The sequence below is a fragment of the Erpetoichthys calabaricus genome, chromosome 2 (genome assembly GCF_900747795.2).
Source record: "Erpetoichthys calabaricus chromosome 2, fErpCal1.3, whole genome shotgun sequence".
NCBI classification, from domain to species: domain Eukaryota; kingdom Metazoa; phylum Chordata; class Cladistia; order Polypteriformes; family Polypteridae; genus Erpetoichthys; species Erpetoichthys calabaricus.
In genome coordinates, this window is record NC_041395.2 from 240,316,836 (window position 1) to 240,461,014 (window position 144,179).

A 144,179-nucleotide genomic window follows, 5' to 3' on the forward strand; every position below is an offset into this window, starting at 1 on the left:
GGATATATTCATTTGAAAAGAAGAGGATGTGATCATATATTCATAATGCTTGAATATTCTGTAACATGTGAATGATGCTTTACACTATTACACTGGTAGTACCACCAACACCTTTACTGTTAACACAAAGCAGGATGGACCCATAGATTCATGCCATTTATGCCACATATTGAACATAAAATCTGCATGTCACAGCAGAAATTGAGATTTGTCAAGTCAGCTGGCATTTGTTTCAATTTTCAGTTGTTCGATTTTGGTGCCCAGAATACTTTTATTTTCCTGTTCTTAGCTAACAGCCATTGAACCCAGTATAGTTCTCTGCTGTTGTAGGCCATTCACTTCAAAGCTGGATATGTTGTGTGTTCAAAGAAAAATGTGGCATTCCACTGTTTTAAAGAGCTGTTGTTAGAATGTTTGCAGCTTTCTGTTAGCCTGAATGAGACTGGCTATTCATTTCTGGAACCACCACACCTAGCACCAGGAAACCTTTACCATTATTTTATCAGACAACAACAACAACATTTATTTATATAGCACATTTTCATACAAAAAAGTAGCTCAAAGTGCTTTACATAATGAAGCAAAATAAGAAATTAAAATAAGACAACATTAGTTAACATAGAAAAAGAGTAAGGTCCGATGGCCAGGGGGGACAGAAAAAACAAAAAAAAACTCCAGACGGCTGGAGAAAAAAATAAAATCTGTAGGCCACGAGACCGCCCAGTCCCCTCTGGGCATTCTACCTAGCATAAATGATCAGTCCTCTTTGTAGTTAGGGTTCTCACGGAAGGACTTGATGATGATGGTCATGCAGACTTCTGGCTTTTAATCCATCACTGTTGGAACATCACGGTGCTTTGCGTAGATGGTGGTGGCTTCCACCAAAAGGACACCGGAAAAGGAAACAGAAGAGAGAGTAGGGGTTAGTACAGAATTTAGAGCCACCATGAATAGTTATTATAATGAATTGGATATACATAGTATCAGGATTAAATTACAGTGAAGTTATGAGAAGGCCATGTTAAAATAACGTGTTTTCAGCAGTTTTTTAAAGTGCTCCACTGTATTAGCCTGGTGAATTCCTATTAGCAGGCTATTCCAGATTTTAGGTGCATAACAGCAGAAGGCCGCCTCGCCACTTCTTTTAAGTTTTGTTCTTGGAATTCTAAGGAGACACTCATTTGAGGATCTGAGGTTACGATTTGGAATATAAGATCTCAGACATTCCGATATATAAGATGGGGCGAGATTATTTAAGGCTTTATAAACCATAAGCAGAATTTTAAAGTCAATCCTGAATGACACAGGTAACCAGTGTAGTGACATCAAAACTGGAGAAATGTGCTCGGATTTTCTTTTCCTGGTTAGGATTCTAGCAGCTGCATTCTGCACTAGTTGCAAACGATTTATGTCACTTTTGGGTATTCCTGAGAGGATTGCGTTACAGTAATCTAGTTGACTGAAAACAAACGCGTGAACTAGTTTCTCAGCATCTTTCAATGATATAAGAGGTCTAACTTTTGCTATGTTTCTTAAGTGAAAAAATGCTGTCCTAGTGATCTGATTAATAGGCGATTTAAAATTCAGATTACAGTCAACAGTTACCCCTAAGCTTTTTACCTCCGTCTTGACTTTTAATCGTAATGTATCCAGTTTATTTCTAATAGCCTCATTGTATCCATTATTGCCAATCACTAAGATTTCAGTTTTTTCTTTATTTAGCTTGAGAAAGTTACTATTCATCCATTCTGAAATGCAAGTCAGACATTGTGTTAGTGAATCAAGAGAATCGGGGTCATCAGGTGCTATTGATAAATACAGCTGTGTGTCATCAGCATAGCTGTGGTAGCTCACGTTGTGCCCTGAGATAATCTGACCTAACGGAAGCATGTAGATTGAGAAGAGCAGCGGACCCAGGGTAGAGCCTTGTGGAACACCATATAGGATATCATGTGTCTTTGAGTTGTAATTACCACAACTAACAAAGAATTTTCTCCCTGCCAGGTAGGATTCAAACCAATTTAAGACACTGCCAGAGAGGCCCACCCATTGACTAAGGCGATTTCTAAGAATGTTATGATCAGTGGTGTCAAATGCGGCATTCAGATCTAAGAGGATGAGAACAGATAGATGGCCTCTGTCTGCATTTACCCGCAAGTCATTTACTACTTTAACGAGTGCAGTTTCTGTGCTGTGATTTGTTCTAAAACCTGACTGAAATTTATCAAGAATAGCATGTTTATTGAAGTGGTCATTTAACTGCATAATGACTGCCTTCTCTAGAATTTTACTTAAGAAAGGCAGGTTAGAGATGGGTCTAAAATTTTCAAGATCAGAGGGGTCAAGATTATTTTTCTTAAGTAGTGGTTTAACTACAGCAGTCTTAAGACAGTCTGGGAAGACCCCCGTATCTAATGATCAAGAATATTATCAATTAGCACGTCCGATACTTCTTTGAAAAAATTTGTTGGTATTGGGTCAAGGATGCAGGTGGAGGGTTTCAGTTGAGAAATTTTTTTTATGTAAATCAGGTAAATCTATCCTAGTGAAAGAGTTTAATTTGTTTATAACGGAATACTGGGGTTTAGGAGGATCCTTAGTGTTGGGGAGATATACTATGTTATTTCTAATATCATTAATTTTTTGATTGAAAAATACAGCAATAGCTTCACAGGTATTACTGGAAGTACTTAGGAGGCATTCCTTTGAGTTACCTGGGTTTAACAGACGATCAATCGTCAAGAATAAGACTCCGGGATTACTAGCATTGTTATTTATAATCTTAGAGAAATAGCAGCGCCTCTCAAGACGGACTGTGTTATTGTATTCTGTTATTTTAACTTTTAATATTTCATAGTGGATAGTTAGTTTAGTCTTCCTCCATTTACGCTCAGATCTACGGCATGTTCTCTTTAAATCAGACACTCTTTGGGTCTTCCATGGTATAACAATGCTAGAAGATTTTTTAACTGTCTTTACAGGTGCAACTATGTCAACAGCAGCTCTCACTTTAGTATTAAATCTTTCCATCTTATTTTTTACATTATCCTCGCTATTATAGTTGGCACTATAAACGGACTGATTGCTTAGAATGTTTGTAAGTTTTAAAGCAGCTGATGAGTCAGAGAAGCGTTTTTTAACAATATGCTTCTCATGAGTGTTTTCTATCATTATTTCTATATTAAATAGTAGAAGAAAATGGTCTGATAAACCAATATCAATGACCTGCTTTATATCAACTTTTAGTCCTTTAGTAATTACTAAGTCTAACGTATGACCTGCTTTATGTGTAGGCTGATTAACGAGCTGTCTCAAATCAAAAGAGTCCAGGAGGTTCATAAATTCTTTTACTTTTTGGTCACACTGATTATCTATATGAAAATTAAAGTCGCCAACTATTAAGAATGTGTCATAGTTCGTAATTAAGATTGACATTAAGTCAAAGAATTCCTCAAAGAAAGACGCGTTGAATTTAGGAGGTCTGTACACGGATAATACTAGAACGTGAGAATCTCCATGAATAACAAAGGTGAGATACTCAAAGGACTTGAATTTACCAAAACTGACATCTTTACATTTTAACCGGCTTGAGTAAATGTTTGCTAGGCCACCGCCTCTCTTTCCTTGTCGATCCGCACGAGTAAAATTGTAATCCGGAGGCGCAGATTCGATTAAAACAGCCGTGCCATCTGAGCTAAGCCACGTTTTACTTAGTGCAATAAAATCAACTTTTCTATCACTAATAAGATCGTTGATAAAAAACGTTGTTAGTTAAAACTCTAACATTTAATAGTGCCATATTTAATGTTTCGGAGGGGCAGAGATGAATACTATGTGCGTTATTGATATTTGGCACAGGAAGTTATTTTTATTAGCGCCGCTCTGTGTGTATTTTTTGTTTAATCTATAGTCCGTTTTTATAGTTTTAATACATTGTTCATCTAAAGTAATAATTTTAATTAAATTATTGGTGTTTATGCCGTATTGCCTAGATTTTCTACGTGCATTGAGATTGGTTATTAGAGTATTAATGTTGTGCACTTTTACGGGAGATTTTATTAAACAATTATCATGTCCTAGCACAGCAATAGCATTTCAGAAGGGGTTAAGAGTAGAGATAGATAGTCAAGATAAACAAATTACCTTAGATATGTTTTCGGAGAGGACCTGGGCACCGAAGCTGTTCGGATGCAGGCCATCTCTCTTGAAGAAACGCGGCCTTTCCTAAAAGAGGTCCCAGTTGTTGATGAATCCAATGTCTTGATTCTTGCAGAAGCCCTGCAGCCAGTTGTTTAATCCTAGCAGGCGACTGTAGTACTCGTTTGATCGTCTGACGAGAGGTAGTGGACTCGAAATGAAGATCTTTGCTGATGGGGTCCTCTCCTTCGTGTCTTAAATTAGTGCTGCGAAGTCAGCCTTGAGGATTTCCGACTCTCGGTGCCTTATGTCGTTCACACCGGCATGAAAAACAATCGCTCCAACTGCCCTCTTCTTGGGCTTCTCGTAGATTGCCGGCACACGTCTCATCACATCTCGGACACGAGCACCGGGAAAACAAGAAACAAAAGATTTTCGATTAGGGCATGCGATATTGAGGTTTCTAACAATCGAATCACCTACCACTATTACATCACCAGGGGCTGAGGGCAAACTGGAGACGCGGAGAGGATCGAACCAGTTCTGAGTCGAGATGCTCGCCTGTGCCGATGGAGGTGTTCTAGCCTTGAACCTCTGCCTGCATAGCTGAAAAAACGGCGAGGTCTTCATCGGTGTCGTTGTCGCTCCTACGAGGCGCGAGGGTGAAATTTACTTGAGCGGCACAACTCGGGGTTGATGTTACGCCGATTACAAATGGTGAGGACGGTTTATCCAGCAGCCGAGCCTTCAGATCCCTAAGGTATCTTCGTCTGGACAGGAGTTTCTGAATTTGTTCGTCGAGTGCCTGGAGTTCTTCTATGACGACGGCAACACGATTCATCTCACTGTCGGCCATTGTCTGCTTCTGCTTCCGCTTCGTGCCCTAGGAGGAATGAGAGAGAGAGATTGGTTAGTCTGGCCCAAGAAAAACAACACATAAACCTCTTGACCACATCATCCTGTTATACACAGTACAGTAATCCCTCGCTATATCGCGCTTCGCCTTTCGCGGCTTCACTCCATCGCGGATTTTATATGTAAGCATATTTAAATATATATCGCGGATTTTTTGCTGGTTCGCGGATTTCTGCGGACAATGGGTCTTTTAATTTCTGGTACATGCTTCCTCAGTTGGTTTGCCCAGTTGATTTCATACAAGGGACGCTATTGGCAGATGGCTGAGAAGCTACCCAGCTTACTTTTCTCTCTCTCTTGCGCTGATTTTCTCTGATCCTGACGTAGGGGGATTGAGCAGGGGGGCTGTTCGCACACCTAGACGATACGGACGCTCGTCTAAAAATGTTGAAAGATTATCTTCACGTTGCTATCTTTTGTGCAGCTGCTTCCTGAAACGACATGCCGTACGGTGCTTCGCATACTTAAAAGCTCGAAGGGCACGTATTGATTTTTGATTGAAAAATAAACTCTGTCTCTCTCTATCTCTCTCTCTCTCTCTTTTCTCTGCTCCTGACGGAGGGGGTGTGAGCTGTCGCCTTCAACAGCTTTGTGCCGCAGTGCTTCGCATACTTAAAAGCCAAACAGCCCTATTGATTTGTTTGCTTTTCTCTATCTCTGTGACAATATCTGCTCCTGACGCGCACTCCTTTGAAGAGGAAGATATGTTTGTATTCTTTTAATTGTGAGACGGAACTGTCATCTCTGTCTTGTCATGGAGCACAGTTTAAACTTTTGAAAAAGAGACAAATGTTTGTTTGCAGTGTTTGAATAACGTTCCTGTCTCTCTACAACCTCCTGTGTTTCTGCGCAAATCTGTGACCCAAGCATGACAATATAAAAATAACCATATAAACATATGGTTTCTACTTCGCGGATTTTCTTATTTCGCGGGTGGCTCTGGAACGCAACCCCCGCGATGGAGGAGGGATTACTGTATATAAAGATCCATCCATGTGTTGGGTTGTTTGAAGGCACACACTCTTTGTATTAATAAGCAGGGTTACCAGATAAAATGGTCTGTGATTGTATGATGGTTCCCTTCTTGCCATGCTAAGATGGCCAAGGAGACCACAAGCATGTCAGTTAACGTTATTGTCTCTTATTTATTGAAAGTTCCTAGCAATTCATGTAAGTGTAATATTTAGGAGACTTGCAGACAATTTCAAATAATTTGTTGGAGCCATTGTCATCTCTCCTAGCCAGTTGCAAATATCTTACTATTTTTAAAGTTATACACTTTTGTTTGTTTTCTTTTCCAAAGCTTCAGTAGATTTCAGATAAATGCAGTTTAACCCATATTTTCAGGTGTCACCAGTACTGATAATCCTAATCTGTATCCTTTCACATCTTCCTTCTATTCAACTAGCCTTGTCTCTGTTCTCTAGCTTTGTACAAATAGAGACATATTTTTGGCATGTATGTCAAAATCAAGTGGCCAATTTCATCCTTTTATCTGTCAGTTATTTATACAATGTGAATATTTAATCTAACATCCCAAAATGATGTGCCAACGTTAGGGAAAATAAAAAAAACCTAAGAGGGTTTATGTGTAATATAAAAGTAAATTTAACCTTTCTACAGGTAAAATCAAATATGTTTACATTTCAATGAGGCACTGCTAGATTCATTTACATATCGATATTAGAGTTTAAATCATTTCAAGGTGGCATGGTAGCACAGTGGTGAGTCCTTGGTTAGAATCCCAGACGAGTCATTCTCCAAAGTCTGTGCTAGTTTCCCTGTATCAAAATGTGCTTGTGTATTTGAATTTAGCGTGCAGTCGATTGGCGTCCAATCCAGGGTTGGCTCCTCCCTAACACTCAATGCTGCTGGTCCTTGTGATCCTGACTCTGGATTAAGCAGGGCTGAAGATAGATGAAGTCAAGTCAAGTTGGGGAGCATGCACTGGTACACAGTGCGTTGCCGCCACCACTATACGACGAAACAACTCGGGATTCCGGTTTGCAACCGCCAGGCAGACACACGGTCCAGTCCTGCCCTGAGGAAATGACCCTCTATCTGCTGCAGCCAGGTGTTACGTGAGTGACCCCTTGGCCTGGTCCAGCCACTCGGGTCCCCAACAATGAGGATCTTACGAGCTGGATCATCCTCGGGAAAACTCGCTGTAACTGACCCTCCCTCACAATGCAGGTAATGTGCCTCATTTGGGACTCTATGAGCAACCGCTCATTCGACACAAAGTCAAACCAACAGTACCCAAGGATTTTCCGGAGAGACACAGTACCAAAGGAGTCCAGTCTTCGTCTCAGGTCACTGGATAGCGTCCATGTCTCGCAACCATATAGCACCAGGACTCTAAAGACTTGGACCTTCGTCCATCTGCATAGATATCGGGAGCGCCACACACCCCTTTCCAGTGACCTCATGACCCCCTATGCTCTCCCAATCCGTCTACTGACTTCACAGGAAGAGTCACCAGAGACATGAATGTCATTGCCAAGGTAAGTAAACCTCTCAACAAGGTCAACACTCTCTCCGCAAACAGACACACTGCTGATGGCTGTGCCCAAGAGGTCATTAAAGGCCTGGATCTTGGTTTTTATCCAGGACACTTGCTCCATTGACTCCGTGAAGATCACGGTATCGTCAGCAAAGTCAAGATCTGTGAATCTTTCTTCACCAACAGATGCCCCACAGCTGCTGGACTCCACGACCTTGCCCAACACCCAGTCCATACAAGCATTGAACAGAGTAGGAGCAAGAACCCTGGAAAAGATAGATGGATGCAATAAAATCATTTGTCTCGCCTTCTCAGTAGGACATCATTACTCTTCAGTATACTTGATTTTTTTGTCTTAGAGTTTATAATTTTTCATAAGCTTTTATAATAAAGTATTTGTACTGAGCTTTATAAAAACCTACAAAATGTAAAATGCACACTTGCATCAGTTTCCACTAAAATATTAAATGAGTTTGAATGCCTGAAATTATTTTTAGACAGACTCAAAATGACTACATGTTTTTTATTTTTAAATAAAGTCAACATTGGCAGTATAGGAAGAAGACAAAGAAAATAAGAAAATCTGTAAGATCTTTGGGAAGTGAATTTAGTATAAGACGTCAGATAGTGAAAAGCAGCAGCCTGTTGAGTAGCTGTCAGAAATGGGTAAAATAAAATACCTGATCTAGGTGTTATTATTGCTTTAAAGTTCAATTGTGAACATTATATTTCACCTCTTTACTACTACAACAGGATGATCATAAAATATCACAAGCTATCATTCTAAATAGAGTTCTGTGGTAAAACCCCACTAAGCATGGCAGCGTTTATTGATTTCTCCTGTCACACAGTGATCTCTGTGATGTTGTCTTGTCAGAAAGTTGAAAGCCTATAAATTTAAAAGCCTAACTAAAAAAATGTACTCTGCTTTAAAGTTCTTAACTTGCAATAGCTAAATGAATATTACTAACATACACCTTTAATTATTTGTAAATTAAAAAATGTGAATGTGAGTATTCACATTCTATTGTGTTAACCTAAAATCTGTTGCAAGATTGTGAATTTTGCCTATTTTAATACTTCAAAATTTGTCATGGTAGAAAAATTGTTTAAAACCTTTCTATATAAATTATTTGCATTATAATGGTTGCTAAATCTATCCTGAAAATCAACAGGGCTGCCAATTTGGGGTATGTACTATCATTGAAACTTGAAAAATCAGTCTTGTAGAAGTCTGGTTTCCCAGTTTCTGCCATTTTAATAGTTCCACTAGACACCAGAAAGAAGCTCACACACTTTATAGTGAATGCATAGCCTTATGAATAAAAAGAACTGACAACATTTGATTTAGTGAAGACTAAATGAAGATGTAGCGATAAACCCATCTTTTGTGGAGGGCTTATGCTAAGAAGACCCCCAGATTACCTAGGAGCAGGCACATGGGAGGATCTACAGTACAACTATGTGAGGTCCAACTCTAGTCCACCAGCAGAGGAATATGAGTTCCCAATGGACAGGACCAACTTGACAAAAGTCTAATGAGTTTTAACTGTGTAACAGGGCATGTTTTGCTCCATAGCCAGAAGTCCAGAAAGTCCCCACTCTTCTCTCTGTGTCATGGGCACGTTTTTTTGTTTTTTTTCCTGTATGTCGTAGTGGTGACAATTCAGGTGCTCACATGTGATGGTCTCAAAGAGAACATGAACCTAAAAAGGAAAGCAAACACATATGCAGAATGCATAATACAAAAAAAAGACCCTGTGATGAACTGGTGCCTTATTCAAGTCAGTTTCCTGCACTTCTGTCATATAATTGTTTACAGTGTATGTACATGTATGTGTGTGCACGTGCATATACACTATACACTCACACTTTCATCTGGACATCTCCTTTATAATTGTACTATTCTGCAACTTTGAAGTTTCTTTTTTTAACTTATGTTTTTTATGTTATTTTGTATGTGATGTTATGTTCTGTTATAAGCAGCACCAAATCTACAAAGGCAAATTCATGTACATTAAGTACTGGTGAATAAAAGTGATTCTGATTCTGATTTGCCCAGTTTGTCTGGGATATGCTATGACCTCAACAACCATGAATTGAAATAGTTGGGTTGGAGAATGTTATGTTATAATATTCAAAATATATATTGTCCAGATATAGATATGGCCAAATAATTCTTACAAGAAGTAAGACACATCTGGCTGTTATCAATAAATGCTAGTTCATTACTAGCTTAGTTGTATGGGTTACAACTGCAACTTACTATTAGCCTTCCTTGTTGTACAGTATTTTAGATATGCTGTTGTTTTTGTTTCTTTTATTTGAACTAGGGGGTTTGCCCCCTGCTCTCTTCACTTGCCAACCCCAACCGCCTGCGCTACACGCCAGCAACTTCGCATCTCTGCCACTGGCATATGTAGATTTCACTTTCACCAAACAACAAAATTTTTAATTCTCGCAGATAGGCCTCTTCATTGTGAAGAAACACTACTTTTCCCTGGTGGCAACACAAATTAGACAATCTACAAGTCTCCAACTTAAAGTTTAAAGCCAAACAATATCTACATACTTCTGGCATATCACCTATGTGCATATATTCGATCTCTTTTCGCTTAACGTATAACTGCCCGTGAGTGAATATCGTTTCTTTCTCTCTACAAGAAATGTGTCTGAAAATAGCATTCACACAAATGAGAAATGATCGAAACGTGTGAATGGTTATGTGGGCAGGGCTTTTCCAAATCTCTTTGCATAAGCTCTTGTCTTGCGGGGCTTGAAATTTTGTCTCGCGTGTGAAGGACAGCCGAGTCCCATGCCCGGCAGGGACGCTCCTGCTGCATCTGTTCCGGGAGAGCCACCATGGGCAGCTCAATACCTCCCCCGGGACGCTTGGTGGCAGCCTCCCTGGTGGACGATGATTCCCCAACCTGGCGCATGGCTCCATGGGACATGGAGTCCTCCACAACCTGGTTGGGGGCTCGGATGGCCGCCAGGGGGAGCTGCATGGACTTTGCAGCCCGGCTGGTCAATTCCTCAGCCCCACCCGGAAATGCAATTAGGCCCAGGTGATCAAGCACCTGGAATGCTTCCGGGTGGGGTATAAAAAAGGCCAGCCACCACCACTCAAGAGAGCCAGAGTCGGGAGGAGGAGGACTAAGCCTGAGGAGTGGTGGTGATAGAAGGTCTGTTGTGGTATTTGTGAGTGTTTTTGGGACTGTGTTGGGCCTGTGGGACACGGGGAAGGCGTGCCCCACGGCTGAAGAAAAATAAAAAAGTATTTTATTTAAGTACGTGCCTCTGCCTCAGTCTGTGCCGGATCGGGCGCTATATAGCGCCTTTCACACGCGGGATTTCACTTTTACCAAACAACAAATCTTTTAATTCTCGTGGATACGCCTCTTCATTGGGAAGAAACACTACTTTTCCATGATGGCAACACAAATTAGACGATCTACAAGTCTCCGACTTAAAGTTTAAATCTGAACAATATATTCAATCTCTTTTCACTGTTCCATTATTTCACCAAGTAATAATTTCCGTTAGTAAAGATCGCATTAGCGCAAACAATCATTTTTTTGAGACTTTCGAATTTTTGTACTTCCATTATCTCTAACCTGCTCTGCAGGTGTATCGCGCCAACGTTTTTGAATTCTTTACGACGTTCTACTTTGTCGTTTACTCTTTGTCTTTTATTTCTGGCCCCGGCGTGGTTAAATCTCCTGGCACGGAGTCTCGTCTTGCGGGATGTGAAAGTGTGTCTCTGAGAAAATCATGTCTCATCTCTCTTGCTGTGTAAATGTTGTGTATGAAGCTATCAGTGAAAAGGCACTACATAAAACTTTAAAGTGATTCATTCTGAGTCAGAGAGGATTCTCTTCGTTGCCAATCTACTGTACAATATTAATCATATGAAATTAAGAACAAGAGGACTAAACTCATTCCACATCTACTGTGTGTGAAAGTATATGTGCATGAAATATGCAATCTTTTATACATAAAAAATGATATGTAAGAATGCCAAACAAAAATTTAGAGCTTGTAATGCTGTCTTGGCTGCTTTACAGATAAATTTACTTCAAATTGTGCACAATGACCACATGTAGAATTTTCTTTAATACTGCAGAGTGAAAGGAAATTGGTTTGCCTCTTGCCAAATATGTAAAATAAAAACAGTGTCTTTCCTCATTTGCTCTGATGAACATACATTCATTTCTGAAAGTGCCTGCCAATAAACCTGGAGCAAAACGTGAAGCTTATTATATCAGTCTTTTACATTTAAGAGAAATGAATTCAGGTTTAATATTTTTGTGGTAATGCTCCCTTTTTCATACCTTGTTTCCATTACAATGTTCTATCCACATCCAATGATTAGTAATGTGTAATATTTCAATTAAAAATTATTTTTATTATTTTTTTGAAAATGGCCATTCCTAGACTATGAGGACCAGACTATATTGGAAAATGTGATTATTTCTTAATAGAATAATGAAGACAAATACCCTGCACAACATTATACAGTACATGGAAGTTTAAGAGAAGTCACTATAAGTTACATAAAGTACAGTTACATATTACTCCATGTCTATTAATGTCAAATCACATAACAACAGGTAACACATCTGAGCAATGTGTGTGATAATTATTCAATGAATACCAAGGTAAAATATTAAAATTTAAAAAAGATTTCATATTCAGCAATTACATGATATTCCCCAGTCTTCTTCTAGTGTGGAGGGGAGGTTTTGTAATTTTGGGATAAGATCCCCTCTTGCAAAAAGGACTTTGTTATTGTTTTGATCAACTTCCTAGGAAAAGGTGTTTCTTTCATCCTTTTACCAGCAAAAAGTGGTGATTTTATTGAAAAATGTTTCTGGTTCTCTGTAATAATATGTAAGCCAACTCAAAACAAAAAAAAACCTGTAAATATAACATTTGAATCTCACAACTACCTGGTCACTTCCCCTCATATTTTCTGCATGTAGGCAGCATATGGTGTAGTGCAAGAGTAAATGAAGACAAATATCCCTTAACCTGTAGTCAATTAGAGATACTACATATGTGTAAAATATAAAACAAAGGCTTTACTGGACTGCAGTCAGTGTTCACTTAGAGAAGTTATAGTGCTAAGATTTCCTGGCCTTAAAAAATTTTAACATTTCAATGTGTTTCCCACCTGTCCTAATGGTGATAATAGGCATTATCATATTTCATTTTGATAGCTGTAACAGTATATCACCTATTTATCAAGGGCTATAAACAGTCAAAGTGTTACTACTTGAGTACATAATTAATGGTGTTGCAAATCAGCATGAAATATTAAACAAAGCCTGCTTCTTGTTTAGTAGCACAGAATAGGACTGATTAACTGATGTGAGAGAAAATGCAAATGTAAACTGCATCAGAATTCTATATACAGTATTTACACTTAACAAAACCACTGGGCACTAGGCACGCGGCACATATTCAGGAGGTTTAAAACCAAATATGTGTTATCCATTTGTTTTTGTAACACACATTAGCAAATTGTGATTCACAGAAATTTTGAGCATATCCCAGCAATATGTGTTTCAAGGAAAGGAACTGTAGCAGGGCAAACCTAGAGATGCTTGCTAACTGATGACACACCACTTTGGGATGTGAGAGAAATGAGAAGGCAAAGAGAGAACCCATATGCAAAGTAAAAATCATCTGAGACAGTGGCTGGTCTGAGCTCAAATCCGGGTCGATTCCAGCTCAGATTGTTACATTAGTATGCCTCCACAAATACTTAATTTTCTACTTTCTCATGGTGAGCAATGGATGAGTGAAAATAATCATAAATCTATGCAAACACTGGGAAACCAAAGCCTCAACACAACTAGACTAGAGTCGCTAAACCAGGCCAATGCGGTTGCTACCACCATTTCATTTTGCCAGCAAAACAGCTTGGTGAGTGACACTGAGAGGACACACCAAACATAGATGGCTTAATCCAAAGAGGAAAAGGCCGCAGTGAGGAAAAGGGATCAGGTACATATTATTATATTAACAGACCAAATGGACAATCCATGTATCAAATAAAATACACAAGGTCTACATTGATTACTTAGATTTCAACAGTTGCTGATGGATAGCATAGCTAACACATAAATATATATATACTAGACATTAAGCCCATTACAATAACGGGTGCTAGAACAGTAGTCCATAAACATTAGTAGGAACAGTCTACTTTTACCTTTTACCTCATTAAATTTTTCCCGTAAAATGCCTGTAATTTTCTCTGACAGTAATACTGGCTTTGCTGTCCGTAATATGCGTTTAATTTTCTGTCACAACAGTGGGCAATCAGCAGAGTCTTCCCAGCAACTGATGTAATGTGCGCGAAAATAAATCTACTTTTAAAAGTCATCGTATTGTAATATCATGAAAATTCGTATATTTAGGAAAACCCTTTCAACGACTGACACTTTACACTTTACCCGGCCAAGCTTCTTAATCGCAAATCTGACATCCTCAGAGTGAATACTTGCACAACAATGGGGAAGCTGGTCTCCACGTCTCAGTACCCAATTGGATTTTTCGTGTTTTATGTTTTAGGTCTTACCTCATTTACCGAAATCCGATTTGATCTGCCGTGCGATATTTTATAGGTCCTGCCCTCTCTGTCTTGTGTGACGCGTCAGGCAGCCTTTGAAGCATCTGCTTCAAAGCATCGCACCGTGCCCCGCGCATACGCAGTTCACCAGAAGACACACACACACAGACACTGGATGCACACAGGGGTTTTATTAAAGAGGATACTAGGGTGCTCCGCCCCCTGCTCGCTTTGCTTGCCCTCCCCCGGGATTGGTTTACTGGATATACAATTTAAAGAGATTGTTATTTTCATGGGAATTGTTACATATGCCTTATTTTCACTTTTACTTTAAAACTTTAGTAAAAACAATATTTGGAATTAACTTTTCTTCAAGATCACATTGAATTTTGATTCCATGTCAGCACAACATATAACTTGTTTTGTTTGAAAATAGTTGTAAATAGGGTGTGACTTGAAAGAATCACATGTTAAAAATCTCCGTCTCACGAGACTTTATACCGCGCCAACGTTTTTGGAATCTTTTAATTCTCGTTGGCAACACGAATTAGATGATCTACAAGTCTCTGACTTAAAGTTTAAATTTGAACAATATATTTGATCTCTTTTTGCTGTTCCGTTATTTCACCAAGTAATATTTTCCATTTGTTTGCGCTAATGCGATCTTTCCTATCCTTTTTCTGAGACTTTCGAATTTTCATACTTACATTATCTCTAATCTGCTCTGCATGTTTACTGCGCCATTTTTTAATTCTTTACGACGTTCTACTTTGTCATCTACTCTTTCTCCTTTATTTCCGGACCCGGGCATGGTTAAATCTGTTTCTCGTGGGACGTATAAGTATCCTTCTGTGAAAATCACGTCTCATCTCCTTCCAAGATTTTTTTATAATAGATATATATACACACATACATATATACACATACAGTAAGTATGGTTATGTTTTTTTTATCAGCTCTTAGACATAGACTCTGACAATTATCACCCATTATCCTGTCTACATGGATTTTAATCAGGGTCTCAGGTTTTCATATTATATTCCAAAGAAGTGCATTTTAAGTTAAATGGCAACTCTAAACTGGTCCAGCGTGGGTGTGTACGTGAGTAGGCCAATTTGATAGAGTGTACGCGATAGACTAGTACTCTCTCTAGAGCATCAGAATAGATTACTGCCCTTACATGACACTGAATTGGATTTAAAGGTTTGAGAAAATTAGGTTATGTTACATAGAACTAACTATTTACTTATAAAAGCATCTTGAGGTAGTGTTATACTATGAAGAGTTGTGTTTCATTGTCTATAGTATATGTTAATATATGATAGCATAGTATATAATAGTATAATCTTTTCTGGTTCTTTACTACCTTCTGTCTGTCTTTTTTTAATAGCACCTTTCATATAATCAGCAGCATAAATCAGTTCAACTAGTATTTCATGGAGCTGAAATCATTCATGCTTAACGCATTGCTCAAAATTAGCCTTGTGACCATCTGAAGTCCTGAAATATAACTTTACTTTATGCTTGAAAGAAGAAGCAGAATCCAATTTTATAACAGGAAAAAAGGTGCTCATTGTATGACATGACATTAACATTATTAAACATATTTTCTTATTTATTTTCAAATGTACAGTTTAAGGTAGTTATGGAAAGTGGAGCATAAGAAAGAAACAATGAGGTTTTCACAGGAGGGCTTGATTTGGAATTGTGGTAATGCAGGCCTGTAAAGGTTTAACAAATATGCAAATTCAGTCAACCACAGTTACTTTGTCGATGAAAAATCATCTGGCAGCGGAACTCAGCAATGATAACGGGCAGTCATGGTAACTTGGAGGGAAAACCTCAAAGGCAGAGTCTGGCACACTAGGTGCATGTATCAGTCCTTTCACCAGTAAGCCTGTGTCATGCGGGAAGAAGATAGGATTTACGGTCATTCTCTGATAAGTAGTGGGCCAGTTGTTTAGAAAGAACAAAGCTACACTTCATATGATAAGGTCAAAAGCAGCTACAGAACCATTAGACAGACCAGTGGCTCTGTACAAAGAAATCAGTTCTTCTCTATATTGGCTGCCATCTGTGCAGTCTACTCTAGCCTTGGCTTATTTCGACAAGCTCTTGTCAATTCACTCTTGGTTTGCTCCTGTATAAGCAAGAAGTGGTTTGCCAACAATACTTTAGGTAAGGTGTAATTTCTCATTCCCAAGATATTACTAAATAATAAATATGAAAAATAAATTTAAAATGCATATATCTTTTAATAGTTTAAAGTGTGTCTGCTGTTTTAAAGAAATATGTACAGTAGTTATGTTGACATTACATTTACCATTTACAAAATGATGCAAACTATATAAGACTGCTCAATGTTTATATACAGTAATGTCAAAAATCAAAACTGAAATGCCATGTATGATCATTTTTAATTAATTTTGCAAAATGCCCATGTTAATATATACAGTAAAGCAGGGTTACATGCATAAAGCTTCAGGACAGGTTTTCAAAGTTTCATTGTAGTAAAGTAATAAGTTTACCATTACCTGAATGACACTCTTCAAATGAACATTTTATCATGTCAGTGAGTCAGTGTTTTTAGTCGGGTTATCAATGCTTGAGACTGGGCAAAAAAGCAGAATTCTAGTATCTTCCATGTGGGCTATTAAATTTAGGCTGGAGGACTTGATTGACCAAATATAAGATGAAAATGGGTGGCAAAAGGGTATTTTTTGAAGCAGACATACATTTGTAGAGTAGTGGTGTCCTCAGTTGTAACCAACTGGGATGGTTCTGTTTATATGCTATACAGTAGTTCCTTAAATCATGGTGACTTATGCCTTTCATACTTTCCCTGGCTTCATTTGGACCTGACATTACTATAGTTGCTTAGCACCAACAGGTTGAGCAGTGCAGTCTTTCTCAACAGCAGACCAGGCATTTTTGTGCTGTTTGTACTAAAGTACCTGATGATGACATCCATTGGGCCTTGGGAATCCAGGGTAGTTAATATCACTGACACAGTAGCTAATGGTCTGAAATGTTCACGTGGAGCATATACTGTATGCGATATTATTGCTCTGTAGTCTGTAATCTCCATTCCCAAATCTTTTTCCCAGGTTGTTTTCCTCCTGGATGGTCCCATCTAATGTTTGGGAGAGTCTGTCAGTTCTGCTGCCCAGTGGTGTCACAAACATAGAGTGGCACAGTGCAGACATTCCATCCTTACACATTTGAGTGATATGAGCTCTCTCAGTGAGCAACACTTGTTAAGATGGTACAGTTGTCTTCATTCTAGATTTGATCTGTTTTGAAAAAAGGCATGCAAGGCACTCAACTAAACTTCATTTAAATATTTGCTTTTCAGATTTTCAAAGGCAATGCCCTCCAGTGAACTTGCTCCATGAGATGATTTATTTTTTATACATCCATTTAGTTGCATCCTTTTTGATACAAGTGCCAGGCTAATTTTTCTTTTGTCAACTAATATAAAATTATATCGCAGTGCAGTATGTTGTGTTTTAGTCAGGGTTCCTCTCCTGGCTAGGGTCCAAATGTTGATTTGATGTCTATTTTGTTTATTGCTTATTTTAACACAGGGGTGTCGAATTCCAGTCGTGGAGGGCCGCAGTGGCTGCAGGTTTTCATTCTTACCATCTTCTTAATTAATGACCAGTTTTTGCTGCTAATTACTTCATTTAATTAGCTTGACTTAGGCCCCTTAGTTGTTTCTTTTTTCTTAATTAGCAGCCAAACAATAATGAGACACAAAACAAGCCACTGCATGACCAGTTCATCTGTTCCCATCACATTAGAACAATCTAGATGAGAACAGGTCTATAGTTGCTTGGATCTGCCCTGTCACCCAATTTATATAATGGGATGCTATTTGCCATTTTCCAGTCCTTCAGAATCTCTCCAGTGCACAGTGACTTTCTAAAAATATTTTTCAAGGGTTTATATATGTACTCACTACCCTCCTTAAGAACTCGAGGGTAAATATTATCTGGTCCTGGTGATTGTTTGATTTCAGCCTATTTAATCTGAGCAGCACTTCTCCCTCTACAATTTCCAAATCCCTCAGTACCTCCTTAGTAGTCCCTGTTACCTTTGGGAGGTTATCCACTTGCTCACTTGTGAACACCTCAGAAAAATGTAAGTTTAGGGCATCTGCTATTTCATTGTCTGTATCTTTTAATTCCCCTTTACTATTTCTGATGCACTTCACCTCCTCCTTGACTGTTCTTTTACTACTAAAATACTGAAAGAATCTCTTAGAGTCGTCTTTCGCCTTATCTGCTATATTACTCTCCAACTGTCTTTTAGCCTCCCTGATATCCTTCTTAATGGTTGCCCTCATGTTCTCATACACTCTACGATTCACTTTGCAGTCATTAGTCTTATATGCCTTATAAAGTACTTTTTTCCTTTGCAGCTTCTTTTTTAAATCTTTATTAATCCACTGTGGAGTTTTTTTTAAATTTCCTATTAATTCCAAATTTAGGTATGTATCTGTCCTGCATTACACGTAAAACATTTTTAAACCTGTTAAACTGCTCCTCGACTGTCTACACACTTAAAAACTTATCCCAGTGTATCCTACTTAGACTTTGTTGCATCTGGTCAAAATTTGCCCTACCATAGTTCAACTTAACAATTTTAGTCTTTGCGTCTGCACTCTTACAAAATACTGAGAACAGTATTATATTATGGTCACTTGACCCTAGTGGTTCATTCACCTCCACACCTTCAATTCTATCTTGATTATTACAAAATACTAAATACATGTTGGTGCTTTAACATACTGTGTTAAAAAAACAGTCACTGATTACTTCTAAAAACTTCTTGTGTTCTTGTGTGAAGGTCAGGTCACCAAAACATTTTGACAATGTTCTTAGAAAAAAATCAGTTTTGGAAAGGTGTGCTGTGGCAGAATGAGAGCAGCAATAAGCCATGGTGTTAAATAACGGGTTTAATTAACAGCAAGAATCGGCATCTCATTAAGAAGCTGGTTGGAGTTTGAAGCCCCAGTTTAGCTGGTCATCTGTTGGCTCATTTCGGGTCTTATTTCTGTTTGGCTGTCATTTAATGAAAAAAAGTATCAATTCAGAGAATTCAGAATTCCTTCTAACAGGGCTATTGAAATGATGGGAAAAAAGTTAATTAGCAGTGAAAACTGGTCACTGATTAGGAAAAGGGTTAGAATGAAAACCTGAGTTCAACACCCCTGTGTTAACAGTATTGATTATTTAATTTCTTCATGTCTATGAATGTTCTGTAGTGTTCTATGTGTTTTGTGGGTGATCCCCCAAGAGGCGTGTCTAACTATTCACTGCAGTAAACTGCCCTCGGCCCTGTAAAGGCAGGGGCAACCCATAGTCCCTGGCGGCTCATTTCAAAGTGGTAAATTTTCTATTTTGATTTTCCATGCTTTTCATTATTTTGTGAATTTCTGGATTTTTAGACCTATGCTCTGTTTTTTTGCTGGATTTACATTTGGGACTTATTTGCCTTGGATTCACTTCGTTTACAGGCATTCCCTTCTGTACCACTCTTGTGTTCTTCATAACTGAGTAACAAAGCCTTTTTTGAACATCTTTTATTTATAAAGATTATACATTGCCCTCTATGATGTTAGCCAGGGGTTTTGACAGTATTTCTCCCTCTATTGGACATTTTTGGGACTATTTTAGGCCTACTTTGGGACTCTGAAGCACATAAAATGAAGGATATTGGAAGCTATTTAATGTTCATGATTTCCTGTACAATAAATGTAAACATATCGACATATTGTATGGAACAACCCAGATATTGTGGTCATAACTTTGTTATTAGTGAAATGCTCTCTGGTGCTGTTGTCCTTCTTGTTCAAACTTTGGAATCAGGGTTGTAGCCAGGAATTAGTTTCAAGGGTTATGAAGAACTACATAAATATTCCATCAATAATAAATTAGCTGGAACTGTTGAACAAATATATTTTGGTGGGGTGGGTCAAACCCAAAATCCTCCCCAAAATCCTCCCCAGGTATGCATATGTTCGGGGTAGGGAGGTAAGACCATTATAAAACAAACTACTCCCGTAGTTCTCCTAGGGTTCTGGGTGGGGGTTTCACCTCAGAGTTCGGAAAGAACCAGTCCAGACTCCGCTCCCTTTCACTAATTCCAGGCCACATAAATTACAGTAAATAGGGAGAGTGTCGATGGGACACAGATGTGGGCTTGTCTCTATGGGGGAAGCGAAGGGGACTTACTATGCTCTCTCGGAGGAGAGAGTTGTGCTCCCCATAGGGGCCAAGGCCCCAGAGCAAAGTGGTGATTCCCCAAACCAGCAGGTGAAGTCACTGCAAACATGGAGGCTAGACCCTAAGCGGTCTACCCAAGAGCAGCGTGATGCTCTATGGGAAACGGTGGCCAAGTGGTTAAAGCCTTCTGAGTGCTCCACCTATCAAATAGTAAAAAAGGTAGCCTGTTTTATATTTATCAACAACCTTCCCAATCTTTTCACCCAGCCGGTCTGGAGAGACTTTTCCAATGTGAACGAGCTCATTAGGCTCATAGAAACATCTAGGACAGCCTCGCAATTTGGGAGAGCAGAACGGTCCTTTAGCGGACGCTGTGGATATTACGTCCCTCCTTATCTACCCCCTCGGCATAAACCGGAGTTTGCACCAGATTCCCCGATTCCGCAGGCGTGGACCTCCCTTGGGAGCAAGGCGAAATATAAGTGGAGAGGGGAGGTTGGATTGTGTGCAGTTTCAAACCCCTTGTCAATGGCTCATATGGGAGAGCTCGTTGTTAACAGATTTAAAGTGGAAGCCCTTTTTGATTCCGGCAGCAACATTTCAATTGTTGATCACCGGTATGTACTACCGCGACAGTGGATAAAAACAAAGACCAGTATAACTTGTGTACACAGAGATATCCGCTTCTATAAATCCATCCAATGTTTCATCAACCAGGGAGGATAAGTTAAAAAAAAATCACTGTAGCGGTCCTCCCAAATCCATCTTTCGCTGTGATTCTCGGGTGGGACTGGTCTGATAGTAAAAGCGGTGAAGTACTGACCTTTCCTAAAATGAAATTGGGCCTAGTAACAGACAAGAATTCTCAGTTGCAGGTTGTCTCCTAAACACGCGTGTGTGACACTGTTTATTTCACTTTTTTGTTGTAGGTAAAATATTATTCTGTGTATTTTACTATTAATTCTGCTTGTGGTGGTGGTGTTGTGTCTGAGTTATATTTATGTAACATTGTGTTTATTAATTATTTTGTGTTACATTAAGAATATATGCATTTGTCTTTATCTGCCCTGTCTTCTGTTTATAAAGCCCAAAGAGACAGGTCCACTTGATTGTATAGCTGGGGTACTGCACCTAACAGTATAAATGGAGAAGGTGCTATTCTAACAGCAGCTTCTGCATTGACTTGGTTGAATTCCTATGTTTTTGATTTATTACTATGATGTTTGAATTTCCTGGATTTTTTCTGTCTGTCTTCTATTTATCTTTTTATCCTTGCATCATGTTTACAAGTGCTGTCTTCTGTTCTTTGCTTTTTGGATTTGTTTGCCTTTTAGGCTAAACCTATTTTTGCTCTTTTTTCTGTTTTGCTTTATGTTATTCCCTTTTTCTTAAAAAAAAAAAATATTCATGGAACTTTCGTTGTTTCCGCTTTGCCAGAGGTTCTCCCTCTCCTTTATATTATTGTGGACATTTGAACATGTTTTAAACTTTAAAAGTCTTAGCCCCATTTTGGACCCATGACTTTTGAGATTCGGGTTCAGCAGCTTTGGGGTGAAGCCCTACAAGTGGGCTCAGATAAGAAATAAGGGCTGGTCTTGCCTTTTGTGTGTCTTTTAAGGACTGCTTTCCATTCTGTACTTCTTTGTGGCAGATAATCACTACAACAACATGCAATGCTGTTTTATTTTGATAACCAGCAGCATTAAAATTGATGAATTAGAAGACTATTTTATGCTTATTGGACAACAACAGAATTGCAGTATAATTTCTTCAATTTCTTATATCAGTAGTAAAGCATGTACAGTACAATTGTAACAGAATGTAATGCAAATAATGTGCATAAAAATTACTATAACTAAATATTTATGTTAAAAAATCTCAAAATTCTTATCCTTAAAACATCATATTTTCTTGGCAATTCAGTATTAATATTCTTTAATTATAGATTTATCAGACTGTGCAGAACGGTGAGGCATATCAGAATTCAACTCCAGAACATGGATTTGTTATATCACCCAGTGACCTAATGCATTGTCTTATAGACCCAAGAAACTGGACGATAAATGTGTGACCATACTGCCATATTTTACCATGCTGAAAGTTAACTATAGTAGATTGAACTCAACTACTTTCTGACATAGGTTTCCATACCGAGAGCCACACTACCTTAAATGTCTCCTTACTGTTTTGCCATTAACTTTCATGGAGCAAATTTTACCAGTCATTTTAATGCTTTCAGCCAGCATAACTACCCGACCTAAGCAGTGGAAGACCTCTAGGCCTAGTATATAGAAATCAACGTACTGTATATACCAGTTTTAATTTCAACTTTAAAATGGTCTTGTGTGTCTTGTAATATGTACAAAATAGCTTTTCTGTCGCTGATGGTTTTCAGCCTTCCACACAGTGCTGCGAGGATAGGCTCACTGTGGTGCCGAATTGGATTAAGTGAGTTTAAGAAACTTGCTGTTACTGTATGTTAAAATGTGATCGATTTGTCACTTGTCTATAGTGAGAATAATCTTCAGTTTTATTGAGTAGCGACAACTAATTTGCATATTAGTTAATATTACATCTATGATTCATCATACAGAACTGCTTAGTGCAGAAAGAATAGCTTTGTGAGAAAAGCATTAGGCATGAAAAAAAAATTTAAACATATGTGATGCATTCTGATTTTGCACATGGACAGAAAAATAGACAGTCATTGGTTTGCTTATATGTGTATCCCTTTTGATTCTCATGAATGTATTATTACTCTAGACTCCGTTTACAAGCTGGAAAATGTATTTTTCTTCTGAACTATATACAGATTGTTAAATGGTTTCAGTAGTTTATTGGCTTTCATTTTTAGCAGTGCAATTTCTTTTCCAATTGAGGCAATCATAAAGTGTACATAATGGCAACGTATATTGATCAGTACTTTGAAGATTCAAGGTTGTAGTTCAAAGTCAGCTCTAATATGATTGAAACATAATCAAAAGCTCTCTTATATTCCGAACTATGTATAAATGAATGAATAAATAAATTGTCATGATTATTATGTAAATGGTGAGCTTTATCTTTAGCAATACCAACTTGAAAATACACAAAAGTAATCAAACTGCTCTGGGAACGATTAAGATGTTGCCTAGTTTATTCAAATAATTAATAAATGAGTTCATTAATTGAATCTCATGCTACAACTTCTGTACTGGGAAACATAAGTGGAGTAGAGAAATGAAAGCTCTCTTTAAAAATGCAAGGCAGTGACAGAAAAGAGAGTGGAAGGCAGACGTATCTTTTTGTTGTTTTCATTTAATGCAAAGATTGAAGCCCACGGCGGGTGAGCGGATCGACTTCAGAGAGGCAGAAACTAAATCATTTTCACAAAGTGAGGTTCAAGTTAAAATACAGAAACCTATCCACTGTTGTACAGATTAACTTATCACCTAGTTAAATGGGCTGTCAGTCGGAGATGGCAGTGCTTGGCAGGGCGAATTCAAATGCATGTAAATTTCCCTGGTGGCTGACTAGCAAGTATGGTGGAGCTGTCAAGTGATGACATGAGAAAATGCATTAGCACTGTTAGAAATACATTGGAAGAGGATATCTCATGTTTTAATAACATTTGCACGGACAAATGATATCAACGACTGCTGAAATGCCGGACTAATAAAAATGTAGTGGGGAGAGGGGTGGTAAGGATGGGTTGGAAGTCATGGACCATTTTCTGAAATAGGCTTATAACATTTCAGGTAAACTTGTTTGTAACAGGGTGCCCCTTACAAAATTAGCAAATTAGCATGTAGATCCCCACTGGAGTCCCCAGTGCCAGCAGGCAAACAGAGCTTTATAGAAGCAGTGTTCCGATAGCCTGGCCTGTCAGGTTCATTTGATCTCACAACAAAGTGATTAAAAACATCAAAAGAGCCAATTACACAGTTCGTTTTGTTACAAGTAATGTGATACCTAACTGCCTCAGCCAGAAGACGGTAGTAATAATAGGTAAGTAAATGATCATGAATGCTGTATTAAACCATTTATTGACTTATTTATTGAAAGGTTTAATATGTGCAAACATGATTTATAGGGTATGCATGCTGTTGTGTAGATATTCTCTACAGAGATATTACATAATGAAATGCTTAAATAGGTAACGGTTCTCCAACGATAAACTGTTCTCACTCTGCTCATGCAAACAAATATAAAGTAAAAAATGGAAAATGAACTCCTTTAGCTCTGTTTTTTCCCCACTGCATAATTTCACCTACTCCACATGCATTTTCAAACAGAAAAATCAAATGTATCTACAATTTAAAAAATTAAATTTTCCATGCTCAACATTGTCATCTCTTCCCTCCCTGTTTGAACACAAAACTCTCCTCAGTCCTTAACTGTTTAAAATTAGATTTATTTTTCATAGAAGTAATAATTTTAAATGTCTTAAAATACATACATCACCCTAACGCTTAGAACTACAGTAAAGAAATTCTACATTTACACCTGATAGCATTCACCCCAACAAAAATAGACAGGATACATTACAACATTTTCCAGTAGTAAGAGACTTTCTGAATAGCAGTTGAACGGCGAATAAATTAATCAAAAGTAGAATGAATCGAATTAGAAATATATTTAGTGGAGTATAAATTCTGACATAAAAAAGACGATGGTGTGTATGAAATTATTTTAGGAATAATACACAGTTTTACATTTTTTGTTATAGTGATTATGTTTACAGAAAGTATATGAATTTATTTATAATTATTTTGAGTGAATATTAAATTAAGTGTATTAATCTTTATATATGATTTTCAGTATTTTTTGTATAAGTATGATGAATAGCAGGAGTAGAGTTAATATAGATAATAATATATAATAATATAATTATATATATATAATAATATAATAATATTCAAATGGAAAAGTCTTCCTCACAGGTGGCGCAGTGGTAGTGCTGCTGCTTTGCAGTAAGGAGACTGTGGAAGATTGTGGGTTCGCTTTCCGGTTCCTCCCTGTGTGGATAGCGCTTTGAGTACTGAGAAAAGCGCTATATAAATGTAATGAATTATTATTATGAGTAGTACTGTATTAGTAGTAGTGGTACTGTTAGTAGTCATAGTAGTATTGTTGGATGTAGAGAACAGGCACCTCAGAGCATGGTCATCCACAATTGAAGAGATACCAGCATATCTATGTGCTTATACATTTAACCAGTTTACTATTGCAAAAGGTGGACTCATTTGGAGCAGGTAGATTTTGTGCACTTTATAAATATATACAGAGTATTACTTATACTGAAGGATGGGTGGTGGGCTATTATAGTATAAAAGAGAAACCCTTCCTTTGATAAATAAATGGAATGACTTTGTAGTGAAAATGAATGTTCTCAGGGGACATGGGCTTTGACCCCTTTTGTCATGTCATATCACTTTCTTTATCCCATTCCGCTAGGAAAATGGAAGAGTTTAATGTAAAAAAATATATAATTCTGAAATGTTTAACATTCTAAACCTTTGAAATTTATGATCACAGAGAGACAGCTGTAGACTCTACATGACAAGTTTTTTTTTTTCTAGCCATTTTAAAACCTAGCAAAATGAAATGTGGGTTTATAAAATAGTTAAAAATAAGATAAACAAAACTGACCAACTAGTAAGCAGGAATGGAGAACATCTTGTAGAAAGATGAGGCATTGGGGGGGCAGTCTTTGTTAGTGACTACAGTTTTGAGTGTCACAGCTGCGGTGATCTGTCTGTTTGTGATTCTTCAGGCATTGATTTACACTGTAGGGAGTTTAATTATACTGACTTAAAAAAAGTTAAGAGATGACATTTTGATACTTCAAAACACTCTTATAAATACCAATAGGAGTCCAAAAAGCCCTTGATTAAAATGCATAATGAGGCCCGGGAACTTAATTGTCATGTCGCTTCCATCAACCTTTCAGAAGCTTGACAATTAAAACAGCTTCTGCTAAAACTTTAATGAGATACAGTACATTGAGGATTGTAGGAAGAAAAAAGCAAAAGCAACGCTTCATCCTTTCTGAAACAACTTGCAACAGAACAATCCATTATTTCCTAACAAAAAAGTTCTGTATGCAAATTATATCATCATACATTTTTAAATAAATCAATGAATTATATATAATTTATTACTTATGCCCTTGAAATAAATATTTTATCTGTTCCTTCTAAACCAAAGGATGCTCTCACAGAGTGCTTGAGCACAAACAGGTGAAAAATGGATGCAAGTTTTGGCTTTAGTGTGATCTTGATCAAAGCTCTTTCTTTTTTCCACTGTCATTAGCTGAAGCAGCATGACGGCCACCAATCTTCAGCCAATGATAAAATAACAAGTGAAAATAAGATTGTTTTTCACTGTGCTCAGAAGGGATTCATGTATAATTTCTAGTAGTCCTCAAAGGGCATTATCCTTGGTCACTGGGAGCTGAGCCAGGTGAAACTTGGGGTTTTATTTGTATCAAAAACGACTTATCCTAAAAATTCCAGTTTAGAAAGCTTTGACGTTGGAAAAAGCTTGCAATAAAAATCACTTCTAGTTTTTAAAGACCTTGTTCAAGTAACTCTCGATTAACATAAAAGAGGGGAAATTGAAAAAGGCCTTGGGTTAACTGTTAATTCTAAATTGGGCCCAAGCATGTAACTTGGCTCTGTGTTAGACCCCAGTCAGGGTTTGTGCCTGGTGCTGCTGGTAGAGGCTCTGGCCCCATTTGACCCTGATTTAAGAATGTTATGCAAAGTTATGTGTTGCATGTACAGAGCAGATGACTTTTCTCATTGCACTTATTGATTCATATACATATGGAGCATAACATAAGGGTAAATATAAACATTTACAAAAACTCTAGACAAAACATAAAGGCATTGACTTTGAATGCACAGTGCTATCCTGCTGCCTTTAATCAACCAAGTAGAAGATATCGATAAACAGTACATACAGCGGAAATGTTGCCAGTTATGTACGTGAAGTGGATATTGTTATAATGAGTCATAGAATGAAAACAATTAATGATGGGGTCAGTTTGTTTAATTAAAATTTTAAAAATTGTCATAGTTGAAAAATAAAACCAAAACTGTTGTGAAACAGTAGATAGTCTTTGCCTTTAAATACTATATGATTGAAAGATGCTATAAAATGCATTTCATTAAAAAATATTTGATACAGGAATCTGAATGTACATAATGAATATGTGGCAAAATATTTAACAGTGTAATATACTTTGCACAGATCTACAGTATGTGACTTAATATTTCATAGATAATTTCTCTTTGACTCCCAGTTGTGCCAGCCGGCCTGCTAATTGTTTGTTATAGTAGGGCAATGCCTTGTAAAATGATCAGAGAGCTTTCTATTAGCTGCCCAGATAAATGTGGTGGGTTCTGCATCACCAAGTACATTACAGCTAGTATAATTTGCCAAGAGATCATTCTTGATTTATTTTAAAATCATTTGACTACATATTGCGTCAGCCTTGTTTGATATTAACTTGTGCTTCTTATAGGGCACTTTACAATAAAAACACAACATAAAAGGAAAAATATTTAGATTTGGAACAAAGACAATTCAGGAGCCTGATTATTTATCCTTGGCAACACAGTGGGCAGAATTGTCACCTCACACTACTTGACTTTCATTTCAATGATCATGTCATACTCCTTTTATATGTTGATATGTATATTTTCCCCAATTACTTTTAGTAATATTTTGATGACTTGTTGCCAGAAAAAGTTCAAGTTCACCGTGATCCAGTACTATATAACTCAATATATGAATACCTTGGATGGTATATATGGTCTCTGGCCCTTGCCCTTAAGTGTTTTAGCATTAGAGTACAATGGTATTTTATTTCAATGGTCGTCACTGTTACAGTAATTTTGATACTGTATGAAGTCATTTTCCAGTGCAGAGCATTGCTGAACAGACTAATGCTATTTGTTAAGTTGATATTGAGAGATGTGAACTGAAGATATCTTAAGGAACAGTATGTGACCTGGAATATCTGTTAATATTACCTTAACATATCTATTTCTTTTCAAACAAATAGTAAGTTAAACTGGGCATGTAATAAGACATCTCTAGAGAAATATATACATTTAGACACAACTAAAACAGGACTGCAGTTTCAAAATACCTTAGCTGATACAGAAATCGCATATAGTAAATAAGTAACATTGTAGCCATCTTGTTTTTGTCTTTGAGCTCAAAACAACATCGTAAAGGGGAACAGGATACATAAAACTGTCTATTATAATATGTCAGATACGTACTTTAACTTCCAGGGGGAGGTAGTGACCAGTACTTGAGAAGTGCTCTCTAAAATATTTACAGATAAGGTAGAAAATTAATACAGTCTGAGAACTCCACCCTCTGTGAACCCTGAGGTTATGGGTAGCCAGTTGCTATAGGTTTTGTTTAAATTAGTATGCTGTGCTCTTTGTTGAACCTAATTAAAAATGTATATCAGACATTGAGGATTTTCAATGATTTCCTATACGGTAGTTCAATGTCAAGGCTGCAATATTGACTCTGTCCAATACATAACATATGTGCAAAACACTTCCTCAATAGTATGGTACATAAGCTGTACAGTGGGTGCCTAATTTTCCCAGCATGTTATCTATTTGTCTGCAGATCCTGCCACCAAGAACCTCAGAATTTCAGATGATTGCCAAAAATCAATGTGCACTGTGAATTAATGATAAGTTACTTAAAATGATTTGCGGCAGGAAAACTAGTTTGTGAACAATGTTATAGCACTTAATAAAATAAGGCAAGTATTGCAATTAATATTTCTTTCATTACTGAGAATACTGTATGTGTCTCAAAAAGATTACCCATTAAGATTAACTTTTTCTCATGTATACGTTTTTGCAGCAAGAAAGTGTGCAGTACAGATTTGGTATAAATTTATCATGCAATGTGCCTTGCTCTAATATACTCACAGATTCAGTTCAAAACTTTATGCATGCCAGCATGCACATTTATGCATTATGGACTGTAAACACTTGCAGGGGGAGCTCCAGCTCCCCAAGCACCCAGCACAGACAGGCTCAGACACAAGTATTAAATAAAAAAAGATGATTTATTGTTGTGAAATGCTTCTTGTAAGTGTTTCCCACAGTACCAAATGCACAGTACAGAAGCACAATAGCACACATCAATACTTATCTTCTGTTTTCTTCTCTCTCTCTCTGTCTGTCACTGGTCACTGCCTCCTCTGCTACTCCCAGCAAGCTTTGTCTCCTTCCTTTTGATTTTGGCTCCCGCAGCAGTGGCAGACAGCTCCTTTTATATTATCCCCAGAAGTATTTCCAGTGTTCCCAACTCTCCCCAGTCGAAGTAGAGCCCCCCCAGTCCTTGTGGCACACACTGAACCGAACAGCGCTGACAAAGAATTCCAATTCCCATAGTACCCTGTGGGAATCTGTGTCACCACTGCTACCCCGGGGGGCTGCCATCTCCCCAAGTTCTTCCAAGCTGAGGCTGTTCCGGCCGTCCCTCACAGCGTGCATTAATACATGTGAGTTTACCATGTGTTTTTGCATGTTCAGACATTGATTGATGCATTTCTATATGCTACTCAGCATGCATCTGTCCATCATTTCACTGTCATTTGTGTCTGAAATAAAGTAATCTAATGTTAAATCTAAAATAACTTTGGTGTCATGTCTTGTTTTGTGCATGAGTTGTTAACTGTTGACTTGGGTGTGTTTGAGGTGTGTTGTAGTGGTGTTGTGATTCCTGCTAGGCTCTCGACTTCACCTCTAAAATTTAGCCCCAGGATCTGCTGAAGCCTGGAAACCAAAACTGGTTTCCCAAAATTTGGCCTACACAGACTGTGAAGGAAAAATGGCTTGAAGAATAGTCAAAAAGCTGTCAAAAAGGACAGTGTCAAAGAGTCATACTAATTTCCTGAACCCCATGAGAAAGCAGAAGCTGCGGAATTTTTGGAAACCAGTCGATTGCAGCTACAGCCCGCGGCTCTTCTTACTTATGGCTTGCCCTGGCCCCTCCTTTCTCTGCAACATCAGTCATGCAGTAGTCACATGATGGGAGGGACAGGACATTTTTGCTGGAATTCTTTGTTCCAGGATTGCAATTGCATTTCTGCGAAGGCCGCAATTCAAGCTTCTGTTTGATTTTCAAAGCTAAGCTTATTGTATTCTTGGGTGCATCACAGACATCATGACTGGCCATTGCATCTTTCAGTTCATCCAAAAGAAAAAAAAAAAAACATGCCGTTGAAGGTAAATGTGTAATCACATTACAGATTTATTTCCAGATCTCAAATTCAACAGCAGAATTGTTACTGTAGGCTACATTCAGGTGCGTCAATAATAAAGATGAAGAAGAAACTTTGCAGATAAGCCAGGGCCAGGATGTTCAGTGTGTAACATGGAAGTAATCCATTCCTGAGAGCAAGTAAACCATAAAAGCTCTCATAAACGTATCAGTGGTTTAGGTAGTTGGCTGATGACTGAGAAGCGTAAGTCTCAAACTTAAGTACCTCTTGCAACCATTAGAGTCTCAGAAGTAATGCTCTCGATGAACTACATTTGGTTGTTTTACTGTTTGATTTTGACCTAACACTGCTTCTGGACTTCTTTATTCCCTTAATTCTACTAGTAATTAGCACATTGATTGTTAACTTATTAACCTGGGTCTGAAGGTTTCCAATATTCTCTGACAAAAGCAACATTCTTAAAAAATTTTAACCTTCAAGTCACTCATTTTAAAGCACTTGAAAAAGCAAAACTGAAAACAAAAAGCTAAAGCCAAGCGGGGATTGCTTGATCAGGTAAGTTTCTGTAAACGGGCAAAACAAAAATGGAAAATGTAATTTCAGAATCAGAAGTTCTTGTCAAAATATTTTATTTCTTTTGGTAAAAGTAAGTATTCCCTTTATTTTTAAGTAAAGTTCAAACAAGGAGTGTCAACAACAAAATAAAGAAAATTGTCAAAAAATGTCTTCAATAGCTGTATATCTTGACAGTGGGAGTCATTGTCCAATTGTTTTCCAAATATCAGAATTAACTAAATGGATAAACCAAAAGTTGCTGTTGACTGACTTTAGCAAGAGCATGTCTTATCTTTATTTTTAAGTGTATTTCAGACAGGGAACCTTTAGCAAAAAAGTGTGTGGAAAATTGGCAAAAGCAAAAAGGAATAATGTCAAACAGCTGCAGATCCTGACAGTGAACTATTGACCAGTCAGTTGCCAAAAATCAGAAATAACTAAAAGGATAAACCAAAAACTCCTGTCGACGCTTGAGATCACTTGAATAATGGGATGCTTCTGCAAGCATGTTATTATTTTTTGTATTGTACAAAAACAAAAACTGTAAAAGTTGGCAACAATAATACAGGAAAAAAAATTGGTAGCTAGGGTAATATTTTGTTGAGTGATTATAAAAAGTTCAATAATATTAAAGAATAATGATGTGTTCGATCTATTAAACAAACCAAAGTTAAAAGTAATCCCCCCTCTAATCAGGAATTCTTATTTACATGTCAGATATTTTTTGAGGAAAATGTAAATAACAGTAGTTTCTCTTATTTCTATATAATATTATAGTTTTACAATGGAGTAGTTTTACAATTAAACTAAAAAAGACAGGATCTTAAAGTTATTATTTTATTTGTGGGCAGGGGCAGAATAATTAACCATAAAGACATACAGTTGTTATGCTAAATCCTCTCCACCCTACTGGTTTACAATCATCTTTTTCTGCCTTGTGCTTTGTTCTTTGTTTAGATAGATAGATAGATAGATAGATAGATAGATAGATACTTTATTAATCCCAATGGGAAGTTTAATGGCCTTTCTTGGTTCATTAATGTTTAGGAAGAACTTCAGCTTTGTTTGTCTTGCTTGCTTGCCCATCCGTTCTTTGCATTGGATTTCTTTTTCTCTCTCTCTGTTGAAATTTATTGATGATGAAATTTCTTATGTATGTAATTTGGGTTGTTCTGCCAGAAACGTCTGATCTAATAATAAGTCATTGTAGAAATTTATGGTCATTTTCCTCAAACCAGCCCTTGTATTTCTTGATAGAAAACAAAAAAAACAAGTATAACTTTAGGTGCTGATGCTATTGAACTTGAGATCTTAAACATTATGAACACTCTGGCTCTGTTCCTGGTTTGAGCTTACATTTCATTCACTAAGACACTGACAGGAGAGGGTTTATTTGATTCAGTCTTCAAGGCCTTCAGAATTGATCTGTTGTTAACATTGCTTTTGCTGCATCCATCATTGGCAAACCAGCTTAAAAGACACGATAGAGTAGATAAGTCAATAAACAATCACTTCTGTAGTAGTCAGTTTCACTAGTTCTACTCATACTTCAGTTCTGATGTGATTGTGGGCACAGATGACGACATCATTTTCTCGTCTCACTGCTGTCTTTCATGGTATTACCCTAATATTTTTAACTTGTTTTTTTTATACTAATGTCAATAGTTGCTACATTTAGAAAAAAGAATGCTTTTGGAGATGACATGTTCTAAGCCTTCCTTGATAATGGTTCCATTCCAGAATTTAGCATCTTTTACAGCACTAGCTTTGAAGCAGGCACAAATAATAAGCCTTTCCACTTTCAATACAACATGAGTAATGTTGTCTGGGAAATTCTGTTCATACAATGGTGGCATATTGGCTTCCTGTTGGTTTAAGAGTAATAACCAAAGATATGAAGTGCCAGTTCATTCTAACGGAATAGTCACAGAGTTTTTGGAAAAAAAAGTTCATGAATTTGTAATAAACTCCCTTAAGTAAAATGTTGTGCTCTAATTTTGTTTTACAGGATTAGGGTATAAACTATTAAAGTGTGCTAATTGGGTTTTGCTCAAGGTAGCAATACAAATGAATTATTACAATTCTCAGAAAAAAAATATGGTGTGGCATTCCAAATTATAATTGTTGGGATTATCCATAAGGGTCCTTAAATACTAAAAGGCCTGACTTCCTCTTGTTTTATTGTTTTACTGATGGTTGCAATAACCTGGTGTGATTTTAATTTTTCCTGTCGTACACATATCTGTACCTACAGTAGCCATTTTACTTATTTTTGATTATGATGATGAAATCTTTTTGACACATTTTAGGTGGATGTTTTGCTACCCATTTCCTTGGTTGTGGCCATGTTGTTTTGACAGTGACACACCATTGGCAGGCCTCTGTGATCCTCACATTGTATAGTGTCTTTCATTACGTGATCTACACTTAACACTAGAATCCCAGAAGCCTACGAAAAGACTTGTTATCCCGGGCCACCTTAAATTCCTTTGCACCTCTCTGTCAGCGTCTTTTGTTTTATAAATGTGGCAATCAGTACAAGCAGCCTACTATCCCATTCCTCCCCCAGCACCGCAGTCAACTTGGGCAAAAAGTTCTCCCAGCTCAATTCTTGTTTATCTGGGTGTGAGGTGCCTGAAGTTGTATAGGGTAAATAATATATCGTTATTTGGAACAAATGCATTTCTGAAGTCCAAATATTAAATAAACACTTTCACAAAAGGTACTTCTGTCTTCACACATTATACACTTCATGTCAAATGCATATCTGAAGTCCAAATATTAAATAAACACTTTCACAAAAGGTACTTCAGTCTTCACACATTATACACTTCATGTCAAAATTTGTCATTAGTACTATAAAATGAAAAAAGTTTGTTTTAGGTATATGTTCAACATTTCTTACATTTCTTGCATTTCCTTTCATCCTACATTTACACAGATCACTGTAGAAATGGAACACACATGAAATGCATATGTTCCAAATAACAATATATTATTTACCCTATACAACTCCAGGCACCTCACACCAAGATAAATAAAGCTTGAGCTGGGAGAACTTTTTGCCCGAGTTGAGCACCATCGGTAGGGGGGGTGGGACAGCAGTCTGCTTGCTGCTTGTGCTGATTGACACATTTACAAAACAAAAGACGCTGATGAAGAGGTGCAAAGGGATTTAAAGTGGCCTTGGATTACGAGTTTTTTTGTAGGCTTCAGAGATTCTAGTGTTAAGATGGCATTTCAGTAACTCAAACATATGCTTATTGAATCGAAGGACTCTCTCTTTAACTCTTTTAGGGCGGATGTCGACTTTTGTCGACAGGAGGGGTTGAAGGCGAATGTCGAGAAAAGTCGACATCCAGGGATAGAGGGCGACAATCAGCTGTTAATGGCGACAAATCTCACTGTCACGTCACAGGCATTCCCTCTGTGCTTGGAGGAATGCTAAACTCGTTGACTCAGCAACTAAACATTGCGTGTGTGTGAGTTGTGAAATGTAAACAATGGCAAGATGGCATCGACATGTGAAAAGGGAGCGAAGCAAGTGCAGAAAAGAAAACACTCGGCAGACGATGTTTTGCGCATTATCGCGGAGTCGGACTCTTGATTTTTCAGAATCGGATTTTATTGGCAGTGATCAGGAGATCGAGCAAGAGAGTGAGAAGCCGGCATCAGCTGATCAGACACCAGCCGATGCCGCGCCAGCGGATCTGCTGCCAGTTGAGTGCCTTCGCGCAGCCGATGCATCTACGGCAAGGTTCGCATGGGATAAATACACAGACATTGATCCGTTGAGAGCCGATCTGGCTACCGGAATTTACAAGACGGCATGGCTTGCTGTTGGACACGACAGATCACCAGCTGCTGTACATCAGGCTGCTCTCTCCTGATGCTGCTTTTCAGCTACTGTCAGACGAGACAAACAGGTAGGCAGAGAATTTTTTTGAATCGCGGGCTGCGTTTGCATCGCATTCTCTTGTCGCATCAGGTGAGAGGCAGCTTTATCAGGCAATGCAGGTTTGCAGCAACATGAATGCATAAGTGTGAAGCTTGTTAGCATGGTCCATATTTTATGTTTGCTTCAGGGTGGCAAGTGGAAACCCACAACGAAAGACGAGATGAAGCGCGCTGTGGCATTACAAATAGAGATGGGACAGAACTGGTGATATAACTTCAGGGAGCATTGGTCCAAACGTGTTTTGTCCCCTGGTGGCTTTGGACAGGTTATACAGCGTGGTGATAGGTACGTGCTGCTGCAAAGTTTTATTCACTTCTGTAATAAACAGAAGCAAATCCCATGGGGTGAGCCAGGCTATAATGCCATACATAAAGTTCATAAAGTTTCAGAAGATGAAAAGAGGTGACAATACGGTTTTCATGCAGGCAGAAAACTTGGTGGCAGTGGCATGGCACGATGGCAAATGGGTGACTTGTCTCTCTACAGTACACACTAACAATATATGTGAGAAAGTGCAGCAACAGACAATTGAAAAATAGGCACCAAAGCAACACATATTGTAAGGAGTGCAATGTGGCAATGACTGAAATTGGCTGCTTTGAGTGAGATCAGACTTTGCTGTGTAAAATGTATGTGATATGTATGTGAAATCATAGAGTATGCAGGACAGTAACATTTGTCAAAAGTAAATATTTTTTGTTGATTTGATATGTTAAACAATTGCTTTGTGTTCCTTTTTAAAAAATGTTAGTTTTTGGAAAAATATTCAGCCCTGGGAGAAAAGAAACAAAAAAAAATTAGCCCTAAAAGAGTTAAAAATAAATTTGTCACTTTCTTTCTAGAAGTAGTTGCACTTTCTAGGCACTGGAAGACTTTAGTGTTCTCACATAATGGATTTGTTGCTAGAGGTAGTTGAAAGGTGCTACCTTAGTGTTACAACTTTTGCTTTGTTTTTCTTTTCAGCTTAGCTTCTTGGGCAGTGTTACTGATTCATTAGCTCAGGACTATTTATTTATTTCCAGGTTTAGACCAATGCATATTTCCATATCAGTCTTTTCTCTGTTTCCATTTCCTGCTCAGTTTTAACAGAACTCATCTGAGGACTCTGAATAACCCTATTACAACTACACAAGAAGCTCCAAAATGTTTTTCATCTCTAAATCACCAGAATAAGCATTCTCATTTATACAAACTTTCTTGGCAAGAACCTGGAAACAAGAAAGTTAACTTTTTGAACCTACTTAAAAGTATTAAAATTGTCTTGGAAGTTATCTTCCATGGTCTTTTTCAGAGAATGATTTTCAAGGGAGCACAGCAGACAACACATTCTTATGCCAGACCCCTATTGTGTTTTCCATTTTCCCTTCAGAGAGAAGAATATTGAAAAGATGCTGCCAAGTCAGCTTGTTCTCATAATATGTTAATGGACAGTTATGTTGCCAGTAATTTATCTCTGCAGAAACCTGTTGATAAACAGTTTTCACAGTCTTACCATATTCACTCACCATTTTCTTTGGGTATTAAAGTTTTACTGCTACATTCCAAAGAACTCTGTTCAAGTTTATTGGCAGCTCTGCATTGTCCCTGTACTATATATGTGAGTGAAGGTGTGCAAAAATAAATGTCTGCAAAGGACCTCATACAGATGTTAAATACATTGACAAGGCAGTACTGCAAAAAAATTACAGTTTATAGCTTTTAATTTTTGCTTTTCAAATAAAGTCTTCATGCCATTAAAATAATGTTCATGATTACAAAAATAGGCCAGGTTTATTGTTTTTCAATCATAATGTTCTTGTTTCTCCCATGCTGGGTTTTATTGTTCTGGTGTCAGATTTATAAAATAAAAAGAGGTTCGAAATGTGTGTAGGCAGCTTTCCAAGCAAAAGTCAAGATTTATTAAAGAAAACTTGACAGGAAAACCTATGCATATTTACGGCGACTCTGACCCATCCATATGCAACATTTTGGACAGACTGGGAAATGACCTTGATCAAGCAGGAAAACGCAGCCAAACCAACATGATGACTCACATGTATAATAATTCATATCACCAAGCCGCTACTGCAGTATGATAAACATATTAAACCTAAAAAGTGATGAATATGATGCATAGACTTCATTTTAGTTCCCTTTAATGTGGACCAATGCTGCATATTTACACTGAAGAACTTTATTATGTTGACGTCAGTTTATGTAGGCTCCCTGTTGTCATTTCTCAGGATTAGAAAGCAAGTTCAGTAAAAATACAGGCATGATTCGCACAGACGAAGTGCAAGGGATCTGGCTTTTGGTGTCAGGCCCATGATGATGACTGGCTTACGAGATGATTCATACTTTCAAGAGCCATTCTTGTTGAACTGTGTGCTGAAAATGGCCTGGCATTTGTAAGACATACTGGCAGACTTCAGCCTACACCTGTTAATGCCGAGGTTTTAGCAATGGTTGGCTTTCTGGCAGCAGACCCCTATCAGAGGGAGCTGGCCAAAAGGTCAGAAATATCTCAACCAAGCTTCTGCTCCATCATGCCTTTTGTACTTAAAGCCAGGAATGACTGACATGGTGCTACATTCAGTATCCATATGATTTGGTTGTACATACCAACATAAAAATGAAATTTGCAGCAGTGAGTGGTTTTCCTAAAATAATCTTCACAATTTACAGCACTGATATTGCAAGAAGTGCACCTAGCGAGCACGAAGCAGTTACATTCCATTAATGCACAAGTCATCTGTGACACCAAGATGAGTCTGACAAACACGGTGTCTCAGTGGCATGGGCCAACCCATGATTAATTTATTTTATGGCCAAATAGCATTGGCAGGAGACTAGCTGATGGTGCTGTATGTGAAGGCTGGCTTGTTGGTAAGATAACTGGCTGAAATCTCAATGTTTCATATTGCCTTTACTATTCATTGTAACATGTGATAGTGGCTGCCCACTTAGACACTGGAGCCCTACACGACTCCAGAGTGCAGAGCACTACAGTTCACTGTGGAGCGCACTATAGGTCTTCTCTCCTCAAATGCAGGTGGCACTGTCTGGTCGCATCAGGTGAGAGGCAGCTTTATCAGGCAATGCAGGTTTGCAGCAACATTAATGCATAAGTGTGAAGCTTGTTAGCATGGTCCATATTTTATGTTTGCTTCAGGGTGGCAACCAGGTGGGTTTTGAGGTGCATTCAGGTATGCACATTTACAAGATGACTGTGATTTATAAAGGAAAAGTTGTGTAGAAATGTGGGCCAATATTTAAAAATCTGATTTTTTTTTTTTTTTGGAGAATGTGTTTTCCTGTTTTATAAATGAAACTTCTATTCATTATTTGGGGTGTGAAGTATTCTAGAATTTCCATCACACATATATACTCTCGTATAGGTTTATTACACTAGTGATCCTGTGCTGCACTCAACAGTAAAATAAGTAAAACGGGCTAAATGAACAGTTAATAATAAAAAAAAAACTGTTCTTTGACTATTTTCTTTGACTTCCTCAAAGTCTCATAGAAACAGAGGATATTACTTCAAAATAATTTCTATTTCCACAATTCTTTTGGTACCTCAGAAGAATTTCTATTTCAACAATTGACCCATAAACGTCCCAAGATTCTATTTTCCATGAGTTTAGGCTACATGTGTGCTAGAAAGGTATTTTACCTGTGGCCATAAAATGATATTATTGTATACTACAGAGGTAACTTGCAACAACCACAAAACTAAAAGCCTTGTTTGCAATCTAACACACAAACAGACACTCCTTATTTGATATAGCTCTTTTACTATAGTGAGCAGAAAAAAAGGCTGTTTGCTTATATTTTTGTAATTAGAATATAGGCAAGTTTTTATGAATTGGTCAGTATCACAATTATGTGGCAGTCTTGTAGTTTCTTTTCACTATTCCGTACTGAAAGGTGTTGTTATACTGTTCTCTTGTAAGACTGTGTTCCATGTGTTGTTCAGGTCATAATATTCATAGAAGAAGTGACAAAATATCTAGTGTGTTCATTAACACGTTTATATTTATATATAAAAACAGTGTTCCCCCCCCATATTCACCTTTAAATATTAATTTAACTCTGTAAGATATAATTTAACACTGACAATTTGGTCTGTGCAGACAGGTGATTATTAATCGCTTAGTACTCTACAGGCAGTAGACAAACAATGCAACATACAATGAAGCAGGATGTTCAGCCTCCCCAATAACTTTTAGCCTAGTATTACACTGAGTCATTATGCTCATTTTAAATGTTTTCTCCATTGGGTCATCACTAGGTGATTATCATAAAATGTTATTTAAATGATTTTGTACTGTATTAATGCTCACAGTACGGGTATTAATTTAATCAGGAATTAAATTACATTGAACCAATTAAATTTAATCAGACTTATTTTGCAGGTAAATGCCTAAAGACATTACACTGTTAAAGGACCTACCTTACACCTCCAATTAACTTACTGCCATGAGTAAATATTAAATTAGATCTTAATTGCTATAAACAATGATGATAAACTGAGTGGCTACAATTAAAAGAGCAGATGGATTACCTATTAGGATGGGACATTTTGTCTGTAATGCATCACAGCTGAAGTCTGTGGTTGTTCCAGTCCCAAATTATGAGTAGCTCTCCCTGGGGGTATTTCGACTTGACTTTACAAGTGTCTCCTTGTTTAAGTGTGCGATGCTGCACTAATGCGTTTGCTTATCTTGCATCCTCTATCAAAATGCACCAACCCTAAAAGGTTTCCTGAGTGTGATAAATAAGCATATATTGTCAGTATTTACTTTCCCAGAACAGTTTGTTGCTTGAGTCATTGACTCCTTTGTGCAAGTTGCTTCTGACCTCTTTATGCATCTTTTGAGAGGACTGAATGATTTGTAGACACAAACCTAAGTAACTATAAAACGTGAAAATGTGGGGAAACATCTACATTCAGGTCTAATAGCTATACATTTGCTCAAAAAATACAAGTGAAAGAAAGCCTAGAGAAACGGCACCTTTGACCTTAAGCTATCATGTGACATGGTACTAGATTCAAAATTACCCAGTTTGCCCAGTGTGAGTTATTCCTCCTATCCTCATGCTGGCACAAGACAAAAAATGACGGATAGGTGACTTCTCTCATCATCTGCTGATGCCATTTTCTGCTTGGCAGGCCTGACTCACCCCTGCTGAGGTAGAAGTCACACGTAACACAGGGAACAAAGTGAGCCTGCCAGCCTGGCTCTATTGGTTTTTGGCAGATGAAACCATTGTTGGCAAGAAACAATAACCTTCCATTAGAAAATGAAAAAAAGATGACAGTGAAAGATGTTTCCATTTTTATTCATTTTCGCTTCCAAATGGTGTTCATTTTAAAGGGGCCTCAAGGCTTTTTTGCCCAGTGGCAACAACCTGGAAGGGTGGTTAAAAAGGACACGGTATTATGCATTTATTTAATGTGCACTAATCTGAACACTCGTATAGCTGTTTTTCATTTCTCAATAAAATAGACTCCTTGAATCAAATGTGATTTAGGGATAAGACATGGTTCTTGCAGATTTAAATTAGAGTATGCCATTGCTGAGCCAAAGATAATGAAAGTAAATAGAAAATGTGGGGTAAGACGCTTTTATTTGCTGTTTGAACAATGGTTACTGCTCATTTTTATTTACAGTAAGTAAACCCATTTACCCTAGTAAATAGTTGTAGCCTTGGGTACAAGGCAGGGTCCAGTACTGGATGTGACACCAGTTAATCAAATGGCACACTGAGGTGCCCACACTCACTTATATGGAACTAATTTAAATTTGCCAACTAACCTAACATTAATATCTTTGAGATGTGTGAGAAAATGGAAATCAGAAATGCATGTTGGGAGAGCATTTGAATATAATCTCCTAGGTCAATACTTTTTGTTTGTCGATCCTTTATTTTATTTTATTTTATTTTATATATAGTATGCACTGATCTGACTATTTCCTTTTTTAGTGGTATAGAAAACTGGAAGCTAAATTGTACAGAATGAGGCATCAGGCTTAAGCCAACCTTGAATGAGATGCTGGACAGCCATGTGTACACGTTCATACATACATATACCAGAAATTTTTTTAAGTTATCAGCCTGGTTAATGCACAGTTCAATGCACATGATTTTGGATTTAGGGGGATCTCGGACTTCCCAGAGAAAACCTACATGGAAACAGAACATATAAACATCACTATACAACCATACCATTGTTGTCATCATGTCTGTCTGTCTGTCTGTCCACATAACACAACTCGGTTTCCAGTAGACCAATTTTGTTGAAATTTGGTACACCAAGAAAATTAGTCAGAAAAGTTCACTATTTGTCTAGACATCTCAAATACATTATGCTACATAAATTTTTGTAATAAAAAAAACTTTTTTAAAAATCATTTAATTTGATACAGATGCACATTTTTTGCAAGCATTTCCACACACCTTCTAGTGCAGCCTAGACACATCATCAGTGATGTTACCTGGGGCCATCGGGTGTTTAGGGTATTTTGGACATCATACACCCTCACCCGGGCGACCCAACCAGAGTTGATCAGCTTATGTCAGGGTAGCCTATGTACTCGACGAATCTCCCCTCTTAATCCAAAGCCATCGTGAAGTCTTCTGTGCAGCTTCTGTGATGTTTTTGATGGCCTTCCTGTTGTGCAGTCCTGTAATCCCAAGGATCTTGAGGATGCAGTATAGACACCGGCCTGCAAAACTTCTACAGCCTTCTTCAATGGGCTCACATCGGGCCTTCCATCCACAACTCTCACACATGCACACTAGCCCTTCGTACTTGGTGTTCTTTGTCTCAAAGGCTTCTTCCCTCTGTTCTTCCCAGGGAACAGTTCATTCTATCAGGACCACTTGTTTTGTTGAATCAAACCACAGGACCAAATATGGTCTGAGAGCAGTTACTACGATGTTGCTTGGAAATTTTAGCTCCCTAGGTCAGCCTTCAGCTGCCAGTCCCATGCTGAAGCAAGCAACCCACATGAAGCGGTGCTGTGACTTCTGCCCTGCCTTAACAAATGATTGCTTGTTTTGCTGGGATTTTCTCCTTCCTGTTGCTGATCCCTGAACAGATGGACTCTCCTACTGCATTCAGCTCCTGATCGCCAATGATACCATCCTTCTTCCTGGGCCTTTGAACACCAGCTCAAAATGTACTCCAGAGATCCCCTCTTCTGGAACAATGGGCATGCTGGCATATCTGCGAGACCTCGCAGCAGAGGTTTAATGGGCTAGGAACGACATCATACACCAATTGAATCAGGAACTTAACCTGATATGGCTCTGACCAAGTGACCAAGCAACTCATAACTTGCTCCCATCTGGTCCATGCACCCTGCTGACGCATTACCACCAGCCTACTCGAGCACTTGTCTTCCACTTCTGTTCGCATCTCTTCCTGGACCAGTTGATGCCTGTCCTTGCCTTGTGCTTTCTTGTGTTGTGGTTTTAGGATACTACCAAGCCCATCTCATCAAGACGCCAGTACTCCCATCTGTGATTTGTGCTGTAACCATGCTTTGGCCTGGATTATGGCCTGGTGGGCCTGTTGTTTTCTCCCAGTCCTGACTTTGATGCCTGCTGCAGAGACTTTGGTATAAGCAGAGTCTCTGTACAGCAGCACCTCTCTTGCATGGATTACCCGGAACTCCTCTGACAGGTTGCTAAAACGGAGCTGAAGTATGTTTTTATGGCCCAACCACCTGCATAGGAATTAGATGATCTTCCTACCCAAGCCCTTGACTGTCATTATTGGGACATCATAGATGCCATGCTGATAGATTTAAGCCTGAGCGCTTTGAGTACTGAGAAAAGCGCTATATAAATGTAATGAATTATTATTATTATTATTATTGTATTTCCCTGGTAACCCTGACTTGTCCACTGCTGTTAACCATGCCAATAAATCTCTGCTTGTCAAATTTATTTTTGTTGTGTCCCTCAGGGTGCAGTCAAAGATTTTACCCAGGCTCTTGACTGGCTTCTTCATAGATGGGATCTGGATACCATCTAATGAGAAATGGTACTGATCTGTGACTTTAGTCTTTCTCAAGAAAAAAAGACCTTAGCTGGTTTAAAACTCATTCTTGCCCAGGTGATGAGTTGTTCAAGGCCCTGAAGAATCCATTTTAATCCAGGAACTGATGTAGTTGTTACAACATAAAGGCTTTTATGGGTGGCTGTCTGACTCCTGACCTGGTCAGTGGGCCTCTGAACACTGCTTCTGCTGACTTAACAAGCATGTTCATTGCTAGTGAAAACAGGGACAGTGAAATGGTACAACCAGTGATGATAATCCCTTTTTCCAGCTGGTGCCATGCTGATGTTGCAGTGCCAGCTGTGACTCTCAGGCAAAATCAGCTGTAATAGTTGTGGACAAGGTCTCTGATGTTAACTGGGACATGCTATGTGGTTAGTGCTATCTCTGCAAGCCTGTGTGAAACTGACCCATATGCTTTTGCGAGGTCCAGCCACAAAACAGCCAGGTCCCCTTTGCCTTCCATTGGTTCTCAAATCAGCTAATTGACACCAATCCTGTGTGTTTTAAACACCCCAGCACCTCTGGGACACCACTCTTCTGCACTGATGTATCTGCAAAAGAATTCATTCATCAGGAGGAAAACTGTCTGGCTTCATGTAATGATCCTGAATAAAATTTTGCTTTCTACACTGAGGAGAGAGATCATCCTGAACTGCTCCTTTTCCACTGAAGTCTCCGATCTTAACTACTGATTCATTTACTGTTTCAGATTTACCTTTGGAAGATTTTCTTTCAACTTCTATAGGAAAACAGATCTCCAATACAAGCATTTGAAATATCAGCAGAGTCTGCACACCAGAAACACAGTGAAACATCCGTGGTTAGAGTGAACCTCTGCCACATCAACTCCGTTATTCAGCTGCTTGAAGTCATTCCAGGTGTCTTAAATGATCCTAGTAAAAATAAAAAGTCATTTACCTTACATAGTGATGGATAGAAGAGGAAAGAAAATCTCTAAGTATAGCTCAGTAAACCATTATGCACATAATGAATAAAAATGTACAACAGTGTTTCTGTTACACTAAAAATAACTTAATGGCTGCATTATCTCCACATTGTATTCTGTATTTCACTGACATTGTGCCATTTTTCTGATAACTTAAAATGACCTGCTATCCATCATGGTTCATTACAGGCAACAATTTTAGCTTGATATTTCAACATAGATTTAACTCTCCATCAGGTGCTGCCTTAACTCTCAATCAGGTGCTTCTTAAATACAGTATGAACTGCAATGAGCCATAGACCATCCGCAACCAATAATTAATAAACCTACAAGAATTGCAATTTTTACATCACTTGAGTAGTAGTTTTCTACCTATGAAAGCTATTTTAGCCATCACAAGCCTACCTGGGCTTGGTATATAACAAGACAATATGGCAAAATATTATTAAACACTTGTATTTCACGTACTGTACTAATACAACACTAATTGCCTTGTTTTATCACTTTTATTTTTGTATATGACCGTTTGTAAAAAAATATTTAATAAACAATAATGTCTCTGAATGTTATTTTGTAACTTTTATATACATCATATGCATCTTGGGTAATAAGATGACAGAGTGGGTAATGTTTCTTCCTTACAGCTCTAGAGGCCTAGATTTGACATAGTAATACGGTGGCACTGTGCTTGGTGCAGTTGCCTCATGCCTCCAAGGGTGTGGGTTGACTCCCTCTCTGTTTAAAGCTTACAAGTCATCTTCAGTTCTGTGTGGGTTTTCTCTTGGTACTTTTATTTCCTCCCTCATCACAAAAATGTGAATATTGGATCAGCTCTGAATGTTGGATTAATGATCAGCTCTAAATGCTGTCCTGAACTGATCTTTGCTTTGTTCTCAGCTCTGGCAGGACAATGGGTTCAGAAAATGGATGGATATTACTTTTGAAGAAATGTAACTAGAAATAGCTAAGCTGTATACAGATTGACAGTAGAGTAATTGGAGACTTGGAAAGTGTCTGTGATAGCTGGCTGAAGAAAAGACAGATTTTACTGTTGAATGCAGTCTGGCCATCATCTCCTCTCTTCTTAGCACAAGCTTCTAGTCAGCAGTATCACTTCTTAATAGCTACTTGACTTTGCCCCTCTGTGAGGATTTGCCTAGTTAAACAAGGTATTAAACAGTGAAAAACAAGCTAAGCTGTCAATGAAATGCTCCGTGCAGTGACAGTCAGAATCACATTTAGTAGACGTTTATACACAAAGTGGATCAGACAGATCAGAGCCTCCCACAAGGTTGAAATTGCAAAATGTTGGAATCTGATCATCCTCTCATAAATTTTAAACTGTATTACTCTTACATAAAATCCAGCATGTAGCAACTTCAGTGTTTCAAATTTTATGTATGTCTGGATCAAAATTATTGTGCTCTTTGATGTTGGTGCTAAACAATACTCTTTATAATAAACATTTATCTCAGCTTGCAAATAAAACAGTTATTTAATCAGTTCATTCACAAGTAAAGTCTCAATGAGATATTTATCCTTTCTAACTTTCTCTAATGTTTATCTTCTACAATTTGAAGTTTTATGTAAGCCTCAATTATACTATACTATGGCTCCCTGAGCTATTAGTTATTATCCCTGTGATTTGGGCAAAGTAATGGAGGTGCTGGATGTGCTGCTGTGCTGTCTGCACCCCCTTTTGGTTTACCTCACCATCCCTGTAGGAGATAAAGTATTCAGAAATGTTCTGTAATGTGATTATATTGATGTACACAAAATAATTATGTCAAAATATGTTTGATACACGCTGTGACTGCAGCATAGTTTGAAATAAATTAGAAATATACAGTGCATTTACAATAAAAAGTTTACCATTTAGTAGCAAGTTCAGCATAAAATCTGGTTTCTACATAAGTCTGTAATGATTTGGTACGTTCACAACAGGCATTAGGGGAAGCACAGTTTGTCTGGCCTCTAAACACTCATTTTAGTTGTCTGAATTTTTTTTTTTTGTTGTTTGAGTTTTGCTTTATGCAGTACCTACTTTTTATGTTGAAGGGATTCAGTGGTGCACCGGAGAAAGAAGAAATGTTGAATGCAATTTGGAGACTTTAATCTCTATTGGGATTAATAAAGTATCTATCTATCTATCTATCTATCTATCTATCTATCTATCTATCTATCTATCTATCTATCTATCTATCTATCTATCTATCTATCTATCTATCTATCTATCTATCTATCTATCTATCTATCTATCTATCTATCTATCTATCTATCTATCTATCTATCTATCTATCTATCTATCTATCTATCTATCTATCTAATAAACTTCTTCAAACAGGTAAATAGCAAAGAAGCAGAAAACAGGCATCATTACAATTTAAAACAGGGCACAAAAAAGATTTGAACTGTAAAATGAGCATCCCCATAATTTCTTCCATAGTAACAATTCAGATAAATGTACTCATATTAATCTGTTAAGTTAAATTTAATTCCAGAACGCTTCCTTTAGAGTTCTTCATTTTAATGGACTCGAACTTGAAACCAGGCTGTTGGCTTTATTTTCAGGTTCTATTTGAAAAGCAGCATAAGACGTGCAGTATGAAATATTATCGGTCATTATTCAGTATGTCTGCTTTGGTTTTCTCCTGATACACTGCTGTACTTTCACATCCCAAAGAAGTGTGTATATTGAGTGGATTTATGAATTGAAATTGTCCCAGTGTGGATGTTTGCATGAGTGCTTCCCTTAAGAGCTGGTTTCAGCTTTTGCCCAATAGTCCTGAAATAAGCTCCCACTCTCTATATTGGAGAAAAGAGGTTTTGGAAAATGTATTGATAGACTAACTAGATAGACTGATTATTTTACCTTTTTCAAATAAGCTTTGTGTGGCCCTTGATGACAATAAAAAGCCGGGATTTTCAGTGGCGTACCAAGATAGCATATGTAGTGGCTTACCAAAATCACTTGGCTCATACAGTAAGAGCCTGACAGTCAGTTTACTCTTTACTGGCAACAGTAGGGGCATCCATCTACTTTATGAACCTACGCCTGAAAGGGGTAATTCTCAATGATCAGTTAACCTAACATGCACTTTTTAGGCAGGGGATGATAACCGAATACCCAGAATAAAATCATGCAGTCAAGGCGAAAAGATGTACACCTGATCCTGGCCAAAGACTGGACCTGAAGCTGTTAGGTTGGATTGTATTAAGAGCAGAACTATCATAGCGCCCAACAAGTTGGTCCATGCATTCATTTTCTAAATTGACTATCCAGTTGAATATCACAAGACGCTTATGCAGTTGCAAGGCAGGAACCTGAATATGGCACCAGTTTATTGTAGGGGACATATTCAGAAAGAAACGTTAATAATGTGACAATTTGAATTCACCACTTTACCCAATATGTATGTCTTTTGAATGTGGGAGAATACCCACAGTAGCTGGAGAAGTGTCTACACAGACAAGGAGAGAAATAAAACATTCCCAGGCTGTACACCCTGAGATTAAACAAAGCCATGAATCAGCAGTGCTAACCATTATGCTTCAGTGACATCCACCAACAGAAAGTCCATCCGTCCATCTGTACATTTTCTGACCTGCTTATCCAGTTCAGGGTCTTGGAAAGCAGGAGCCTGTCAAGATTGATCGAGCGGTGAGAATTAACCGAGGAAAAAGTACCAGTGCATCACAGGGCCCACTCGTACAAACTCCCCACTTCAAATGACGCATAGCTTTTCAGAGTATGGGAGGAAAACCTGGAGGGTCATCTGGAGGAATCCACACAAAGACAAAAGGTGGCCGTGTCAGCTCCACACAGGCAGGGCTTTGTTTTGAGATTCAAACTGTAGACTCTGAAGCCATAAAGCAGAAATGCTGCACACTATGTTACTTTGTTACCCAGTAAGTCATTAATATAAAATATATTATTATTATTGATCTATTGAGTGTGATACAAATGAGCTAATCTGAGACTCAAAGGCAGCACCTACTTATGGAGAAAATATTTGACACGATTTCATCATGTTTATCTTTGCATTGCCATTTTACTGTGCAATAGGGTGCAATTTAATTAGGAATTTCAAACGGCAACACACTCACATATATATACATATACATACATATAGTGAATAATTTTTGGCTAATTAAGATTATTATCTAATGGATTATTTAAATGTATTATTTTTTTATATCTTATAAATGATAATATGTCTGACTTGATCAAGTCTCTTGTGGCTGCTTAACAGGTGTTGTACTGAGCTCTATAACCTCAAGCATCTGAATGCTCACCACCTGAACTGCAGGTGCAGCGGCCGCAGTAACATGGTGTTCAGCATGGCTGTTACTCGGTAATTAGGAGATAAATGCACTTTAAGAGACATTAACTTGCCAAATGAGGGTAAGCTCAGTGTAACTGCCCCCTTTACATTAAAGGAATAAAGCTTATTAGAGTATAATAAAGCTAATAATAGGAATAAGTGCAATGCTAATGTAAATGTTTTGTGTTTTTGTGCATTTTCTAAACAGAGACATTTTTAAGTTATATTTTTTTTAATCCAAAGGTGCTTTATGTCTTATTGCCTAAAAACAATTTGAGAAGAGCAGTACTAATGAAAATATTCCATGTCTGCAAATCCTTTCCAAAAGAAATAAAAATCTTGTTTTTGTGAAAAAATATGCTCTTGTACCACAGCTTTGGTAATTTACATTCCGGCTGAATTTATTGTTTAAACTGCAACAACAATAGTCCCAATTTCTTCAAGCTGAAAGTAGTCTTCTGGAAATCCTTGGCGGGCACTGTCACTGCAGTGTGACAGGCCAGTGTGGCAGTCAAGCAGACTAACGTATGGCAGGTCAAAGAGATGCTGCTTTGATGGTGATGGACAGAAGACAAGCAGACCTTGAACTGTGGAGTAAATGGAAAGAGGCTGATTACTGAAGCGCATGACTGACTGATGATTGACTACAGCACTTCTCGTCTGCCTTCTAGAATTCTTCCTGTGTGGTTTTGTCAAGGCTATGCCAATCAGTCTAACATATTAGAAAAGTGTAATAGAAGGCAGTGTATTTAATTAAAAGTGCTTGACTGAAGAAGGCCGCCAGCACCCTGTAACAATAAACGTGCACAGAAGTAATGCTTTCTGGAAACCTTGTTTGATATAATAGATACCAATAGAGTGTTACTTATTTTATTGAAAATATTTAGTTATTGGTGATTAGGTGGATTTATCTAGATGTATACATTTTTCTGTGTTGTGTTACTCTCTGTTTAACTCTGGCACAGCATGCTGCCATCTAGCACCACTTATTAGACCTCTGTGGTCTCTCTTTCACTTAATTTAACAAAATCATCTTGTTTGCCGTTTCCTTGTTAGGGTTCTCCACTCCCACTTACTGGTCTGGGGGTTTTCTGATTTCTTTTCAGTGGTACCTCCTAGGGTTTTAGCCCAGGGTCAATGTTTGCCCTCCCCACTGACCAATCTCTTAACACAATAGCAGGCACACTTCTTCATGTGTTGCCAAAGATGGATTTTTTCTTTTCAGAAAGGCTTCTGTGTGACTGTACCCTTTCTTGTGAGTACTCTTTCATCTTACAACCCATAAAACCTCAAAATATAACGAGAAGTATATTAATCGCCTCTGAAAAGGAAAAGGTTTGTGCTAGAGTTATGTTAGAGTAAGGATAAAACAAAGGAGCCATCACTCAAACTAAGAGGTGCAATAATAATGCAATAGTACAATAATTTCAAATAAAGATGTACAGTAGTTATCATAAAGTTGTCTTTCAAATGTCAGCCACTGCACATGGAAATACTTTTGTTTTGCTGTCTTTTGTAATGTGTGTGATCCAGTGTTTTTCCTTATAGAGTTTACTGATGCTATGTTTGATTACTTCAGCACCATCCAACCTCTGCTCCTTAGGGACAAGCTGACAGAGATGGGAGTAGATTCATACCTGGTGGCATGGATCGGGGACTATCTTAAAGACAGACCTCAGTATGTGCATCTCGGGATCTGCAAGTCTGACATTGTGGTCAGCAGCACAGGAGCGCCGCAGGGGACTGTACTTTCTCCAGTCCTGTTCAGCCTATATACATCGGAGTTCCAATACAACTCAGAGTCCTGCCACATGCAAACATTCGCTGGTGACACTGCTATCGTGGGCTGCATCAGGAGTGGGCAGGAGGAGGAGTATAGGAACCTCATCAAGGACTTTGTTAAATGGTGCGACTCAAACCACCTACACCTGAACACCAGCAAAACCAAGGAGCTGGTGGTGGATTTTAGGAGGCCCAGACCCCTCATGGACCCCGTGAACATCACAGGTGACTGTGTGCAGAGGGAGAAGACCTATAAATACCTGGGAGTGCAGCTGGATGATAAATTAGACTGGACTGCCAATACTGATGCTCTGTGTAAGAAAGGACAGAGCTGACTATACTTCCTTAGAAGGCTGGCGTCCTTCAACATCTGCAATAAGATGCTGCAGATGTTCTATTAGACGGTTGTGGCGAGCCCCCTCTTCTATGCGGTGGTGTGCTGGGGAGGCATCATTAAGAAGAGGGACGCCTCACGCCTGGACAAACTGGTGAGGAAGGCAGGCTTTATTGTAGGCTCAGAGCTGGACTGTTTGACATCCGTGGCAGAGCGACGGGTGCTGAGCAGACTCCTGTCAATCATGGAGAATCCACTGCATCCACTAAACAGTATCATCTCCAGACAGAGGAGCAGCTTCAGCAACAGACTGAGAAGATCGTTCCTCCCCCACACTATGCGACTCTTCAATTCCACCCGGGGGGGTAAACGTTAACATTTAACATTATACAAAGTTATTGTCTGTTATACCTGCATTGTTATCACTCTTTAATTAAATATTTTCTTTATCAGTATGCTGCTGCTGGAGTATGTGAATTTCCCCTTTGGGATTAATTAAGTGTCTTGTCTAGTCTGTCTGTCTGTCTGTCTGTCTGTCTGTCTGTCTGTCTGTCTGTCTGTCTGTCTGTCTGTCTGTCTGTCTGTCTGTCTGTCTATCTATCTATCTATCTATCTATCTATCTATCTATCTTCTACAAGCTGCTTCGGTAAAAGAAATGGCAAAACCTCTGTATTCTCATTTTCATCAACTCTTTCTGTTAATGGGACTTGGGAATATTTCAAAAGTCGAATTTACAAGCTTTCCTTTTAAGAAAGGTTTAAAGTTTTTTTTTAAATTTATTTATAAGAGTGTCACTGCGCCATTTTAGAATTTTAAAAAGTAGTTAATGGGTCACTAGGAAGCATTGTATAGTTGCTCGGGACTATCTACCAGGCACCAGGACTCATATCGCAAAGATTTGCTTTTAAATTCCAGTATAGCACTTAGTCCTTTGTCCAAAAATTACGGATTTGAACTGTGAATAAGTATTTGCTTAGTGTTTCCCATGTTCTGGTTCTGATAATGGTTCATAGCTTCAAATGGCTTGATTCATGGAATTATTGTGCTCTTGTTAACAACTCCTGCTAAATTTGTGTGTAATTACAATAGCAGGTATCCACTGGTTTTGGATAACAATCCACAGCATATTGAGAAACCTGTTTGTTCTAGTTTTTATCTTGAATACCATTCACGTCTTCTGGTCAGTTGCTAATAGGATCAAGCAGTTGCTGTCTCTCATTTTGTTAGCAGGCCTTTTGAAGAGGATGGCTAGAAATGAAAAGACAGGTGGAAAGCATCTGTGTTTTGGTCCATCTGAACCTCTTTGAGTACTTGCATCTGCCATAACGGCTTACCCTTATATTTCGACAAAAATTAACATGGTTTTACTTGACAACACTGTAGATTAGTGTCTCCCTAGGTAAATGTATTATTCACTTACTACTATGGAACAAGGCCTTAACAAATTTTTTGTTTTTGATCATAAAACAACACCATTTATTTATATAGCACATTTTCATACAAATGATCTAGCTCAAAGTGCTTTACAAGATGAAGAAAGAAAAAAGAAATATATAAAAGTAAAATTAGGCATTACTAAGTAAGAAAGAATAAGGTAAGCTACGATGGCCAGGAAGGACAGATAAAACAAAAAAACTCCAGAGGGCTGAAGAAAAAACCAAAATCTGCAAGGGTTCTGTGGCCACGAGACCACCTAACCCCCCCTTGGACATTCTACCTAACATAAATAATCTAAATCTGTCCTCATGGTTTTCAAGCTTCAAATGGAAGAATTTGATGATGATAGTCATGTGGACATCTGGCCTTCAATCCCTCAATGTAGGGACTGTGTGGTGCCTTGAGCAGGTGGTGGTGGCGCAGATCACCACCACAGAAAAAATGGGAAAAGAACAGCAGAAAAAGTAGGGATTAAAGGAAAGAAAGAAGTGGCAATGATCTTTTGCAGTGGACATAATCTGTACTACATATATCACTTACAATTACATAACAAACATTAACATAGGCTTTTTTGGTTCTTAATAAGAATTTACAAAGTGCCAGCGACACTTTACAATGGGAGCTATCAACATTACATGTAAAAGTCACATACTGCTGTGTAACAAGACCATAACACATTTTTTTTTCTTTTACATTTCAAAAAATAATGAATGCATTAATGCAAGCTATAACAGTCCATGTTATAGTGTTAGAAAATCCTTTTCAGTACACAAAATGGGTATATGGAAAGCAGAAAGTAATACACAAAAGTGACAGGAGTGTGGTAATAGCTGCCCCCCTCACCCAGACTGTTACAAGTTCTATGTATCTGTGTCATGAGTGTCCAAAGCAAAACCATATTCTTGCGCATCTCCTGATCTCCTTTATTTCATCCCTATTTCTACATCACTTCCCTTAACCTTGTTATGGCAGGAACATTTTACACCCCACTCAGGGTCTGCCCACTGTAAACAATCTTTTATCCATTGATCCCACTGATTATTTAAAAACAACCTAGGTAGATTGCTGATTGCTTGCTATCTTTATTAGGGGGTCCCAACTAGGAAACCTGTTTGAACTGAGGAGTTTCCAGGGGCCCACTTTCAGTTCTCCAATAATGTTTGCTTCTTTCGCCCACTCTGCCACTCCATGGCTTATCACAACTGCCAGCACTTGCCCTACCACAGTGTGGGTATCCCTTAAATGTGTTCCTGTATAGACCCTTCCTTTTTCATGTGTTATATCCATGCTCTATCTGCTTCTCAGCTTAGAAAAGAATTGAGTTCACATATGTGACATTGAATTCATGTTGCAGATTTTTTTGATGAGTATTTGAAGACTGGAACACTCTTCATTTGTTTCTTAGTCACTCATCATACGGATTCAGTTTCTAGAAGGTAATTTACATAAGTTAGCAGCTCAACTGTTAATGCGAATGCCACAGTTTTAGTTCCAGTTCGGGTTTGTAGTGGATGTTTTGGTGGAGTGTAAAAATGTGCAAAATGCACAAAATGTGCAACAGTATTTCACATGTCCACTTGCTGGCAAATATATTATAAATCGACACTGTTTGGCAGATTATTTATCTTCAACCAGAAGGTTTGAGCAAGGATTGGCAGGACATTATAGAAGTATTTGTTCGCTTGGCTACTGGAGGAGTTTGAGGAGGAGGTAGGTGGGAATTGATGGTACATTAGGTTGCGAATGCTGCAAGGAACACTTTCTTCCTCCACGCATTATTACAGAGACTGTGTACACTCTTCTGAATGTGAGAACTGTTGCTCACTTGTTCACATAGCATGCATTTGGTGGCCTGTAGCACTGTCCCAAGGTTCAATATCAGCAAGCTGTTGACAGCAGTGTGACATGTCTGCAGTCCAATTCTTCTCTGAATGCTCTTGTTGTTTCAGATGCACAGATGGAACTTCAGTTTGATCCGATTCATGTGAATCTTTCTAGTTTCTGTCTCCGAAACATATAATGTAGCTCTCTTTGATTGACCAAGATATAACTGTTCTCCTCGATCACTTCACATTGGGACATTTGTTCAGTTATGCAATGACTGCCACTGAGAAATGAACACAAGGAAAACAAAACTCCTTTTACAAATGATTCTGTATTTTTAACATTTTTTTCTAAGTTTAAGTTTTTCTTGATCTCATTTTGGATTTCTCCTTGGATTTTGGACATAAGAGAATCAGAATCTATCATTATTTTCCTGTGACACCATTTTTTTTTACGGGAACGGTCATTTTTGGGGTTAGGTTTCTAGGGAACATGTAGAGAAAAGCCAAGCAAAATGACACCTTTTATTGGCTAACTAAAAAGATTACAATATGCAAGCTTTCGAGGCAACTCAGGTCCCTTCTTCAGGCAAGATGTAAGATGAGTTGCCTCGAAAGCTTGCATATTGTAATCTTTTTAGTTAGCCAATAAAAGGTGTCATTTTGCTTGGCTTTTCTCTACATTCATAATGGCTAACACGGTACAACACCCTAGTACTAGGGAACATGTACGAGAAGTTGTGCCAAATGATGACATTGATGCAATGGTATATAAACACACTGCATAGCTTTCATTGTGTGGGTTTGTTTATAGACCTTTGTGATGTGCTGTGCTCCTTCTCCATCATTCAGGTCTGCTGATGAATGGCGTCTGGTGATGCCACCTCTGCGTATAACCAAATTACAGTGTAGACTCTTCATGTGTAGCTCTTAGTTTGGGGAACAAGCTGTCCACCTGCACTTGAAAATTTGAATGCTTTCAACTGTTTTTGTAGCCTAGGAAAGTATAACTAGGTTGTATTTTGTTCTGTGCTCTTCATTTATGATGATCAATTTAGTAACCTTGTCCTTTAACACTTGTTTCCAAACAGTCTCTCAGACTCATGTTTTTTTGATTACTTCATTGACCTCTTTTGTAAGTCGATTTGGATAAAGGTGTCTGCTAAGCAAATAACCACCTCCTGGAATCAGTAATCCATGCATTCATTACGTCCCGGCTCGACTATTCTAATTCCTGCCTATATGGTATTAGTAAAGCCACTCTTTCGAGACTCCAATTGGTTCAAAATGCGGCTGCAAGACTTTTAACTGGAAGCAGCAGAAGCCAACACATTACACCGATTTTAAAAACCCTACACTGGCTGCCGGTTAGCTTCAGAATTGATTTTAAGATACTCCTCTTAACCTATAAGGCACTAAATGGTCTAGCCCCTGCCTACTTGAGTGTCTTGCTCCATCGTCACAATCCCCCTCGTGTTCTTAGATCCGCAGATCAGCTGCTCCTAACCGTTCCCAAGGCACATTTTAAAGCTCGTGGTGAAAGGGCTTTTTCTGTCTGTGCACCCAAGCTCTGGAACTCCTTACCTTTAGTGGTTAGGCAAGCCACTTCAGTCACCACATTCAAATCACACCTAAAAACTCACTTCTTCACATTGGCTTTTAATTCTTAACCTGTCTTATTTCCACTTGCTTTTTGCTATTTCTCTGTTTTATTGGGTCCCCTGACCTGTTTTTAGTGTCTCTGTTTTAATTCTCTCTTAATGTTTGTTTTTAATATTTTGCTTTTAGTCTTGCTTGTTTTAACTGTACAGTGCTTCGGTCAGTTGTAATGCTGTGTTTTTAAGCGCTTAACAAATAAAAATGGTATGGTAAATGTTAAAAGACTTGTGTTTATTCAATCAGATTATTGACAAATAAACCTACATAGTTCTTCCTTTTGACTTTTGACTCTTTAATTCATTTTTGGACTGGGACAACAGAAAGTTTTGAGCTCCTGGTTTTGGCACTTGTTTGACTTTGACTAATGTTTTCAGGTCCTGCCACACTATTGATTTGGTGGCAGAACAACAAGTCATTAGACTAAGGCCCTCCTATCAGTTGCCATGCAGCATTAGTCAAGTGGCATGCCATGTGAAGGGGCAAGAGGAATAAAAGAGTAAAGCTGAAGCGTTGTGCATACTGATGTTGTGAAAGCCTCTGTGTAGTTTTCACTTGTGATTACTACTTTCAGCTTAGTAGTGTTCACTTTTCCTCTACCTTTTCTGATTGTCTTTCAGTCTTATGTTTTTGATAAATTCTAGTGTGCTAAATTGTGAATTGTGACCCCTACTTGTTTTTTATCCCTTTTTTGGATTTTGAAATTTAATAAATACTACTGACTTTTTATCTAAATGAATGGTTCCCAAGTTCAGTCTAAGGGTGGCAGCAGATTCCAAAAATCAATGGGGTCATGCTTGTGTGTAATTAATCGAATTGTTTAATTAGATAGCCATTTTTCTGTTATTTTGATTTCAATAAAGTATGTTAGTATAATATTTATATTAAAAAGACATTGAAAGCTTGAATTTATTTTACCAAAGCAATTGCTCTGCAATTTGTACTCAAATACTGAAAATTTGTAACAATCAGTACTACAGACTGTAGTGTAGCAGGTCTACAGCTCAAGTCAACAGGGCCACTTTTTAAATAAATAATTGCCGCACTCGCGGCTTAGCGAGGGGGCATGGTATGTGTGGTAAGAGCAGTTCCTGGGTGATGCATGATGCAGATGGTCCTCACTTAAGTGCACAGGTGAGTAATCGTCCACATCCATGATTGGCGTCGGGAGCTGCTAATTGCCACATCTGATCCACGTCCCCGTAATAAATAGAAGCGTAAGGTGTCTAGGGGAAGAGGGGGAAAAAAAAGAAAGAAAAGGAAAAGTGAACGGAGGTTGCAGGTGAATAAGGCAGGAAGCAGGCAGGAGAATGCGGGTGTATGCAGGAGAGCAAAGAAGGCAGCTGAGCAGTGAGCCCCAGCAGGGTGTTTGGCCGACACCTAGGGTAGTCGATAGTGGTTGCTCCTGCTGAGCGTGTAGTTAAGGAGCAGGAGTGATCGGAAGAAGGGTGACTCGCCGCGGGAGTCAGGAGGCTTGGCAGGTGGATGCCCCAGCGTGAGCGTCCTGGTCGCTGGGGAACCCAAGTCTCGGTCTGGGTAGAGTAGAACCGAAGCCAGGGATTGGGAAGCCTCCAGACCAGCAGGCAGAGCAGGTCAGCTGCAGCTAGGGTGACTCCCCTGGTGCATTGCATGGATGGTAGAAGCAGGGGAGTCACTAGTAGAAGAAAGGCACCGGGTTGATTTTAAAAGACAGCTTCCAGCCATTCTTTTAACCTCATTGTTTTTTGAAAAAGATTTTTTTTTCTAATGGGTTTTAACCTCCACTAATTCACTCATTTTAATGGATTATTTATTCAATGACATATTTTGATGCACTGCACTTTATTTTGGACACTTTGTTTTTGTTTGTTGTTTTAATAAAAGCACTTTGAATTTTTGCACCATCCCCTTGCTTCATTGTTGTGCCTCACTGCCTAGCTCATCGGTGACATTACCGACAGTGTCAGGTTCAAAGGCTCCCAGATGCAATATGGGAGCATGGAGCGAACCCGCATCGTCGCACAGACACAGGTACAAATGTAACTGAATGATAAAGTGAAGCTACTGTTTCAGTGTCAAGACTTCTCTGAAATTTGTGAAACCCATATTTTTTTTATATGTTTTCTTCTTATCTGCATACTTTTTCTCCATATGCAAAGTCTGTTCTGGTGGAAAAGAGGGGCTGCTAAAATCTGTTTGGTGTGTGACCACTGGTTAGTCTCCAGAAGGATCCTGGCTTGGATCAGCTTACAGAAATAGGGGAAATGAGTGCAGGTATTGTTACCTCTGACCCAAAATAAAGGTACAGGCAGTGCACTAGGAAGATCAGAACATGTGGAACCAAATAGAAAGGAGCCACAGAAGGTTAGGGTGATGGCAGAAGGATTACAGGGTGACTAAGATAGGGGACAATGGTTGTATCTCTGGACTAACCCTTACGGAATAATATTCCTTATGTTCCCACTACAAAAAAGTTTAAAAAGCTAAAAAAACTCATTTTATTTTGTGTTTCATAGTTTCAAATATTTGGGGCAATTTGGCTGAATTAAACTTAGCTGTTTTGCTGATCATCTGTTGCCACCATTAACCTATTTTCTACTATAGTTCATTGAAGACAACAGCAGTACTGAAGACTCAAGTACTGTTCATTCAGATACTGTGTGTCCAACCTTCCTCAAGACCCTTACCATCTTCTAGCATTGACAGTTTACATTTTCCTGAACTGAAGCATTTATTAGGTATTCCCAAGATATCTTACCCAAACATCTGAGCCATCAACTTGAACATTGCTACCATGTACTGATCAGATTACAGCCCACTAGTTCTCTCTTTATGCATGTCTTAAATGTGCTGCATTGATTCAGATGAAGTAACTACAGTATCATTGTTACCAAATACATTTTACTGAAAATGTTTTTCAGGAGGATTCCAAAACAAGAAAAAATCCAATAATAATATAGAACTTTCATTCATATCAGGCAAGCTGTTCCAAAAATACCCTATAAGTGTCAGTGTCAATTTCTACATTAACATTAAGGTTATCCAGTAAAACTATAGAGCCAGTAAACAGTATGCCATATTTCTGATTTCATATATTTCTTGAAAAAGGCTGAATTATCTGCATACTCATTATGAAGATAGAAATGATAGCAAAATTTGTATTTTTGAATTTTGAAATTGCACCTCATTCACCCTTAGAAATTCTGGTTGAATGGCATTCAGTCTTCTCATCTATTTTGATAGATAGATAGATACTTTATTAATCCCAATGGGAAATTCACATTTTGATTAACCCTGGACGATTTAAAAAAAAAAAAAAATTGAAAAATTTTTTAAAAGTCCAAATATGAAAACATGTCAAAAATCATAAAATATTTAAAAATTCAAATTGAACAAAAACTACACTTTAAAAATACCAAAAATGTTATTAAAGAAAACAACAGAGAACAGAAAAACAAAGTTATCCAAAAGAAACTAAAATCCACAATCCTAAATCAGAAACCTCATATCCAGAAAATAAGTCAAAAAACAAAACAACTCGACATAAAAGTGTAAATCATGATTAATCAAGATACACAAAGGGAGTCAAGGAACACTTCTTCAGGAGCAAATGCCTCAGCACTGAGTCTAGCATAGCTACTGTCGTCTGATTAGCCGTAGCACTTCAGAGCTGTAATTGCCAATGCATTCCCTTCATTTCAGACAATAGACTTAATTAAGGGGAAGAGAGTGGGCCAAAATCACTAACATAAAGAAAAATGGAAATAGCCCAGCAACAAAAGGAAAACAGAATAAAAAAATCAATGTTTAGTAGTTATTCTAACAACATCATACCAAGCTCTCCCAATGAAGGCATCCATCCATTATCCAACCTGCTATATCCTAACTACGGGGTCATGGGGGTCTGCTGGAGCCAATCCCAGGCAACACAGGGCGCAGGGCAGGAAACAAACCCTGGGCAGGGCGCCAGCCCACCGCAGGACACACACACACCAAGCACAATTTAGGATTGCCAAAGCACCTAACCTGCATGTCTTTGGACTGTGGGAGGAAACCGGAGCAACCGGAGGAAACCCATGCAGACACGGGGAGAACATGCAAACTCCACGCAGGGAAGCGAACCTGGGTCTCCTAACTGCGAGGCAGCAGCACTGCACCACTGTGCCCCCCCCCCCCCCCCAATGAAGGCAACTACAGTTAAATAGAAAAACTATCTCATATCAAGAAATGTTGAACGTACAAATCAGTAAATTTATGATGTTAGTTTGTGGTATTTTTTTTCACAAATTTTGACTCATTATACAGTACAACAGTGAAGAGATGTTCCTAATTTTCAAAAATACATTTCTATTGATTGCTAAGGTATATTTCTTCTAAATATGTGCCACATTTTGTTTGTTCTGACTACCATTGGACTCAGAACTCCACCATAGGACCTTGATCACCTGGTCATGGGAAGCTTGTAAAGAAACACCATGCCCAGGCTTGGCCTCAGGCAGAATTCTTTTTTACCATATTAAAGGTGTAGGACAGACTGAAATTATCCATTCTTTTGCTAGAATGGCTAAAGCAAAGGTCCCAGCTTAAAGTCAGGAACAGACACTGTTAATGTCAGCTAAAAAGTCTCAGTTTGCCTGATGGGGCCCCTCTATGCAATGCAGACTCCATGCCTTATCTGATGAGTTGATTGATCACAGACCAAGTAACACTTCGTGATAGCTCACAGAGGATGAGCTAGACATCCAAGTTTGAACAAAGGCCCATAGCTCAAGAACTGACAACCTTGACTGCATCAATGGTCACTGTTAAAGGTTGGGCTTATGTGCACTGAAAAAAGCAATGGCAGGAACTCTATTCCTTCCTTTAAAAACTCTTGTAAGACCCTAACTTAGTTCTTCCTTCATCAAGCTCACTGCTCAAACAGGCTGTAACCTGTGCTGTATATCAGGCACCCCAGCGCTTATAGTGTGGCCGTAACAAAGTTGGAGCAATTCCTTCTACTCCTAAAGGGTAACTGGGGCTGAACTGGAAAAATGGAATACCATCTGTAACAGTAGTTGGGCCACAGGTGTCATCAGTCCAAACCTTGCTAAGATAGCAAGTGTGCGAGCAGAGGAAGACCATATACGAGAGGCCACACATTTGTCTTGCTAATGATGGAGGCCTACTGATCACCATCTGACCCAACATGCATAGCTTTGCTAGCAGCTGAGAACATTGCATTTGCAATACCCATGAAGAGAAGTTGCAGTACCATCTGCAAACAGAAATTCCGGACAAGGTGAAGAAGGAGAAAAGCTCCTGAACAAAGAAAGGAACCATGCTGAAAATTCATCTTTGTGCCTGGAGAAAGCCAACCAGAAAAGGAACAAAGGACGAAAGCATTGTTTACTTCAAACTATACGTACTACATCTACTTTGAACTTGAGAACTATTAATTGAAATATACAACACATCCAGCTAATATATTGGTGTCACTGTAACTGAAAGGTAACAACCTTGTGAAGAATAAATTCTGGCTATTATGTGTTTTTCATCCTAAATTCAATAAGAATGTACAGAGCCGTATCTCGTCACATGCATGCACTCCCCTACACAGAACTGTTTTTTGGGATGGTAACACAGCATAGACTAGTTGTGAGCAGATGGATTCCAGAGTTGAAGACACAAGAAGCTTAATAACTAGCTAAGGAACTTCTCCATCTTGAACACATGACTTAAATGGTGCCTATTTCCATAAGAAGGAAAATGGTCAATCTAAGCCAAAAGATAGAATTCATAAGTTGTATGCATTTTTCTATAGGAGAAAAAGTCAACTAAGCTTTTTGTAATTTTGTTGTTGTTTGTTATTGTCTTTTGTCTATATCTTTTTATATAAATATATTTACACCTATCCATCTTCTATTAGCCTTATACAGTGGTGCCTCTGGTCACGACCGTAATTCTTTCCGAAACTCTGGACGCTACCCGATTTGGTCGCGACCCGAACGTAATTTCCCCATAAGATTGCATGTAAATACAATTAATCCGTTTCAGACCGTATGAACTGTATGTAAATATATATATTTATTAAGCACAAAAATAGTTAATTATACCATAGAATGCACAGTGTAATAGTAAACCAAATGTAAAAACATTGAATAACACTGAGAAAACCTTGAACAACAGAGAAAACTAACATTGTAAGAGTCTGCGCTAGCTCGCTGTAAACACTTTTTTTATGAGTTTTAAGCACAGGGAAAAAAAATTAAATGCCACTTCTCTTGCGAAACTTTTCAAACCATCCTCTACAGTACTGGCTTTAAATTCCTCACCTGCACCGCTCAAAGAAGGATTTTTTTTCAGAGAATCGCCATGAATCTTCCTGGCTTTCTCGCATATGATTGCCTCATTTACGCTATCCCCTGCAAGTTGCTTCTCGTTCAACCATACTAGCAACAGTTTTTCGACCTCTTCCAGCACTTGAGGCCTCTACTTGGTTAACATGGTAACTCCTTTTGAAAGATCAGATGCTTTGTTAGGCCCTGTATACTCAAACAAAAGAAAATGGGAAACCGAGAATGGCAAATCATTGGCGCGTAGGGAAACGGGCCGCCAGTGTTTTTTTCACCACCAGAGCATGTGGTTGTGAGCAGATGCAAAATTTTGGCAAACTTTTTAATCGTAACCCGATTTGTACGTGTTCGGAAACATTTGTGACCAGAGGTTCTACTGTATTATAAATAAATCGCACTATTCAAACTAGATCCCTCACTCAACCCTTTTAGCTTGGGTGGGTTTCATGATTGTTTTTCTTAATTACTAGCTTTGCTGAAGATAAAGCTGATAATTAAGTGAGTGATCATACACCCCACCCCTACAAACTATAGGCCCCTGTTCACTTTAATGTAAACCATGCTTCCTTGCCTGACCTAATAAGTGGAAAATTCAGATTGATGGAAATACCCAATAGAGAATAAAATGACTTATTTTTAAGCCTATCATATTTAAAATTATGTGCAATATAAGCAGCATGTTAAATTCTTCATTAAGTAATTTGTAAAATAATAAAGCATTTAGGTATAAACAGTCACTTGAAAATAGTCAACTTTACTTAAAATGTATCGTTTCTGCTGATTAGAAAATTCATTCATCACTTTATTTGAAATACGAAAGGACGGAGCCAACTAGTGTCTTTACATTTGGCTTTGCCAACTCTCCAACTGGGTCCCAGTTTGCTGGGAGTCAAATTTAGAATCACTTGAACTGGCATCCTCCGACCTAGACAATCTGAAGTAACCTACGAGGAACTCTTGATAAAACAGATATTACGATTCCAGAGGTAAATCTGTAAAAGACTTGTTCATGTCATAAACCGTATTTATTGAAATCTTAAGAAATATTTAACATTATTTGCTGCACTGGATGACTTAACTTCTTCATTTGTTTACTTCAGTCAACTACTTCAGTCAACTATGAATAAAATTTGAACAGATTTAGGCTACATTTAATGGATGATAACTCCATGTGGTTCTGTCATTCAGCATCAATCACTGTCCACATCTGGTATCCATCCATTCTGTTCAGTTTAAATAATCAAGAACAACTGACAAAGCATTATTAGTTCCATTCAGTAACCCTTAAAAGAAAAACACATATGCACACCCACATTAATGTAAAACTTGCAAAATACAAATTACGGATTACTGAGCATCTTCGTGGCTCAGCAGTTAGTGCTTGCGTTCTGACTTCTTTCAGTATTCCTGTGGGTCTTGTCCAGGTGCTGTTTTCCTTCCAGAGTTTAAATACTTGTGCTAAGGTTGACTGCAGATGCTAAATATCTCTTGTCTGTTGATGTGTGTTTGTTCATCTTTTATTATACTTTCAGGCAATAGTCCACCTTCACTGTCTGCCCCCTTGAAGTGCAACCATACCTACATACAGTGAAAGTGAATTCATTTGTCTGTTTTTGTTGCCTCTCAGATTTATTTACTCCAGGTTATGTGTAGGTTTTGCCTTTCTTTATTCCATGTTTATGTTTTGGTAATTATGCATGCCCCCCTCAAGCCATTAATGCATGTTATAAGAATGAGCTGAATTGATTAGTCTGACCTTTTATTTTCTTAGCCAGTTTTTCCATTGCAGGGTAACAGGAAGCTGAAGCCTAGCCATACAGCTTCGGAAGCAGCACTGAATATGACAGCTGTCATTAACACGGCATGTATTGTAAGTGCAAACATCAGCACCAAAGGGTCTCAAATAATGTAGATTTAGAGGCAGCAGTTGGAGTAAAATGCATGTCTTTGGAAGATGTGGGAGGAAGGGGAACAATGGAAGAAAAATCGCCTATCTGTTTGCTTTAATTATCCTGGACTGGTCTTGACAGTATGGAATTCATCATGCTCTTCATGTCTGCATGTTTTTTAATTGGTGACTCCAAATTGGCCTGATATACAGTAGCTCAGTAGTATACTAGAAACTTCAATGGTTCAGATGTTTTGGTGATTTGTATGAATACAGCTGTATTGTTTTTGTACCATGATTTTTTTAGCACTTCCACTCAACGCTGTCATTAAGAAAAACATCACTGTTCCCATTTAATCTGTCAATGATTTCATTGTAATCATTCTATATCTGTAAAGCTCTATCTGATATTGTTGCCTTCAGTAAGATTTTATATAAAATCAAGATTGTTTTTTCTACAAGGGTGGCATAGTGGTTAGTGATCCTACACTATATGGCCACATATTTGTGGACCATCCCACCTTTAATGAGATTTTTGGACATTCCATTCCAAAACCATGGGTATTAATACGAAGATGGCCTTCTTTTATAGCTATCCATAAGATTTTGGAGTGTGTCTCTGGGAATTTGTGCCCATTCAGCCAAAAGAGTATTTGTAAGGTCAGGTACATGTTAGACAAATAGACCTGACTTGCATTGGCAAGGTCAGGTCAATGTGCTGCCGACTCGACTTCCCAAGGAGAAAACTCATCAAACCACATTTTCATGGGCCTCACTTTGGGCACAGGGGCATAGTCATACTCAAGCAGAAATGGGCCTTTTCCAAACTGTTGCCATGAAGTTGCAAGAGCACAATCATCTAAGATGTCTTTGTATGATATAGCATTAACAGCACCCTTCACTGGAAACAAGGGCCTATCCCAAATCATGAAAAACAGTTCCAGACATTTCCTCTCCACCACAAAAGTTTACCTTCTGAACTGTTTAGTGCCTACTATAGAGTTCTGTAAACATCCATACCAAGCCCAGATTTGCACATCAGAGTGCTGAGCAGTGAAGATTGACTCATCACTCCAGTTTGCAGGTTTCCACTGCTCCAGAATCCAATGTCGGTGTTATTTACTCCACTTCAGCCAACGTCTGGCATTGCACAGCATTGGAAACCCATTTCATGAAGCTCCCGATGCACAGTTCTTGTGCTGATGTTGCTTACTGTGAGTGATGCCTCAGAGGATAGGTGATTTTTACATACTATGCTCTAAGAGTTTGCATGGTCTATCCCTTCATGGCTGCAATGTTGTTGTTCCTAGATGCTTCCACTTTATAATAATAGCTCTTACATCTGAGCAGGCAGATTTAGCAGACCAAGAAATTTCATGTCCTGACTTGCGGCAAAGGTGGCACCTATGACAGTGCAATGTTTAAAGTCGCTGAGCTTTTCAGTACGACCCATTCTACTTCCAATGTTTGGCCAGGGAGATTGAATGGCTGTGTGCTTGATTTTATGCTCCTGTTAACAACAGGAGTGGCTGAAACACCTAAACTCAACAAATTAGAGGGGTGTTCACATACTTTTGGCCATACAGTGTAATGAACAAGTGTCCTTGAATCCTGTGCCTGGTCATTGTCTACATAGTTTGTGCATTGTCCCTTTGTCTTTGAGGGTTTTCTTCTGAGTCCTATTATTTACAGCACATTCCCATGCAGGTTGGATTTTTTTTGACTGCGAACTTGACTTGGTGTTAATGTGGTTGTGCATGTGTGCCCTATGATTGATTGGTGCCTTTTTTCGGGGATGTTTTCCTGAACACTCACTGGTGCAAGTTTGAGAATACATGTTGTGTATAGAGGTATGTTAGTTCTACACTGCTACAAAACACAACTTTGGAATTCAAGAGAATATGTTCTTTTTGTCATTAAAATTAAAAAGAAAGATTATACAAATTAGTGCATTTTTCAGTTTAGAAATTCAAGGAAAATTCACACTTTCTACTCAGTTTTTAATGTGGACATTACACGATGATGGCAGCACAATGGGCCATTGGTTAGTGCTGCTCCCTCACAGTTCCAGTGTGCTGGATCCAAATCTTGTCTTAAAGCACTCTCTGTGTGGAGTTTTCAGTGTTCTCATTGTGTCTATGTGGCCTGTGTATGTATATTCTGACTTCCACCTCCAAAGATCTGCTGTTGACTTGGTTTCTTCCTTGAGCCAAGTCCTGGTAGGATAAATTTCTACTCCCAGTAACTCTGAACTGGAATAATCAAGTCTTAAAAAATGGATAGATGGATCTGATAAATTAAAAGAATACCCACTGTTTTAGTTGCACCCAAGATACAGTAAGTATCTGTTAGTGAATATTGATATATCATTGAGATGAATTTACATCTATATATTCACCTGTTTCCCAAACACAGATGCAAATTAAATGCAAGTTTCATTGCTGATCTCTTGAAAAACATTGTTGTTGGTGGACCAGCAGATCAATCAGATTCATGTAAAGGAGAAATCCCAGTGGATAGAGAGTAACAAAACTTTATTTTAAGTCATGTGATATGTAGATCTAGAAACAGAAGAGAGGGGCATTCAAGACAGTTACACTTCTTTACACAGATATTAGTGGAGTCGTTGCACTGAAATGGATGCCCTGCTGTTTTATTAGGTTCTGACTGAGAGATTTGCTTAGACCGTTTAGCTGTCAGTTAATCAAGGGAGTCGGGCTGTCTGAACAATCCTCACTTGTTTGGAAGCTTTCTGATTCCTCTGTTGAATGCACTTCTCCTCATACACCCTGCAGTCTGGAAAGTCCTTTTGATATTTTGCATCATATTATTCTTGTTATAAATAAGATACATCAGTATGATAAGGTAGGACAAAGTGGCTTTGTCTCTTCTGGGACGGCAGACTCACAGGCTTTCATGTCCCCATCAACATGGGAGCAGACTGCCGCTGTAACAGGGGCTGCTGTTCTGTCACAGTCCTTGGTTCAGGCTGTCTTTTCAGCAGCATTCCTTTCTAATGTCTACATAGCAGAAAACAAAACAGATTGTGCGATGGAAAATGAATAATTAGCCTCTGCACCACTGAGTTCAAGCTAATACTCCAAACCAGGTATGACATCAAATTATTTCCATCGGGACAAGAAATGTCATGATGGAGATGAGAATTTTTCAGATGCCTCTTGTCAGTAGCAAACACGAGAAAGGTTTTAACTCTTCCACTAGTCTCCTGCAAGTCCCAGAGGTTGTGTTTGTTGGCTACAGAATAGCAATCTCCTTTTTTTTTTTTTTTTTTTTTTTTTTCCTTCTTAGCACAGAAATGGCTGCCACCAGAAGGCCTAGTCCCTCAGGGCTTGCAGTTTTTCTGTCTGAGGCCTGAAGACATTTTTATCCTCCATCTTATAAAGAACTGGCACACAGTACACGCTTGTTTTGAGGTCTATTATGAAGAAAATATGGATGCTCACTGGTAGAAAAGGGGTTTGTTCTATGAAATGGAAATCTTTTCTTTTTAGTACTGACCTGTGCTGTCTGCCAGCCTCCAGTGCATCCTGTCTCCAAGGGCCTAGTTGTCCAACCTAAAGCTCGGAGACAAAATGTCTCATAAAAGCATGGAAAACTGAGCCTATTTGTGTCTGTTAAACAAAAGACTACCTTTAACCTAGTCACTTCTGTGGCAATGACAGTCACCAGAAAAGCTCTGATCCCTCTGGGCTACTGTGAGTCTTTCCACCCGGGGCTGGATTTTTTTTTTCTACAGCTCTATCCCTTCCCATCTGCTACAGAGAACAACACTTCAAATCATGAAAGTTAATTTTAGTTCCTCGTGCATTTTTTTATCCCGTTACGCATTAATTCAGGATTTAGCAGTAACACTCCTTCTGACACGGCAATTCTTTAGTATGAGTAGAAATAACAGCAGCAATATACTGAATAGAAATCTTCTTTTGTACATTTAAAAAAAAAGGATGAAAACATTTGATGATAAAAGTCCTGAGATTAAAAAATAAAATGATAATAATAAATAATAAATCTATCGTATAGCACCATTCATATCTATCTATCTATCTATCTATCTATCTATCTATCTATCTATCTATCTATCTATCTATCTATCTATCTATCTATCTATCTATCTATCTATCTATCTATCTATCTATCTATCTATCTAAACTGTGTGTGCACATGCTGTTTCTGGCACAAACCAGGCATTGCAATAAAAACCATGAAGATGGCTGCACAGATGTGGAACAATACAGTTAACTGTCAGATAACACCTGCCACAACATAAAATGGATCACATATGACTGGTCCATATGGAAAAGTCATACATGATACATGTATAAATGAATGTGTTGCATGTATATTTCATAGGTCTTTGATTAATTATTAAAAAGGTTTTTTAAAATAGTGCCATAGTAAATTGAGTATTGTTAGCTTCCATCCTGCGCCACTGAAAAGGGTTAAAGAAGTATGTACTGATTGCTGGTAAATCTTTACTTAGTATAGCTCATTCAGATATCTTTCACTGAAAATTTTAATTTGCAAAAAATTATAAAAGTGAAGTGTAAAGTGAGTATAAAAGAAAAACAACAACAAATAAAAAGAAGTATAGTAGTACCTTTACAAACAAGAATGAGGCACTGGCAGACTCTTAGGGGAAGTATGGAATGATCTGATATCAAGATCAGAGAATATTGCATGGTGAAAATGGTTGGATCAATTAAGGAAGCACTTCACATGTCTAATGACGGCAGAGCAGTCCTAGATGGCAAAAGTCATATGCGCCATGCAAGCTTGATTTAAATGTTTCAGCGAATGGACAAAACTTGATCCTGTTTCAGATTCACAAAACTAAATGAACACTCACATCAGATTTGTAGCAAAGCTCTGTGATGGCATGAAGACAGTCATAGGAAGAGCTTAGTTTATATTGGGTAGGAGATATGCATGGCTTCATAATGTTTTAGATGACTATGTGTGTGCCAGGAAGGTGAAAAGTGATTACTTTGTTTGGAGTACGATTAAAGGTTTGATACAGTATTTTAACTTAAGCATTTGAATAATCACCCTTTGCTTTTTAAGTTGTAAGTGAAGAACTTTACGTTTATGTAACAGGTGTTAACACTATCAATACCATGCCATGCAAGCCTAACTTACCAAATTGATGCATGTAATAACATAAATACGGGAAAGGGAGATCTCAAAAGGTACTAAGTAAACAGAGGGAAAGCAATAAACTGAAGCCTCTGTAAGATCTTCCTTTTATGGGTGTTGACCTCTGTCTACCAGGTGGAGTGGTTCATCTCTTGCCTTCTATCTCTTTTATATTTCACCTTTCTAAGTCTCACTTTCTCTGTCTGTCACACTGCAGCCTTACTTCTCTTCTTCCTGCCAGTGAGCCTCCAATGTAATAATTCATCTCCCAACTGTAGACTCTAACTCAGTTGTAGTCAGGATTGAACCTATTTTTCAGATTCTTTTGTGTTTTCTGTTTTTCCCCTTGCCCCATTTTCCCTTATTAGTTAATTATTTTCTATTTGGCAACAACAACAACATTTATATACATAGCACATTTTCATACAAGCAATGTAGCTCAAAGAGCTTTACAAGATGACAAAAAGTACTAGGGTGTTGTACCGTGTTAGCCGTTATGGATGTTATGAGAAGTCAAGCAAAATGACACCTTTTATTGGCTAACTAAAAAGATTACAATATGCAAGCTTTCGAGGCATATTGCCTTCTTCAGGCAAGATGTAATGTGTAATCTTTTTAGTTAGTCAATAAAAGGTGTCCGGTGGCACGGTGGCGCAGTGGGTAGCGCTGCTGCCTCGCAGTTGGGAGACCTGGGGACCTGGGTTTGATTCCCGGGTCCTCCCTGTGTGGAGTTTGCATGTTCTCCTTTTGTCTGCGTGGGTTTCCTCCGGGCGCTCCGGTTTCCTCCCACAATCCAAAGACATGCAGGTTAGGTGGATTGGCGATTCTAAATTGGCCCTAGTGTGTGCTTGGTGTGTGGGTGTGTTTGTGTGTGTCCTGCGGTGGGTTGGCACCCTGCCTGGGATTGGTTCCTGCCTTGTGCCCTGTGTTGGCTGGGATTGGCTCCAGCAGACCCCCGTGACCCTGTTTGGATTCAGCGGGTTGGAAAATGGATGGATGGATGAATAAAAGGTGTCATTTTGCTTGACTTCTCACTAATAAGACAAAAAGAAAGTTATATGAAATGAAAATCAAAATAATTAGGCAATAATATTAAAGAATAAATAGCAAAGGAAAAAGGTAAGGTCAGATGGCTGGGAGGACAGAAAAAAGAAAAAAAAAGTCCAGTAAGGCTGGAGAAAAAAACAAAATCTGCAGGGGTTCCAAAGCCAAAAAGACTGCCCAGCCCCCTCTTAATCCATTCCTCTTTGTTTTCAGGCCTCACATATTATTTGGTAATATTGGTCTTGTGGACAGATGGGACACCCGCCATCAATCCATCAACAAAGGTGGTTGCATGGTGCCATGATCAGGTGGTGGTGATGGAGATCGCCACCACAGAACAACTGCAAAAGACAGTAGAGAATAGTACAACCTTGGGACCTTGAAGAATATGATCATTTTATGCCCATATAGTTTATCAGGGAATCCAACTTAAATGTAGATATGAAAAACCTATATTAAAATAATGGGTTTTTAGCAGTTTTTTAAAAATGATCGATAATAACACCCTGGTGAATTTCAGTCTGTGAAGTATTCCCGATTTTGGATGCATAATAGCAAAAGGCCGCCTCACCACTTTTTTTAAGTTTAGCTCTTGGCATTTATAAGCAGACCTTCATTTGAACATCTAAAGTTACAACTTTCCAAAATATAGGACAGAGCACGATTATTTAAGGCTTTGTAAACCATTAGTAGTATTTTGAAGTCAATTCTGAATGACGCGGGTAACCAATGTAACGACGCTAAAACTGATGAAATGTGCTCAGATTTTCTTTTCCTAGTTAAGACTCTGGCTGTTCCATTCTGCACTAATTGCAACTGATTGATGACTTTCTTAGGTAGTCCTAGTAGGAGTGCATCACAGTAATCTAGTCGACTAAAAACAAAGCCGTGAACTAATTTTTCAACGTATTGTAAAGTTATAGAAGGTCTAACTTTTGCTGTATTCCACAAGTGAAAAAATGCAGTCCTAGTAATCTGATTAATACGTAATTTTAAGTTTAGGTCAGAGTCAATAATCACCCCTAATTTATTTTACCTCTGTCTTGACTTTTAAACCTAAGGGATCAAGGTTATTTCTAATACCCTTGCAATATAAATGTTTGCCAGTCAATAAGATTTCTGTTTTTTCCATTTAGTTTGAGGAAGTTACTACTCATCCATTCAGAAATACAAGAGAGACACAGGATCAGAGAGCCAAGAGTGTCAGGGTCATCAGGAGCTGTCGATAAATACAGCTGTGTGTGAGGCAAGTACTTGTCTTAAATAAGGACCCTCAGGCGCTGCAGCAATTATGACTGATGCCACTTGAAGTAAGTAAGTTCACCAAATATCTTTGCTGTCGCATGAGATTGTAAGTTTCTAAACCTTGTGAAAATTTATGTTTGAGTTTCATATTACTTCTGCCTGTCTTTAAGATTATGCTTTTAGTTTCCAAAACTAACCACCTTAAATTTTTACATTTCAAAGTTCCTCCTTGTACCCTGCATTTAACAAATTAGTTATTGCTTTGTTTAAATTCAGTTTTTTTTTTGTGTCACATACTTGTTGTTTTTGGTCAGTTGTCTTTGGGCATTTATTATTGTCTGCCTTCTATGGGTTGTGTAATTCCACTAATTAGAGGTTATTTTTTGCTTTGGGCAGGCTTTATGGGTTTGGACCTTCGATTTGACTGAACTTATAACATCAGCTTGCCTGAGGTGGCTTTCCACTGCTAGGATCACTTTGTACTTGGAGTGACAAATAAATCTATAAGGTGTCAAGATTCTCAAACCACAATGACATGAAGTGCAACCTGAGACCTCTGAACATACCTGTGTTTTGAGTAACGTTTTTAATGTAATTTTTTTCTGGGTTCCTGTTGGGTCTTTTGGCAAAAGTTATGTGTTTGAATTAGGAGTCTGAAGCCCAAGGAATTCAATTAGAACTTTTTTTTAAATTAAAGTTAACGATTTGAAAAACTCACAGCATTCTCCTGCAATAGCAATCGGTTTTCCAAAGGGCACCACCTTTTGTGAATTTTTGTTGGTTTTTGCTATGCAGGAATGGCTGGAAACACTCTCCAATTAATAAGATAACTGTTATTGTGATATTTCCCTCTACTTACCCGTTACCTGTTTTCTTCAAGGATAAGTGTACTCATCAGTTTCGCTACCAAGTTGGTCTATTGTCACACCTTAAGATTAACACACACATACATAGATTTACACAACACAGAACCTCAACAGTGCCCTATGAATGATGCAAACATAACCCTTAATAAACCTTGCATCTCAGAGCGTATGGCAAACGTCTTATTACCTCAGACACTCTAGATATGAAAACAAAGTATGGAAAGTTAAAAGCAGTGTGGTATATATTACATGAATAATAATACCAAACAGAACAAGGAATAATAGAAAATTAGACTGATAGTAAAGAATAGATATAGTCTTTAGGAAAACCTTACAAAAAAGTAAAGATGTCAAGGATGAATGTCCCATGCGGCTTATGATCTAGCACTCGAAGTTATTCATGAAATGCTTTGCTGACGATCAGATAGAAATGGCTGCACATTGCTGGCACCCTCTTCTGACTTTGCTCTTCTGTCATTGCTGTTTCCTCTTCTTCTGACGTCGCTTTTCAGATGAGGCATATCTCTCTATATATAAAATCCAACATCTGTCTGTATGTCTATCCACTTTTCACGAGAGAACTACCTAATGGATTTAGATCAGGTTTTTTTCTATAATTTGCTTGAACGTTCTGGTTGATTTTGCGACCTCTCTCATCGCACTAAGTATTATAGTTCACTTGTGGTACCAATTTATTTGCGCGAATCAAAAAGAGACACAGCGGGCCAAGGGGAGGGGGCGGGGCCCTCCTCACTCACGTGCCAGCCTCAGGGCGTATCTTACATCTGCTTACCTAGCAAACAAGAGAACTACTTAATGGATTTAGATCGAGTTTTTTTTCTAGATTTTGCTTGAACATTTCGGTTGATTTTGCAATTTCTCTCATTGCGCTAAGAATCATAGTTCGACTGCTGGAGCACTATTCGTGCTAATCCGAGACAGAGGCTGCGGGCCAAGAGGATGAGGAAGCGTGACGTCAAGAGTAGGGAGCCAGGCAGAGCCCTCCTCGCTGTCCTGTTTCACTTCAAAGTGGGTGAAGTCGTGGGGGGTGGCTAGTTTAATATAAAATTCTATGTGGGGTGTTTCTCAACACATAATTGTTAGATATTCTGATTGGCTAGCTGTCAATATGATAAATGAATTTGCTCAGACTCTGATGTCAAGTTTTTGATGTTTTACCAATCTCCTGTCCCAAGCTGTAAACCAATTTAGTCCTGGTGTAACATATGTCACTGTGCTTTGATCACTAGTACAATTCAGGAAAACAGATTGCCTTTGATGTTAACTGTCCATGCAAGTGTCCTGTATTTAAGATTACCTGTTGTTTTGTCTTGAGCAAAATATAATGAAAATATAGACCAAAATTTACAGATTTTGCACACCACAACTATAACATAGACCAATATAAAACGAAATAGTTTACAGGTCGAAATCCCCAAGCGGATGTCTCATGTAGTGAACCACACCCTCTCCCTAACGCAGTACTCTGGGGCCGGTTTACATTTGTGATCTGCAAATCATTTAGCCAAAGTTTCCTATCTTCAGGCCCTTCTGTTTCATTCCACAATTCATGTCCCCAGACTAAAACCTGTACATCATAGTCTTTACTACAATAGTGCTCCCCAAATGCATTGTGAATGGTAGTTTAGAATTTCAAATTCAACCAATTTTAGGCTCACTTCAGAGAAAATTTGGCTTGAATATTTGATTGATTGGAAAGGTTATGGTCTGAGATTTTGTCCTGCTACTGTATAAAAAAAGTCAAGTAGATTTGAAAGGAACCAGAAGATAAAGTGTAGCTTTTTTTCTTAGCAAGTTCATAACCATTCCTATATGCTAGATCAGAAACGAAAATCATTAGGATTTCAAAGCATTAAATTGGTTATCAGAAGGGCAAACCAAAACCAAGAGAACGCCTTGCAAAAATCATGAAATATCCATAATTAGTGATGGACGGAAATAGGACATCAGTGATGTGGACTGCTTAGTCATTTTAGATTGTGGATAAACCATTAACTTTGCGAGTGCATTTTCGTGAACAAAGTATATTTTAAAGGTTAGTTTCGTAATTTTATTCTGTCATGTAGTACCATTAACACAGCCTTACATTATTATAGAATCACGCACTGTAAATAGAACCATATCATGATTTATGAAGCACTATTAAAAAAGGTAAAATTACAAAAACAAAAATGATCTTTTAGAAAATATAGTAGCTGTGAATAATTGACTTCACACCACTATGTTTTCTGCTGTTTGAATGGTTGCTCGCCCTTTAAACTTTCAAGCTTGCGTGTGGTGTTCAAGCCACCTTATCATACTTAGTCTGTTTCTGGGGTGCACTCACATGCCACTAGGATTATCTGAAAGACTGTGCCATTAGCTATTATCAGATAATAGCAAGTAATTAGTTACCTGGGATAGAGGGCATCTGACTTTAACCTTGGGACAGCTGGCAGCAAATTAACATTAAGAAGTGCAAACCTTCTTGCCTTGGTTGCATTAAACAAATTCTTTTCAAATTGTTGCCTGCATCTTGTGAATCATTCTAAATCTTTGAAGTCTTTTCCCCAAAGAAATCATGGAAATCTTAACATATGACTAATATTATTAAGTAAGGTAATAGCTTTTACTTTAAAAGAGTTGCATTGTGTGCAATAAAAGTTCTGAACATGAAATATTTGTTTATTAAACCGGCTCTGAAATGCATTTGGTTTTGTTCATAACCCACCTGTTATTTGGCTCTCGCCTAAGGAATGACTTGCTCTAAAGCGCCAGCCAGTTTTTTCTTTTTGCCACATTACCCTAGCATTTAGCAGCTGAGTGTCTGCACAAAATGGGAATCTTTAAAGCAGGCTTCATTGCTGTTTTAGCATTCCCTGAAGAACGACTTGAGCCGAAGCACTTGTGCTAGCGATTTCGGAAAGTCAAGATTAGTTTTTTTAGGCCAGCCCTCTTGAAATATACTGCACCTCTATAAACGGGATGGATTGAAGTTGTAAAGCTTATTACAGTGCAATACTCACTACAGTGTAATAGACATCACTTATTTTGCACAAGGGACGCAACACTGACAGGCTTAAAGATCTTCCAAATTATTAAAGTCTTAACACAGTGCCACTTGTTTATCTGTCTTGAAGATCTATGCATCCTGCATATATTTTGCAAAAGATCCACTACCTTGTCAAAGCATGAGAACCAATTAAAGGTGCTCCTTGTATATTCATTGTTTGCAGCCATATATATTATAACAGAACTCCAATTTATGCTTATTTTTATTTTTGATTTTGAAAAATAAAAGGTTCCTTTGTAGACCTTCAGAAAAATAAAACAGTCCTGTGTAGAAGTAAAAAAAAATATTTTACCTCTCTGAGGGTTTCTCTCTACAAATATGCTAAACAAGCAACCTAAATTTATCTGTTTAAACTGATCGTTTAAGAACAAGCAGCACAGTGCTGGCATTTAGCAATTTTCATGCACTAAAGCATCACAAAGTGCTTTCAAGAGGATATGATTATACAAGACACAGAGGCTGCTGTAACTGAACACAGCGATCATTAGCAGCACGCACAGGCAGCACTGATTGAAATGGCAATATCACTTTTATTAAATTACCCACTTGCTCAATTCTAAAAAAACAACAGTGCAACTTAATAATTGACCTGTTTTTTCCTCCTTTTTTACAATTTGTTTAAAAATGCTCTAAAGACCTTCTTTGGCTAGCAATTACTGAGCGTGCTTTAATTAGAGTAACACTGAGAGAGCTCCTTGACTCAAAATAACACAGCAAATCATGCTTTCAGGTCACTGCATAATGTGACCACCAAAATATTAGGAACATTACTTTTGGCCTAAAGTCATCCTGACTGCTATGATTTTGGAGGATTATACAATATATGCCAAAGTAAAACATAATTAAAATCATCCCCCCACCTGTTACTTTGATGAGCTAGTCCTGGAGCATCATCAGCAGCAGCATCATCTATAGATATGAGAGGACACGTCTACCACAAGGCACACTTACACCCACCCATACTCATTTTGGACCAGTCAGCTAAACCTGCACAGAGCTGGGATGTGGGTGGAAGCTGGTGTACTCAGAAATAGTTCAGGTAGACAGAGGGAGAACATGCAGACTCCAGACAGATAAAGAGAATCCACCTTGGGCTTCTGAAACTAAAAGCGAGAGTGGTCTCCCCTAGACTTTCTTGTGTACTCAGTTATGGGGATGGATATTTGAGGAGTATACCGCAAGACAGTGATTATATATTTTATTTATATAATATATATAATATATTGAACAACTAGCTGTACCCTGTGGCTTCGCCCACATAGTAATGAAACATGACAAACTTTAAAAATCAATAGACGTTGGCAGTATATCTGATCGTGTTCAGCTCTGGCGGGAAAGCGTTCCCCGCGTGGGGAGAAAAGTACATGGCTGTGATATCTCTGGCAATCAGCAGCTACCCTCTAAAACACATCGAGCTCTGATCTCTCTCTAAAAAATGTCAAATATTACTCCATAACAATCTGTAGATGATAATGTCTGTTGAACAAACAGGTATCGCTAGCTAAGCAGAGGCAAGGTGCATTCCAACACGTGGCGACACGTAGACTAACTCGAACAGAAGCTGGCAAATGAATGAGGAAGGCCCCGCCCCTCTGCTCTCGGCCCACAGCCACTCTGTTGGATTTGCATAAATACATCGGTACCGGAAGCGAACTATGGTACTTAACGCGATGAGAGAAGTCGCAAAATCAACCGGAAAGTTCAAGCAAATTATAGAAAACAACCAGATCTAAATCCGTTAAGTAATTCTCTTGTGAAAAGCGGACAGGCATTCAGACGGAACTCGCTTGGCCCATAAAATGTTTTAAACCGTTTCTTAGGGAGCACCTATGGGCCAAGAGTAACCTGCATTCCAAATTTCAAGTCCCAAGTCCTCATGGTTCGGGAGATTTCGTGATGAGTGAGTCAGTGATATTTGTCTTTTATATATATAGATTACTAGCAAAATACCCGCGCTTCGCAGCGGAGAAGTAGTGTGTTAAAGAGGTTATGTAAACATATATATACATAAACATATATACTTATATACTTATCTACATATACACATATCTACATATGTACATATATATATACTGTATATATACAGTGGTGTGAAAAACTATTTGCCCCCTTCCTGATTTCTTATTCTTTTGCATGTTTGTCACACAAAATGTTTCTGATCATCAAACACATTTAACCATTAGTCAAATATAACACAAGTAAACACATAATGCAGTTTGTAAATGGTGGTTTTTATTATTTAGGGAGAAAAAAAAAATCCAAACCTACATGGCCCTGTGTGAAAAAGTAATTGCCCCCTGAACCTAATAACTGGTTGGGCCACCCTTAGCAGCAATAACTGCAATCAAGCGTTTGCGATAACTTGCAATGAGTCTTTTACAGCGCTCTGGAGGAATTTTGGCCCACTCATCTTTGCAAAATTGTTGTAATTCAGCTTTATTTGAGGGTTTTCTAGCATGAACCGCCTTTTTAAGGTCATGCCATAGCATCTCAATTGGATTCAGGTCAGGACTTTGACTAGGCCACTCCAAAGTCTTCATTTTGTTTTTCTTCAGCCATTCAGAGGTGGATTTGCTGGTGTGTTTTGGGTCATTGTCCTGTTGCAGCACCCAAGATCGCTTCAGCTTGAGTTGACGAACAGATGGCCGGACATTCTCCTTCAGGATTTTTTGGTAGACAGTAGAATTCATGGTTCCATCTATCACAGTAAGCCTTCCAGGTCCTGAAGCAGCAAAACAACCCCAGACCATCACACTACCACCACCATATTTTACTGTTGGTATGATGTTCTTTTTCTGAAATGCTGTGTTCCTTTTACGCCAGATGTAACGGGACATTTGCCTTCCAAAAAGTTCAACTTTTGTCTCATCAGTCCACAAGGTATTTTCCCAAAAGTCTTGGCAATCATTGAGATGTTTCTTAGCAAAATTGAGACGAGCCCTAATGTTCTTTTTGCTTAACAGTGGTTTGCGTCTTGAACATCTGCCATGCAGGCCGTTTTTGCCCAGTCTCTTTCTTATGGTGGAGTCGTGAACACTGACCTTAATTGAGGCAAGTGAGGCCTGCAGTTCTTTAGACGTTGTCCTGGGGTCTTTTGTGACCTCACGGATGAGTCGTCTCTGCGCTCTTGGGGTAATTTTGGTTGGCCGGCCACTCCTGGGAAGGTTCACCACTGTTCCATGTTTTTGCCATTTGTGGATAATGGCTCTCACTGTGGTTCGCTGGAGTCCCAAAGCTTTACAAATGGTTTTATAGCCTTTACCAGACTGATAGATCTCAATTACTTCTGTTCTCATTTGTTCCTGAATTTCTTTGGATCTTGGCATGATGTCTAGCTTTTGAGGTGCTTTTGGTCTACTTCTCTGTGTCAGGCAGCTCCTATTTAAGTGATTTCTTGATTGAAACAGGTGTGGCAGTAATCAGGCCTGGGGGTGGCTACGGAAATTGAACTCAGGTGTGATACACCACAGTTAGGTTATTTTTTAACAAGGGGGCAATTACTTTTTCACACAGGGCCATGTATGTTTGGATTTTTTTTCTCCCTAAATAATAAAAACCATCATTTAAAAACTGCATTTTGTGTTTACTTGTGTTATATTTGACTAATGGTTAAATGTGTTTGATGATCAGAAACATTTTGTGTGACAAACATGCAAAAGAATAAGAAATCAGGAAGGGGGCAAATAGTTTTTCACACTATACATATGTACATAATGTACATATAGACATCCACATATATATACATATATCAACATATATATACACATACATATACACACATACATACATACACACATATATATATATATATATATAAATATATATATATACACATACAGACACATATATATATACATATAGCAAAATACCTGCGCTTCGCAGCGGAGAAGTAGTGTGTTAAAGAGGTTATGTAACCATATATATACATAAACATACAGTATATACATATATATACATACCTACATATACACATATCTACATATACATATATATACATATACACATCCACATATACATATATATATACATATACAAATTTACATATCTACATATATATATATATATAGATATAAATATAGACATACATATATACATACATACATTCACATATATATATATATATATATATATATATATATATATATATATATATATATATACTGTAAATATACATATCTACTTATTGGCTCCTGTATTTAGGATATAGCAGGTTGGATAATGGATGGATGGACATCTGTATGCATAGCCCTATTTGCCCGTTTTCGTTTTTTTTCTTTCTTCAGTAATATTTCAGTAAACTCGGAGCTTGTCAGTTCAAATCCTGGTACTGACACCACTGTGTGACCCTGAGGAAGTCACTTCACCTGCCTGTGCTGCAAAAAACAAAAGTAATGTAAGAAATTGTACCTCAGATGTTGCAAGTTGTTGGAATAAAGGCATAAGTAAAATAGATAAATATGTATTATACACATAGGAACTATTAATTTATTTTCAGTTAAGTCATCTGCAGCAAACTTTTATAAATGAGGGTTTCTCATTTTTAGATAGTGCAAACTGTTTCTTCTTCATTGACATTTTCTCTTGGAGAGGTTTTTTCATTTCATTGAAAATTAAAGCAGCAGCTGCCAAAATATGTAGCTTTCTTATTAATTTTTCAACATTGTGTAAAATAAATTTATAAAGTAACATAAAAGGTTTAAATACTGGTTATCCTTTTACACTAAAATATTACTAAAGTGAAACAAAAAAAGTAAAATGGATATGTTCTTTTTCTTTAAGGAGATTAAATATTACTGAAGAAAGAAAAAAAAAATAAAACAGCCAAATGGGGCTATGCATACGAACTTAAAAGGTTTAAATAAAACAGAAATATATATTTTATTTTTACTTGCTTAACTTGTGGAGGGTGTACCCTGTAGCAAAGCCCTAACTTTTTTCGTGAAAGCCCGTTTCAGTCAATAAGTCTTAAAAAAAGGTGTAAAGATATTGACAATAAGCTAAGCAAACCCAGGAAGACATGGAATCGTTTAAATTAAGTATCATTATATCTTCCTTTCTTAAAGAGAAGTAAGGCAGTACTTATAAGCTTACATATTTATATATAGACATACATACATATATATATATATCTATATCCGAAGCCGTGCAAGCACACTCTTGAGAATGCAACGTATAGTTGTACAGAAGAAAAGCAATCTTGCCTCAAATGAATGGCAACCTTTTGTAGGTCTATGAACTTAATTTAAACTTTAGGTTTACACGGTGCTTTCTTTCCGAAGTACCTGCACTCATGAATATGTCTGTATGTGTCAGTCGGCCAAATCCACGCGCTTCGCACCGGCGAAGTACCGCTTTTAAATTTTTATTAAGAAGAAAAGAAAATCTTTTTAAATTGAGGGAAAATATACTAATAACAGTTTGTTAAGGATCTGTTTTTTTGTGAAGCTGCCTTCACTCGAGTGATCACTTCGAGCTGACTTGTTGGCCAACTATAAGCGTTACCTGGTAGGTAACCACCCATACAATCAGATTGTGAATCAGACTACGAATGCAGTGATTGTAATTACCCCGATCTACATGTTGTCAAATAAACGAACCACACGCCGTGGCGCAATTTTAGGGGCTTTGCCTGTAGCGCTGACGTCCGAGGTTCGATTCCCGTAAGGGAGTGAAGTAAGTGGCTGGTTACCTACCAGGTAACGCTTATGGTTGGCCAGCAAGTGAGGTAACATCAGCCACGGTGCCTTCAGTTGTGAGAAGCAGATCATAGAATGGTTGAAAATAGTTTACTGCCAAATAATGCAAAGAGTACGCGACACGTCTTTCCCCCTTATTCTTGGCTCATCAGGCGTACACACTCACTGCACTCGCTTACGGTAATCGAACCTCGGACGTCCACGCTAGAGGGGCTTCGCAGCGGTGAAGTATTGCTTTTAAATTTTAATTAAGAAGAAAAGAAAACCTCCGAGGTTCGATTCCCGTAAGGGAGTGAAGTGAGTGGCTGGTTACCTACCAGGTAACGCTTATGATTGGCCAGCAAGTGAGGTAACATCAGCCACGGTGCCTTCAGTTGTGAGAAGCAGATCATAGAATGGTTGAAAATAGTTTACTGTCAAATAATGCAAAGAGCACGCGACACGTCTTTCCCCCTTATTCTTGGCTCATCAGGCGTACACACTCACTGCACTTGCTTACGGTAATCGAACCTCGGACGTCAGCGCTAGAGGAGCTTCGCAGCGGTGAAGTATTGCTTTTAAATTTTAATTAAGAAGAAAAGAAAACCTTTTTAAATTAAGTCTTAAAAAGAGGTGTAAAGATATTGACAATAAGCTACGCAAACCCACCAAGAAATGCAATCGTTTAAATCAAGGCGCGAGTCGAAAAACACCATCCCATAATATTAGTTAACGATTAACACATTTCTATATGTATTGTAAGCATACAATACAACTGATAATATGTTGCGCTTATTTATCTGGTGTACCGACATTTTTGCGCGTTTAACGTCTGAAATCTAACGTGGTTTGTGCCCTTCAGAATGAAAACAGTTTGCATTTACCTTTTTAATAAAAGGCGAGCTTTTAAGCCTGAGAAATCACCCCGTAAATGCACACGTTTAATTGCACATGTGTTAATATGTATGCTTACACAGTATTAAAAGACACTGAAAAATTAACGTCATTTACCTTCGTTCCCGCGTTTGACTCGTGCTGTAAATCTCTTCCTTGTTTTTAGTTCACGTGATTACGTAGGAGGCGTGATGACGCGATACGTGACTCCGCCTCCTCCATTAGAGTATATGGACAAAAAAACAGGTTCCAGTTATGACCATTACGCGTAGAATTTCGAAATGAAACCTGCCTAACTTTTGTAAGTAAGCTGTAAGGAATGAGCCTGCCAAATTTCAGCCTTCCACCTACACGGGAAGTTCGAGAATTAGTGATGAGTCAGTCAGTCAGTCAGTGAGTCAGTGAGGGCTTTGCCTTTTATTAATATGTATAGATTATAAAAGTAAAGTTGAATAAATTGGACTTTGCAGCTGCATGAATAAAAGGTAAAGTACCACTTCTGGTTAACGGAAATAGCACAAAAGTTGATGGAGATCTATGTTTTGTACCCAATACTTCTATGCAAAATTTGGTTGACCTAAGTGAAAACATACTCAAGTTATCGTGTTTACATAGACACACACACACACACACACACACACACACACACACACACATAATTCCAAAAAAATTCCAAAAATGGTATTTTCGGACACAGAGACCCTGAAATTCATCAAAATCTCAAAATGGAATTTTTGGAGGATTCCGATACTTTCCCTATACTTCATATACGAGAAAGTCAGGGAGGTCTAAAACGTTGAGATTCATCAAAGTCTCAACATCGAATCTTTGGATGATTACTGTACTTTCCCTATACTTCGTATGCGAGAAAGTAAAGAGCAGGATCGAATCCATTACCATACTGCTTTAATTATAATTATAAGTTAGGTAAGTAACTACATCAACAAGCATGAAAACTATTTATAGTATACACCAGTTTATTTATTGTAATATGCAGGAATACATGGCTGGGTTGTATTTACAGTATTTACTTGGACATAAATCATCAGTTATGGATTTTGCCAGAACTGAGAAAATACTTGTTACAGCCCACTCCATGACCCTGAATGAGACTGACTTTCTTGTGCCGTGTTCACATTTTTATTTTATTCTTTTTCATTGTTTCCTGGCCATATCTCAATTGTTATGTTAATAGGTGTTCATATGGCCATTGTTTGTTTATGTTAACCATTTCACTGATTGTTAACTTAATTTTCTTCTTTACGTTTGTAAATGTTGTATTGTTAAATCATTCACAGATGTCATGTTCAGGTTGTAAATATGTGTAAATGATCTAAGCCTTTACTCAGTGAAGAGCACAGTAAAAGAATACATTGAATTGTCCACATTTGCACTCGTGATACTCATCCTGTAGCAATGTAAATATTCCTGCAGTGGCATAGACTGTAGTCTCCTGAAGGGTAAAAGAATTGTTGGAGAAGTGCAGCAGTGTGTTTGTGGCTCAGCACACTGGAAGGTTAGTTTATGGTGAAACATTTTCTGTTGTGGTACCGTTCAAAATAATGCTCTGTTTTAGGGACCTATCTGTAACACCTCCAGATTTTTATGACTGTAATGTGCTACAAATGACCCACACATTAACATATAACAAAAAAATGACATTGTAACATGGAGACAACAAACTGTTCAAAACTATAAATAAGATTGTTGCACAAATTATTATATGGCAAATTATTTACACAGCTCTGAAAAAAAATTTGTAGTAGATATTTTAAGGAGTAGGTAAAGGCTGTTTTATTTTTAACCCATAAAACACTTTCAGAACCAGAAACTGTACACATTAGTTAAAGGTAGGAACTGCAATGAAAATGATGCTTCCCTAGTGCTCATCTGGAGGAAGACTGTAGGATGCCCAGGGTAAGTACATTGGCACTGCTGTCTTTGCCAGTGACAATGGGCTACTTTCGGTAGGGTGCAGCGTGTCCTAATACTGTGAATGGAGCTCCAGAATAAGTGAATCCTAGGGCACTTGAGAATAATGGGGGACTGCACAATAAGGAAATTCCTTAGGACTTTAAGCTACAAAATATTAACTCGTTGAACTAAAAGGGTGCTAGGGTTGACCCAAATAACTATAGGCCAGTGAGCTTAACATACACCATGAGTAGATTATTTGAAGCAATTATTGAGAAAAAGATTGAGCATCACATGACAAGAATAGGTGTGCCTCACTAATATGCTGGGACTAAAGGAGGAAACAACAAATCAGAGGTGCATATTTGCATTGATTTTCAGGAAGCTTATGATAATGTCTCACTTGAGAGGCTACTGAACAGTCTCAAAGAAGTGAAATTAAGTGTACAATGTGTTAATGGGGGAAAAACTGACATACAAACTGTGAACAATGGCTTATAGTGCAAGGAACTAATGTTAAAAGGTGATCCATCTGCTGGGGCCACTGCTATTTATAATATAATGGACATAAATGATCTGGACAAGAATATAAATAACAAGCTAGTCATGTAGTGTAGAATCAGCTGAACCATCACAGGGAGATGTTGTCAGCATACAGGCTTGGGCATATTTGTGGCAATTGAAACTAAATGTAAGTAGATGTAAAGGATTACAAATACAAAGATGAATGTTAGATGGGAACACTAAGGGAGGTTTGGAACTTGAAACTGCCAACAAGCTTAATACTCATGTTTTTGGGAGGTGAGAGAAAAACTGGCAAAAAAAAATGCAGACACTGGAAGAACACGCGGTCTCCACACAGACAGCAACCAGGTGCAGGATTTAAATCAAGGACAACAAAGTTCTAATCGGGACTCGCTTGGTAACACTGTGAAAAGAGACTATATACTGTAGGTGCATCTCTGCTGTCTAAAAGTCTTCCATTTAAGTTTGCTCTCTATAAGACTTAAACACACCAGTGACAGTTTCAGAATCAGAGCTGTTTGTTAGTGCGTCTATTATTCATTTACAGCTGCGTTACAAGACCCTAATAAAAGCTATTGGAGGTATTTAAAGCCCCCATTCTAATGTGTTTACACTCACTTCTTGGCTTAAATAAACATGTCATGAATCCTTTTAATTAAATGAGTTGGTAACTTTGTGTTATATGTTTAATTTATAGCCCTCCACAATACATCTCTGAATGAAAGTGTGCTTTTCTTGTTGCTATCTCAAAGCAAAGCTTTGAAAAGTCAAAAACCCGTTTGGCATATTTTGGGATTATTATCAATTATCACAAAACTATTGCCATTTTCATATGTTTAATGGCCATTTGCATATCAATGGCAAGAGTAAATGTATGGTATAATGGGAAGCACTGCTGCCTCATGGATTCCGCTTTTAGGGTTGAAATTCCATGCCCTGTTGCTGTCCGTATGAGGTCTGCACAATATCAGCGGACACTTTTCTTGGCGTTCATGGTTTTCATCCCACATTACCAAAGACAGGTATTAATGTTTAGTTACTTATTCTGAATTGACCCTTTGTGAGTTGGCTTAGTAAAGGAATGACACGTCATCAAGAACTGGTCTACCACTACAAGTCTTCTCCCACCCATGACCCTGTCTTGGATTATATGTGTTTGGCAATGTTATGTTAAGACCATGCCACATTACCTGACATTTCGGTCGTAGACTTCATTTACACAATCTTATCAAATTGGAGGTAGTCACAGTGCACTCCCATGACCACCAGTTACAAAGTGTGGCATAACCAGCAGCTCAGTCCAACTAGTCTGTGACTCCTTCCAGTGAAACAGGTCTGATTTTGTCTTAGGGGTAATCTCTGTGTGCATAAGAGCTGACAACTAATGCACAACCACCAGGAAGTACAATGCAAATAATGTAGCAACAAGGGATAAGGAACATGGGAGCCTTGGAGCTCGCTAACAGATAAGAAGTTCATCTTTCTGATTTTTCATGTTTTACATACTACAACATAATGGAAAAAATAAGAAAAAGTGCTAAGAGTGCAGCTTAACTCACCATACCTGTAAATCCTTCCGTCATCGAGGTTGACATCCATTATGACTAAAAGTCGTGTAATGTGATATTGGCTTTAGCTAAGGCAGAGTATTATAGAAACAAGTAAAAAAAAAAAAACAGGTCAGCTTTCTTCTATTTATCATTTGTGGGGCTACCATACAAGTTAGAATTGACATTATAAGACAGAAAGGGACAGGAAATCTGCTTTAATACCTTAGAAGTATTTTCCTCTAGCTTTTTGTTTCATTTTAAGCTAATGTTGAATTTCATACTATACACAAATTTATTAAGGAAGCAGATGGTGAAGAAAAAGAGAAGATTCTTTTATAGCACAAGGAAAGAAGAGCAGGTCATCAGCCAGGGCTCAGATCACCAAGTGGGAATTATAATGTGCCAACAAAGCCCCTGAGCCATCCTTGCACAGATGTATTATGTACTGCCTGGTTAAATAAAGAATATTTCCTTGACAATTGTAAGTTAAACATTAACGGAGTCAAATGTCTGAATGTCTTCTGTAGATGCAGACACAGATCACAAGTCCCCTGTTGCACCACGTGTTTGTTTACTTAATACTTGCTTGAGTTTCAATTTTGGAAGTTGCTGCTCCCTTTGCTCTGTTCTGTGAGCATGCAGCATCACAGTAAAGTCTATACAGAAGGGTCTTTAAAACGTTTGCTCGGTAACCATACATTATTCATCTGGTTTACATGCATCAACGCACTGGGATAAGGATCTTTTTAAATATGCGATAGGTGACTGACAAATAATTTATGCATGTTGCTTTAATACCCTCTCACTCACAGGTAAGATGGCACATTCTAGTCACTACTCCCTGTGGGTGCTGAAGGCACTGCTTGCCCTAGACATTTTGTTAATGCTTGTAATACCTAGCTTACTTCTTAAACTTGAGGTATTAGAGGCATTCGGATTGTTCATGTGTAGAAGGCCACATCGGAGGTAAAGGAGACAGTTTATGCCGAAGCTTTGCCAGTCGATTATGTATTGTGCAGTGCAGCAGCAGGGAGGAGCCGCTGGGGAATTCAGTGCCTGATTGCCATGGGATGGCTGGTTACCATTTCCACTTTCCCTCAGAGGAAGAGTCGCCTAACCCTGAGGGTGTGTTTTTGCTGTAATGTCCAACAGACTGACCTCAGAGATTAAACAGAAGTCCCTAAAATATACACAGGAGGTATGAGAAAAAAATAACAATTCAAAAAGAAACAAAAACAAAATTGTATAAGCAGCATTGCTCTGGGATGCAAACTTTGGCTAAACAGAAAACTATGTAGCAAATCGTGTATTCATTTGTGTGACTTATTAAAAAGCCAGACAGAGGAGCAAAGCCTTAGAGTCTCACGGGTTGCTAGCATCCTCGGCTGACATTTTTTTCCATTCACCCACCACCCCTCCTCCTCCTCCTTCTCCTCCTCCTCCTCCTCGCCTTTTCTTTTTGGAAAGCCGCTGACTCATTCCCTGAGCAATCAGTGTTATGTTCCATTACAAATTTGATGGTTAATAGGCCTGCATCCATTATCATTAGTGCATCTCAGCACGCAGGTACATGATGGGTCCTGCCAGCACGTTCTCCTCAGCTCAGTGAGCCAGAGGCCATGCTCCACTGCAAATGAGGATGAGGAACACCTGCTCTAGGGTTTTCAAGCAGACCAGTGCCATCCTTCACATCTCATGCAACACTTGTTCTGTCAGAATGTGGGCCTGGCCCCATCCAAATGCCCCTGACTGCACATCACGCGCCATTCCCCTTTTTACTTTGCACTCCAGCTACAGGGGCAAATTCTGTGCAGTTAAACTTGAAGATCAGCATGGAGACAGACGGAGACATTAGCAGCAGGCACAAAAGTGTTGACAGTTTACCTTGCCAGCTGGGGGTGGGGTGCGTCGGGGAGCTGGGTACAAATTTAGGTGTCTGAAATACAAGAACATTTTAACATACTGTAGCTGAACTGTTCAATGTGTTTTTATGATATAACAGTACTTAATTTTGTGGAGGGTGCCATGTGCCAATAGGAGGGTCCCTAAAAAGGAATTGTGATTGTCAGTTCACTGTCCAAACCAAACAAATTAGCTGAAAATCAGGTGCATTTGGATACGGCGGGCCAAAGCACATGTTGTCATTTTCTATGTACTAACTTCAGAAAAATAAATAATATAAGATGACAAGAATATTGCCAGTAAAATAAAAAGCTTTACAGGTTTTCCAATTTTTAAAGCACCACTACCTGAAAGAAACAAGTATATAAATAAAATACCTAATCGCTATTTTAATTTGTAAAATTTTGTTATTTCTAGCAATGGTTGCTTGAGCCTTCCCAGAATGTTCATTGGCATTTTAAACAGACCTTTCTGAAAGTTATCCAAGACTTCCCATCAAAGACATTGCCGTTTTCTTTTGCAGTAATTAATTTTGACTTTGTGAACTGTTTTTTTTTTTTTTTTTTTTTACCCAGTATGCATGCCGATATTTGCCAAGTCAACAGCATATGGTGGCATCTGAATTTGGAGTGGTTTTGAGATCTCAGCCCTTTTATAATGGCAACTCATTGGAAGGGCAAGAAAGGCTGCCCGTCAGTGGTAGATCATTGATGTTGTAACTGGAATAATGAAAATGAACATCAGCTGTAGGAAAGAGGGCGAGTTAGAAATTGAGAGGGTTATTGTTAACATGGGGATGGACACACTACATAACAGTAATGGACTCTTTCAGCCAGACACTAAATAAAATCTTGTTGTGTTTCTCTATCCACCCATCCATCTATATTTTTTAATGCTTTTCCTATTACAGCATTGCTTTGATGTCATAGCATCATGCACACAGCCTTAAATAGTCCTGGATGATTTGCCAACCCATGCACGACATATTCATCCACACATAAGCATACACACATTTCCAATTTAGGTATGGTAATTAATCTGCATTGGCATGGTGGTGCAGCAGTTAGTGGTGCTGCCTTACATATCTCACTTTCTCAGTCTGCATCCTGCCCCTGTTTGTTGTGTTTGTGTGGAGACTTTACATCTTCTCTCTTCCTTGTCTGCTTGTAGATGCCACATGGGCTTGACAGGCATCCCGGCCATAAGAGGGGATGGTTCCTTACCTGGATGAGAGGCTCCTAACAGGCAGATAGGCATCCCTAGGAGGAGTAAGGGATCAGACCCTGAAAGAAGGACCAAAAGGATGGACAGACAGCCTGCTGAAAAGAGAAGATGTCGCTGGGTTTTTTTTACTCCCCCTGCATGCTAGATGGCAGCTGCCCTGGATATCAGTGCCCAGTGGGAAGTCAGCAGGGCATGCTGAGAGATGTATTCCAGCAAAGCAGCCCTGTTGGGGTCACTGGGTGCTGCAAGAGGGCATTACAGGGACTTTCACATGACCTTGGAAGTGCTATGTCAGGCAATCGTCCTGGCACCGGAAGTACTGGATCTGTAATAAAAGGGACCACACTCCCTTTTTCAGATGAGTTGGAGCAGGGAGGACATGGAACAACACTTAGTTGGAGGAGGGCAGTTGCGGTAGTGGTAGTGGTAGCGAGAGAAAGGTATTGTGGAGAGAGAAAATTTGTATCTTTGTGTTTTTGCCAACTTTGTGAAAAAATTGGTTTAATATACCTTCCATTATTTGAACTCGGGGCTCACTGTGTGTTCATGCTGACGCCCCTGGTTCCATCACACTGGTTACTCCAGATTTACCTGGTTGGATGCTCGGTGACAATAAATTGACTCCATGTCATTTACTGTGGTGAATGAACTAATGCCCTGTTCAGTGTTCATTGCTGCCTTCTATCAAGCGCACCCAGAATTGGCCATGCTCCCTAGAAGCCATGAATTTGATTAAGCGGGTCTGAGAATATATATGTATGCATGAATAAATTAACCATCACATGTTTAGGATGTCAGATAAAACCTTAATAACCCTGAGAGAACTTGCAAGGACTTAGGGAAAGAATGAAGACTACACATAGGTGGTAAATTGAAGGTGAAGTAGCAGTGCTGATCAGTGTGATAGCCTGTTAATATGAACATCAATACTGTCTGGCTGGCAATCTCACTCCAGCCTTTGCAGTTTTGAATGTTTTGTAGCCTTTAAGTATATATTTGTCATTACTGAAAGGCTAACCAGCCCATTACTTAAATTAGGCTTTGCAGTCAGTGATCCAAACTTGGGTCCCATGAATTGTGTTGTAACCACACTAACCGGCATTCCATGGTGTTGTTATGCCTTTGTTTATGTGAGTTAAAATTAAACATGAAATACTAGGGTCTTTCTCTATTTGTTGTTGGTTCTTGAGCTGTCATGCCAGCTTTTGCTGTTTATCCCTGAACTCATTATTATTTTCTCCATTACTTTATCCAGTTTTGACAGATGGCTGCTGCACTGGGAAATGCAAGATCTGGAACCAGCAGACGTTTTTCTGTTATAAAAATATAACTTAAAGGTGCAACATCCCTACATTATTAAATCCACTTCTGGGTGTAAGACAGGAAATAGGGTACCAGTCCATGGTAGGCTGCTCTCAAACCAGGCAAATTTAACTCACATACACATGTTTAGAAAAAGGGAAAGGCCAATACATACAGGGCAGTCAAGCAAATGTCACACATACAATGAACATGCCAGGATTTGAACCCTTGGAAGCTAGAGCTATGAGGCAGCAGCACTAAGCCCTGTGCCAGGCATAGAAGGAAAAAAGGAATGTAGAATCATGCTGTACCTTGATCACCCAAAGAATACTGGGAAAATGTGTTATTCATTCATGCATACTTGTTTGTTACATTTTTATATTGACTTTATCTGTATTAGTAATATATGACTATCACATCCACTAACCTTAACTTTTTGAATCATATTTTCTTAGCATCTTCAAACTTCTAAAATGTTTTTCCTGTGAAAAATAGGTAAAATAAATAGTATGCAGTTGTAGCTGTCTCCTTACTCTCCACATTGTTGTTATATAAAATTAACTGCAAAAATGTACATCATTCATCTAGTTTTTTTTTTTTTCATTTTAAGCCAAATAATTTTGTAACAATCCATCCAAAACGGCCTAATTGAATTATACAAGCATAGCAGGGAGCTGGAGCCTATCCCAGCGTTACTAGGTATAAAGTAGAAGTCAGCACAGGATGGGGCACCAATTCACCTCATGGCATACCTGTACACACACTGAGCCACTTGGCATTCTCAAGTGAAGGCATGGCTTGAGAATTTAGCAGGAAAAATGGAGTACCAGAGGGGAAAACTCACCCCCACCCTAGAGAAGAGAAACCTCAAGCTACCAACTGTAACTGGGCTAGGATCTGAATCCAACCTGCAACAACAAAGAAACAGCAGAGTATGCATCAGCATACTAACATTTTATAATGTCAAAAACAAAACATTAAAAAGTATCTATCTATCTATCTATCTATCTATCTATCTATCTATCTATCTATCTATCTATCTATCTATCTATCTATCTATCTATCTATCTATCTATCTATCTATCTATCTATCTATCTATCTATCTATCTATGGTCACTTTCATATCTGTCTTTTCATTTATCAATATATCAATTATATAGTGCTTTTCATAGCTATTTATTAATTATATAATGTATTTCGTATCTGTTTATCCCTGGCAGACAGAAGACCCTTCACATACTAACTAAACCTTCATTACAAATTATCTCTGTGCCAGTATATCTGTTTAATGTTGGATAAGGCTTTTTGGAGTCCAATATCAAATGAGAACAGACACATAAAAATCTGTAAGTAGAAAAAAAATATAAAACAAAAATCCTAAAATAGATGGAAAATACAGGGAGAAACAAAAGTCGCCACACACCTTTTTACAGTTAGTAGTGTTCTATTTAAAATATTCTCCTTATCAACTGGAACCCAGGGTTTTAGTAAGAATCAGAAGCTATCTATCTATCTATCTATCTATCTATCTATCTATCTATCTATCTATCTATCTATCTATCTATCTATCTATCTATCTATCTATCTATCTATCTATCTATCTATCTATCTATCTATCTATCTATCTATCAGTCTGTTTCATGTTTGCCTATGTACAGTATATCTTATACAGTTCTTTTCACATCGGCCTTTTCATCTTTCAAAATATCTATTATATAGTGCTTTTATCCCTGGCAGCCAGAAGTCCCTACATTTTCTAATTAAACTTTATTACAAATTATCTATATGAGACGCATTCTCTTTCCCATGTTCTTGTGGATTTTTCATCCCTGTTGTGGATATGATTAAAGCAGTCTCAGGAAATCTCTGACTATTTATATTGGGGATCTGGGAAAGAGAAAAAAAAAATCAAATCCAGCTAATAACATTTGGGCTGGTTTATATTTCTGCAAAAATTTCTATTTTAATTATGTAGCTTTACCATTTTAAAAGTCAGAAAATTCCCTTGTTGTTTAACAGTCAGTATGTTTATATGCACGTTAAGTTTAGTTTCTAAACCATGTAAACTCTTTCTCCGGATAGACAAACCGGTTTAACTGACGCAGATTTCTCTAGGAGTAACCTAAGTATTTGGCCATGTAAACCCTTAACCAGGTTACAGTTAAAGATGTTGTAGGATGTCTATTGTACTCTATTGCCTGTGCATGTGTTGGCTTCAGACACACTTTGATAAACAATAGGAAGGAGCATTCAGAAGATTAATTTGCTGAGGCAAATGCTTGGCCAATTGCATTATTCCTTTTTGTAGTTAAAATAATATTTCTCAATATTCCAGAAATCGTTACATTTGTGTTGATGAGTTCAACATACAATGCTAAGCTCGGCAGCACAATCTCAGTATTGTTGCATGTAACACATTAAAACTTCTTAAATTAATGAGTAACCTAACACAATATGTACCTTATTGAAGTAAAAATACTATAATCAATTATTACTATCCCAGTCACACTGGGTGTAAGGCAAGAAGTACACATACTGGTATGCCACTCCTTTGCAAGGCTCATTCACATAGCCAAACAGAAAAGAGTGTATTACATGCAATCAGGTATCAGAAACATTTTGATAAAGATGTATCAGTTTGAATCTAATGCAGCTACCTGCGATAGTTATGTTGAAACAGTGTGATCGGATGACACAGCAAACAGTGTCCGTACCACAAATCCTCAGTGGCTTAGATCAGGGATATACAAAGGGAATAGAAGTTATTTACTTCACATGGACTTAATGTATTTATGAAACACAAGAAAATGATCACAGGCTTCATGCTTGTTTTTGTATTCACAGCAGCTGATGGTGACAGTTAACTCTTTACTTTTGTGCAGTTTAATGACACTGGAGAACTCCAGAAACATAACTTGCGCATGTAAACTGAGGTTTTCAAGAAATCTGGTTTTTGCCTTACTTGGATTACTCACCTTTTGCTGGCTTTGTGTGCATGCAAACACAATGAGTGAATAACCTCTGCCTGGAATGCCTGATTTCTTAGGTTTGACCCTTGTTGTTCATGTCAGAGAAATAGTTCAGTGGAGAGTACTATTTAGCTGAATAGCATTGTCTGTATTCCTGTCCTTTAAAGCCCCATAGGTGAGCTGAGGTAAGGACTCACAGCGGTGAAATTTGTGAGAGAAAGACACAAAGTTAGAGAATAAAGTACTTGGTAAAGTGGATGAGCCATTTAATTTTATAGACAGTTGTCAGCACCTCTGAAGTCTGACCCAAGAAGGCAGCAGTTTGTTGTTTTTACTTTGTTTATTTGTATTTTTGTGTTTACAACTAATGCACATACAAATTTAGTATACTTTTTGATTCCTGGGCATCATTTGATTTGTGTGTTGGTATTTAGGAATTTGCTGTAAGCCAACCCTCCTATTTATTTATACTTATAGTAAATTATATATTTATATATTACGGTAATTAGTGAGGCTTCATTACAGAAGTAGGGATGTGGCTTCATTTCCTAACTCTGTCACTTTGCAAATCACACTGCTAATACACATGCATACGTGCTAATTTGGTGACTATAAATTAACTGAACAGGAGTGAGTGAGCGTGAAGGTGTATGGGTAGTTCCTGCCGTACATCCAATGATGCTGGTTAGTGTTGTACGAAACAATTTGTGGAAAACTGAATCAGCAGTATAACTTTCCCCTTAAAAATACTGTGAAACAAGTAGCATTTATCCATAAGTGAAATTCATGCCATTAGCAGATGTACAGTATATTCATTTGAAACCTTTTCTTCATGTACAAAAGAATGGCAGCATTTATTCTGGTGTAGAGCCTGTAAAGCAGGGAACAAGTAGGGATCACTTACCTCAAAGCACTTCTCCTCTGGTAAAGTCTGTTGCCCTGGGTATGTGGCCACTGGTGAGCTTCCAGAAGGATGCTGGCTAAGATCTGTGAATGTTGCTGGGGCAAGTGCAAGCAATGGTGTTACTTCTGTCCCAAAATAAGAGGAAGAACCAGTGGACTGAATGTGTAAGCAGGGAGTATAAGATGTAGATAAGAGTGCATGGAACCACATAGGAAGAACTGTGGAACATTGACACGGCTTTGGAAACTATCCAATGAAGGAAACAGCAGTTTTGGTTTCAGAATAAATCTTAAGGAGTAGTAATCTTTGTCTTCCATCCATCCATTTTCTAACCCACTTATCTAGTGCAAGGTTTTGAGGGCCCTGTTCTGGATGGGATAGAATAACATTGCAATTTTCTGAATTCACTCTAAAACTAGGTGTCATCAATGCTACAGATAGATCATTGGCTATTCTAAAATCTGTTTTCTTCAGATAAGAATTTAAGATAATTCAAGTGAAGTTAGGATATTATTCATCCAGATCACAATAAACTATTCAAAACTTTATTAACAAGCTTTTCAAGTCATTTTACTTCCATCTCATAGTTAATTCAAAATGTTCAAGCAAGTATCATAGCAAGAGCTATTGAAACATGACGATATAACTCCAGTCTCTGCATTTAGTTCGTTAGAAATGATTGTTACTAACCCTTTTCCAGTTTCTTTATTTTCTTAGGGTCCTACTGTGGTGCTTCCCACCAATTAACTCAAAGCATCGGGAGAAATGGCATCACCAGTGACAGACCCTTATGGCATTAGACCATTGTTTCATTCCAACACAAAACATAACACTAACCTTGCACCGTGCTGCCTTGTAAAATGGCCTAGGAGATGCTGATCAGTGAGTAGGCCTTGGTTACATAGAGCATGTTTTGTAAATATTGATATCGTCCAGTTCTTACTTTTCTTAAAGAAAATTTAATTTTTGCTTTTTTCATTTTTGCTAGACTTGCTTTACTATTGCAAATAGATTTGAAGTATGATGAATGTAAATGCTTCAATGCTTCAAATTTTAATTTTTTAATATTTGTACGGTCTGTATAAGTGTTAGTAGTGATAAATGAAATTAATCATATGTCTGTAAGTTCACATTTAAATTCTGTGTTTTGCTAGGCAATAAATTTGCAAATTGCAATTCACTTTTAGTGAAATGCATACTATTGACACAAGAAGAAAGGTGTTTAATCTAGTCAGTAAACATTTATATGCTTTAAATCCTCATGTGTCTGCCTGTCATCTATTATTTAAATAAAGATTTCTGGTGAAAATAAATCATCAGGCTTATTTTGTTGACCCGCCAGACGTGTTCGGACAGTACAATCCCCAAGTTCACCAATTATGATGACAGTCTTGGCAATTGTAATCCTAAAGATGCATCGGAGACAGAAAAGAAGCTCAAAGCTGCAAGGCACTTAGAGCATGTATGTCCTCGGCACCTTTTGTAGGAATCAAAAAACAGAAAATGGCAGTTTCTAGGTAATGGAGGTTGTAGCCCATATAGTGAGATTTTCTTGTGAAGAAAATGCAGTAATGTAGCAGTGCATGGTAGTGCAGATTAGCGTGTCTTTGTGTGAAAAATATGCAGCATATGACAAATTTTTGACAAACATATTGCTCTGATTTTTTTATTTATCATCCTCTTTTGAGTTTGTAAAGCTGTGACATACCCTGTAATGGCTCACTGAGAAGAGCTGGAAATAAACATAAATTTAATTGAATATTATAAAAAATGTTCCTAATTTCACTATTAAGAAAATATTTAAAAATGGTAGCTTTTTCTTTGGATAACTAGGACATGTCTGAATTCCAGTATAAGAAAACTGTAATAGCCTGCTTCACAGTTAATTCATCCATCCATCCATTCATCCATCCATTTTCCAACCCGCTGAATCTGAACACAGGGTCACGGGGGTCTGCCGGAGCCAATCCCAGCCAACACAGGGCACAAGGCAGGAACTAATCCCGGGCAGGGTGCCAACCCACCGCAGGACACACACCCACACACCAAGCACACACTAGGGCCAATTTAGAATCACCAATCCACCTAACCAACATGTCTTTGGACTGTGGGAGGAAACCGGAGCGCCTGGAGGAAACCCACACAGACACGGGGAGAACATGAAAACTCCACGCAGGGAGGACCCGTGAAGCGAACCCTGGTCCCCAGGTCTCCCAACTGCGAGGCAGCAGCGCTACCCACTGCACCACTGTGCCGCCCCAGTTAATTCAAGATAAAATTATAATTAAATGAAACAAATCTTGATTTCTCCTCATGAATGTGATCTGGATAAGCAGGTATGGAAGATGGATGGATGTGAATTTCAAATTTCAATATGTATGTCACGTATTAATGTTATCTTGATTTGACTTTTCTTTATTTACTAAATATTAAATAATAAAATATTTTAATACTAGCATCTACAGCTAACTCTTAAACCCAGACTTCAGAATAAAGTAAAGTTAAATGTGATAATTTTCCTTGTTCTTTTATTTAGAAAAAATATCAAAATATAATACAATAATACCTCGGTTAATGAATCCTCTCACTATGAGTTTTTGGTACAATAAAGCTAACATCTGACTATTGCTAAACTCGTGCAGCATCATTCAGATGAGGCACAACATCACAATTTATATATTTATAATATATGCTTTGTGTATTTTAAACAAAGTGAGTTCCAACAGTTTGTTACATGCATTGATATATTTAATGTTTTCTCAGCAATACTTCACAGTGCATAGAAAAGCTGATAAGGATAGTTTCAAGGTTATTTTAAGTTATAATTCATTGTTTATTTTTTGTTTACTATGTTAGAATCACAAAAGAGAAAAGCAATTTTGCTCAAAAAAAAATTTAGCATGTAGAAGACGGAGAGAAAAAAAGTACCACATAGTAGCCTTACATCAACTGGACAAAATTAAAATGTCCATAAATTAAAGAAAATGAAAATCCATACATTCAATACTAGATACAGTAAATGTTTCAACATTGAATGTTGTTTGCTTCATTCAGAATATATTTGTATATGTGTATTATTTCCGTAGTATAAAAGCATATCCCTATTTTGTCCAATTTAATTTTCACCTCTGAAGACAAAATTTCTTACACAAAAGTAGTTTCTCAGAATGTATCTGCTTCATTAAGTGAGGTATCACTGTACTTTAAAATGTTTGCAAATTGATTAATGTTAAGTGTAAATTATGTTTTTGGAATAATATGACAAACCACCCATCCATCCATCCATTTTCCAACCTGCTTAATCCAAAAACAAAAGGTCACAGGGGTCTGCTGGAGCCAATCCCAGCCAACACAGGGCACAAGGCAGGAACCAATCCCGGGCAGGGTGCCAACCCACCGCAGGACATATGACAAAACATTCAAAACATATTTTACTTCAACACGAAGAAACTAAATGGTTGCTAAATGTAATCAAATGTAAGTTCTGTCTAAGGAACTACTTCATGCATCCATCCATTTACTGAGCCCACTTAATCCATATACTTTGATCGAGGGGACTGGGCCCTATAAGGAAGAATGAGACGCCAGTCCACTGTAGTACACACTCACGTACACCCTGAATTAATCATACCAGGCACCAACCCATGTCAACTGTACTTCTTCAGGGTATAGTTGGAAAACTGGGGAAAACACCTCCGTAATTGCAAGGGGAATGTGCAAATTCCACACAGAAAGTAAGTCAATCAGGATGTGAATGAAACCTCCTGGAGCAGTGCAGCAATGGCATTAGCCATTGTACTGTTTCCAATCGTATCATTAAACAGCAGTGTGCTTCTTCAGATGGCAATGATAATACATTCACAGCACATAGGACTTCACTTTTGAGTGCATGGAATGAGTCAATTGAAACATTTGTTAAAGAGGAAGCAGAAGGACCCTTTAGCAAATTAAATAAGTCTTTTCTGAGACCCTGTAAACTTGCCAGCAAGTGAACAAAATTCAGTATTCAGATTTACTGTTCTGTTTCCACAGTAATTTTCTTTCAGGTCTGTACTGAACAATGAATGCATTTGCATTATTACTTTGCATATTAGTTTCCAAAATTCCTCGCCTCTGGTCACAGATACTTTAAGAAGACTGTTGCTTCATTTCTCTGTTGCTCCAGCATAAAATCTAAATGCAATATGATAGACTAAGACATTCAAGGTTTGTGCCAAGGGCTTAGGCATAAAATATTTAACTTCAGAATTGTACTGTCTCTGGACAGCATTAACCTTTAGAGTTACACATGAAGTATATTTTTGACAGGACACAGCTGGGTTTTTCCCTCATAAGCATCTTGTCTGAAAGTTCAAATGCTATTCAGGGCTAATGGCGCATGCTTTAAGAATGCTGCAGTTGAATGTGACAAATGTTTATTGCGTTTGAAATGAGAGTTATAAGGTGTGCAACAATGCAGTTGGTTAAAGAAGATAGCTTTTTTGAAGAAGCAATTCACAGTGTGAACAAAAGGATCATCTTGGTGCAAAAGCTCTGAACTGAAAGTGTTACTCCTCAAAGAGCATCATCGGATTAAGTCTGCGTTTGCATTTCAAAAGCAAATACTGTTTCTACTTTTCAGCTATTTGTCAATGACATCTTCTCTAATTATGTAAATACATGGTAGTGCATGAAAATGTAGCCCCATTCCCTTGTTGCTCAGCTGGATTCGACTGTGCTTTCTGACTTCAGGGCCCCGAGTTTGCGACCAGCCTATGCACGTGAAGATGTAAAATAGAGAGGCTCTGAGTAATTTCCCAATGGTTATTTGTTGGCAGTACATGTCTTTATGTAACACCCATTCCATGTGCGTTGTTGCTGTTATGTATAGATCTGTATTTTCGTGTATTTTACATTTTACTAGCTGTATTACTGGGAAATTTTTTAAGTCAATAGTCCTCAGTTATAATGCCATGGGTTAATTGGTTTCTGAATATAATATTTTTATTTATGTATCTTTTTTTTTTTTAATCAGGCCAAACATTATAAGTTCCCTTGAGCTGGTTACTGTTCAACATTCAGTCTTTGATGGTATTGGTGTGCAAAACACTGCAGCAGAACTCTCTATTAAAGCAGTTTTTGTTACTGTTACAAAGGTGATTTAAAATCGGTTCATTCAAAGATAAAGACTACTAAAAATATCAACTCTCCTTTACCATTAAAGCCTAAAATTAGGACAGCCTCAGGATTCTGTGGATTTGAATGAATGTTTACCAATAAAAAAACATAAGTTACTGATTACTTTTATTCACTCAAAAGCACCGTCCTGTTCTCTCTTTATCACATTCTGAAAAACAGCATATCCTTCAGTTACAGAAAAAAGTCAAGCTTCATTGTGTTCAATCATGGCTGGGTTGCATCAGTTAGTTTTCAGTTTTTTGTTTTGTTTTTAACTTCAAAAAGCACTAATTCTGATTGTTCATTGGTATTGGAAACCTAATGACGATATGCAGGTAGCTATGCAGTAATAACTAAAGTTATCTCAGATTTATTGGCACACGTGACACAACCCCGCGATCAACAATGCTGCGTGATATTTTTCCCCATTTCTAATGGTGCTCATTACACCAAAGGGATCCCCCATGCCCTGCTCGTCGGATTGTGCATAATTCACAAAGAAGGGAAACCCCTTCCCGCCCCCCACCCCCCCTCCTTTAAATGCTGTTTGTGGGTCATCAAGGAACTTAAAAAGGTAAAACTGTGTCCCAGGGCCACAAAGGCTGAGAAAGACTGCTTTAAGATAAATTCTGTAATCCAGTGAGAAAAAAAAATGCAGCATTTGCAAACTTTGATGACATGCCGCTTTTATCAATTCTCTAATTTAAACTCTGTGAGTGTTAAATTAAATCACCTGAATGACAGAAATTTTAGTCCTCACTTTGCCATTTGCTTATGATTGCAAATAAGATGAAGTGGTAAGTAGGAGGTAATATATATTAAATACCTTTGTCTTTGGATCAGTTGCGTGAAATTGACTACGGTTACAGCCACACAGCCTGGCAAGTCTTTGCTAAACATGTGTTCTTTGAGCTTCACCAAATTATGCCTCTTTTCACTTCAGTTCTGCAGACGGCCTATGTTTGCTAAAAAAAACCAGTATGCCCCATTTCTGAGATTACTGTTAGAGCTATGTCAAAAAGGGGGATGTGGTGCATTATAATATCCCACTCAGCAGAGCACAGATTCTTAAATTCAACAAATGAAAAATACGTCTCAGCTAATTTTGTTTTTTCTACAGCATCAATTCAAATCCTTCAAGGCATTTTGAAATTTTGGGGAATTTTCTTTAACTGTTTTGCTTTTTTTACCCCTAAATATTGAAATGTTGAATTGCCCTTTTTTCAGTGGATGCCAACTGATCTCGATGTACCGTCCTTTGAAATTTTAGCTTTTTATTTAAACAGGAAATAGTGTTTTTGTTGATGAGTGAAAGAGTGAGTGAGTTGGTCACAACTTCACATTTTATATGGATTGTTGTTTTTAAATTATTATTTTTCATATTGTTGAATATTTAAAAAAAATTAGAGGCTTAATCCCTTAAACTTTTCCTCAGTTATATACATGACGATTTTGGTAAACCCCTAATCGGTTTGTCGATCATATACAATATATCCCCTAATTAATGTTACACCATTATATGAATGTGCACAAAAGCCCAAAGAGACCCCCTCCTTTAATTTTATATACATATAGGCCTGTGTATGACAAACACAAAAGGGGCTAATACCAGATAGAAATGCTCTTGGACTTGCTGTGTCAGTTTAAACTTAAAGGATCCCTCACAAACTACTTCATTTTGATATACATTTGCATCTGCAGAATTTGAAAGGGGGCCTCCTAACCCCACCCCTGACGTTCAAAATTGTTTACATTTATAAGTGTGTCTGTTTACTTCAAATGGGGATGCATTGGTGTTTGAAGTGGGCTGGTGCTTCATAATTTTTTGCTTTGGATTACAGGCACTCTTAGATGTATACCAGTGTTGTCTACCGTACCAGCTCTCATCATGGTTATCCATTCAATGCTGTTTACCTCCAGTCCCCGGACACAGCACACTGGTAATTCCAAAGGGGACTAAACCTAGGTTCAATCATGGAACTTAAATCGCACAATACAACATCGTTGGCATTAGATTGTGGCACTTGAATTTCTAATGGTGAAGCCACAGAAACTGTGTCACAATGCTCAAAGCTACTTCTCCACACTCGTCGCTCTTGAAGTCAATATTTAATTGTAACACTTGGAGTACTGGCACTTAAATGTATCCACTTCAAGCAATGCTTTGCATAAATATTCACTTCTGTGGACTTTAAAGGAGGACCATATACAACTGATGAAAAACTATAAACATCTAATTATGATAATAATATATACTCAATATTCACGTTATTGTTACTGAATACGGAGTTCAAACCAAAAGAATACAATTTTCTGTACAATTGTCTTTTGAAATGACGTTCAACAATAGCCAAGTCAATGAGAGAGAGAGAGTGAGCAGGAGCTGAGCTAATACAGGAATGTTTTCCTCATTGTGTGGTTAGGCACGCTAGGGGTCCATGGCAGTGATCAAATTTTAACTAGAGTTACTGATTAATCACCATTAACATAAAATTTCTGTGATTACATTTGTTAACCCAAATTCTAAATGCGTTAATCTGGTCAAATTCACTGTGCTTCCGACTTAATAAAACAGCACCAAATGAATCCATGTCTAGGAATAGCACTTGATCGTTTCCTGTGTTGTTTCTTTATAAAGGTCTTCATCTGCAGACACCTTTACAGTCGCTACTTGTCCCTTGAGATATCGGATTGTCTTGTATTGCAACATATAAAACACAACATTGAATCCATAAGGGACACAATTTAAACTGTATTTTCATACACATCATTTCATATATACACAAGATCTTCAAAGTGCTGAGAATAACATGAGAACATTTAAAATCAAACTAGATTTACAAGTGGAGTGAATGAATTTAGTTTTTGTGTCACACTAATGCTGCAGTCAGACAAGCACTGCACGCTAAGTGAGACTGCGTGTCAATGTCATCCTTGCTGTCATGCTATATTGACGATTAAAAAAAGAAAGATACAGAACAAGACGCTTCACAGAGTGATGTCTGCTAATATAAGTTCGTCCTTATAACAGAAAAGGCTGTGAAGGTACAGGTCTGAGTGCGAGACAGAATGTCAGTGGGTCAGCCCTGTCCCTGATGATGAATATGTTTTCCATGGAGCTTTTCAGTCACCCATGGAGGGATATCTGATCTAAAACAGCATGGTGCAGGTGCTACCCATATCTGAGGAGCTAAAGAGCAGATGACAAAGAGTGGAATCCCTCAATGCCTTACACCTCACTCACACTCACCGAGTGCAGACATGGCTATGTTGCTATTGTTTAATTAATTGTATGTTACCCACTGCAGTCTACATTATAACTTACATTAGCCTCTATAACATTGTAACCAATAAAACTAGACAATAATCAGTGCAAATTGATCATGCTAATATTTCAATCCATTTGTGCTAAAGGTCAAGATACTTATTTTATAATTCATAAATGATTCAGTCTAGAGCAATGTGTAGTTTAAAACATCTAAACTAATAACCAAAAGATGTATCAGATAAATATTTAGAAGTTTTTTGTTCAGTCTATTATTTGCTATTTAAATATGCTATATACATATTTTCATTGTAAATAATAACTTCCCTACTCCAGGCACCAGTTGCAGAGTTGACTTGTGTGTATCACACAGGTAAGCACAGCCTAAGCTATAGCGGTGCTGATTGTGCACAAAAGCTGAACCATGATTTGATGTTTTTTTAAATATTTAATTGTTTGTGTGATTATTAGCACTTTGCAACATAGCAGTCCAAACCATACATATTGGTTTTCCCAAATATTAAAGCAACCCCTGGGGCAGTGGAGGTGAGGGAGTGTTTGGTAGTTGTCATTTCTGTTAAGCAAAACTGGTGAATAAACTAACTGCAATAATTTAATATGCTTAGGCAAATGGTTATTAAATAGTTTTTTATTAGAAATGAATTACCAAGTTATTTCTGATTTATTGAAAATATTAATATGCCTGAAGGAAATACAATAAATTATTATTATTATGTGAGTTAATTTCAATTAAAAGATCACAGTTCATTTTTCAATGGAACAGCAGTCCTAGTTTTAATTAAACGCAGTGTGCATAGGCTATAAGTGGGTACAGTTGCATACGGTAGTGCTGATGGGGAAACTGGCTAGACTTGCATTTATGTGCAGACATGTGCGGTTCAGCTGGTCTCCTCGGTTGCGCTCTGGGGTTTGCAGTTAAGACACCTGCATCCACAGAGATGCTTTGAGAGAGAAAGACAAGGAGATCGAACACAAAGAAAACATCAAGAAAGAATGAGAAATGAAAAAGTAAGAAAGAGACTGGAAGGTGAAAGGGAAAGAGAGAAAGAAGAGAGCGGCAGGTTTAGGACTGAGCTGGTGCAATAGTGTAGAGTTAAGCGGGACCTGAGGAGAGCAAGAGGACAGAGCTCACACCTGTGAGTGTTGGAAGGACAATGGAGCTGGGCTTGGGGTGCTGCAGTTGTGACTGGCTGAGGTGGGTGTCTCTGGGGGCTGTTGGGTGAGCAGCAGAGAAGTGGTTTTGATGGGGGCATCAAGGCTTAAGGTTGGTTTTAAAGAAGAAGATCTTTAATGTGTTTAGACTTCTGATTTTAAACCAATTTTGGTGAACTTTATTTCAAACATCAACCTCAACAGAGCACTTTTTTTATTGATTATTTAATTGGAAAGATTGTACTGCACTTTGATTTGTTGAACATTTGCACCACCTCTGCTGTTATGTGTCCTCATTGCTCAATCCACTCTGTTTATGTCTATCAGTGTCCCAAGTTGAAGGGAGTTTGCCAGCTGCAGCCAACCTGGACATCACACATGGAGAATTGTATATCGTATGTGCTTCAGTGATCTAATAGTATTATTATTATTACTTATTATTGGATTGTAACTGACAACATCTGAGATGCAATTAATTACATTTCTTTTGATTTTCAAAGTGGAGCACAGGCAGGTGAGCATTGACATGCTCATGGTCACACAGTGTCATTAGCAGGACTTGAAGTCCTAGGTTCAAAGCTTCAACACCACACGACCCTTCCTACCTATATGATTAGGCCCTACAAATTAAAAACGTACAAATACTGCATACTCAAAGTACTTAGTTATACTGTACTTCTGATACACCCAATTAACCAATGGCACTACAACTGACATCCATTGTCTTAGAAAATTTCCTGGGCAAAGCCTGGTAACACAGCTAGTCTGGAACAAATGGATAAAAAAGTGAATATTGTGGTATAGTGAATCAGGATGGTGAAAACAATATTGTAACCAAACCATTTATTAGAATCCTGCAGCAGCTTACTGTTGGTGTTTCATAGACTTTCTCTTTAAACATATCTGCATCCTAACTTTTGTAAACTGTATACAAAAATGTACATCAATTGCTTCTAGGTGATATTCCACATGACCGTCACCTATAAAATAAGTAGTAAATGGATGATTCAAAGTTCACATTTTTTCATGGCAAAGGTGAAGAAAAAGCAAGAGAGTGTGCAAATACAGTAAAATTACAGGCGTAAGCACCTATGGCAGAAATGCATGCGCACTATAACATAAAAATGGCTATAACATATACAATGAAATAAATCTAATGTAAATGAAACATTACTCTTTAATCTTTTCTTCCACCAGAGAAAACGTGTCATCTGTTGTATAAGTTTCATTGTGAGGCACTGTCACCCTGTTCTAGGGCCAAATCCTGCCTTCGACCCTATTGACATGTTGCTGACCTGAAAGTGAATTTAAATAATTGGAATTTTAAGCATTAAATGCTATTACTCTGATTGTATAGGTATGTAAGTTAAAATAAACCTTACTAAAATAAATGTATTAAATTATTAAATGTATTAAAGTAAACACCCTGACTTCAAATGTTCAATTTCAATTCCTGAAAAAGATTACGCAACCAATGTATATAAATATGGCATATTATTAAGTGATAATCATCTTAACAAGTATTCTCACAACATTAATCATCAACATTACCTCCATTAAAATACCACAGAAATCTTACCATGGCTCACTCCGCTTATCACTTGTGCCAGTTTTGATCTCTCCTAGTTTCCAAAAGTGGCAAACTTACTAATTAGGTTACATAGCCTGCAGTCATATTTTCAACGTTTTTTGTGCTCTTTTCAGTGTTCACTGAAACACCAATTAGCAGTGGAACCTTCATGAACTTCATATAATGAGAGAATCAGTCCTCATGAAAAGGAAATTCCAGAACTGTACAATAAGCAAATTATGTTTCCTTTCTTTCCTGCCCCTGACAAAAATTGAAAAGCCTGACCAGTTATTTCTTAATTGTCTATATAATATGACTTAAAAATGAACACTTTTAAGAAAGAAAATTGTATAGGTTTAAATTGAAATTATATTTAATATATTGAGGAGTGACACCTTGGTGGAGAGGTGAGCGCTGCTGCTTCACATCTTCAGGGGAGGCGGTTTGATTTCTGGCTCATATGAAATTGTTGGGCAGTCTCAATGCTCTTCCCATGTTTGATCTGGGTTCTGTGATTTCTTTTTGAGTGGTTCCTTTAAGTTGTCCCATAGTGAGTCAGTGGATATGTGTCTTTTCATGGACCTAGTGTCTTATCCAGGGTTGATCCCAGCACCTAGTAAAGGAAGAAACGGCCTCCAGAAGTGGATGGATTTGTGATTGCCTGCTGTCTTAGTGCATCAAATTTATTGCATCATAAACAAGCTGACAAATAAGCAACAGACTTTTGTGTTGGCCTTAACACATTTTACAAGCTTGTGCTGAGTAAAGTCTTGAGCGTTTTATTGCTTGTTTCTTTTTCAGGTTTTTAATAAAGCCATGTCAGTCCAGGTTTGATGTAATAGAGAAATGAGAATAAACAAATGACCCAAGTTGAAAACTAAGCCACCATTAATTTAGAAAGGTATGCAGAAGTAATAAATTTGTCTGACATAATACATTAAACATTACCATTAGTTGGATAATTTGGAGAAGATTTAAATTGTTTCCTGGAGTTTGAATGGTGCTGTATGCAAGATGTTTTCGTAATGTAAGAACTGGCACAAGAAATGACACACAGGAGACACATAACTTCTTGTTTTTTGAATCATCATATGCATGCCTTAATTTTATTGAAATAGTTAGTGCCTCTGTTCTGTATGAATACACTAAATCTTTTCAGCGTGCAGTACCCTCATTTTTATCATTGTTACTTTTTAAGGTGCACCATTGTACCATCCTGAGTCAGGTTTCCTGTAACCCTATTATAGAACAGAACACTAAGAGTCAGTAAACTGATGGATAAACCTTCCTCTCTTCTTGTTCCCCATGCTCCACTTATAAGGGTAAGGAATGTAAGTTGACCAGAGGGACTGCCACCTAACCATGGAGGTTCCATTTCACTGGCTAACACAACATCCCACTACAACCCTATTAAAAGGTGTTTAGCTGAAGATCTTTTTGTCCTGTAGGAGATGCCTGACATTCCACAGGTTGCTTCCTTTTCATCTCAGCAGTACAGTATGTATGCTGTTACTCTTACATTCTAGAATTTTACAAAGTATTCAGCCTGACAGCACTTTATGATCCTGAATGTTTGGCATAGTTAGAGCAAATTGATGTAAGGTGATTTATGAAGGTGTGCATAAAATGATGCTTGCAATGGCATGTGGGCATGAATGTGGTTATGATCCCCAAGACTTATTACACTGATATTTATAGCTGCAAAACATTAATAGAAACAAAGAAAAGGACAAAATTGCAAAGAATAAGTAAGTAGTCTTACCGATATGAAAATGGGCCAGACAGGTTCCTTTCAAATCCTAGCAAAATGCAAATCTAACCTCATTATAACAAAGGTAGCATCAGACTCAAAATCACATATAATGCATGCCAAAGTTAAAATAAGCAAAAGATGTTACTGTATTTTAGTCACAGTCTGGTACACCAGAAAAAAAATAATAAAAACAATCTACTGTTATGTTTCCACTCATGTATGTTTTTTTTCTCTGTTCAAGACCATTTTTATGTCTTTGTATTTATCAAATAAAAGTATATTTTATATGTTTTTTATGTTTACTTATGTTTTATTTATAATATTTCATAGTATGCAGTTTAGTTTCTATGTGTTGTCATATGTTTTGTTGTGTTCTGTTGTGCTTTGTGGGTGGAGCCCCAAGATGTGGTGCCATTTTTATGTCGCCACACTTGGCCTTTATCTTTAGAGACTGAGAACAAGTCCTTCTGTGGTCCATTGAGACCAGCTCTATTCAGGATGGGAAGGCGTACTCTGGCGTGTGGAGCTTTTAGTAGGCCTCACATTTCATTTTCTTCTTTTTCATATTGTTTTTTTGTGTTTTAAAATATGCTGCATAACTACTACATTTCTCCTGACATGCACAAGATCGGAAAACACACTGCATTAAATGTGCCTTTAATAATAAACTAATGCGTGTATATTTACAGGATGAGAAGGTAAAAGTTTGATTTATAATACCTGATGGTAAAAGGCTTCCTAAAAGGCACAAGGAAATGAAAAGAAATATTTTTGGGAAGAGACAACAAAAAAGCAGTTTGCTAGCAAAAGGCTAGAAAATATGTTCAACAAATGAAATGCTTAGCCAAAACTGAAGTTAAAATACCAGCATCATAATTTAAGGGTTGTGGTGCATGTGATATTTTTTTTGTTTGTTTTGTTGTTTTTTTGTGTTTTGTTACTTTCGTGGCACCACCATGGCTCTATTTTATATGCTAATTTATGTTTCTGTTGCCACTATTTTGAGGTGGAATGTGTTGCCATAAGTTTGTTGTTGTTGGTTATGATGTCTGGTTGCTGCCAAATCACCACAGTATGTCAAATGTGTGATGTCATTGCCACACCCCTATTTAAGATGGTGGCCTTGTAACTTGCATGTCCAAGTTTGTGAATACCTTTTAAAAAATATTTTGCATGGAGTAGGGGTTGATTTGATTCTAGTCTAGTTTTGTAAAATTTGAATTGCTTATATGGAATGTTAATTGATTTTAATAAATTCAATAAAATTTTTAAAAAATATGTTGTACGTTAATAACAAATCTAATAGCAAATCGGTACTCCTTTCTTAAACTAAGAGTTTTATTAGGTCTTCAGGCTGAATTATTTTGATTTCAAACTGATCATAAGGCTTCTGACCCTTACTAGTTTCTAGACAACGCTTCTCACTCCTTCCTTCTGCTGATCCTGTTGGTTATCTCCTTGTGAGTCATTTCTCTATGTTAGAATAACCAGAATCTGTTCCTCACACTAATCTAAAGTCTTCTCCTAGAAGAAAAAGATTTTTTTACTTGGATGCCAGTGTGAGCACACTGCCATTTTAAATGTATTCTGTCAGCTCACTGGCAGATAAACTTTTTACACATGACTAGAAGGTCCACATAGGAAAACCAAAAAGTGTTTGAAAACAAAAGGCAACCAAAGCCAAAACAACAGACAACATTAAAGATTGAGAGAACAAGGAAGAGGTAAAACCCCAAAGTAACACATGAGTACAGCTTTGTACAAGGCTTTTTTGAAAGTTTTTGCATCTGCAGATTTCATAAGGAAATGGCTTCCCAGCTATCCTTTTATCCCGTCACACTCCTAGAAACACAGTGAAGTGGACCTAACAACAGGATTACAAAATGGTGGTGACTGAGCACCTAAAATGGCAGCCGAGAAATTGCCAAACAAAACAAAACATCTGAGTCGTTATGAAATTTGTACAAATAATAAAAGAACAAAATCCTTGAACTAGCATAAAAACAAATTATGACAAAATGGCATAATGTTAGCTGCTGTTAATGGTTGTGTGAGAGTAATGGGACAACATCACCAACAATAAAATGACCATAGCTATTAGCAAAAGAAGAAAATGGTGATACTCACTAGAAAAACTAAAGACACAATGATACCACAAGTATGCCAGTATCCTAGTGCTAAAAACTGATTACAATGCCAAAAACTGAAAAAAAGCAAAATCCCTGTGTAAAAGGCATGTACACACAAGTTTAACATTCGTCATTTTTAAGTTACTCTGTATACTTTATTTTTTAAACTTTGATTATTATATAATTTCATTAACATACTACCTCATCCTGTGGATTATGGAATTTCTTATGAACTTATGAACCATATTGGATAACAGCTTGAACGTTAATGAAATCACACAATATATTTACAAAAGAAGCCAAGGCTGAGGAAAAGGAACATTTCAACCAGCATCCTACAGAACTTTTATTCATGTCATATTGAGGGCATTCCGACTTTTTCATTCCAGTCTGGTATAGTGGTCTGTCTGTATCTAACAAAAATAAATTTAGGAAGATAATCCATTTGGGATCTGCTCTCTATGGACAATTGCAACTAGGGCTTCAAGAATTGTATAACAAAAGAGCAAAAAGAAAAGAGGATGAAATTATAAAGGAGCAGCAACACTGCTTGAATAGTTGTTTCTGAATTTCAAAGTCAAAGTCAAAGTGAACTTTATTGTCATCTCAACCATATACAAGTATACAGATAGACGAAATTGCGAAGCTCAGGGTCCACAGTGTAACAACATGATGTGCAAATAATAAATTAAAAATAGAATTAAAATTTAAATTTAAAATTACAACACAAACAAGACAAGACATTGTGCAAAGACAAGACAAAGAAGTAGCAGCAATATTGATGTGTAGGATATGTAATATAATAAATAAATAAATAAATAATAGATATAGATAATACAGAAATTATCAGTGTATGATAATAGTTGTTTAAGACATGTGTAAACAATGACAGGTCAGAATGTTTCACAGCAGAAGGATATCAAGAGTTGCAAAATACTTAAAGGTCTGTATGAGATTTTCAGTTCTTTTTCTACATACACACTCGTCTTTGCAGGAAAGTGGCTCACGTGTATAAAAGTTCTGTTTTTAGAGGTGGTTGCGGCAGTGTGGAAGATCCCAGGGGGCAGCATGGTGTTAAGGAGTCTAACAGCATGGGGGTAAAAACTCTCCTGCAGCCTGGCAGATCTGGCTTTGATGCAGCAGTGTCTTCTCTTGGATGGCAGAAGTGTGAAAAGTTCATGTGAGGGGTGTAAGGGTTCCCGCACAAAGCTGCAGGCCTTACGGACACTGCGTTTGTAAAATATGTCCTGTAGCGAAGGGAGAGGCACCCCAATAATGTTCTCTGCTGTCTTCACTATCCTTTGCAGGCGCTTGCGGTTGGATATGTTGCAATTGCCATACCAGACAGTGATGCAGCTGGTCAGAACACTCTCAATGGTGCCTCTGTAGAACATGGTGAGAATGGAAGTTAAACCCCTACTCAAGAAAAATAATCTTAACCCCTCTGCTTTAGAAAATTTTAGACCCATTTCTAACCTGCGTTTCTTAAGTAAAATTCTAGAGAAGGCAGTCATTATGCAGTTAAATGACCACCTCAATAAACATACTATTCTTGATAAATTTCAGTCAGGTTTTAGAACAAATCACAAAACAGAAACTGCACTCATTAAAGTAGTAAATGACTTGTGGGTAAATGCGGACAGAGGCCATTTATCTGTTCTCATACTCCTAGATCCGAGTGCCGCATTTGACACCATCGATCACAACATTCTTAGAAATCGCCTTAGTCAATGGGTGGGCCTCTCTGGCAGTGTCTTAAATTGGTTTGAATCCTACCTGGCAGGGAGAAAATTCTTCGTTAGTTGTGGTAATTACAACTCAAAGACACATGATATCCTATATGGTGTTCCACAAGGCTCTATCCTGGGTCCGCTGCTCTTCTCAATCTACATGCTTCCGTTAGGTCAGATTATCTCGGGGCACAACGTGAGCTACCACAGCTATGTTGATGACACACAGCTGTATGTATCAATAGCACCTGATGACCCTGATTCTCTAGATTCACTAACACAATGTCTTACTTGTATTTCTGAATGGATTAATAGTAATTTTCTCAAGCTAAATTAAGAGAAAACTGAAATTTTAGTGATTGGCAATAATGGATACAATGATATTATTAGAAATAAACTCGATGCATTAGGATTAAAAGTCAAGACGGAGGTAAAAATCATAGGGGTAACTGTTGACTGTAACCTGAATTTTAAATCGCATATTAATCTGATCACTAGGACAGCATTTTTTCACTTAAGAAACATAGCAAATGTTAGACCTCTTATATCATTGAAAGATGCTGAGAAATTAGTTCACGCTTTTGTTTTCAGTCGACTAGATTACTGTAACGCACTCCTCTCAGGACTACCCAAAAAAGACATAAATCGTTTGCAACTAGTGCATAATGTAGCTTCTAGAATCCTAACTAGGAAAAGAAAATCCGAGCACATTTCTCCAGTTTTGATGTCACTACACTGGTTACCTGTGTCATTCAGAATTGACTTTAAATTACTGCTTATGGTTTACAAAGCCTTAAATAATCTCGCTCCATCTTATATATCGGAATGTCTGACATCTTACATTCCAAATCGTAACCTTAGATCCTCAAATGAGTGTCTGCTTAGAATTCCAAGAGCTAAACTTAAAAGAAGTGGTGAGGCGGCCTTCTGCTGTTATGCACCTAAAATCTGGAATAGCCTGCCAATAGGAATTCGCCAGGCTAATACAGTGGAGAAATTTAAAAAACTGCTGAAAACACATTACTTTAACATGGCCTTCTCATAACTTCATTTTAATTTAATCCTGATCCTCTGTATATTCAATTCATTATAATAACTATTCATGGTGGCTGTAAAATCCGTACTAACCCCTACTCTCTCTTCTGTTTCTTTTCCCATTTTTTTGTGGTGGCAACCTGCGCCACCACCACCTAATCAAAGCATCATGATGTTCCTACATTGATGGATTAAAAGCCAGAAGTCTGCATGACCATCATCATCAAGTCCTTCCATGAGAACCCTAAATACAAAGAGGACTGTTTCATTTTTATTAGATAAAATGCCCAGAGGGGGCTGGGCGGTCTCATGGTCTGGAACCCCTGCAGATTTTATTTTTTTTCTCTCCAGCCGTCTGGAGTTTTTTTTTGTTTTTTCTGTCCTCCCTGGCCATCGGACCTTACTCTTATTCTATGTTAATTAATGCTGTTTTATTTTAATTCTTACTTTGTCTTTTATTTTTCTTTTCTTCATCATGTAAAGCACTTTGAGCTACATTATTTGTATGAAAATGTGCTATATAAATAAATGTTGTTGTTGTTGTTGATGGAAGGGGGAAGACTTGCTCGCTTCAGCCGCCTCAGGAAGTGTAGTCTCTGCTGGGCTTTCTTGATTAGTGATGAGGTGTTATGCGTCCATGTAAGTTCCTCAGTTATGTACACACCGAGAAACTTGGTACTCCTAACAGTCTCCACATCTAAACCATTGATGCTGAGTGGGATGTGGGCAGGACGTGATTATCTGAAGTCCATGATTATCTCTTTTGTCTTGTCAACATTGAGAGATAGATTGTTGTCTTCACACCATGCAGACAGCCATTCCACCTCATCTCTGTATGCTGTTTCATCGTCCCTGCTTATCAGTCCCAGCACTGTCGTATCATCCACAAACTTGATGATGTGGTTGGTGTTGTAGGTGGCTGTGCAGTTGTGAGTCAGCAGGGTGAACAGCAGTGGATTAAGCATGCAGCTCTGCGGCGCTCCAGTGCTCAGTGTAATGATGCTGGAAGTGTTGCAGCCCATCCGAACTGACTGAGGCCTCTCTGTCAAGAAGTCCAGGATCTAATTGCAGAGGGTGGTGTTCAGGACCAACCTGCTCAGTTTTACAACCAGGGGCCTCATGTATAAAGCCGTGTGTAGAACTCACACTATAACATGGCGTAAGCACAAAAGCGGGAATGTGCGTACACACAGAAAAATCCAGATGTAGGAATCTGTACGTACGCAAACTTCCACGTTCTTCCACTACATAAATCCCAATCAGTGTGAAAAGTAACGCACGTGCACGCACCTTCTGTCCTGCCCCAATTCCTCCCAGAATTATGCCTCTTTGAATATGCAAATCAATATAAATAGCCTTCTGTGAAAAGACAATGGGAAAAGCATGGGAGAAAATATAAGAATTTCAGCGAATACCAAGTGGAGGCAAAGGAAAAACGTACTATTTGTTGGTTTAAACAGTGGTATAATCGACAAAAGGAAGTTGATCAAGTGACAGAGTGTCGGAGAAACTCGAAAGCTGCCGTGAAAAGGCGAGTCTTAGCCCACCGTCTGTGTGTCATATGAAAGCTTATTAGGGTACAGACAAAAAAAACAGGCACACAGTGGGGAAAAAAGCACGAAATGTCAACTTTAATCTCGAAATTTCCACATTAATCACGTAGTTTATTTTTCCATTAAAGCAGAACATCATAAACTTCATCTTAAAATCGTTTCATTTACTAGTTTCTCAAATCCCATTGTAACTAAAGTAGCAAGTTAAATGCTTTGTTCCGTATTTGATCTTCTATGTGCTCTGTATGTGAATCACTACCTGCTTCTTAAATGGGCTTTCTCTTTCTCCGACAGGACACATAATCCATTACATTCGTGATATTACAGCTCTCTGAATAATTAAAATACTAAGATCTATACGTGATATCTTTTTCATGATGATAGGAATGAAAGCATGTTATTAAACATGGGAACACGGTAGCACAGTGCTTGTTCATGTCTCACGCAAGAGGCTTGCTGCGCCATGCGCGACCTTCGATGAAATAATTTATTACAGAAGTACTGTTTCTTTCAAATGTACTAACTTCCAATTCCTGTCCTTACTTTTCTTTCTCCAAATACCCAATCGCCACACAATCAGCTCTGTAATAGACGTGAAGCCATTTGTAAGCTTAGAACGCCGTTTCTTCAAAACTTTTAAGGAACATTGAAATATCTTCGTAGTACATGTTTAATTATTCTATCCGTCTATCTTTCTAGTGTCGCATCAGCACCAGCAAGCATACAACACGATGCAGGAACAATCCCTGAACTAGCTAGCGCTGCGGCATTGTGTACTCACATGTTTAATTATTAACAATACAGATTATTTAAATGAAGTTAAAGTTTTATCTGTATAATATAATCAACATATTTTGCTGCATTTCATCTTAAAAATGAATACCGTCATCATATGTAAATATGCGCTTTATAAAGTGGCGCAGGTTGTGCAATATTATAACTGTAGTGCAAGTTTACAGTGAGGTAATTGTACTTATAAGTAAACAGTTCTACAAGGAGCACTTGATGGACTGATTGAGTGCGTTTAGAGTTCTTGGGATGAAACCTTTTCTAAACCGCGAAGTCCATACAGGAAAGCCTCTGAAATGTTTTGCCCTGGCTCAGGCAGCGTCTGCTTCATGCTGTATACCGATAATTCTCTTTGCAATTAGCTGCTGCTGTGATTCCCCACTCAGATACAGTGATATAAATACTCCGAGTGGTGCAGTGAGAGTAATATGGAAAAAGATGATCTGCTGTGGCAACCCTTAACGGGAGCAGCTGAAAGAAGAAGAAGATGCATTGAGAGTAACAACGCTAAAGCAGTTATGGTATTTGGAATACTTTGGCTATTCCTTGGACCATTATATTGTTGTTGCAGGTTAATTACAATCAGATGCATTACACTAATAAACAATATGCAGTTAGTTTCAGTGTATTTATAAAGCCACGTCAGGAATGTGGATCTAAGAAAGAAACGGTGACCACACAGGAACAGTAGCACTGCTTTGACGCTGGGTGCCGCCAGTCTGCAAAACCGAGCAGAGAAATTGCATACGCCAGGGTATGAGGTACCATGGAAATGTGCGTGGCTTTACGCCAAGTTTAGGTTTTATACATCGCGATTTGAGCGTGGAAATGTACGTATGCAATATTTCTGTGCGTACGCACTGTTTATACATGAGGCCCCAGCTCTGGAGGGATGATTGTGTTGAAACCTTCTGGGAGGCGATACTTGCTGCTAAAATGTAAAACAAATAGAAGAAGAAATAGTTTTATACAGAATGTAGTAAAACTTTTAAATAGGCCAAATTCAATTTTGTTGAAATAAGTAACTATTATGCAATTTTCTGTTTTTATGCATATAAATATGTGATTTTTTTTTTTTTTTTTCATAAAATATGCAAATAAAAGTAGGCAAAGGATGGGCTAAAAATTAATTATTTAAAAACTTAACAACTGTCTATTGCCACCATCATTTTTGGAGAAAGCAGGGGTAAACATCAGATGTTCAGGTGAAATATATTGTTTCAGGTATTGTTACAGAAAATACAAAAAAAATGATAACATAGCAAAGCATAACATTTTCATACTCCGAATCTATTATTGCAGCAGGAACCAGGCCTGGACAGGACATCTGTTCATGGCAGGTCACACACTCACACTGAGGCCTTTTCAGATTCACCAGGCAACCTAATTTGCACATCTTTGGGGATGTGTGAGAAAAATTGAAATACTGGGGGAAACCAGCCAATATAACAAACATGCAAACTCCACATGGCAACGATCAGGCACAAGATTCATCTTTTTTCAGTTTCAGTTATTTTTGTATAGTGCACTTCATTGAGTGCAGGTGCAGAGTGCTATGACAAGTTCATAGGCAGCTACAAATGAAGCTTTACTGCTTACATAAAGCATAAAGCAGACACAGATTTGTTTAACCAGAGAGGAAACCAAGTGGTTTGAAACTGATTAACAAAAACGGATTCATTGTGTCCATGATGCTGAAACCGCTGCATTACAGTGCCACTTCAGATTTGCATATCACACACTAAAATATGATGACTGGGTGCATTAAATTTCACATGAGTTCACATAATCTATTTTGCGCCAAGAGATCATGTCTAAGTGGTCCAAATCTAATTCTAATTCTCTGTGCTATGCATCCTTTGGAATCAATTTCCATGTAGTTGACTGGACTTTTTGCATTCCTTGATTTTCACCTTATTATGTGAAATTCAATGCAATTATCTCTGTGACAAATTAAATTGTATTGTACTTAAAAACATGGTTTAATACTAATCATATTTTACTGTAGAGGTGGCACAATGGATGGCACTGTTGAATTACAAATCCAGTGCCCAGGGTTCAAATCCAGTTGTTGTCCTTTTACAGTATATCCTGCATCTTATATTTAAGAGGGATATGTTTTTATTAACTTGCCATTTCATTAAGCACTGATTATCATACTGAAGTCAATTTAGTAAAGTTCTTCAAAAGTTGCATTGGTCATTCTTGTTCTCTCTTGAGAATGCATGACACATGTAAAGATGCAATATTATTATATTGGTTCCCAAATCCAAACAATACCAAGGAGACTGAAATCTAAGTAAAAAGCGAGTGTCTGTTGACAAAATGACAGTAAATATAAGGGTTCAATGGCTGGGAGAAAGCAAGGTACAAATAAATCAAAAATAAGGAAACTAAATCCCTACAGATGAACTGGGCCTTCCCTCACAGGTTTCCATTCTCTCAGGTAGGGTGGCTTCTCCATTAAGCATCAAGAAAATTTTTATGTTAATTGCCTTCTGCTCACTCCTTCCTAGCAAAAGACTACTTCCAGGGAACATCCCAGAATGATTTTCAATGTTAGGAATGCCTCTGGATATCCTGTGGTCCTGGTGCCTCTATAATTCTAAACCCTTGCTTCTCTGTTGTCTCTTCATGCCAATGGATGCAGAAAGTCATGGACAGGGTAGCCTTTTCTACCCTTTTTTTTAGGTGTGATTATGTGAGGGATACTGAGGTATATGCTTCACTAGGCTAGCAAACATGATGGGCAGGAGGCACATGTGATCCATTACTTCTTAGTAATATCATTGCTTCATTTTATCTCTTTGCTGCACATGTTTAAATCCACTTTACATGTCATTTTATACCTGCTCAGATACTTCATGTGATTATTTTGGAAACATGTTGATGTGCTTGTTCTGAATATATTTTATAAAAAGCTATAATGCTTTACAGTTTTCTGTTTTCTTGTTATCACAGAAAAAAATCCTTAAGAGGAAATATAATATTGAATTGCCAATATAAAGAAATCTAACAAAAGTAGTAAGTATCAGGATCTAAATTTATGCATTGGGAATACCTAACTTTGTTAATACTATTTCGGCTTAAGAAATATTTCTTGCATATCTCAAATACAAACTTTAAATATCAAGTTATTATTGCCATTTAATATTGCTGGATTGATCATAAATTTAAGCATTATTTTTTAGGGAAATTGTCAAATTGCTTAAATTGCGTATTGTTTTCATGTCAGATGCTGTTATTCCTATTGCTGTGATGTGTTATATGGTTGTGGGGGGTATAGTTTACTGGTGTCACATTAAACGACATTATTAATGCAATGCTTTATATAGCTGGTGGCACAAGGCAATGGCCTTCTAAGATTTGACCCTCTAAATAATTTATTACTTGTTTCAGGATTTTCGATCAAAGCGCTTACAATTCAGAGATAAATTTTGATTCGTGTTCTGCTTTTGGCGAAACATAGGACTGATTCTCTGGTTTTGACCCTCGCTTGCTTATTATTCTTCTTCTAAACCATATTACTTGCCATGGCTTACTTATATCCTTTGGCATAACAATATATACATAAAGACCACCCTGATTCCACCTGTCGGCCTGAGAAAACTCCTAACATCTGTCTCCTACTGCCCTGCTTGGTGTAATCATGGGGTATAGCATATTGGAATGGTTGGAAAGGGTGTCTCATATATATTATATGTAAATATATATATATATATATATATATATATATATATATATATATATATATATATATAGTATGTATGTATGTATTGTGGGGAACAGCCCAGACACAGACAGGTAGACATGATGGTTTCACCACACACACGTTTATTTACAATATTTACAGCCATTAAAGTGCACAATACCCAGTGCCGTAGCACCAATCACCCCTTCACTCCTGGCCACACAACACAATGCCTTCACTGTCTCTGGTCCGCCTCCACTCCTCTCCACCAAGCTTCGTCCACTTCCACCCGACGCTTGCCATTGAATGGAGGGAGGCGGCCCCTTTTATACACCCCGGATGGGCTCCAGGTGCTTCCCGACACTCTTCCGTTGACACTCCCCTGTGTGGCGGAAGTGCCGGCTGCGCAACCAGAAGGACTCCAGGTGTCCCTGCTCCTCTTTCCCCCAGCACCTCCAGGTGTGGCAGAAGTGCTGAGGTCCAGGGCTCCCAAGGTATTGGGGCGCCTCCTGGCGGTGGCCACGGGCCCCGACAGGGTTGAGCTTCCCAGCTCTGTACCCATGGTCCCCAAAGCAACCAGGGCGGTCGCCCCCTCGTGTTCTGGAGGAGGCACAAGCCCTCCTCCGGTCCTCCTGGGCATCCCGGCCTGGCATGAACCCCAGCCGGGTGCCACAGTGCCCCATCGCCAGCGAAGACACGTCGGTCTGAGCGACACAACCCATGAGGGCGGTTCAACCCCGAAGTGGGTCCTACTCTTTGTCCAGTGTCCAAGCCGGCACCCTGGAACTCTCTTCTTTGGCACCCTCTCCGAGGTCTTCGCGCCCCTTTATTCTGCGCCGCTCACGCCTTTGTAGCCTCCGCTGGTTGTGGGGCTGCCCCATCACCAGCGAAGTGTCCTCCTGCCAGACAGTCCGTCCGATGAGGGTCAGCTTCTCACGAAGCAGGTCCTACTGCTCGTCCCGGGTCCGGTCCTGCAACACACAGAAACAAGGGAGCAGAGCCGCTGCCTGGACACCCTTCCCTGGCATCCCTCTGTGCCACACACTGGCAGTGCTCCCCCCTCTGATGGGGACCCCGGAACTTGCCTGTTCGGCACCCCCTCCGCGGGTTCCGTGTCCCTCCAGATGATGACACAGACGGGACCGCCTGCATTCCTTTCTTTTCTGCTGACTTTGGGGAGTGGCCCTTCTCTGAACATGCGCACCCAGCTGCATGTCCCTTCCTATCGAAGGAACCGGCATTCACCCCTCGATTCCTCCTATCACTCTGGGACGCCATGACGGTCTGAATCTCCTTATTGCATAAAAAGAGACTCCTTCCAGTCTGCATCCCTGTAGAGCGACGTGAGTCTGTCGCTGGCTCGGGGCGTAGGGCGCTAGGACCTGGGGCACACAACAGCCCGTGTCCTGCCAGCCCTCTCGATGACTTTCCCCTCGTCATGCGCACAGCACTCGGCGCTGCATACACTGTCGGAGATCCACCTACTTGGTTCCGTTCAGAAACATTCCGGGCCCCTTCGGTGGGATCTCCCTTTTCTTTTACGGGGACGGTCTCACTTACTTTCCCCGCCACGTCCCTCTGGCTGAAGACTCCAGTGCCGCACCGATCTGCCCACTGTTGCAGCGTCATCACGGACGCGACCGCCTTCATCTCCAGCTCCTTCAATCCTTTGCGGAGGACGCGTACCACCTGGAACAGCGACTCAGCAGGCTGGAGGCACTCCTCCAACTCACGCAGAGCCGCTAGCAAGCACAGATCATCAGTCGGCGGTTGCATTACCTTTTTGTCAGCTGCTCTCTAAGGGGCCTTCCCACAGGCCCCGTCGGGTCCTTCCTTGGCCCGGGATGGACATTCCTTAGGCCCGCCACCATCGAATCATATCGTATGTGACTCCCCGCTTTTGGTATTAGACCAGTCCCACCCTAGTATCACCAGGTGTGGAGGATCAGGGAGGATCGGCATGGTTAATTTCTGAACTGATCCTCCGCAACTGATGACACAAACGGCGGTCCTATACCAGTGGGTTTCTCCGTGGACACAGGTTATACCGGTCTTAAATTTCAACCACAGTTGCGGTAGCACAAATCGGTGGGCAACAATGGAAATGTTGCTGCCGGTATCGAACAGAGCAGAAGTTTTATACCTGTTAACGATCACCACGCCTGTGTGTGTGACCACCAAAGGGTTTGTCAGAGCACACCAACCCCTCTTCCCCCTCCACCTGCATTCCACCTCATTCCCAAGCAGTTTGCGCACCCGCGGCCTCGGGGACGTCGGCACAAGCTCTGGGTTGTACGGGGGAGGGGGGGGGCTAGGTTTTGGGACGTACTCCGGTTGAGTTCGACCAAGGGACGGTTCAGCTCTCCCAGATCGTGAGGCCATCCTTTGTCTTTCTACGAGCTCTATGAGCTCTGCCATGTTTCTGAATTGTCTACCCCATACTGGCTGGGTGAAGCCCCGGGGTAGTGTGTCCAGAAGCAGTTAGCAAGCCACCTGCTCTATTACTTGAAAGGGCTTGTTTTCCTGTGGCCGTAGCCACTGCCCTACCTTTGCCCATAGGCACCAGGCTTGTTGAGGGGTCGGCCGCTCTGGGTCGAACCTCCAGTTTTTCAGGCTACTCACCTTCCAGTCTGGGGCACCCCTAGGTGGGAATCAGGGCTCTGGCTTCAGAGGGAGGCGGGCACTCCCCTCCGAGAGAGCATAAACAGCCCTCTTTGCCTCCCCCTTCCGAAGCAGCCCAATTCTGTGAGCCCCTCCCGAACACTCCCTGGCCTGCCTAGGTTGCCTAGTGGAGCATGCCGGGAGCAGAACCTATACCGGGCCACTCCGAAACATGGGACACCCTCCCCGCCTGGAAACTCGGCCCTGGTACGCTCCCACCTGGATGTGTTGCAGGTCCTGTCCCCTTCTCTTCCAGGACTTCTCGATCCTGCCGACTATGCCAATGTCACAATAACGAGACATACTCAGATAAAGGTTTGGGGCAGCCACCCGTATAATGTGGTATCCTGGCTGCAAAGTCGTTTTTTTATGAAATAAACAGCACTGATGTGCATACAACTGAGTCCAAAACAAGACTGAGGAAATAGGGAAAAGGGGCAGGCTTTTAAAGGGGAAGACAGGAAGTGAGGTCATAAGGATCAGGCCCATGTTCTTTAGCCATTGGTTCGAGCCCGGACGTGACATCACAGGGGCCGGAGCCGGTAAGGTCTCCTTCCATTGGCTCGGTCCCGGAAGTGACATCAAGAGAGCCAGATGGAATCGCCCGGGAATGGTCTACAGGAAAGAGAGAAAAAGAGTCAGTGCACTCTGCCACCTCCCGGCATGCCTCAGAACTGCCGTCACTCAAGCCCTTTAGCAGCCTTCCATGCGCACGTGTGTGTGTGACAGTATGCATATGTATATATATATATATATGTATGTATATATATATATATATATATATGTATGTATATATATGTATATGTATGTATATATGTATGTATATATATATGTATATGTATGTATATATATGTATATATACATGTATATATGTATATGTATGTATATATGTGTATGTATATATATATATATGTATGTATATATCTATACTAATAAAAGGCAAAGCCCTCACTGACTGACTCACTGACTGACTGACTGACTGACTGACTCACTCACTCATCACTAATTCTCCAACTTCCCGTGTAGGTAGAAGGCTGAAATTTGACAGGCTCATTCCTTACAGCTTACTTATAAAAGTTAGGCAGGTTTCATTTCGAAATTCTACGCGTAATGGTCATAACTGGAACCTGTTTTTTGTCCATATACTCTAATGGAGGAGGCGGAGTCACGTATCGCATCATCACGCCTCCTACGTAATCACGTGAACTAAAAACAAGGAAGAGATTTACAGCACGAGTCAAACGCGGGAACGAAGGTAAATGACGTTAATTTTTGAGTGTCTTTTAATACTGTGTAAGCATACATATTAACACATGTGCAATTTAAACGTGTGCATTTACGGGGTGATTTCTCAGGCTTAAAAGCTCGCCTTTTATTAAAAAGGTAAATGCTAACTGTTTTCATTCTGAAGGGCATAAACCACGTTAGATTTCAGCCGTTAAACGCGCAAAAATGTCGGTACACCAGATAAATAAGCGCAACATATTATCAGTTGTATTGTATGCTTACAATACATATAGAAATGTGTTAATCGTTAACTAATAGTATGGGATGGTGTTTTTCGACTCGCGCCTTGATTTAAACGATTCCATGTCTTGGTGGGTTTGCGTAGCTTATTGTCAATATCTTTACACCTGTTTTTAAAACTTATTGACTGAAACGGGCTTTCACGAAAAAAGTTAGGGCTTTGCTACAGGATACACCCTCCACAAGTTAAGGAAGTAAAAATAAAAAGTATATATTTCTGTTTTATTTAAACCTTTTAAGTTCGTGTAAGCATACATATTAACACATGTGCAATTAAATGAGTGCATTTACGGGGTGATTTCTCAGGCTTAAAAGCTCGCCTTTTATTAAAAAGATAAATGCAAACTGTTTTCATTCTGAAGGGCACAAACCACGTTGGATTTCAGCCATTAAACAAGCAAAAATGTCTGTACAAAGATAAATAAGCGCAACATATTATCAGTTATATTGTATGCTTACAATACATATAGAAATGTGTTAATCATTAACTAATATTATGGGATGGTGTTTTTCGACTCGAGCCTTGATTTAAATGATTGCATGTCTTGGTGGGTTTGCGTAGCTTATTGGCAATATCTTTACAGCTCTTTTTAAGACTTAATTTAAAAAGGTTTTCTTTTCTTCTTAATAAAAATTTAAAAGCAGTACTTTGCCAGTGCGAAGTGCTCACTTCACTCCCTTACGGGAATCGAACCTCAGACGTCAGCGCTAGAGGCGAAGCCCCTAAAATTGCGCCACGGCGTGTGGTTCGTTTATTTGACAGCATGTAGATCGGGGTAATTACATTCACGGCATTCGTAGTCTGATTCACAATCTGATTGTATGGGTGGTTACCTACAAGGTAACGCTTATGGTTAGCCAGCAAGTCAGCTCGAAGTGATCACTCGAGTAAAGGCAGCTTCACAAAAAAACAGATCCTTAACAAATTGTTATTGGTATATTTTCTCTCAATTTAAAAAGGTTTTCTTTTCTTCTTAATAAAAATTTAAAAGCAGTGCTTCGCCGGTGCGAAGCGCGGGGATTTGAGCGACTGACGCATACAGACATATTCATGAGTGCAGGTACTTCGGAAAGAAAGCACCGTGTAAACCTAAAGTTTAAATTAAGTTCATAGACCTACAAAAGGTTGCCATTGATTTGAGGCAAGATTGCTTTTCTCCTGTACAACTATACGTTGCATTCTCAAGAGTGTGCTTGCACGGCTTGGTCATATTACAACCGGAGTGCTGAACTGACAACGTGGTATACAAACAGAACTATAACAATCGTAAAAAAAGAAAAAAAAAAAGTGAAGAACCCTTGCATTTAATAAAAAGGCTCCTTCCTTGGCGTTCGTTTATAAAACAGCGGAAAAGCTGTGTTAAGGCTGCTTCACAAAAAAACAGATCCTTAATATAGATATAGATATATATAGATATAGATATATATATATATGTATGTATGTCTATATATATATATATATATATATATATATATATATATATGTGTGTAAGCTTATAAGTACTGCCTTACTTCTCTTTAAGAAAGGAAGATGTAATGATACTTGATTTAAACGATTCCATGTCTTGGTGGGTTTGCGTAGCTTATTGTCAATATCTTTACACCTGTTTTTAAGACTTATTGACTGAAACGGGCTTTCACAAAAAAAGTTAGGGCTTTGCTACAGGATACACCCTCCACAAGTTAAGGAAGTAAAAATAAAAGTATATATTTCTGTTTTATTTAAACCTTTTAAGTTCGTATGCATAGCCCCATTTGGATGTTTTAGTTTTTTTTTTTTCTTCAGTAATATTTAATCTCCTTAAAGAAAAAGAACATATGCATTTTACTTTTTTTGTATCTCTTTAGTAATATTTTAGTATAAAAGGATAACCAGTATTTAAACCTTTTATGTTACTTTATAAAGTTATTTTACACAATGTTGAAAAATTAATAAGAAAGCTACATATTTTGGCAGCTGCTGCTTTAATTTTCAATGAAATGAAAAAAGCTCTCCAAGAAAAAACCTCAATGAAGAAGAAACAGTTTGCACTATCTAAAAAGGAGAAACCCTCATTTATAAAGGTTTGCTGCAGATGACTTAACTGAAAATAAATGAATAGTTCCTATGTGTATAATACATATTTATCTATTTTACTTATGCCTTTATTCCAGCAACTTGCAACATCTGAAGTACAATTTGTTACATTACTTTTGTTTTTTGCAACACAGGCAGGTGAAGTGACTTCCTCAGGGTCACACAGTGGTGTCAGTACCAGGATTTGAACTGACAAGCTCCGGGTTTGCTGAAATATTACTGAAGAAAGAAAAAAAATGAAAACGGGCAAATAGGGCTATGCATACAAATGTCCATCCATCCATTATCCAACCCGCTATATCCTAAATACAGGAGCCAATCCCTGCCAACACAGGGCACAAGGCAGGAAACAAACCCCGGGCAAGGTGCCAGCCCACCGCAGGGTGCACACACCCACACACCACGGACAATTTAGAATCGCCAATGCACCTAACCTGTATGTCTTTGGACTGTGGGAGGAAACCGGAGTACCCGGAGGAAACCCAGACAGACACGGGGAGAACATTCAAAATCCACGCAGGGAAGCGAACCCGGGTCTCCTAACTGGCACCTTTCACTGCGCCACCATGCCGCCCGCATACAAACTTAAAAGGTTTAAATAAAACAGAAATATATACCTTTATTTTTACCTCCTTAACTTGAGGAGGGTGTATCCTGTAGCAAAGCCCTAAGTTTTTTCATGAAAGCCCCTTTCAGTCAATAAGCCTTAGAAACAGGTGTAAAGCTAAACTTGCAGCACCGCTATTCAATTACACTTGCCTAACGCCACTCCTAAGGGGAGATACTGTGGGATCTGGGCATCCGTCAAAGCACCAATCACAGGCCCAATTAGAAAGCGGGAAGCTGTGATTTGTCGTCTCCCTCCCATGTAACAATCACAGCCCGTGTTACAACGCACTATGTATGTATGTATATATGTATATATGAAGAGGATGGATGGATGGATGTATATGTGTGTGTTTATGTATATATATATATATGTATATATATGTGGGTGTGTATATGTATATACTGTGTATAAATATATATATGTATATATGTGTATATATATGTATATGTAGATATGTGTATATATGTATATATATGTTTACATAACCTCTTTAACACACTACTTCTCCGCTGCGAAGCGCGGGTATTTTGCTAGTATATATATATATATATATGTATGTATATATTGTAAAAAAGACACAAGAAATCAGAAAAAGATTTGGGGTTTTCCGGCCCCATATACTGTGGGAAAAGTGCAATCAGTCAAATATACAATTACAACTGTCATAACACCGTTCGCCATCATGGCGGACGGGGGGGACATTTATGAGGGAGGGACCGGAAATGGATGAAGCGCTGCTGGGAAGGAACCGAGATGGATGATGGGACTGCTGACGTCATTGGGGTGCGACAGAGGGAAGGCGGAAGTGGCGTGTTGGGAATCCATGTTCATGGCGGTGTGCACGGCCTGGGATCCGCGGGGGTGGTGCTTCGCGTACCCATAACAAGACCCAACTTAGCTCTAGGAGTGGTTATTTGTTTCCCGCTGTTGCTATCTGACCAGTCGTGTCCCAAAATGACAGGAAAAGGTGGCTCGGGCAAAACCGCGACCGTTAATCGAGTCAAGCCACCATTCCATGATAAAAAACACTTCGCGGACTTATAAGACTTGGTCTCCCCATGTACACAAGTTACACTGACATACTGGTATCGCCATTGTTGCGATAAAACATAACGGCGAGCAACAATGGTAATGTTGCTGCCGGAATCAAACAATGCAAGCACAGAATGACCATTAATTAAAACCACTCCCGTATTTGGAATAGCCAGAGGGTTTGACAGAGCATAGTACCTTTCTGTGGTGGCCCAAGTACAGTCCATTGGCTCCTGGAGTGGCTGATACAGAGGGCAGGCAGACAACAGGTGACCGAGGTCCCCGCACTTGAAACAGCGCGGCGGGCCGGGTCTATCCTTGGCTTTTGGTGGCGCTTCTGCTGCGCGACGTGTGGGCTCGGAGTGACTGGTCTGCCCCTGTCGAGCGCCACGAGCCGACTTTTCCGATCCCCCGGTTCGGTGCACCGCGAGTTGACGCTCCAGGACCTCCAAGAGTCCTTTCATGTCCTTGTAGGGGTGTCTACGGACCTGCTGGGCGAGATATCCTGGCATAGCGTTCACTAAGCCCTCACACGCCACCTGCTCTACTACTTTACATGCCTGGGGACCCTCCGGTCTTAACCAACACCTCATCTTGCTCCAGAACTCGAAAGCCTGGGCTCGGGCAGGGTGGTCGGGGTTGAACTGCCAGGTTCTCCATTCACTCGCCTGCTGGTCCGTAGTGATGCCGTAGCGACTCAGGATCTTTGGCTTTAGGAGGTCGTAATCTGCGGCCTCCTCCTCGGGGAGATCGTAATAGGTTCGCTGCGCAGCACCCTTCAGGTACGGAGCCAAAATGGACGCCCACTCCGCCCGCGGCCACTTGTTGCGAGAGGCGGTCCTCTCAAATATGCCGAGGTATGATTCGATATCATCTGCTTCGGACAACGGTACCATCGGAGGAGGCGGAGGTCGGGAGGGCTCCGGTCTTACCGCTTCCGCCGTTGTCAGCCTTGCCTTGGTTGCTTCAAGCTCCCGCGTTGTTTCTGCATGTGCGATCCGGAGATTCTGGATTTGGGCATCCATCCTGGACAGCACTACGTTTAGTTCTTGTCCTTCTGACATGTTCGGACAATATTTCACTCCTGCCGACTACGCCACTGTAAAAAAAGACACAAGAAATCAGAAAAAGATTTGGGGTTTTCCGGCCCCATATACTGTGGGAAAAGTGCAATCAGTCAAATATACAATTACAACTGTCATAACACCATTCGCCATCATGGCGGACGGGGGGAACATTTATGAGGGAGGGACCGGAAATGGATGAAGCGCTGCTGGGAAGGAACCGAGATGGATGATGGGACTGCTGACGTCATTGGGGTGCGACAGAGGGAAGGCGGAAGTGGCATGTTGGGAATCCATGTTCATGGCGGTGTTGTGTCTTTCTTTCTGTTGGAGATAAAGAGAGAAAGGTTAGTACTCCGCCATTCCCATCTGGTATATGCTTTCGCGCAACAGTTTAGGTCGTTCCGCGGCTCCATAATCGCGCGTGCATGACAATATGTATGTATATATATATGTATGTGTGTATATATATATATATATATGTATGTATATATATCTACTGTATATATATCTATATATATAAAATCCCTATGTGCATCCAGGTGTCCGTGTGTGGGTGTCTTCTGGTGAAGTGTGCATGCGCGGGGCATGGTGCTATGCGCGATATTACTGTCAGAGAAAGTTAGAGGTGTTTTACGGAAATACAAACCAGTATTACTGCGAGAGGAAATTAAAGGTACACAATACAGTGACGCATATTACAGCCACATACAAGCCAGTATTACTGTCAGAGGAGATTAAAGGCATATTACCGACGCGCACGCCTGTATTACCACCAGAGAAAATTAAAGGTATATTATGGACGTACGGACGTATATTACGGACGTACAAGCCAGCGGACGTACAAGACGGTATCCTTCAATAAGGGCGCGCACAGGCATCCTTCAATAAGGGCGCGCACAAAAAGGCGAGCCTCAAAAGGACGACCTCAATTGGGCGCAGTGAATAAAGGCGCGCGTAAATAAAGATCTGCACCTGTTGCTCTTCACATATTCCAGAGCCATTTGAACTAAATTATCTACGCGCCCTTATTGAATAGAGCCGTACAAGACAGTATTACTGTCACAGAATGTTAAAGACACACAATACACGGCGGCAGCCCACAAAGAACGATCAGCTCAGCAGCAAGGCTGAAAGAAAGAAAAATACGACCAACAAAAAGAATGAGGTCAAATTCCCTTGCCATTTAATATAGACTGTTCCTACTAATGTTTATGCACTACTGTTCTAGCGCCCGTTATTGTAACGGGCTAAATGACTAGTATATATATATATATGTATGTATGTATGTTTGTGTATATATATATATATATATATATATATATATATATATATATATTGCATTTCAAAGAGTGAGAGGGAGATCTTAAAGGGTGGGGTCTGTCCGGGCACTCTGTTTAATGAACCCAGTAGAAAATATTTTGCTATTCATTTACAGGCAGGGTTAGCCAGTATTTCAGGGGTTTCCTGTTTGCCTTAATTAGGAGCTCCTACCATTAGAGGTTCATCCTTCTTGGATGCTGATTTGCAAGGGAATACCAACTTCTAGCATCATACTTCTTTAAATATGTCTCAGGGTGCAAGTGGTAGGACCTCTGTATGAAACCTAGAAGTGATGTCAGAAGTCATTTCCTTCAATGTGCCGATAAAAACGAAGGAGGTTTTAATAACTGCATCTCTCAGGTGCTTGGGGAGGAGGTGATATCTTACCCAAGCTTTTTTCGTTGCAATCTATGAGCATGTGTGTGACACAATATTATAATAAATTATATACATATATACACAGCATATAACAAATCATTTCTTTGAATGTCAAGCTTAGAGTAGGGTTATGAGAGAAATTCATGCACCAGTGCTGAGATTTAGCTTTGTGTGGTAGAGGACTGGTTCTTAACAAAAGTTCAGATGTCCTTTATATATGTGCAAACATCCAAAAGAACACAAACAAAATGAAGTGATTCTGAGATGTAAATTTCAGTTCAGACTATTTATAATAGCCTCTTCCTTCCGGACCAAGTTAAGTGTATTCAGTCGACAAACGATCAGATAAGAAGGTATAGTATAGTATGTTATAGTAGCTAGAAAACAGACAGGCAGGGTTGGATGGGTGATTGACAAAAAAAATGTCACACAGGTATGCTGAGTTCTGCATTACATGAACCCCTGGAATATTTACAAGAAGGCAGGCAGAGACTCTCAGGCCATTGGATAATTAGAGCCTTGCAAAAGATAAGATAAGAGGTATCACTAGAGAGATGCAGCACATGACTCTGGAAGACAGTTGGGAACACTGGAAGAGAGATTGTGACTATATATATATAACGGTCTCTTCCTTCCAGACCAAGTTAAGTATATTCAGTCGACAAATGATCAGATAAGAAGGTGATGTGACCAAGGATTTGGAACTGGAGCAAAAGAAGGTCAAGTGTGTTTGAGTTACTTGGCACTTGCGAATGAACTACATACCCCACCAGTTGCATATGTAGCAAAAAATGTACACCTGGGTCAGTAGAGCTTTGTGGTCTTTCCCTGTATTTACCTCAAATTCTTCCATCACGATAATACATGCAATATTATACAAAAGATAGTAAGTTTACACCTAAAATGCAAACAATAACTATGAATGTACACTGTTTAAGTTAAATTAATTTGAATCAAATTAAGGATAAACACTATTAAATTATCAACACAGTCTACAATAATTCTGTTTTTTTAATCTTAACCTATTTTTACCTTTTCTGGAGTATTAATGCATTAAATGGAGATTTTTTTAACATTGATTAAAAAGCACTGTTCCCCTGTTTAAGATTATAGAATGTCATTAGTGTAAATGGAAGAGCAGAGCTGATGTGTAAGCAGAAATAATTTTATCCCCTCAGGGCTGCCCCAGGGACTTTTTCCTCACTTTTAAAACCCAAAGAAATAGCATCAGTATTACAATCTGTGATGTGTTTCTGCACTTCCCCTACACACACGGACACACACACTTAGGAGGAGCTAGAAAATAATTTTGGTAAACAAATGAGGAAAACAAATTAACAAAAAGGTATGCTGTCTTTCTGGATGAAGACAAACAACAACAAAAAATAATCTATAAAATATCCTACAGAGATGTGCACGGAAATTAGATGTTCCTTGTATATTGACTTACTGCAACCATTTTATTTAAAAAAGTGCACATCCTTTATCTAAATCTGGTAAATCAATGGCACATTGTCTTGTTGCATATGAAGTGCACAAACAAAAGCAAGAGGGAATCTAGAGGGTCTGTAGGTCCCCGGTGTTAAAAGTAGAGCTCCCAAATTGCAAGCAAGGGCAGCCAAGGTTATAGTCTTCTGACACAGGGAGCTAACCTCTAAGGAAAATCATGCAGCACATCACCTCTGCTAAGTTTCAGGCTGATTAGGAGCAACCACTTGGAGGCTTTGCTCAGAGGAAGCCTACGGCCATTCCTACACTCTTGATCCCAGATTGAGCTGCCTTGTCTGGATGCAAGGAGGAAGAGTTTGGGACAAAAATATATTTAGAGAGAGAAGGAGAGATAGGTAGGGATACATATAGAAATAAATAGATTCTATAGACAGTATATAATATATAGTGTAGACACCATATTTAAATATAATGAATTTATAATCCTATAATTCTGTGGGACTGCTCTGGTTCCCATAATGCAAGTCGATTCATAATTCTGCAGGAACTTCTGATTTAAGTAAAATAGCCTGCATGACATGAATTTGGCCCTTATTAGCAGTTCACTTGATTAATCCTATGTCTCTAGACTGATTGGTTGGACTCAACATTATAAACTGTGGGATTACAATGCAGGACCAGCGCCCATATTTAGTCCTACTCTTATGAGTAGAAGTAATGTCAATTTATTTTTTTTCCTAATGTAGGAAAACTTCACCAGAATTTAGGAAAGCATACGAGCTGTCCAAACTCACTAGGAACTTCCAAAAGATAGCATTCAGGGTGAAACTGGCACGCACATTCCTACAAAGGCATTATATTTTGTAAACGCTGGGCAACAATGAACTTGTAAAAAGTGATCAGTTTCACCGAGATTAAATAATGTTCATAACAAATTTTGTACATCACATGCTTGCTTAATCGAGGGGAAAGAAACCATGTGCTGTCAGACAAAATGCAAATCCTGGTAACACGACATTTTTGAGCTAAAGGGAAAATACAGCTTGCAGTCATGATGATTTAGGTAGGTCACAACTACCCATTTCTTGAACTCTGCACCAAAACTTTGAACACTAGAGAGATGCAGCACATGACTCTGGAAGACAGTTGGGAACACTGGAAGAGTGAATGTGACTTCAGAAACAGCACAGGAGTAGCGCTCACTTGTTTATGTACCTGTTATTTTGTGAGGTGTTTTCTATTTGCATAACAGCGGTAAGTTGATTGTTTTGGAAATACAGTAGTGAATCATTTTCTGTCAAATAAACACACCCTTTATCAGACTTAACTTTCCTTCAGTATGTGTCTTCATCTTTCCTTGGTGCTCATTACAGTAATATTCTTGATGGTGTTGTAAAGTAGCCCAGTTCAAAACATGGCTATTCAGTACTTCATGAGAGTGGCATAAATCTTTTATTTGAAAGTAATTTATATGTGTATCACTACGGTATACACTGCCAAACTAAACAAAGTAAAGATTTGCAGCTATACTGTACTTCATTATTGTAGATTTGTAGGTTATACTACTTTAATATTTTTCTGAAAAAAGCCTTTTGTCTTAATGTGAGGTCTAAACTGCTGTGCTCTTGGAGGTTTTTGGCATCGTTTCCAACTCTGCATTTCCCAAAAGCTTGATTCCTTCTTTCAGTAATGATTTGCTTTATTATTCTGGTGGACGCAAACTAAAATCCGTAATTCATTCTGAAAGAAATGAAATTTAATAAAAACAAAAAATAACATTTAGTACAAACATAAAAGATTGTATGTTTTGTGCGAACATATATATATTATATGTATCTTTTCCGTAACAAAGTTCTTAATAGTTCTCAGTGATATTAATCATAATTAATAAAATATTATAAGTTATATCCATTTAGTCCAGCCTTGGCTTAGTACCTGTCTGGCCAAAGCCACTGTGTTTGATAATATTCTATGGCACAACAACAACAACATTTATTTATATAGCACATTTTCATACTTTTATTCTATGTTAATTAGTGTTCCCTAATTTTAATTCTTATTTATTTTGTCTTTTAACTCTTTCTTCATCACGTAAAGCACTTTGAGCTACATTATTTGTATGAAAATGTGCTATGTAAATAAATGTTGTTGTTGTTGTTGTGCCATAGAATATTATCAAACACAGTGGGTTTGGCCAGACAGGTACTAAGCCAAGGCCTGACTAAATGGACATAACTTATAATATTTTATTAATTATGATTAATATCACTGAGAACTATTGAGAATTCTACTACCTAATGTAAAATAACATAAAGTAATAATATAAAATAATAAAATAACAAGCAAGTGACTATAATTTTGCAATTATCTGGTGTCATTTTACATTTGTATTATACTCCTCTTTCCTCTTCCCAATATGTTTTGTTCTAATTTTTTTAACAATATAAAACCCAGTTCTCTTATTTATTTTCACTTCCAGTTTTGTGTTAGGAAAGATGAATAATATTTATGTGTTGTTGTCTTATAACACATTTGGGTTCTGCCATTTTTGTTTTCTTCTTGGCAGAACATTGGTGTCAGTCACTGGGTTTTTCTTGCCAGAAGTCATGGCTCATTACATCATTAGGGCATTGCTATCGAAACCAGGAGCATGCTACGTGTGTATCGTGTCCAAGATTATGGATTCTCAGACACCCTCTTGTGATTTTGTGATTTAGTGTTAAGGTTTTCACTGGATCCTTGATGTTCTCTTCAAAAACGGATGATCACAGCCCACCTTCTTCTTCGTATCTCTGGCTCATCCATAACTCGTGCAGCCGGCTGAGACTCAGCAGCTACGATCTTCATTCCGCAAGCCCAGACCATCTGAGGTGGGCTCTCCTTCTATCACCCTTCATGCTCCTGCAGTCGTACCTCGGATTCCTGAGGAGGTCATCAGCCATGCTCGCCACATTCTACACCATTAGTCAGTGGGGTGAACCAGCCCCTAGAGCACCACAACCTACTCTCCATCGCGGGGCCCCTATTCGTGCCACCTGTCCTCCAGAGGTGGCCAGATCGTCCACTCCGAGACTGCTCTTCATTCGCTTTTTAACCTCTAGCACTCATGCTTCTCTTTTATATGTGGGGACATGCCACAGGTGTGGCGATTAGCAGCTCCCGGCATCAATTTATGGAGAAGGGTGATTCCTCACCTGTGCACTTACAGTAAGTACATAAACGCCCACACCACTTCGCACCCTGGTACCACTCCAGCTGCACTACCATGCCTGTACTTATGCAGCGAGTGCAGCAATTATTTTTTTAAAAGGCAATTAGCCACAGACTTCACTTTATCACATACTGTATCTTTAAATTTTTCACCATCCCTTGTGTTTTATGGGTGGAATCCAAGAAATGCAGCCATCCTGATGCCACTGTTCCTGTTTACTCCTTCTGCCTTTATAGTGAGATTGGAGCGAAGGTCCCAACTGTGCTTCATTGAGTTTGTTGGAGTTTATTATAAATATTCGTTTCCCTTTGTTTTCTGTGTTTTTTGATAATTTGCTTCTGTTCTTAGATTACTGTCTGTGTATTTTGTATTGGGACATATTCACTTCAGATTGCCTTTGAAAGCAAATCCTCCTTGCCCTTTTTGACTGTTTTTTTTATTTTAACTTTTGCTTTTCTTCACTGCTTCCTTCATTTTATAAATATTCTTCTTTGTACTTGTATCATCTAGTCAGAGATTATACTGTTCCACTCCCTATTTTTTATATAGTTTGGGACATTTAAGACATTTTGTGAACTTTAAAAGCCAGTTCCACATATTGGGCTGATATAGGCTAAAGCCTTGCTAGTGGTGGTTGGGGTCTGGCTGCCTGCGGGTGAGGCTATAGTATATCTGAGTAGGCTACAGAAGGTCATGGACTACTTTGTGGGCCTTTTAAGAGGCCTAACACCCCTTTTTGTCATATTTGTGAATTCCAGTTTAAAACACCTATTGTTTTAGGTAACATTTAATATTTAGCTTTAATTGCTTCAATTATTAGATTTTTGAATTTTTGGTGCTTTGGATCTTTTCCTAACATTCAGCTTTATTTTTATACCATAACTTAATAAAATAAATCAAATAATTATTTTTTTTTCTTTGGAAGGGAATTGTTTACAGTTCTTCATGCCTTTAATTGATTATAAGTATATGCTGTTTTTGAGTTTTAGGTCTAGGCCTATTCAAAGGATTCTGGCCTTTTTGAAATTTTGGACTCTGAATCATAACAAAGCCTTTCTGTGGTCAGTATAATCACAACCTGTTTTATAAATAGCAACATTGTTTGCAGACATAAAAAATACAAGCAACAAAATAAAGGAAGTGTCTATATTAGCGGGCTTTGAGATCCCCCAAGCTGCAAGGGCAGCCTTATTGCACTTTGGCATAAATTCTACAAGTGTCTGGAACTCTGCTGGAAGAATGCTACATCATTTTTGTATGGGAAATTCTATTATGTAGTGTTTTGATGATCATGATAGGAAACATGAACACTGCTCCAGAATCGCTTATAAGTGCTCAGTTGGATTTTACTGGGTGACTGGTTTAAATCATTGCATTGCTCTTCAGACCATTCAGTGATCATTTGTGCCTTATAGATGGGGCATTGCCACAGGGTGATTGTGAAAACTCAGAATTGCTTTGTATTTATTGCTATTTGCCTTGTCCTCTGAAGGAATCATTGGACCCAAACCATTTCAGTAAAGGGAACCATATACCATGGCAGCCACCATTATCCATTACTGTAGGAAACAAGCAGACACATGCAGTTGTCCACATATAAAGAATAATTCTTTTATATTGCTTAGTATACTATTGCTAATATACGTTGCAATATTTTACCATCTAAAATACATCTGTTAGAGTAATATATTGATTATTGCTACTTAAATAGTAAATTATACATTATTATAATACTTAAATTTCTAGTGCCTATCTATTACAATGACCTTAAAACATGGTTTGACAGGTGGTGAATTGTTTAGCATTGTGGCCTCATAGCTCCAGGGACCTGGGTTAGATTCTCAGCCAACTCATTGTCTGCATTAAGTAACATTTCTCTTTTTATTTTCTTCCATGCAGCCTCACAGTAAGGAGACCTGGGTTCAAATCCTGGTCCTCCATGCATGGAGTTTGCATGTTCTCCTCATGTCTGTGGGTTTGCTCTGGTTGCTCAGGATTCCTCCAACTGTCCAAAGACATGAGGGTTAGGTGAATTAGCAAGGCTAAATTGGCCCTAGTTTGTTTTTTGTATGTGTGTTTGCCCTGCAATGGAGAGGCACCATGTCCAAGGTTTGTTCATGCTTTGTACCCTATACTAGCTGGGATAGGCTCCAGTTCTTCCATAACCCTGCTCAGGATTAAATGGGTTAGAAGATGACATGACATGACTTTCTTCCATACTTGTCTATTCTTTAATATTAATTTGTTCAAGTAAATGCAATAATAGTAGGGATAGTAAAATCTTGTTGACATGTTTGTTGCTTTCTTCCAAAATATTCATACTTTATATTTTCAGGCATATTTGCTGACAAAATTAGTACCACCTTTCACACATTGCTTTAAAAATAGTAAGTGTGTGAAGAGATTGGCCAGGCAATGAAGAACACCTGTCTTAAATAAAGCCTAGCTGATGTCATTATGTATGTGGAAAACTTCACATTAACTGTCAGAAAGAGTTGATTCTCAGTTAAATGAAGTGAATCTTCAACCCTCACTAAATGTTAAAATGTAGTCAACAAATTCATGAATTTTTCAAATAAACTGTAACTCGTATTTCACAAAAGTTCAGTACTTTATTTGGGACTGATTGCTTGTAATATGGAATGCAAATTGTCCAGCAGTAATACGTAACATTTTAATCTTGTTTTGAAAAATAATAACGACGTGTTTTGTCCCAAGAAAGTTTCCCCATTCCTTTTTTTCTGAGAACGTAGTACACTGAAGCCTCAAAATGATGTTATATTTCATGTATTTCTCAGAATTGTCTTCATTTTTAGAAAAGGGAAACCATAAACACTTCCAGAGCCCAGCCACAACATAACCCCACACTTCCCTCTGTGACACATCAAACCTTGAGTGACTGCTCACTTATGAAAATGAACTACTGTCAGCTGCATTTTGTGGGTTTTTTATTCAGTTGCAATCTTAGATTAATGTAAAGAAACAAAAAATATCAAAATTCTGCCTGCCCTTCCTGATCATACTAAATAAATTTAGTCTCCTTTTCTTGGGTCAGAATTAGACTTTGGTGTTGTTCCTTGATTTTTATTTTTTTGCTCTTTCTGTCATAGTCAAGTGGAGACAACGCAAACAACAAACTAAACAAGCAAAAAAAGATGTGACTAGTCAAAAGAGAAGAATCAAAGTTAGGGGGCTTTAGTCAATATGAGGCACTTTAGGAAAAATAAGGAGACAAAGTTATGGCGAACTAGTGTGGATGGGTGATCGGTTAATTTACCACGGTTAAGACTTGAACAATGCAGAGGGATAGCTATGCATGTAACTGAGCCAAATGAGCATTTATCGGTAGAGTTATAGGTGGTAAGACCTGGGCCTCATGCAAAATAAATCTCTGCACTACTTTTTACATTTCATACACCTTCACTTTCTACACACTGTATTGTGTTGTAGATTTAACTTTAAATGGATACATTTGCCATTTTTGCATATCAATTTACTCTCAATATTCTATAATGACAAAGTGAAAACATCTTCAGAAAGGTTTGCAAATTCATTAAAAAACAAAAACTGAAATCTCTCATTTATATTTATTCAGACCCTTTGCTGTGACACTCCAAATCATGGTCAGGTACTTCCTGTTTTGCTTTAATTATCCTGGAGATGTGTCTAGAACTTGATTGGAGTCCACCTTTGGCAAACTCAGTTGATTGGACATTGTTTAGAAAGGCAATTAACTTGTGTATGTAAGGTCCCACAATTCATACTGTATGCCATGACATAAACAAAGCCATGAAGCTCAAGGAACTACCTGTAGATCTCTGTGGTAAATTTATGGTAAGGCATTGATCAGGAAAGGGAATGAAACAATTTCTGAAGTTTTGAGTGTTCCCAGGAGCACAGTGGCCTCAGTAACTGTGAAATGGATGAAGTTTGGAACAACAAGGACTCTTTCTACATTTATCAGTCAGGCCAAACTGAGTAACTAGGCAAGAAGGGCCTTGGTCAGGAATATGCTAAATGGCATTTAAAGGAATTTGAGAACATAAGACAATGAAACAATATTTAGCTTGTGGCACAATGTTCCTCGTTGTGCACTCTGTACATATTAATATATCCACATGATGTTACAGGTGTCACTTTGTACAAGAGATCGGCTCATTCTGAGGTTTGTTCATCAGAAGGAAAGTAATATTACCTATTGTTAAGTATTGCTATTCATTATTCAAGAGTGTGAGTCAAGTTTGCCCCTTTTTATAGTAATTGGCTTACAGACATTTTGTTCTCAGAACTCTGTCAGTATTACAACTACAAATTTGGACAAAGCAGAATAAATCAGTCTCCCTCAAAATAAAATTTCAAAATTCTCCAAATCGATACTCTTCATGTATCATCTGTAAGTTCATACCATTTTGGTAAGTGAAAAAGAGCTGAGAAGACAGAGTATACAGTTAGAGCAAAAAACAATCACAATGGATGGAAGCATTTTTTGTGATGGCTGTGATACTGTGTTACACACAAAAAAGTAGCATGCAGTTCATTGAGTTTACATTTTCATCTGTTGTGTCAACTAATAAGGACTATTTTCTATATGATCTGCGAACATGGGTGACAACCACTGAGATACAATTGAAATTGTGTGTTTCATAGGATCACTTGCAATGGAATTTTGGTCCATAAAATGTTCAAGGTGTTGACTTTTGGCATCCAGGTACACTCCATCGACGTCTGTGTCAAGGGTGACACCTGTATACAGTTCATCTATATGTCTATCGACACCAAGTATCACTGTGTAGTGTTGTTTTCCTGTCCGTTGACTAGATTCTCCAAATGAAGGAAGAATCGACACACGTGCTGCTTTCACCTCAGATCAGGTAAGTGGTCAGATTGCTCCAATAGAGTTTGTATAGAAACACAGTATATTTTCTAGTGCTGTCTGTCCATAGTCTGCATTTTTCCAAATGAAGGGTGATGTAGTATCAAAAGCAGAGATAGACACCAAGTATCACTGTGTAGTTTTGTTTTCCTGTCTGTAGACTAGATTCTCCAACTGAGGGAAGAATCAACACATTGGTCATAGTGCTCATTTTAGAGTTTGTACAGAAACTTAATGAATCCTGTATAAATCTACAGATTTACCATTAAAACATGCTGTTCTGATGAATGCATTGTTTTCTCTTCAGCCTGCAAGCAGACAACAGGACTAACAGGACAAAGCAAAATGTGCAGGGGAACCTCCAGCTAGATTCATGTAATTATGTTTGGTGCTGCATGTTGCATGACGGTATTACTACTACTTATGGTTTTTCAGCCTTCATTTAAATTCTGAGATCAATAGGGTGGGGAATTCTAGACTATAGACTTTATCACTTGCAGTACTATTATTTATCCTTGGAACTGTAGGAAAACATTAATGTTGTGATCACAGCACACACTTTGGGGCTTCTGCAACGTAAAAGGAATAAAGTTGTTCACAAAATTATTTTGGTGGGAGGACTTTGAAATGTATTCTGAATTTACTGTTATATTGTATGCTTGATTGCTTGCTAGGTGTTGGAAGGATCCTTACAGATAATTACTAATTAACTGCAGGAAATTGAATAACAGAATAATTTCAATGTCTGCCCAGCATCTGACCAATTTCCATGTGTTCATGCAATTTTAAATGTCTTGAAGTGAAATGCTATTTGCATTCTGACTCAAATATTTCTATGAAAACAGCTGCTTTACACACAGTGTGAAGATTGATCTCTTGATCCAAACTACTTTCCACATTCTGTAAACAGATTTTTAAGACTGATTTTTTTTTTTTATGGTTGTATTTTCACTTTGTTTTCTGTAAGTCTTCTCATTAATAGAATACATTTAAATGCTTGTGCTGAAATTAAAGATAGCAGCCTAATGGTATTTATCGCACAATTAAGCTGATGCTTCAGCTTTGCCATTGGTTGTGCCAACTTGTGGCAGTTGTTTTCTGCAGAAAGGAGATCAGGGCACAACTGTCTGTCAGATGAACTGTGCTGTAGCACAGATGCCAAACTAAGCAAATGTTACTACATCTGAAAACTGGGGAGCACACCGCAGGATTGGCCATTTCAATTGGGCAAAATTACCCGTTTACTGGCCTTTCTATCGGCCAGCAACCAGCTTCATTATTGAATAATAGAACTTTAATTCCAGATGTAGATTGAAGATCCCAGTTGGAAATGTCCTGGCCAGCAATTCAGCTTGATTCAAATACACACAAGAGACTAATTGTATTCCCTGCATGGACTGTGATGTTTGTAAAAGATCCACTAGCAACAAAAAGACAATGACAATAGCAAAGATAAAGAAACTGCTCTGCCCAATCCTGGTTTTTTTTTTTTTTTTTACTTTAACATGTGCCCTAAAATAAGCTTATATCTGCAGGTATCCAAAAAAGTGTTCAGATTTTGGTTGAGTGACACTGATACGAACATTCAGCTTCTAACTTTATGTAGCTTGATGTAGTGCTGCTGTATCATAGTTCCAGAGTCCTGGGTTCAAATTTTGGCCTGGCAACTGTCTATGCAGAGTATACACGTTCTCCGCATGCCTATGTGGGATGTTTTAAACTGGCTTGAGTGAATTTGAGCATGTGCAATACTAGCATGGGGTTGGTTCATACCTTGCAGACAATACAATAAGGACTGGAACTGGCAATCCATGACACTGAATTTGAATAAGCAGGTTTGGCAGATGAATGAAAAGTTTAGACCAAAAATAGCTTTAAAATGTGTAAAGCATAAGAACATAATACATTTCACAAAAACAAGAAGAGACCATTCAGACCATTAAGCTTGTTTGTTAAGGTAACAGTTAAGCTGTCTCATTATCTCTTCCAGATACTTCTTGAAGGTTATCAAGGTCTCTGCTCTAACTTCATGTCCGTAGTTTGTTTCTGATTCCCACAACTCATTGCATAAAGAATTACTCCCTGGCTTCAGTTTTAAATGCACTTCCCTTAATTTCTACTAATGTCCTCAAGTATGTGAGTCACCGTTTGGTTGACAGAATTCTGTTGGATCTACTGAATTTTATCATTGCCTTTCAGAATTTAGAACTGCTGGATTATATCCCCCACAGTCTTCTGTGCTCGAGACTAAACAGGTTTAATTCTCTGAGCCTGTCAGAGTAGGACATGTCCTTATGTCCTGAAAATACAATTGGTTTCTCTCCTGTGCACAGCTTCAGGTGCTTTCACTAATGCATTATTAAACGTGAGCATTCCCAAACACGCTCAATAGAATTCAGGGTTGAAGGTGTCCAGAGCACTAATGATGAGCGAAATAGGCAAATTTTGATTCAAAAACAGTTTTGCAAAATGGACAGTAATATTTATTTTGCAACTGAGAAAATGCAAAATTCACTACAGAGGGTTTTTTTGTGGTTTTAAAGGCCTTTTTAAAGGTGGAAAACAAATTACTGTTCTGTAAAACCTCTTTTACACTTGTGTTTTCTTCTGCAGCTGCATAACGTATGTAATCTGTCCCACACCAGTTAAATCATTTGTATTTATGCCTTTCATTTACATCACTACGCAGAGGTGCAGTATATGATATGCTGCATATTTTCCAAACGAAGACATACTAAAATGCACCACCATGTACATTACAGTGCTTTCTCCGCCTGAAATCTCAGTACACGGAAAGCCACTACCAACAGCCCCGTCATTACCTACTAACCACTGTATTCCTGCTTGCAGAATTAAGGCATGGAAATGCTTCTGGACTGTAGCTTAAATGCCTTTCTTGTGAAAATGACACAAATTTTACTGGAAGTGAAATGTAATTTATTTTGCAAGCACAGAATTTCAAATCATTGTGCTTATCACTAAAATCACTGTGGATAGGGAGCCTGTCTTTTTTAGGGCCCAGTAATAGGGTTCAAATAGTAGTAGGGTTTTCTTTTTCTGAATTCATGTGTTCAAATTACATATTCTTGAAGTTTTGGAGTTCATCTCAGCATCAATGAATGCAAGGAAGGAATCCATCACAGGACATCCATTAAAATATAGCCTTCTTACCTATAAATTTTACCAAAGTGTTGCTTTTTCTCTTGCTTTACTAAACATGACATATGCCATAAGTATGTGTTTCCATTTTTCTGGACAATTTTGCAGCAGACACCAGTTCTCCATTTGCACCTGGACCTGTTGTAAACTGTCTGGCTTGTGAAATATCTTTGTTAATACATACATTTTTTTATTCTTTCCAGTTGCCTTGTGAAAGGGAGGCAGATGCCTTCTAAAATCTTATTATTGTCAAGGGCAAGATCCTCTCAGCAACACCTGTTCTGCGGCAATCTGCTTGTTTACAGTCTTAATCTGGAGGTGATAATTTATAGAAACCTTTCTATTGTTCTGTTCCTTTTATCTTTTTCCTCAATCCCTTTATGAAGATGAGATGCACTGCTGATCTTGTGTTCCCACATTCTCTTTCTTTTATTTCTGGTGTTTGTGAGCTCACAATAAATATATTAATAAATAATAAATCAAGAGGTGGGGGAGGTTTGAGAGGAATGATGGTCATGAGTTCACCTGTGTTTTTTGCTTGACAGCTTCACCACACACATCAAGCCCTGCCAAATGCTCTGCCATTAATTTATGATTTAAAGTAATTAACTTTTGCTGATTAAAGTAATTATTTCAAGTGCATTGCACTCAGGCCCAAATGATGTGCGGTGCCACTCTCCGCTGTACGAGAAAACAGCATGCCAAGTGCTTAAAAGCTGCACCGGGGATCTCCTGGCGGCTTCTGCCAGTCTAACAAATCTGCCATCATTTATGGCTGACTTGTACTAACTGCTCATTTTAAAGCCGACTTCTGGCATTGCCCAGGAGCAGCTCAAACTACCTTTTCTTGTTGTAAACAAGGTAGACCCTCTGAAAAGTTGTCACATGCCTGACAGCAGTTGCAGACCCAATTGTAGCATTGTCTTCCCTGCAGCCTTTTCTCACTATTTGTATAGTATTCATTATACGCTTTGCTGACACACATGTTAGAAGGCATAGTTTCATCCAGTTTTTGCTTGCAGCTTTAGACGAGTGCATTACGTTTGATGCCTTTTAGCGGCATCTCAATCCAGTGCTGTGTTTCTACATTCATATAACATCTTACCTACTTTGAGTATTTGGAAGAAGTGCTTGTACATTTGTAAAGAACTGAAAATACTACAAATCTTTGTTTTTTTTCCCTCTATGCTGGGATTGTAAAGGAGGACTACAATCACTTCACAGCTAGGGTCCCTTCAGTGTACAGTACAAATCATTTCTCTGTGCTCTTGTAGAGCCTGTTTAGCCATATTTGCTCCTATGAATAGTCAAGAGACATGCTGGCAAGTTAATCATGGCATCTAAACTATCTAAGATGGGTTTTCAGAATGAGTGTACTATGGTTTTGTCTGATACCCCTTACAGGCCACAGGCCATGCAACTGTTGTTATATGGGTAGGCTTCAGCTCTCCATGATCTTAAATGGAAGGACATACTGTACATAAGAACACGAAAATCACATAAAGCACCACAGAACATTCAGTCTATGGAACGACACACCGGGTCTTATTCCATTAAAGAGTGTACTGAATAAAGAATTGTAAGCAGTGTTCGGGAAAAATGATTAGTATCAGTAGGACTGTCACATCCTGTGTACATAGAAGGAGAGTGAAATTCCTACTTGTATGTTCAACCAAAATGTCACAATCGTTAGAAGATAACAAATTAATTAGAATGAACAGGAACAAAGTAAATGCAAGTGGAAGAACAGGTTAAAACAGAAAGATAGAGATTATATGGCTGAAACACATCTACAATAAAAGTTCTAATCAGTGTAAGCGCCCCTAACTCGGTGTGGTCTTAAGAAATATAATGATTTACTTCATGGGGCAGGAGTACATAATAAACAATAATATTTGCATCATATATTTAAAATATTAAAATGTATGCTTCAGTTTAAATGTTTACATTCTAAACATTCTCAATTTTAATTAGAAATTTGTCATTTTTCACCCTCTAACCGAAGTCCATAGAAGGCTAGATCCCTAGTAACAAGTCATATTTGTAATCACTATTCTTGAAATAGTCTAAAACAACGTCCCACATGGTTATGTTCGAAGGTTGTCTCTTTTAACCTTCTGGGAATGGATTTTGCAGGGCGAGGATCAACAAGTAAAGAATCAGTTATCAAAAATATTATTGTAGTCCAGATCAGCAACCTAGAAATGGCATTAAACAACACTCCACATACCTATATTACTGATTGTGAAAAGAATGAACTCTGACCCCTCAGTAAACCCCTGGGGTCAGTTGATGTGGCATACACAACCCCTTGGATGATTTTTGCTGAAGAGATCTCTTGGTTTACTTTTTTTCATAATGGTGTAATGTAAGCTCAAAATATGGTCCAAAAAATGCCTAAAATGGAGGGTCTAGAGGGGCATAAAAAGGGGGAACCCCAAAAAGCTCAATGTCTAGCATTATTGGGTATCAAAATAAGTCAAACAGTTTATCATATAAAGGGGTTTTCTTGTACTGGTGAGTCAGGAGGTGGTGCACAAAAAAAATAAAATTGAAATGATTTCAAAGTATTCATACATATATTAATAAGGATGGAGAGTCCTTATGAAGTACTCGGGCCAGAAAATTCCCATACAAGATAAATTTAAACTAGTAATACGGTAAAATGGTGACATAGTGGATAGTGTTGTTACCTCATAGCCCAAGAGCCCCAGATTTGAATACTGGCCCGTTCACTATAGGTTTACACGTTTCCTGCATGGGTATGTAGCTTTTTTTTCCTCTGTGTAATCCAGTTTTCCAGCCACATCCCAAAGATGTGCATGTTAGTTTGATTGGTAACTTGAAACGAGTGAATGTGAGCATACCCTGGATAAACAGAATAACATCCGCCTGCCCCAATAGATTGTATGTTGAAGTGTGTACACGATGAACACCTAAATTAACTTGTGACAGTTTCATTTTTGGAAAGGGGAAAAAAAGAGGTCTTTGAAAGTATTTAAAGGAATAGTGCAGACAAAAAGCGTAAATGTTAAA